General features: G+C 42.5%; 1 protein-coding gene, 2 long non-coding RNA genes and 1 pseudogene across 5 annotated transcripts in view; 3 read left to right on the forward strand and 1 right to left on the reverse strand.

Annotated features, from left to right (window-relative positions):
* Positions 1–354: 354 nt before the first annotated feature.
* Positions 355–28,591, reverse strand: LOC141576650 (large ribosomal subunit protein uL16-like; annotated as a pseudogene).
* An 18,393-nt stretch (positions 28,592–46,984) lies between these two features.
* On the forward strand, positions 46,985–72,960 carry LOC141576637 (uncharacterized). 2 transcript variants are annotated; one of them, XR_012505054.1, is made up of 6 exons: positions 46,985–47,195; positions 47,535–47,666; positions 51,411–51,564; positions 65,056–65,113; positions 70,475–70,630; positions 72,192–72,960. It is a non-coding gene; the product is annotated as an uncharacterized LOC141576637 (long non-coding RNA). The 2 variants fall into 2 exon arrangements; XR_012505053.1 differs by having other exon boundaries at positions 51,429–51,564; positions 72,192–72,959.
* A 51,583-nt stretch (positions 72,961–124,543) lies between these two features.
* On the forward strand, positions 124,544–133,485 carry LOC141576640 (uncharacterized). 2 transcript variants are annotated; one of them, XR_012505057.1, is made up of 6 exons: positions 124,544–124,697; positions 126,749–126,798; positions 128,102–128,188; positions 128,439–128,496; positions 132,895–132,937; positions 133,049–133,480. It is a non-coding gene; the product is annotated as an uncharacterized LOC141576640 (long non-coding RNA). The 2 variants fall into 2 exon arrangements; XR_012505056.1 differs by having other exon boundaries at positions 132,895–133,485.
* Positions 133,486–143,827: 10,342 nt separating this feature from the next.
* LOC141576639 (uncharacterized) overlaps positions 143,828–144,179 on the forward strand; it is a 30,475-nt gene continuing 30,123 nt past the window's right edge. The window contains exon 1 of the mRNA XM_074360108.1: positions 143,828–143,839. The gene's annotated coding sequence lies outside the window, so the exon portion shown is untranslated. The remainder of the gene's footprint in view (positions 143,840–144,179) is intronic.

Here is a 144,179-nt window from a genome sequence, read left to right on the forward strand (position 1 = left end):
TAAGATTATAATGTTTTTGTTTTTCATGAACTGAAACTGCTGACCGGCATCCCTGCACATACACCATACCCCTTACACATTCCTATGATGTATTTCACTGTGATTAATTTTTTGACTATTCTCAATAAATATAAGAGTTTTGGAACAGCTTGGGAGTTGGTCTCTGGCTCCCTCTCACTCTCTTTACCTGATAAAGTCTTGAGAAAATTCACTCTTCTACAGTGGGACTTTTGCTGGAGAAAACCCATGACAAACAGAACTCACACAAAAATACAGTGATCAAGAAAAAAATGAAATTTTCATGGCTGTACTCACTCAGTTCAGTCTAGTAAGAAAGCTAACCTCACAAAGTCCTTTTATATTAACTTTTGTTTAATTTGTAAATTATTTTTTATGTAAAGACTGAAGCAATGAACAGGTGGTGTTGTTGTTGTTTTGACAAATTAGAAATTTGTTGCAACGTAAGTCACCAAATCACTGGGGAGGGTACAGCTCAAGTAGTAGAGTGCAACCCCCAGTGCCGCCTCTAAAAATGAGGAAACCTAGTTACCTCTTCCCACCAAAATAAAAAATACTTCTGTAAACCAATAATAAATAAATAAATTTTTAAAAAATCATCAGATCATCCATCTTCTCCCTCACCAATCTGAAATGCTGCCTGTGATAAATACCTATGTATATTGGGGTCTCTTTTTCAGTACTTTACTCAATTCATCCTAAAGTGTTGTTGTTGTTGTTGTTGTTGTTGTTGTTGTTGTTGTTGTTGTTTTGACAGGAAAGTAGGATTTATTGGTGGTTGTGTGGAAGGAGGGGACAGCACCAAGGCTCTCATGAGTGCAGGGCCTGCTATTTGTCCAGGGGGCCACGATTTGGGATGTAGTTGACCATGCAGCCATCCGGGATGAGCCACTTTTCTGCCACCATGTTTTCAAATTCATTTGTGTTAAACTTGGTAAATCCCTACTTCTTTGAGATGTGGATCTTCTGGTGACCAGGGAACTTGAACTTGGCCCTGTGCACGGCCTCAATCACATGCTCCTTGTTCTGCAGCTTGGTGCCAATGGACATGATGACTTGGCCAATGTGGACCTTGGCCACCATGCCCTGGGGCTTTCCAAAGTCACCCCGCATACATGTCTGGACCCTTCAGAGGAAAGCTGTTCATATTCATCTGACACTATTTGGCCACAGAGTGGGAACTCATCCACTTTTGCCTTCTTGAGCCCCAGGTCAAAGATGCGGATCTTAGCATCAGGGACACCTCAGCAGAAGCATGGCTTTGGGTGTGGCTTGTTCTTACAGCACTGGTAACACCAGGCGGGGTGGCGGCCCATGGTGACACCAGGATCTTCAGTGGCGCACAGAAGGGAAAGAGCTAAAGTGTTTTATTTACTATCATTTCATGATACTTTTTTATATCAGAAATAGTCCTTTTGAAGATTGAAAAGCACACCTAGAGGCTTCAGAATGCAAAATTTCTTAAAGGACTAATCCAGAAAATAAAGTCTGGAATTCTATTATTTCTGTTGAAAAAGAAGTTGGCATGATTTCTCTCTCCTTTTTTTCATCAAATGCAACATGGATACAGCAGGGAGGCCAGGAGCTTGGAAACACCTAGATTAGCATAAGGACACTGCGCTGGTTGCATGATCCTGGGCAATTACTTAAATTTTCTTATCTTCCATTGTTTTAACCTATAAACAAAGTCCAAACATCTGCACATTGTTTCCTTTTTCCCATTTATATCCCCTTCTCTCTTTTTCTAAGTATAGGTAATCACATTTCAAGTGGATACACATCTTAGAGAAATTATCCTGCAGGAAAAAAAATGAGAATGTTCTCAATGTACTATTATGAAAAGATTTCTAAGATATACTGTAATTTTTTTGTCTATATACTGTGTTCTATTTTTCCATATAATGGGAGAAAAATGCCACTGTACATTTATATCTGTGTGTGTATATGCAAAAAATAGTCGGGAAATAATTTTTAAGTTTATATGAAAATATTTCCTTTTTAACAATTTCAGACATGTCAAAAGGGGAAAAAGATTGACTCTATCTGGATTTAAAAAAAAAAACAAACAGAAAAACTGTGGCCCCAGAAAAAAATAACCGTGCTAACCAGAAAATGAATGGTTTGAATGAGTTCCACATATCAAAGGCTGACTCAAATGAGGTGCTTTTTCACATTATATGAAAATGAATGTCTCTGTTTGACATTATGGTCAAATCCAGAAAATTTTTTTCTTTGTTTTTCTATAATGTTTCACTTTATTCTGTTCTAATTCTACAGACTAAATATCTACCTTCAATCTACTCTTTGGTTTGTAAATAAAGTCTTTATTCTTAAACATTTAGATCATTTAAAAATGAATTAAATTGATGAAATTATATATATCATTTACATAATCTATATTCATATGTAGCACATATTTTAGAAATAACAAACTACAACACAATGGAAAAGAAGGTTGGAAAGGAAAGTAGCAAAGACTTTTAATGCGAACTAGGCATCTTCTATTTTGTTGTACAAGCAATAGGGAGCCCCTGAAAGTTTTGACAAGAATGGGACATAATATGAAGAAAGAAATGTTTTTGAAGAATGAATGTAATCACAAAAACTAGATTATCCATAATAGCCAAAAATTGGAGAAAATCAAAATGACCATCAACTGAAGAATGAATAAACAAAATGTGGTATCAGCATACAATGGAATATTACTCAGACCTAAAAGAATGAAGTACTGATACACAATACAACATAGAAGAACCTTGAACATTATGCTAAGTGAAAAAGGCCAAATATAAAAGGCCATATATTGTATGATTCCACTTATATGAAACGTCCAAAATAGGCAAATTCATAGAAATAGGAAGTAGATTTGTGGTTGCCAGGGAACTGGGAAGAGGGGCGATGGGAAGGGACTGTTAATAGGCTTGGGGTTTCTTCCTGAGGTGATGAGAATGATAAAGCATTCAATAGTAGTGATGGGTGCAAAACTTCATGGATAAACTAAACCTCACTAAAATGTATACTCTGAAAGGGTAAATTTTCTGGCATGTGAATTATATCTCAACAACACAAAAAAGGTGTGTGCGTGTGTGTGTGTGTGTAAAATACTACAGGTAAGAAAAATAGAAAGCAACCATATTGGTTTAGCAATGAATACGTAAAGGCCATCAGGGCTTCTATTGTTAAGCCCATCTAGGGAGCACCATTCAGATAACCAGACTCCACAGAGGACCTCTCACAGGGTCCCCATGGTGGAATATAGCCTGGGACTCTGAATGAGTAAGTGTAAGCAAAGGGGCAAAAGGACTGTCAATACCAATAAATATATGAATATGAGGAGCAAGGAAATAAGACAAAATAAATCTCTTTTCTGTTTAATTGAAAATGAAACATTCACAAAGAGGAAATTCAACAGAATTCAATACTTACCATCTTTGGATTAAGAAATAAAGGCAATCTGTAGTCTCTTACACAGGCTTTTTCAAATTTTCAACACTAAGCTTACCTGTAAAAGGAGGAAAATGTATAAAAATGTATTTGTCTTTATTAACAAAGTATTTTATATCTCAACCATAGAAACCATTCTGAAATACACAAGCCCTAACCTATTAGAGAGTCAAGCATTGTTAAAGCCAATTTCTTGTGGAATCCATACACTACTGTCTTAATGGGAAAAGTAAAGTTCATAACCTACATCTTCACTGTCCAATATACCAGCCAAAAGCTAGTAAGCACTTGACATTTGGCTAAGTCTACACTGAGACGTGGTGTAAGTATAAAATATACTCCAGATCTCGGAGTTAGTACTAGAAAAAGAATCTAAACTATCTCCTTAATAAGTTTTCATAGTTTCATATTGATTACATGTTGAAATAATAATATTGTGATATATTAAATAAAATATATTAAAAATTAATGTCACCTGTTTCTCTTTAGTTTTTTCATATGGCTACTAGATATCCGGCTTGTATTATACTTCTATTGGACAATGTTGTGTTAAGTGGCAGCTAAAAGAGCTTTCTGAGAGCTTCATGAGTCCTCCCTTGGTTCCCTTTTTCTTGTGCTCCAGGAAGTAAGACTTTTCCCAGAGTGTTTCCTGCACTGGAAACCGCTGCACACAGCAAGCAACATGAAACAAGCAATAACCCTAAGATGTGACTAGGAGGGAAATCGCTTACAGTTCCTAAGATTCACACTGTACTATGAATCTGAACAACAAAAATGGAGATTCTCTTGGGGGGTAAGACTGCCTTAAGTAACAGGAGAACAGCCTCAGACAGCAATGATGTGAAATGTTTTAGGAGCTTGGAACTCCCAGCTGAAAGCCGCCACCGTTGCTGGGCCTCACACAGACAGCAAACAGAGCAGTGGGCCAGGGAGCCACGCACGCACATGTGTGGGGCAGGACAGCCAACTCCGAGAGTTGGTGAACAATGCCCAGGCAAAGTAGAAGCCAGCGGTAGCCCACGGTAGTGGCCAGAAAGCTTCACGGAGAATCATTTTACCCCCACGCTGAAGGAATAAGCCTAAGACCTAAAAAGGAAATTATTTCTCTAAGAATGAGGAGGTCTGGAGAAAACCCCAAAATTAAGAATACTGTCCCCATAAACATTTATTCTCACTTAAATACCAGAAAATGCTAACTAATCTACAATGACAACAACAACAACAACAACAACATCTATAATTGCCCGGGGTGAAGGAACTGACTCTTTTGAGGCTGATGGAAATGTCTTCACTGTGGTAGCATTTCCATGAATACAGTTGTCAAAACTTATCAAATGAAACCCTACATGGGTGCAGTTTACTGTATATATTATATCTCAATAAAGCTGATTGCAAATAAGTAGGAAACAAACAAAAGCAATCACCATTTGCCCTGTGGTGGTCACAATGTAGCTGTCATTCCCTGGGCATGTGCAAATTTGGTCACTGACAGTTTATATCATTGTAAGCTTTGCTGAATTATGTGTACTTTGTGTACACACATGTCACATTTATGACCCAATTTTTAATATCCTCTAAAAGATTACACTATGATTCAGCATTAAAAAAAAATTGATGCTTGCAAAAAAGCACAGAAAGGCAGCGGTGGGGACTAAGTTTGATATTCATGAAGCAAATATTTGTGATTAGATGAATGACCACAATTCTATTTTTGTTTTTTTTTTATTTTTGGGGGTTTTTTTTGGACAAAGCAATATCCAAGTACTTATAATGCACTCTATCATACTTTAAGCCAGCATTTTTCTTCCTTACTGACAAATAAAATAACAATTTGTCTTATAATTGATCATGTGGTGGGCAGAATTCTAAGATGGCTCCCAAGATTTTAACACCCTGTTTTACACACCTTCTCAAAGTTATTCAACCAAATAGTAATCTAAATTCTGCTGTGAAAGGATTCTATCAATGTAATTAAAATCCCTAATAAGCTGACTTTAAATTACTGAGATTACTGTAGGTTGGCCTGACCTAAAAAAATCAGTTCTTATGAGAACACTGTCCTTAAATAGCAAACAGCCATGCTGTGAACTGTGCATACAGAAGGCCATGTGGGAACCTAAGCGTGGCCTCCAGGAGCCTCTAGGGGAGTGTCTGTTACTCCCAGCCAGCAAGCAAACAGGAATGCCATTCCTACAAAGGCAAAGAATTGAATTCTGTGAACTACCAAGTGAGCCTGGGAGAGGACTGTGAGCCTCAGATGAGCTCGCAGCACTGGCTGACACTTTGATTTCTGTCTGGTAAGACTCAGAGGACAGGACCCTGCTAACCACGCCCAGACTCCTGATGGACAGTGACTGTGAGGTGAGCTGCTAAAGCAGCAATGCAAAACTAACACAGAAGGCTTCTTAGATTTGAGGAAATATGATTTATATTATTTCTCTTAAAGGCTGCTGATATGCTCCATCATCAGTACAATTTCTCACACTTCACATTATTATGAGTGATGTGATTCAATTTCACAAGGCAGCAGGATGAGGTAATACTACTCTCAAAATTTTACAGGTAAAAAACTTTAGAACACATAATAATTTGTTTCCTCCAGCAACTGGGCATACGATTTAGCATATTTGCCTCTGTCTTTCTAAACCAGTATCATTCCAAAAATAAATAAATAAGTAAAAATCTTAGTCCTTATCCATTTCAAAAGGAATGAAAATAAAGTTGAATGTGTGGTAAGAAAAGCTAATTTTGAGATCTAGCAAGGCCATATAATTTGAGGCAATCATCTAGTTTCTAAGAACTTCAGGGAACTCAGCTATTAAAAGAAGGACTAGTGGAAATTTAAATCAAGTCTGGAGCCTAATTTATAGCAGAAAAATATACAGACATATATACAGACACAAATGGATAATGACATGCTCTGCCAACCTTATAGAGTGTATAATTAAATGCCATTGCAAATGGCCTGCACTTCAATAGCCCTTGTGTGCCAGACACTCATCTATAAATGATATATGAAGTGTACAGACAAGGACTACCATATAGAATAGTGGTGAGGGTTTCCGGCCACAGCCCCAGAATTCCTGGCTGCAGCCCCGGGCCCACCGCTGACTGAAGGCGAGGTCTTTGGCATGTCTAGCAACCCCTGTGCCAAACCTTCAGCTGTAAGACAGGGACATGGACAATATTTATCTCCGAGGGCTATGGTGAGGATTGAATGAGTTAATACATACAAAGCACACAGAAGAGCACATATTAAGCACTCAAATGCTGACATCAATATTGTTTACATAATAGTGCCATATTAATATTCACTTCTAAGAAAGGCAAACTGTGCATCTATGGAGGATACTAACGGACTGTCCCCCTGGGATGGCTTTTACTTTTATTGTATGAATTTGCCAGGGCACTGTTAAAATTTGTTACTGTGTTTTTTACCTTAGTGAAATGTTTATAGGTTCAAGTAATGTATCTATTTCTGTGTTAAAAATCTAATTGAAACATATGTGGAAACATTAGACACTGACATTCTAGGGCTTTGCTATGCAAAATAGAATTTTGAGGACCACCAATTCAGCATCCCCCAGCTGCTTGTTAAAAATGAACAATCCCAGAATACACAGTACATTTGGCCAATATACTTTATGTTTCTTTTCCATGGGAGGGATAGTTTCTCAGGCTTTTCTCTTCTTCTTTTAATACTCAGTACTTCCTTTTCTGTGCCTGTAAGGCTCCTGGATGCTATTCAGTCTATTTATAGAAGGTGCAACACTAGTTTTCAAAATTTTTCAAAAATCAAATAACATTATCTAGGCCATAGAAGCCTTTTACAAATGTACTTTTATGCAAATCAGATACTAGGAGACAATACTCAAATCCAAATAAATGTTGCTTTAAAGCTCATGTTGTTGCTTTATAGCACAAAACAGTGCAAGCCAAGAGGGAGGAGTAGGTAACCAATGCAACATGAAAAACTGATATCTAAGATTGGTATTGCTAATTAAGGTTACAAGTTCAAAGCCTTAATCTTTATACACAAGTACTTGAACTTCTGAAATAAGTGGTTTGCATCACCTCATTACTACAGTACATTGGTTCTCAAATTCTCGTCCCCTAATCATCAGTATCACTTGTGAACATGTAAGACTTATACTCCTGGGTTTCTCTCCAGACCTGCTGAATCAAATACCAGGTTTGGGGACCAGCATCTATGGTCCTACAAGCCCCCAGATGATCCTGATGATTGCTAAATTGTGGGAACTACTGGAATAGTGGTTTAGGCACAGTACATTTATGCCGAGTTTTTCATCACTAGTTTGAATTTAATTCTGCCTGGTCAAGTGTGAAAATGTATGAATGTTGGAATAGGACACAAAAATAAGGAAACCCAACATGTATGCCTGCAAATAAGTGCATCTATGACAAATTATAAAGAATTATGTGATTTAAAGCTGATGTAATTCAAAGTCACTGCACATTTACTTGATTGTCTACTATGTATGTTTGCAGAATTATTTATAAATTTTCTATAACCTTAAACTTTTACAAAAATATAAGTATGCAAGCTTACAAGGTAGAAATAAAACCTGATTGGTTGACGGGGGTGGGGGGGAGAAAATAAAGATAGATAATGTGAAAAAACAGTAAGTTCCCTAAGACAGGATCCTTAGGTCTTGACAGGATTATCTGTCTCCCTCTACACCAACCATAAATTCCTATTTACCACAATTTATTTCATTCAGGCATTTTCTTCTTTTTTTTTTTTTAATTGAGTTATAGTTAGTTTACAATGTTGTGTCAATTTCCAATGTAGAGCACAATTTTTCAGTTATACATGAACATACATATATTCATTGTTGCATTCATTTTCATTGTGAGTTATTCAGGTACTTTTAATCTTTAATAGACCATCATTCAGCACACTGCTTTTAGTGTCTGCATGTAACTTTTGATAAAATTTTACAAAGGCTTTGAATTATAATTCTGGAAGTAGCAAAGTTCAAGTGTATATAACTACAGTTAGAAATACAGTATTTAAAACACAACCAAGAAGAAAGAGAAAATCTTCTATAAGACATTTTTAAAGACCAATATCCAGGTTTAGCTCTTTTTAAGGTAACAAAATAAAATTCAAAACTATTTAAATCTCCTAATGAACAAATAAAAATAACAGGGCACAGACGTCAAAACTATGTTCTCACTATATTTATTAAATGTGAAACAACTATAAATAAACTAATTAAGGAATAGTCCCATACAAAGTATGGGGAAGAAGGAAAAATGAATTTTATTCTAATGACAAACACTATCTCAGCAAACAAAAATAGTTTAAAAAACCACATAATAAAAACACTCTGCTTGTACCCACTGACTTACTGTATATCTTAGAGACTAACAAGTGCTCCTTCCCAAATTTTCTGCTACCCCTTCCCAGCATGACAAACCGTACATTTCCAAATCTAAATAATATATTTCTGAGGCTTGTCCCGTAAATAAGAATCTCTTTCAAAAGATTTACCTCTAATGACAAAACACATTTTACACATAGAAAATAATTATTTATAAACATCACTTTGCTCCCTAAGCCTTTAGATTTGACCGAGACAGGCTTCTTCTACTGCTAAAGATGTATCTGGGATGCCTGTCCTGATGATGATACCAAGGGCAAGACTGAATTTAATTTAAAAAATGCAAATTACTGCAAGTTGGTTAAATTACAGGTTTAAATTTCATAATTATTTTGTATAAGAAAATAAACGTGGAAAATGCTTTTCAAGAGTCTGTTTATCTTCTAATATCTGTATAGGATTAAATCTGATTATTTTCCCCTCCTATTTCCGTACTGCAATTTTCAATATAAAACTTTTCACTGAACGGGGAGGGCATAGCTCAGTGATAGAGTGTGTGCCTAGCATGCACATGTTCCTGGGTTCAATCCCCAGTACCTCCTTAAATAAATGAATAAATGAATAAATAAATAAATTTAATTATCTCCCCCAAAATAAATAAATACAAACACAAATAAAAAAAAACCCTCCTCCACTGAAACTTAAGAGGCAGCAGCACGGTGACTAAAAGCATAAACCACAGTCAGATGATCTGGATTTGAATCCTAGTTCTGTGAATTCAAATTCCTAGCTATACATTATTAGAAAATTCTCTGAATCAGCTCTTCTCCCATAAAAAAGGCTTGTTAGTATCTATTTCATAGGGACTGCTCTGAGAAATAAATAACGTATGTATATATTCTTAGCAGAGGGTCTGATATATTGCAAACATTCAATAAGTGGTAACAATGATAATCAAAACAAATAATGATCAAATTATTAATTTATCAAATGATCAAATCTACACTTTTATCCTGTAGATTCTCAGCCCTCTCCTAGTTAATTCTTTATAAATAACTAGGGGCAGCTCTGAGGTATAAAATCAATCATCAAAAGAAAGAGACGTAGCAGGCACCTTCCTCACCCTTGTTCTCTCCCATGTTTCAACAGCCTTAGTCATTATCCAAACTTGAGAATAAAGACCTGCTCACACTTGGCAGAGGAGATCAGAGGCCATATTTAACACCTGTACTTAATGATAGCTCACCCACGGTGTAAGGCTGATACCATATACTCATTTTTCCAACACATTCAACATGAGAATGGGGACTTAGGTGGAAAAGAAATCAACCAAAAGCATCTTTCAGGAAGTACCTGTTGGATCAAAAGTCTCATTGCTGAGTCAAGAAGAAGGTCACCTTAATGCATCACATGTACCAAAAGAATAGGCTGTTTTATACTTTCTAGAAATGAAGGGAAACGTTCACATGAAATCTCTATCAACTTTTGTGACTGTCTTCTAATTCATTTAATAAATATTTTTTGAACACCTTTGGACTGACACTACACTAAGCACTTGGATACAAAAGTGACAAGATAATAATATTCTCCTCTTGCAGAGCCTATTAGAAAATCGTTCCCTTTTTTTTTCTCTCTCATTCATTGGTTGACTTACTATATGCCACTATGTGGCAGCAAATGTTAGGCATTTAGGGGAGGAGAGATTCACTAAAAAGATAAATAAGATAGAACCACTGTCGTCAAAGAACTGACAGGCTAGTAGAAGAGAAAAATACAAATACCTATGTTAAGTGCTATGAAGCCACATAGATACTGTGCATAATCAGGAGGAAAAACAACTAACTCTACTCACATTAACCAGGAAAGGCTTTCTAAAGAAGATGGTATTTAAATAGAGTCTTAAGGGATAAATGTTTCACAGAAGAAAGGAAAACAGTACTCCAGACAGAGGAAATAGCCAGGTGCAGATACATACATGAAACTATATACATGCACACACACATACACACACACAAACTGCATTAAATATATACATGTTACATACAAATGGAGATACAGTCAGTTTTTAGATGGAAGCAGTCATTTGAATTACAACACAGAAAATGATGCAATTGCCTACTTTTCCAATTCTCCCAAAGATGGTACACAGCTAATAATATATATATAAGGGAAAAGTTAGTTCCTTCCAATTCCAGCCTTAGAGCATTAGCACTTAATTCTCTCCCTGAAATAAAGGGAGGTTTGAATGCTAGGTTAAATCTGGACTAGAAAAGGCTCTCCCTTAAGCAAAGCATCAATTCAGGTTGGAAAATAAAGGAAAATAGCAAGGGTATCAAATTAGAAGCTCCTTAAATGGACAGGGTTCAATTTTAAACAGTAGGAAAAAAATTAATTCCTCAGAGAGTAATAAAACTTGAAGGAAGAAAGGGAAATCAGACATGATGCAAGGTTTCTCCCAATGATCATTCTATTAACATTGATACTTGCTTTTTCCATTAGTGTGTACTTGACTTTACACATATTTACATATCATGGTACTCACATTCTGTAAGCCCCCTAACTCTTGCTATACTTTCACGTGAATAGTTTGCCATTTAAAAAAATTAAATTCAGGCAGATGGGGTGAATAAATTTTTTTTAATTGTATAAAAATTAGTAAAATCTTCCTGGAAACCCTTCCTAGCTTCTGAATAATAAGTATAAATACTTTTACTTTTTGAGTAATTGCCTTATCATCTTAAAAAAAATCATGAAATCTGTTAATTTTCCTTTATGTCTATGTTTTAAAATGTGGGTTAGAGGCTTATCCATGTCTATGTTTATCTTTATCAATAATCAGTATTTACACACAATATAACTGGTAAAGTACCTTATACTACAAAGGAAGTAATCAAATGAGAAACGGAGAATTTAATGATGGAGCAAGTTTTCCCAAACTTGGTATATTTGACCTTTTGGACCAGATCATCCTTCATCATGGGGTGCTGTCCTATACAAGGTTTACACCTGGCCCCTACCAACTAGACACCAGCAGCACCCTCACACACAACTCTCCCCTACTTGCGACCATCAGAAACATCTGCAGATGTTGCCAAATTCCCCCCTGCGGCCACTGCTGCATGCGGGCAGCGTGCTGCGCTTCTCAGTGGTTATCTCACTTCACCTAACATAGTGTCCATGAAATAGTTGTTATTTCCCCAGCTTAACAAATAAAGAAACTAAAGCCAAGAAAATTAAACAACTTGCCAAGAGTCACGTAACCAACAAGTGTGGCAGCCCGTACCGAACCCACACAACGGGGCTTCAGTCCCTGCTCTAGTCACCGTTTTGTTGTCTCTTAATACCTCAGCATTTTTCATGTGACACTTGAAAAGTAATATTTTGAATCTTATCTGAAAATAAAAAAGTAAAATTATCCACACAAGAGGAATTTAAATTAAAAGACTCCCAACCTAAATTCAGGATAAACTAACAAGTATTTTTTAAGAACTGACTGTATGTATGCCCAGTACCAACTTTAGGAACTAGAGTGATTCAAAGAAAAAAAAACTACATTTATTAAGGATTTGGCTCAAGACCTTTTCCACACATTACCTCTCTGAAGTCTCACAACACCTCTGTGAGGTTGGTATTAGTATCGTCGGTGGATGTAGACAGTGTACCAGGTTCTTGTCCCATCCCAGAAAGAATTCTGAGATAAGATGTAGTGTTTAAAAAAGGTAAAGTGAGAACTTATTAAGGGATGGATTGTACACTCTCAAGGGGAGAGCTAGCAGGCTCAGATGAGCAGCTGCCTTGTGTTTCTCTGGCAAGTTAGTTACATAGGGTGTAAAAGTGAATGGGTGGGTTATTCATTAGGGAAGGAAGGGTTTGGGGTCAGATTCCCTGATTGTCATCCCAAATCCACATTCCAAAAGAGAAAAGAGATTTTTGTCCTTATTTAGTCTGGATCAGAAGTGTCATGGCATCAGTGCATGATGGATACTTCTAATCTGCAAGGCTAATATTAATGAAATGAAGGCATAATGAGAAAAAGTTTCATTCAGACACTGGAAGTTCCTGCCTTTTCTCACCTTTCTTTATTGGTCTCCAGGCCACTGATCACCCCTAAATGTGTGACCACTTATGAGCTTAAAGATTCCTGCTTTTCTTTCTCTGCCCATGGACCCCTGGTTCTTACATGATATGTGGTTTCCTGCATTTGGCCTGTGCCCCTCATTTCTGCCCAATTGCTGCCATTTGGTCTGTGTTCCCCTTTCTCTGCTTATATCTAGCTATCTGCCTGCTCTAACATTACTTTTTTCAAATGAGGAAGCTAAGGCTCAGAATAGAAAGGTAGTCCCTGACCTAAGAAGGCTTACAATTCAATTGAAGAGACACAAACACACAAAAAAATGTTTTTTTAAAGACAGAGAATAAGTTAAGTATCTCAGTTAACAACACAGAGGGTGAGAAATAAAAATGAGCAGAAGGAAAGTATGAAGGAGGATTAATAAAATGGCTCACTTAGGCTAACAGATTACTTATTCTTATGCTCACCCTTAAAATGGTCAACTGACCTGACTGACCGGTTGCTACTCATGGTTACAGGCCCATTGTTGAAACTGAAGCTGTTGATCTTACTGTTTCTAACTTATTCCAGTCATTGAAAGTCATCATCATGCTGGGTCTCTGAGTCCTTCTCCAAGAAGAAGGTCCAGTCACAGGACTGTCACCTTATAAAATACCCTGAATTACCAAGAAGACCACACCTTGAGATAAAGCAATCTAACCACTACCCTCCATAGAACTGATCACCTGAAGGCATCATAACACCATTCTGAGTTTTCTGATGAGAAAATGATTGTGTTGATGGTTGTCAATGCTTTATTGTTTGAGCTATGGCTCTAGAACCACCCTACCCACTCCATCCCCAAGGTGGGTACACAGTTTGGAAGGCACTAGCCTGCTGTGAATCCCCTTTGCCTGACAAAGCTATAAAGCTGCCTCTTTTATTCTAAGCTCCAAGACCCAGTCTCTGAATTCTTTGGCTTGTCAGGGACCGGGAGCCAATCTTTTGGCAACAAGCATACAGTTAGATTAGTCAGGGAATAGTTCTTAAAAAGGGTTTCTAGTATCCTCTCTTAAGAAAGGAAATGCATGAGCAAACTGTAAGAAACTGAGGAGGAGAAACACATCTGAAAACAACAAGAAACAGAAGCGTGGGGACTGAAATGTAAGCTTTGTGATAGCCAATGCAAGCAGCAACTCAGGGAAATGATGAGGAGTGATACGTGCCTTAAAATTCAGATGGAGCAGTAGCTGGAGATGAGACTAGCTCTGTGCTTTTAGGGCGCTCCTGCCACAAACACTCTAAGGCATAACTACAGGAATGAACAAAAAAGGGCTGAAGGTGAAGACTAATGGTTGGTAGTGGAAGCTTAGACATATGGAGTCAAACACCAAAATTCATAAGATGGGTGATGGGTCATCTACTTTGCTTTATGCATTTTGTCTCCCCAAGCAGAATGTAAGTTTCCAGAGGGCAGGGGGCTTTATGTCCTGTTCACTTAGATCAATGTCTGTCATAGTAGGTGCTCAGTAAATGTCTGCTGCTGAATAAAGGCAGTTTTCAAAACAGTTCACCTATTCAGAAACTAAGGCCACAAATGTATTCAGCGTTCAAAAAACAAAAAACAAACAAACAACAACAACAAAAAACCCAGCAAGCACACACACAGAAATAAGAAGACTATTGTCCTATTCAACTTTATTGCAACAACTAACATTTACTGGGCACTAACTCTGAGAAGACACTGTGATCCATTATCTCAATCCTCTTAGCTGCCCTGTGACAGAAGTAGGTAGTATTATTATGATCCCAGGTTTACAGGTTCACACAGAGAATAAATAACCTGGCCAAGGTCACAAAGCAGTGCAGCTGGAGGAAGCTGGGTCTGTCAACTCCAAGGCTTGCCTCTCAACTACTACATCACATACACAGAACTACAAGTATTCTTCTTAGGCAAAGCTATAGAAAAGTGGCCAATGAGGAATGAAAACAGCAAAACAAAACAAAACAAAATAGAAACTCCAATGTAGTCAAAAACCGTTGGTCCGCCCCTCTCCTATAGCGGCTACTGTGGAATCTCCCCACCTGGGTACCCTGACTACGCCATGCCCAGCACAACTTCAGTGGTTTAAACAATCCAGATACTGAAAAGCAGGAACTAGAGTCAAGCATCTAATCAACATTTCAAAGAGCGGTAGATAACAAGTGGTAATGCCCCAGGGCCACAGACCAAAGAAATGACGGCTGTGACCTCAGACTAAGGCTGACCTCAGACCTTCCCAAGCCCTTCTCCCCATGTCTGCCTCTTCCCTCCCTCCTATGCCCTGCGTGTCTCTCCCCACCTCTGCACCTCCTCTCTCCCATTATATGGCCTTCACAAACACTCTGAAAATTTTTGTTTCCTGCTCTAAATTTCTCATCTAGTAAGTTAAATTTGTAATATTTCTCTAATGAAAAGAAGTCTACCTGTAGACAGGTAGAAAAATGTTCTCTGCATGTTGCAGCATCAGTCCAAAGGGCACATTATCAAATTCACACAGTAGTCACTAAAGAGACCACCAATCAAACAAATTAAAACTGACATCCCACATATTTATTTATGTAGCCTTCTGGTGTTACCCAAATAGTAACTACACAGGAGGACATTAAACCCACTAGACAGACTCTGCTCTTCTCCCATCAGTCCAGTAACACATCCATGACTGCAAAGTTCTGAAAATCTCTAAAATGGAAAGAAGTGTAACTCCAGAAGCATGATTGCAATCGTTACCAACAAACAAAAATATTTAAAATATTGAATTTCCTTAAAAAACTAGAATATTCATTAAATTAACTACTTAGAGATGCACTAAAACATAAGCTAATTTAACTTCTGCACTTACACCAAAATCTAAAGCAAATGTGCCTTAAAAGCAGACAGACAGTAAGCCAGAAAGAGAAAGAAAAATACCATATGTGCTCTCTCATATGTGGAATCTTAAAAAACAAACAAAGTATAAATACAGAACAGAAATAGACTCATAGACATAGAATACAAACTTGTGGTTGTCAAAGGCGTGGGGGGTGGGAAGGGATAGATGGGATTTCAAAATTGTAGAATAGATAAACAAGACTATACTGTGTAACACAGGGAAATATATACAAGATCTTATGGTAGCTCACAGAGAAAAAATGTGACAATGAACGTATGTATGTTCAGGTCTAACTGAAAAAGTGTGCCCTACACTGGAATTTGACACAACATTGTAAAATTATTATAAATCAATAAAAAATGAAAAATGTTAAAAAAAAAAAAGCAGTCAGAGAATGAGGACAAGAGTTGGCAAGATAAACAATACTAAGAAACATATCTCAATCTTTTCTTTCTGCCTTTGGATATTTTTCATACACTTATCTTAAATATAGAACCCTATTAAATAAACAGACTATGAAAGCAAAGTCATATTGCTCTCAAAATAGAAATACTTCCCAAATACAAAAAAAAAAAAAAAATCAAGAAGCATTTATTTCTTGAATTGGTCAGCTGAAAACTGATTATGCCAAACCTAAGGAAGGAAAGGAAAGTTATTTCTGAAAACGGATCCTGTATTTAATAAATATTAAGCATGAAAAGGGAATGTCCATGTCACCTTCACATCATTTTAGGAAAAGGAGAAAAATCAAAATTCAGTTACAACAAAATCACCTGAATAAAATTTCATCAATCATAGTTTGAGATGTAATGATACAAAATAAACTTATTAAACTTCATTTTTTTAAAGCTTTTCATTTCCAAGCATTAAACCAAAGGATGTTAAAAAACTTGATAACCCAATTACAGCCTGATATTTCCAAACGGACAATTTAAATCAAAGTCACTTTCAGAGCTAATCAATGAATTCATCAAAAAGCCTCCTTTCTGATCTAAGCATACTGAGGTCTTTGGAGATGAATTCAAACTCTAGTTATGTTCAAATCAGTCTTTCTTTTCTGTAAATAATAAGCACAGTAGTTCTGTCATTTCTCCACTTTTTAAGATTTTTAAATAATATGTTAATGAATCACACACTAGCACAGATGCTTTTGAAAACACTGCAGAATTACTTCAGTTTAATTTATCAAGCTCCAGGGCTGAGTTTAAGTGTTGGGCAACATAAAGCCTGACTTTAGCCTTCTGTCTGCGTCGCACTGTAAAAGACTTTTAACTCACATTAATAGTGCGGGGCCACGCTGTCCTATGCGCGGCGCTGGGAGAGCTCTGCATGTGCTTTATATTATCTCATTTAGTCCTAACAACCCTGGGAAGGACATGGTTTTTACATCCACATGTGATGAGGCCCATAGTGAAAAAGGGTAAGTAACTCATTTCAGGCCACATGGCTAAAAATGACACTGCCTTACTAATGAATCTTCTGCCTCCACAGTGTGAATATATTTTATGAGGGAAATGAGAAGTGAACTAGCAACACGGTGCTGGCTCCAGGTACGCATAGTGCTTCCAACCACGAGATTGTTGCAAATTACCCACTACTACTAGTGAGGCAAGTCCTTCTCAGGCATACAGGATGTCATGCAAAGGTCTATTATTAGACCCTTAACTGACCTAAAAAGCATGACATTTTAAAAGTCTCATAAGATAGATACATTCTTCCAAAAATAAACCAGCAATGTGTCTTGATACTTCACATTTGGCCCAAAATATTGATGCATTCAATGTATTATCATAGGGTGATCTGCTCAGAGGAAAGGCTAAGTGACAGGAAAATATTCTGCATCATTAATATTCCCTAATTTCATAGCCGTCATGCAGAAAGGAGCATTCAGCATGACTCAGGCTCCAACAGACACAAGCTCAGAACGTGCTGCCTCCTGCCTGAAGCCACCCAGGTCTCCAGTAGCCAAACTTCAGCTGGAAAAAAAGGCGGCAGAGGCCACACAGCAAAGCAACAGACACTTCATGCTATCTGACTGATCTGGCAGCTGTCCCTTAGGTGATAGGGGAAAAGCAAAATATAAGATACTCAAGCAGTAAGGACTCTTGTGCATTTGTATTATTTTTCAAAAGCCTGCATTGCAGGATAGCACAACACAAACATAGGATCTTGTATTTACTTGTATCAACTTACAATTTTAGAGAAATCAATTGTTACTCAAAACTTTTTAAGGGAATATTTTAGAAAAACTGTCATACATTGGTTTGTCTCTCAGGATCCAGATCAAGGACAGATGTTCCCTCATGATAATTCATAAATTCTGAAGGTAATGTAGGAGGAAATTTTAAATATATTTGTGGGTAAAATTATAATTATTAGAAAATATATATCCCATAGTGTTCAGGAAATGTCATGTTGATTTAGGAAATACACTCTAAACACATGTGAAAGGGAGCATGAGAAAGTGCCCAGGAGGGGTCAGGACAAAGCAGGGAAAACCTACAACTACATGAAGGCATAAGACGGGCTGGGTTTCTACTTAGTGGGAAAAAGTCTCAATGGTGAAAGGTTTAGCAGCAAGAGTTCATTATTTGAAAACAACTTTACTCATCTGTTTGTAATGAAAATTCAACTACACTAAAAAGATAAAATAAACCAATGTTCCACTCTTCCCTGGTCCACTGAAAGTGTCAACAATATGGAACATTTCTATTTGGGATATTTGCAGATATGAGAGAAACACCTTGTGTCTTTTAAATTGCCACCCATCCTTAAGCCTGAGAATGACAAATTACCTAAAAAGGCAAAAAAAAAAAAAAGAAAGAAAGCTTTTCAAAAAGAGCAAGGAAAGAATCATCTCCTAATGAATAGGAAAGTAACTTTACAGTGACCTTCTTTCTAAAAGGTATACTAAAAGTGTCAGTTTATATAAAACTGTCAGGCACCTTTCTTAAAGGAAGAAGAATTGAAGTATCTATTACATGTGTAGAAATACTATGTAAAGTAAAAGCAGGCTTGACAATAACTAACAAGTGTCACTATTGGAAGAGTAATCCTTTCCCCTGACGGAAACTTGGGAACCCAAAGATAAATAAGATTTATGAAACCAGGCAAAAATATACCATCATCCAACGTAGCTATTCGTTGACATATGAAAAAAGTGTTGTGGTGCTAGCTATGATGTAAAATTGACCAAAGTGAATTATCCTTTCTAAACAACACTTGTGAGATACAGTCACTTAGGAAATAAAGGCCCCGCGCTGCCGTCACCACAGGCTGTGGCAGGGCTCTAACGCGCACGCGCACACGCCGTGCGGGGTCGCCTAGGAAACAGCAGCCGCCGGTAGCAGGACGGCGGAGCGGGACTCCGCACGCCGCGCCGGGCGCTGCAGGAGGTCAAGGCTCTAAGACGCATAAGTATCAAACCTCAGTGTTCTTACAGTTTGATGAATAATCCCATCTGGTTCAAACAGACCATAAGCACTTCTAATTTCACATCTAAAGTAAGTGCTTTTTTACAACTTATTTTCAGAATCTTTCAAAATTATACCCAGAAGTTTCTTCAGATACTCCAAAGACACTTCTGGCCATGATGCACAGCCATTATATCACTATGTGGTACCTTTTATATTATGGTATCTTTGAACAAGCAATGCAAGTGTCCCTACATTTTGGCTGCATCCCTTCATAGATGGCATTGCCCATGTTCCTCAGTCCATGGTTTTCATTACAACGGAGGCAAAAGTAACTTGAACAGTAGACTCTGTGCAGAATCATTTTAAGACAGCCCCCAAGGAACATATCTCACTTAGAAAACAGGCCACCTGAAATAGCCAATCTCAGCTTTGCAGTAGAGGGATGCTCAGACTGCATGCAGGTGGACTTGGCACTTGTCTACATCAGGGGTCCATAAACTATGAGCCAAACCCATACTACCTCCAGTTTTTATGCATAAGGTTTTATTAGAACACAGTCACCTTCATTCACCTACAGATTGTCTGTGGCTGCATTTGCACTACAAGAGCAGAAATGAATCATTGTGACAGGACCATGTGGTCCACAAAATCTAAAATATTTACTAACTGGTCCTTCACCAAAACAAAAAACAAAACAAAAAAAAAAAAAAACAGTTTGCCAACCCCTCCTCTACACAACGAGATGTCAGCGGCAGCACAAAACTTCTCCAAGTACCATCTCCAATCTACAAGCATTGGACTGATGCTAGCCTAGGCATGGGCTGCTAGCTCATCTGGTGTCAAACACACAAACAAAAATGCACACTTTTAAGTCTTTTTAATCATCTCATATCAATCCCAAAGTTGCCTGGGCAAAGCACATGACGTTACCATTTCCAACTACCAGAGTCCCACCATTCCCACTGCCTTTACTAGTAAACTATGTTAACCCAAAAAGACTGCCCTTTAAAGTTCATCAAACCATGATTTCACTTGCATAAAAATGTTGTGGAAGATAGCGGATGAGGAAGGAAGTTGCCCATATGGCATCTGTTCCAGAAACCACCTTAGATCTAAATCCCCATCTAAATTGATCTACCCTGGATGTTTTCCCATTGGAACAGTCACTCCTAAGAAGAGGCCAAAGAAGCTACAAAGGAATTGGTGAATTCAAACTAAGGAACACAAGACAGTGTGGCTATATAGAGTCCCTAAATCACAATCCTCAATCCTTGTTGGCATCAACAGTAAATTCCACACTTCACAACGAAAATTTTTAAATTGTTTTAAATTTTTAAAAAATCAGTCTTCCAGCATCTTATGCTTCAAAAATGTCAGGGTTTTTTAAGTGTCAAGTTGGTTATATTTGTTAGTTTTTTAATAAAAAGATTTTGTAAAGGCATTTTCAGCAATGCTGTGCCAGCAAAGTGCTGTCCCGTCCACTGTGTGGGACACAAAGACACACATCACCTACCAGCAGGAGAAGCAGCCTTCTTTGCCAAATATTTTAGCCCCACTTCATCATGTTGGGGACTAAACTCAGTATGATAATGAAAGGCACATTTTAAAAACATGAATTTGGTAAAACAGATCTGTCCTTTATGTATAAGTTCCTTAACAGTGAAATCCTACATATTCTTCTGAACTTAACCTCAAGAGACATACCCTACAAAAAGCTTGCCAGTAGTTTCAAAAATAATCATGTGTCCTGAGACTGGCTGTTCCTCCCTTTTCCACTTCAAGTTGTACTCACTTTAAGAACATCTATTTTAGGGAGAGTCTCATCCATCTCTGTTCTTACTATACCTTTGCTAACTTCAACAGATTCTCCTCTCCCAAGTAAAAATACCCATTTGTCAGCTCTTTGCTCTCCATCAGCACTCTTGAGAAACTTTAATACTTTGATAATGACTCCCAATTCTACATTTTCAGCATATTGCTCATAATTTTACTGTCTTGAGATTTCATCAGTATCCAACTTCAATTCGAAAATGTAATGTCCAAAACAAAGTCCACTGCCCCATTTCTGAATTACTTTGTATCAGAAACCACTAGCACCATGCTAATATATTGGGAGCACTTTTTCACTCCTCCATCTCTATCGCTCTTCAGTGACCATGGTATAAAAATGTTGGTTCCCTAGAAAAACAAAATCCGAATCCAGGTATAATGCCTTGGTTTAAAATACAATTTCTCCTCTATGGTTTAAAACTACCATCTCAGGAATATTGTTCTCAACTGATTCTTTGAGCTGTAAACACATACCCACACAAGCACAAACAGACCCTAAGCTACTCAACAACTTCCCTGTGATTTCCCATCAACCAACTTCCTAATTACTTTTGTTTCCCACATCCTCCAGTTCCAAAAGTCTTAACACTTCATCTCCACCTGCTCTTTTCTTCCACTGGCTCAGACACTCCAGTATGTTCTGTGTAGTCCAATATCAACATTTCCCCAATGAAAAATGTACACACTTACATCTATAATGTACCAATCACTTTCTGTCATATAGAGGTCACAGATTAAAAACTGGTCCATTTCCCTTTCCCTACAGTTTTGTGCAGTCTGTGTATCATTGTCTCTGCCATTCATAAGTAAAAGCATCTCAAAGGCAGGGACCCCCAATTACTTTGTTGTTTCTTTGCTCCTAAATAAATACGCAATAAAACACTGACATGAATTTTAGCCAATCTATAGTAAAAGCAATAAAAGTCTTAAATTTAGTAAGCAACTCTGATGGAGTAGAATTTACACTCAAACTATTTTGTTGGTTTGTCCTCCCTTCCTCCCTCCCAAAAGCAGCCTATGCAGGACTAGATTTCTCTTCCTATCTTTGTGAAACATGGGATACATGACTTCCTTATGGTCACAAAATAACAGATAAAGCAACAGGTGTCTTCGATCTCACATCTAATATTACAACCATTACACAATAATTTAATGTCAGTGTCTATTTAAAATAGACAGAATTTAAGGTTCATAACAAAGGCATAACAAGAACAAGGCATATAAATAAGGATAAAACAGCTGCAGAAGTTCCAGAGGAGGGCAAAGTGATTGTAAAACAGACAAAAAGAGTCAGGAAATATGATGGTAAAGAGGAACAGTGAAAATCTATAAAACCAGGAAAAGATGAACTCCAGCTCGTTCTAGCATTTCTCAAAACACACGCTCAGGATCTGTCCTGGAACTTTAAATAGACAGGTTTGGGATAAATAAATGAATTCCTAATAAAAATGAGGGCTAATAAACTTGTAGAATTTGTCACTTCAGAAGAAAAAAGTACAGGCTAAAAAGTGTTTGAGAGAGTTTTAAATAAGTTTGATCAAGGTCCTGAATGGAAAATTTAACACAGATGACTCAGGCTTACATTCACTCCACAGAGCCTCTCTCAGCAGTGGCTTCAGGACTAAGCCCACACAGCTGTCCAGGGGCCTGTGATCCTCAGTATGGTACTGTCTGCATTGTTATGTAAAATTCCACCTATGCCTAACCCTTAAAGTCTGCGTAAATATACAAAATATTCATTATCTTCCTGCACCTTAATTTGCCACTCTGAGAGGATACTTAAAATACAAATCAAAGATTCTATAGACTTCTCCTTTAAAGTAACAAAGGGGGATAAAAAATCATCCTCATTTGATAGAGAAGACAACTGAAATAAGTCACAAGTCATTCCACCAATTAAAAAATGCTGTCAATTAGGACATATGTTACCCAGGGGAAAAAAAAATTGGCTAAGGAAAAATGAAATACCTTTTTAATAAACTGGTTAAAGTACTAAATGCTCTCCCCCAAATCAGTTATGATTCCTAAGAACCCCAAGTTTCCTGAGTAACTGATCTCTGTTACCACGTCCTGCTGATACGCAGGAACTGCACCCAGGAAATGAGAAGGTAAAAAGTTCCTGTGCCGAAATGAAAACTCTCAAGGAAGAATGCAGAAAAGAAAATAAATTTTAATTTCAGGGCCTCACAGAGTCAGAGGCTTCCATTTGGGAACCCAAATAAGAGTTGCCCAGAAACAAAACCTAGAGCGCTGTTTCCCACCCGATGTACCAGGAAAAGCTACATACACAGAGATGTCCTCTGTGCGCACATATGCTCTGGCTTCCTCAGTTTCCTTTTACCAATTAATGGCCAGAAACATGCAAGTGTCCACTCTGCAGAAAGACAGAACTCCACAAAAAGAAACCTGCAGGCTTGCGTATCACACACACAGAGAACTAAAATGTTACAAAACACGGGACTGCCTGATACCTTCTGCCCACAGTGAGGACTCAGGTACCCCGCTCATCTATATGCTCCCAACACTCCAGGAAAACATCTGCAAAACACCGCAGGATGCACAGGCACCCTCGCCCTCCCCATCCCTCAACTCCCCTTCCTAGAGCCACTCACACTTTACAGAAGAGCCAGAGCTCTGTAGGTGGGCTGGTTCCCTTCCTCCTCGGGATGGAGGCGGCAGCTGCGGCAGGGCCCGCGCCTTACTGAGGAAGAAGCGGGGCAGCCACCCAGGTCTTTTCAACACCAACAGAGCAGAGGAGGCAGCGGCCCCACTTCCCTCCTCTTCTCTTTCTGGGCCTCTTCAGGCTGGGTCTTCTGCCGGGCCTGGTCCACTTGTACCTGGACAGTCAGGTTTGGGATGCTCTGTATTTTGATTTTAATAAAGTTCACTCTGGGCGAAGGCTGCAGTCGGCCCTCCAGGTCCCCCCAAACCCGCCGCCCTCGGGGCTGGGGGGGGTGGGGCCCTAAGACGTCCTCCCGGAGTCCTGCCGAGGAGCCAGGGTCCAGTGACTGGTTGAGGGAGAAGACCCCCAAGGGGGCAGAAGGGAGGGCGAGAGAAGGAAAGGATGGCGGCGCCGGTCCTGCTGATCCCGCTGCCCGGGCCACTACTTCATATTGAGGTCCCCGCCCACACCCCTGGCTGGGGGGTGGTGGCCGAACTTGGGGTCCCGGCTCATATACTCAGGGTGGAGATGCTATAGACGCAGAAAGGTGGCGGAGATGGCACTGAGGTGGGGGATCCAGCCAGCTCCGCTCGGCGCCACCCTGGCTTCCGGCTCCCACAGGTGTCGCTGAGTCTGGGACCCCCTCCCTCCACCATGGGGGTCCCTTGCCCCAGGCCCCAGGATGAGACAGAAGCTCCAGCCGCATCTCAGCGCCCTCTCACCGCGGAGCCGCTGACGAGCCCCGCCCGAGGTAGCCGCCTCCCGGCCCCCCGGCCGCCGGCTCGGGCTCCGGCGTGTGCAGCTGCCGCTGCCGGCGGGGAGGGGAGTGGGGAGACGGGAGGCCGTGGCTCCCGCTGGCCCCAGGTTGGGCGCAGGTCTCGGCTGGGCCAGCGCACAGGGGCTGGGTCCCTCGGGTGCTCCCTCGCTCTCATGCTGGCGGTGGTGGCAGCAGCTCCAGAATCTCAGCTCGCAGTCTTGCTCGCTCAGTGCCTGGGTCTGGCCTCACTCCAGAGAGAGGGGAGGAGGGAAAGCGGTGCAGACTGATGACAATTATAAGGACACTAATCCCATTCGGGAGGGCTCCACCTTCACGACCTCGTCTAATCCTAATCACCTTCCGAAGGCCTCACCTCTTAGTACATCTGAGCATCTCATAGGGATGAAAAGGAAGGGGGGTGGAGGGGCAGAATAGAATTTCAACGTGTGAACATTCAGTCCATAACGCCCTTAAAGATGTTTTTCTTAAGAAGCCGGTCTACCCCAGAGATGAATTGCCAGTGTTATAAACCATAGACATTTCTACCATAGTTTTTGTTTTAAATAGCAATTTAAAACAAATTTGGTATGCAAATATTGGTAACATGTAGAGTTTTCTTTTTGGCTTCTTAAAGTTTAAAACTTCTAGCTATGTAATTCCAGGATCATTTTTAATAAATTAATTTGTGATCTCTAGATGACTGGATTTTAATTTCTTACATTATCATTGCAAAACACATCATATTAGTGACATTTTAAGCTCTTTTTTTAGACCCATGTATAAGAATGATGATTAATTTCCCTTTTACAACCACAAATTATTTTTATTTAGTTTAAAACAATCTGAAACTTACAGAAAACTGCAACTAGAATATAAAGAACTTTTTTTTAATCTTGAACGCCCATTTGGGATTGAGTTACCAACCTGACTATAGTTCCCTGAGGCAGCTCCAACACTAGCTCCCTTTCTCAGAGGTGGGAGGTGTGGAGACGTGGACTATACCTCGCCCGATCTGCACAATAACTCCTCACCCACCCCACAACCCCCATCATTTGCATTTCTGTTGTTCTGGGTGGGGGCAGTTAAGGTCTTGGCCCCAAATTCTGGGCCAAAGGCAGAACTCATGCAAACTGTCCCCTGCCCCAGAAAGTGCAGTTTCTCAATTCGGAGGGAGGAAAAAGGCACACCCACAGCAGAGCAGGGGCAGCAGACGGGAGTGACCCCAAATTTAAAGCCCTGAGGAGCGGGTCTGAGAACAGTCTTGGCCCTGCTGTCCCGAGCAAGAAGCGAGCATCCAGGCCTCACCTACATTTGCCTCTGAATTTCGTGCTTTCCCAGAAGGTCTAAGGGGTGGACTTCAGCCCCCAGGCTGTCACATGACCCACTATGGTCACATGATTCACGGACACCGGGGACAGTGGTTAGTGTCTTTTCACCTCTCTGAGCACAGGTTGGAGTGGCCGTGGTTTCCCAGGGCAACCTGGCGGGTAGGAGCAGTCGCCGCTGCCCTGGTGGAGGCTCCGTGGCCTTCTCCTCTGTGCTCCTGGGAGTAGTGCAGTGACAACAAGGTCACCAGAGCCAAAGCAGGAGTGACAGGTGTGGTGGGCCCACCCATGGCTTCCTGGGAAGTGCAGGTTAGCTCCCCTAAACCTTGTATTTCCTCACTTCTCATCTCTCCCTAACCTTCTCCTCTAATGTCCTTTCAGCTTTCTGCCTTACAAGGGGAAGCCTGGGGAAAAAAAGTAACTTATTGGATGATTTCCAATTTGCACTTTCCACGTGTAAAGCCCAGTGTGGGCTTTGTGAGAGAAACGCAAACCTGTGAGAAAGAACTCTGTTGTTAGGATAAGGGACTGTGATCCACCATCTAGTGGACAAGAAATTGAAAATACACAAGCAGGTTTTCCTTTTCCCTTGTCTAGAAAAACAAGTGTCCCAGAAGCGCACAGCCTAGGCCTAGGCTCCAGCCTTCGGCAGTGAGTAACCAAAAGCTATGACTGGAGCCCAGACTAGGTCTTTACCTCCTGGATGTGCTTCCTGGTCCTTCTGCTGCAGCTCGCTAAGGGTTCATAATACTCCCAGTCGTGGGTTTCCGTGAAGAATTCTTGGGAGAGGATCTTCCATCCGCAGGTGTCCAGGTCGTGGCCCAAGTAGACCTGAAGTCGACGATGTTAGGTAGTTAGATAGAAATGAGCACTGGGCAGGGGGAGAGGAAGGGGGAAGGAACAATCCAGTAAATAACAGTATGTATGCATTCAGGATAAGGGACTCCAGAAATTTTCGCTTTCTCTAAATGAGGGCCAGCAAAAGAAGCCACTTAAAATCAAAATGCTGCAGCTGCATATAAGAGAAGGACCCGGTGTAACTTGAATCAATGCTCATTGTAACGTAATTAACATTACAGTCTGAGCCCCCTCCCATTGGTTTGTCTATGTGCTTCATGGGTAAAAACCTGCCCAAAAGGGGATGGGCATGCCAGAGCACAAGGAACCTGAGCTGTCAATCAACCAGAGCAAAAGGAACTTGAGTCGTCAATCAGCTTGTTAACTCAAAGAACCTGAGCCATTAATCAATCAATCACACACACACACACACACACACACACACACACACAAATGCCCCTAAGACAGGATATAAGACAGAAAAACAAAGGAGCAGCGCCATTTTTCCTCTCTTGGATTGGCCAGCTCCCAATTCTTGGGAAAGTACTATTTTTTACTACCTTTTCATTTTACTAATAAAAATCTGACATATCACACTTTCTTTCTCTCGTTAAAAATTCTTTCTTTGAGGGATGACTAAGAAACGAGGTAATTCTTATTTCCCTTTTCCCAGTAACAGTAACAGTGGCGATCTCCTGCTCAGTCACCTCCGGGACGCCCCCAAACAGCACTGTCCACATGCCCAAGATCTCCTCGGGGAATATCAGCAAGCACGGCTCCAGCTGCGAGTTCACAGGGCTTGGCTGCTGGTGCACTGAGCGCAGATCCTGGAAGAAGCGCCCGGACCAGCTTCACGCCCTGGCGGAGACTCCAGCTCCACAGCGGGCGTCCGCTGCTCCGTGACTGTGAGTCCCGGGTATGCCGGATCCGCCTCATCCTCCCTCAACATTTCTAGCACCTCAATCTAGGTGACCACTCTGCAGGCGCTCACTATCCACACTGAGGACACCTGGGCCTCCATAGGCGCCAAGGGGGCTGCCACAGAGGCACATCTCTACCTGCAGATGTGCTCAGGATCGGGCTGGACTTGGCCCACACTGGGATCCAGAGAGGGCTTCCCACCTCTTTTCCAGACAAACTTCAGGGCAGCAGGTCCCCTCGAAGGCTGCACATGCTCCATGGAAAGCCACCCTCGGTCCAGGACGGGAGCTTCTGGGGCCCAGGGCTTCTGCCCTGGGTCACTGAGGCAGTGGCCCCAGGCCAACCCCTGCCTGCTGGGCTGCACAGCCTGCAGGTCCTGTTGGACATGGGTGTGCCAGGCTTGGCGCCCCATCCCGCACCCACCTGACCGCTGGTGCCGCTCCTCTGCCTCTGGGCCATCCGGTTTTAGCAGGTTATGGCAAACTTGCCCTCAATCTCATTCCAGGAGATGATGAAGATGAACTTGTGCTTCTTCCGCTTGTAGAACACATGCAGCCTCCAGGCCACCCAGTCCAACTGGAGTCTCTCCTTGAGCGCCAAAAACATGGTGGCTCCAGGGCCAGGCCCCGGGGAAAGGGTCACCAGCCCTGCCCGCCAACGGACTCAGCAGCTGGCTGTGCCGTGCCCAACAGCACCACCTCCCCCCACCGCTTACCCTCGCCAGGCGCCTTCGGCCATCCTAAAACGCTGAGGGGCTCTCCCTGCTTGCTCGCCCGCCTCTCTGCCTTCCGACCGCCCCGCTTCTTTGTGGCGCAGCTCGCGGGAAAGAGAACACGCCCCCAGGAGCATGTAGTTCACACGGTCACGTGCAAGGGGTATCTGTTTACAAGCCCCGAGCTGCCGCAGCGCCTGGCGCGAGCCCTAGCCACCCCCTGGGGCGAGGCCGCGGTGCTGCACCTGCGGGGCTCCGGAGGTGAGGCGCGGTTCCGTGGGGCCAGGCATGTGGTCGGGAACCGTGTGTGTGTCTCCACCGCTAGTACCAAGGCCGATCTCCCCGCCCCCCCTCCTCCTCTTCCCGGCAGCCAGGAGCTGGCTTGACGGAGGGTCGCGTCTCCTAAACTTTGTGCCTCAGTATTGTCACAATGTCGCCAGTCGGCTGCTGACATAGGCTCCACTAGGACGTAAACACGGACACGTGCCGCACTCCGGTGCCGCGGTAGCGGCGGCAGCGCGCACAGCCGCCCGCGCCCGTTGGCCCCGCCCCCAGCACCCCCGCCCCGCCCCGCCCACTGGCAGCTGAGAGCCCCTCCCTTCTTCCTTCCGCGGAGCCGCCTGCGGGCTGGAGCCGCCGGTTGGCCGGCGGTGAGAGTGGCAGGTGCGCCCTGCGGTAGAGGTGGCCTCCGAACCCAGGAAAAGAGGAACAAAGACGGAGGGACTGAGAAGTTTTGAACTCCATTTATTCAAAGGGACCCTCAAGTGTAAGTTTTCCTCCATTCACCCGGGGGGATAACTTCTAAATTCAGAAAGTACTCCGTATCATATGAACTATGTGCTTTATTTTATTGAGACCCCCTAGGCTGTTGAATTCTCTCCTAACATCCTTATGATACAATTTTTAAGATATGAAAGGAAGGTGTCTGAAGACAACTCAGTAGAACTCCGAAACAAAATAAAATTAAGTGAAAGTTAAAAAAAAAAGAAACAAACAAACAAATAGAGGAAGGAAGGGAGGAAGGAAGAAAGGAAGAAAGAAAATACAGACACCCCAAGCCCTACTACCTCACAGCACCTCTATGGTTTCCCACTACCTCTCCTTTTCCTCCATTCTACAGTGGCATCTTACAATTATTTTCTTGGATTTTTATTTTATTTTTGCCATTGCTTCCTCTAAAAAAATAAGAACTTAATACACACTGGAGTTTTAGAGGACAGCATTTAGGATACTGAAAGGAAAATTGACAGCAGTTGAAATCAGTGTTGGCAGACGTAGTTAAGGACCTTATCATGTCTGTCCTGAACTTTTCATTCAGCAAGTGTTTACTGAGATACAAATATGTACATGCCAGGAACTGTGCCGTATGATAAAGATGTGAAAAATAATGGAGCTTTTTTAAACCTACTATTTACTGAACACTTAAGTTGCGAGGAGCTGTACACACATTACTTCACTTAACCCTTACAATCTACAAGAGAGTTCAATGAAATTTATAAACTTTTTCCAATATGTGCTAAATGGGCTAGGACAGTCATAATCCCTGCCCCAGTAAAGTGTTTGGTCTTAGTGGAGCAGATAGATAAGTGATCTGACAATTGCAATTCTGTATGACAACAGCTACTGTAGGAGAGGTACATGTGGCTGAAAGACATTGGAGGCCACCTCAACCCCTGGGAGGACGGAGAAAGCTTCCTAGAGGAAACAAAGGCTAAATTTGACCTAAAGCACCTAAAGGATGAGGCAGCAAAGGTTGATGAAGAGAAACCGGCCACTTTCAGTGAGAAAAACCCAAAGTTGCACAATGTCTCTGTTATCCCCCCATATTACAGACAGATAAAGTGAAGCACAGAAATTAAGTAACTTGCTCAAAGACATGGTGGCTGAACCAGAATTCAAAGTTTGTTTTCACTTCCTTGCTTATCCAACTTCCATTCTCTCATCCTCCCAGTGGTCTTTTGTCAATACTCTGAACTCTTGAACAACAGGGGTTGAACTGTGAAGGTCTATATATACACAGATTTTTCCCCAGTAAATACATGGTGAGCAGATTCCTAACATCAACTGTCACAATGCAAAACCCAGGGCCTGCACCCAATTTCTGGATGTATTTAATTTGAACAGACCCAGATACCATTGGCTAAAATGGAGGGTGAGTGCCCGTGAGAAAGGACTCTTTAATGACATAAGAATAATTATAAACATTCTACCTACCCTTCTACAAAGGGCCTTATGAGAAAAGTGTACCAAACACTTATTGGACTTAAATGATGCCCAGATAAATAAAAAGTTCTTCAGGAGGCCAAGGCTGTTGTGCAAGTTTCCTGGAATCTCAGGCCATGTGAACCAGCAGATCTGATGGTAGCTAGAAATAGCTGTGCTGATTAAAGAGAAAAAAAAAATATTGGCCTGGTTCACATGTGGGTTAAGGTGGCAAACTGATGGCAGCCATAAGTGAACAGTTGTCACACTACAGCTGCACTCAGAGCTCGCCCTAAAGGAACGCATCCCTAAAGGGACATCCTCCCAGTGGGAAGAACTCCAAACAGAACAATTCATACATTACATTATATGGAGGCAGAAGTGGCCTGAGCTATGGATATGCATAGACTACTGGGAAGTAGCAAATGACTTTTTGTCAGGGGCTTTGGTAAAGCAAGAAAAAAAAAAAAGAAAACAGAGACAAGGAAATCTGGGGCAAGAGGCAAGTGGATGGATCTCTGGGGGCAGATATATAGCATGCAGACCATTGTCTCGTGTTAGTGCCCACCAAAGAGCACTCTCTGAATAGAAGACTCTCAGCAATCAACTGGACAGCTTAGTTTGCTCTGTGAGTGTGAACTATACTCCATCCTTAACCTTTAGCGGTCCCCTGTTTGGACGATTGGTGCATGAACAGATATGACACCATGGCTGGGAAGAGCCGTGGGTACAGCAGACTGGGATCCCTCTCCCTAATGCAGATCTAGACCCTGCTCCTTTCTGAGTGCCCAGCTTGTCAACAGTAGAGCCTGGTCCTGAGTCTGTGATATATTATCCTTCAAGGAGACCAGCCAGCCATTTGCTGTCAGATTAACTTTATTGGATCCCTTCCACTCTAGAGATGGCAACAGTTCATCCCTGCTAGAATTTAAACCTACAATGGTAATGCATTTTAATTCTCTGCCAGCAAAGCCTCCACCAGCACCATGAATTTGGGGCTTACAAAATGCCTTACTTATTGGCACAACATCCTCTACAACACTGTGTTTGAGGGATTAATTTATGACAAAAGTTGTGAAACCAGGGGTGCATGAGCACAGATTCCACTGGGATTACCATCTGTCTCATCACCTAGAAGGAGTTGATCTGATATAGTGGTTGGATGAGCTGTTGATGGCTCAGCTCAAGTTTCAGGTTGGGGAAAGTGTGTGCTATGTGTGCTGTATCGATGGCTGACATATGGTGCTGTCCTGTCAGGAACCAAGAGGTGAGAGTACAAATGGCCCCATTTACCATTACTCCTAGTGATTCAATTTCAAAGTTTATGCTTCCTGTGTCTGAAGCTTTAGGCTCTACTGGATTGGAGATCTTGGTTTCCAAGAAGGAAAACACTTCCACCAGAGGACAACATAAGCATTCCACAGGAACTGACTATCATCTAGCCACTTTGGGCTCCTGATTCCAGTGATTGGCCTTCTCATTCCTGGATCATCAGACAAAAGAGAATTAATATGTTAATATATTTTCAAGATTAACTTGCCCTTAGTAACTTGAAGAACCTGGGTCACTGCTGTATAGTGGAGGCAGGAAGGAATAGTCACAAACTTCACTGATGCATCACCTGGTGTTTTGTGACAAGTGATAATGGTATCTTGGCATTTACAGCAACTATGTCCTCATGGAGGTAAAGCAAATCAAACCTAGATGAAGAAGGTCTGGCTCACTCTACCAGGCAGGCAACCTTAGATCAGCTGAGACACTGGTCAAAGATGAGAGAAATTTAGAATTAGTGGTGGGGAGGAGAGATGCTGACTCTCAGCAAGGCTTTGGGAGCAGCTGTAGCCACCAGGATATTCCACAAACCCTCTTATAGAGATTGCAGCTGGCCAGCACCTGGAAGGAGACTCAGGGGCAGATTAGAGTTAAGGGAGAGAAAAGGTGGGTCTGAGGAGTCCTAAGGCTCTAGTGCACCAGCACCCACTCTGAGCATCACTTAGCACCCTCCTGGCCCCGTGTCCTACTGCAGGCACCTGTCCTACTACCAGTTCTTGGAGACTTTGACCAGCTTCCTGCAGGTGCAACTGGGGAGTCCCTTACTCTGGCTAAGGCGTGAGCCTCTCCTTTCCTTTCCTGGAAGCTTTCTGACAAGAAATGCAGGATGCGGAATGTGCAGCCTACAAGTGCTTATGTGATAGTCAAAGTCCAAGGGCCACTAAATCCATGGCAGGTGGAAGCCTGTGGGAAAAGCCTTCTCTTCATTTCCTGGCTTTCATGAGGCCTCCCAGAAAGCCTGTGGACTCCAGCACAGGTCGACCATGGTCATTGTGATAACATATCCATACTTCAGCATTTCCTTCTTCCCTGTTTTCACCGCCTTGTTCATTATTCCTACTCTATGGGTCACATTCCCAGATAAATTCCCTTTGAGGAGGCCTTTTTGGGAGGAATTCATGTCAAGACAGTAGTCTTATTAACTAAGTTGAAGTAATGAATTCAAATAATTCAGATCTTAATATACAATTTTGCTGCCTTATTCATATGTACAGGATTTAGGAAAAATGATGGTTTTGTAAATTAAAATAATTGTTTCAACTTAGCCAAACTTTATTCAATTTCCATTTGAAAGTTAGTAGTTGCAGGAGTAAGTTGTTATATCAATAAAATGTTCATTTTACTGTATGTAATGTGCACACATACACTTTGAGATTTATACACTGTGAATAAGAGGGAATTCTTATGCTTCGAAGTAGTATGAAATTGTCCAACACTCTTTCTATATTGTTGAATAATTAATACCGTTACATTCTCAAGGTAAATAAATATGAAAAGAAGGGAAATGATCTTCAGTAACAAGGTAAATGGAATTTGTGGCATTATTTCTGTTGATATTTGTAATGTCAATTTACATTTCCACCATCAGAGGTCATGAAAGAAAAATGGTGAAAAGAAAATTTGAGCTTTGTTGAAAAAGCTGAAGTTTGAAATCTGAACTGTAACATTCTTAGTTTTTTTTGGTTTTTTTGTTTGTTTGTTTGTTTGTTTTTTACAAAGGAAGAGCCACAGTCTACTTAATTTTATATGTAAAGGAAGAAAAATAATTTTTAATAATAAACTTAACTGATAGATTACAAAAACATGAGGTTCTTATTTGACTTTGGTTCTTTCAAATTTTAGTTTAAGAATAAAATTGTAAATGCAAAATGGTGACTGATTGTCTTGGGAATATATAATATTTATTTCAGCTGGGTTTGTGGGTCTGTAATTGATGGAAATTATCCCACTTATTAAAAAAGAAAGGAAATAAATACAATTAATACTTAGAAATATTTAGGAATACACTTCTTTGTGAAAATAATATCCACTTCATAAAGCATAATAAAGTGTGTCTCAAAGTTTTCATTTGAGAAACTGACAATGCAAAGTGTATCAAATATCTTATTGATAATAAATTTTAATATAAGTGTCTAGTATTGATATATATTTTGTTATTGGTAGCATGTGTTGATTTAAAACCTTTCTTGCTCTAAGTAAATGATTAGAAATTAAAAAATAACAGTGAGTTAAAATCATTATTTGAGTTTAAAAAAAGCACAGAAGTCATCACTTGTCATGACACTTTTTGGGAGATAGTAATAATTTTAAAAACCTTCTTATAAAATGAAAATAATATGTTTGCATTATCATAGTTTCATATGTTTTCAAAAACTCTGTGACACATTAAATAAGGAAGTCACAAGAAGACAACTGCTGTGTGAATTTACTTGTATGAGGTATCTGGAGTAGACAGAGTCATAGAGACAGAAAGGAAAATGGTGGGTCTGTGCATTATTTACTGGGTATTGGATTTCAGTTTTGCAAGATTTGAAAAGAGTTCTGAAGATTCTACAACAATGTACTTGTTCTTAACATTGCTAATCTGTACACCTAAAATGGTTAAGATAGTGAATTTTATGTTATGAGTATTTTACCACTATTTTTTTAAATGGGAGATAAAAAATACTGTGCATATAAATTGACATCAGACAATCAAAATCCTGGTAGGGGGAAATTGTATTTGACTTACACAAGAAATTTAGATTAAAATGTGACACCATCTACCCAAGATTCCTCATTGATCCAACAAGTGTAACAAAAGAATCCACACCATATTGTCATGAGGAATAAATTAATTAAAACATTTAAAACTGCTCATCGGTGACTGTACATCACAATGCTCAATGCCCGTTAGCTCTCGTGTTGTTGTTGTGAAACACTTCCTCGTATGCTGCGCCTAGTACCCAGATTTAATACCTATTATTATCATCATTATTAGTTGTTCTATTTTCCAATCTAGTGTATAAAAAGACACTTTTCGTATGTATCTTGGAAGCCCAGGGACGTCACAACCATCAAAAAGCCTTAAAAGTAATAAAAACAGAAGTCTTTATCTCAAAGAAGAATTCATTTTTGTGGGCTATTTGTTTAAACAGCCAAAACTTAGTCTTCACTAATGTCCGTACAGGTGTCCCTCCCCTTGCTTGTCCTCTTTTATTGAATCAGTTCTATCTTATTGGGTTTAAATAAAGTTCTGGCAGCACCCATACTGCTTACATGTGCAGCCTGCTTCTGTCTGAAGTTGTTCTCCGTGTTACAGGCAATGACCGTGGGGGTGCAGTGGATGAGGAGGCCGATTAGCATCTGGGACTTCAGAAATTTTCACCACAGATTTCACTTTAATTCATGCTCCTTTCTTGATAAGAGTCACTATTCTAAAGTCATTCTTTGTTGTTGTTGTTGTTGTTGTTGTTGTTTTAATTTTACTTTTAGATTTTTTTGTTTCTCTCACTTGTTTATTTCTTTAGTAAATTTAAGGTCCATCAATTTTAACATAAAAACAGATTCTGCTACTTCTGTGAATACTGATGTGTTCTGTTATTTGAGAAATATTTTATCTTGGTTTGTTTTAGGTTATAAAATCAATTTCAAGAGGAAAAATATAAATTAATATTTGATATGAATTGGGAGAAAACTTTATTTTCTTGAAGTCCTTCTTTGAAGACTCCATTATCCAGAAAGTCAAAGCACACATGGCATTTTCTACTCTCCACATAAATCTCACTGATGGGAAACAAGATTTCTTTGAAAGAAGAAGACAGTATAAAGAGACTGTTTCTACAATTCCACCAAAACTTTCACCAATGCTTCCCAAAAACTTCCAAAAGTAATTTCAGCTCCCTCCCCTCCCTTGTTTGCCCTCTGCAGGATGTTTTAATGAGCAGTGAGCTGGTTCTCATGGTGAAAGACAAAGGAAGAAAAATCCTGAATAGCCTGCCATCTGCATTGTTCCACATTCGATAATTAGGGACATTAAGAGTAGCGTTAGTACTGTAACACCACTGCCTTATGGAAGGAATCCATTTACATTTGGGAAAACTACAAAAGGGACAAAAGAACATCCAATTCAACTTTATTTCATGCTCATATCCCCAAGCCTTCAGTGCCTTCTTATGCTGTAAGTTGGAAATGCCAGCTCTTCTTTGTTTCTTTTTCTAGTAGAGAATTCATTTTTTCAGTATTTATGTATTTACTTACATGCTTACTTACTTGTTGAATACCTGCTCTTTCTCTTTCTCTTACTAGATCATAAATTCTTTCAGGGTGGGTGTTGTGTTATCAGTTTTCTGTGTAAGACCCATGTTTTGCACTAGTCAGTGTTACATAGCTAGTTGTTGAAACCATTGGCTTTAATGTTTCAGTTACACTTTATTATCTCATGGTTTAAGTTATAAGTTAAAACATTTCTTAAATGATTGTTCTATGCATGGGGTAATGGTGTCCCACTCCCCCACTAACCTACCACTATGTATTGGGGAGAGAGTCCTTTGGCCTGAGCCTGGGAAGCCACATTATTTCTAGGTGGGAAGAATCACAATCACAATCTAAATGCGGTGATGATCCATTATGACTTTCTCTAACTTCAGAGAGAGCCATGAAAACCAAATGTCTAGGGGGAGCACAGTGAGACATGTGGGAACTGTAGCATCATTTCCATCAGCTCAGCAGCTACTCAGAGTCAACCCACATTTCTCCGCCATCCCAGGGTCTAGTAAATGGATGGATGAGTATCTTCTCATTATGGATAAATATCGCACCAAAGGGAAATTGTTCTCATTTTATGTCTTAATTCTCAAAGGTTCAGAATAAATTAATAATATTGACTAATTGCTTACTATTTCACAATAGGGTTCCTTCTCTAGAATCAGAAAGACCATTGGTGATGACCTATGTGATAAGGTACCTGTCCCAATATCTTTGAGAAGTCTGAAGAAGATTTGCAATTTTCACCACATTTTTTTTTATAAATTAAATTAACAAGGTAAAGAAACTGTCTTCAGGAGTTTAATTTCCTACCTCTTATAAAAAATAAACACATTTAGGCTGTTCACCCACTCTGAAAAGCTATTTTTTAAACATAAGTAAACATTCAGGATTAATGCTCCCCTCCCCGTGTCCCCACTGGGAAGAAAGGAGATAATGATTTATTTTGCTTAAAAAAAGAGAATAAAACCCATGAGATTATGACCGCCATATTTCAAGGTTGTTTCCGATCTCTTGATACTATTATAAAAGAGATATATTTGAGTTAATTTTAATTGAAATTGAGTCTTTTATCTAAAAATATGTAACATGGAGACTGCAAGAAATAAAGAAGTAAAGTCATATATTAACAAAAATGTACATTTAGTGTAAATCTAAGAAGAAACCTTAGGCTTATAAGGGGGACTTTCATGGCAGACTCAGCTATGACTTTAAGCGTGGCGGTAGACCCTATATAGAGCTTGGAAACGCCACCATCACAAATATACTTTGAACCCAAACATCAAGGAATATGGCAATTGAATGGCCAGAGATGTCTGTCATCCTGGAGGAGAAATTTGGATGGTCTGAGAACTCCCAGTCCTGTGCAGCAGAGCCACAGGTAAGTGAATCACAAGACTGGGGAGGCAGGGCTGGCAGGGTCAGCAGGCAATTGAATGGAAAGCAACTTGGGGGAAGGCTACTGAAAAGGTAGCATCTGACATTAAAAGAGAATTATATATTTTTGGCTCAGATCAGCAGTCTTTTTTTTTTTTTTTTTTTTTTTTTGGTAGAATCTTTTTTTATTCAGGAAAAATACACAAAAAAACAAAAAAGTTATCCAACCACACAAAGGAAGGGTATGAGAAGAGGGAGGTGTCCATCCAGCCCTGGCCTCTGACCATGTGGTTTGGGCAGCAAAAAGGGGTGTGGGGTAATGGTCCCAAAAATAAAAATGGTGTATGTGGGGGGGAAGGAGAGGGGTGCAAAATCAGTGGGGAGCAGTAGGGGAAGGGACAGATGAAGTCAGTACTGGGAACACCACAGGAGGGAGCCATTTTATAACATTTCTCGTTGATCATACCACCGTGGGCACCTTCTTTGCCCATCAGCAGGACTAGCGTCTTGGCAGTCACGGTGACCATGATGTTGAAGGTGAGTGCGCCACCTGTGATCTTGGTACAAAGATCCATGGGAAATTCCCCATCCTGCAGCAGTGAGTCCCGGATCACAGAACATTTCTGGCCCCCAAGCCTTAGCCCACTCATGAAAAATCTTGACCAGTCTTTGCCAATCAGGACACCAACCTCAGGTGGTGTGATGCTAGCAAAGGTTTTCCTGGGGTGGCGGCCCAGATGTGGGGCGAGTCCTTAGAGCCCACCATGGCCGCATCCTGACAGGTCCCGTCCACGAGCAGGTTGTGGATGTAGGTGTTCCCCGGCGCTGCTGCTGGGGCCGCAGGCGGGGCTCGGGAGGCCTCGGGCTGGCGGGCGGGGGGAGGCGGATAGCTCGGGGCACGGGCTGCCCACTGGACGGCGGCTCTGCGAACTGTCCCAACGGTCTTCTAAGGTCTGGATCATATAACCAGAATATACTGCAAAACTGGAGTTTACATTTTGAGTTCTGGCAACTCTTCAAGAACAAAAGGCTATTTTATTTTTGGTTTCTTTTCTATTTTGAAAAGCTCTCTAGTCTTTAAAGATTGAAACCTCTGGGTTATATATATATATACATATAATCCCCAAAAAACAGTCTGCAGTCTCAGGTGCACACTTTGGTCAGCGGTGGACACAGGAGGGGGTTGGGGGTTTCTCAAGGCCTGGAGGGCATCTGCATGGACTTTACTGGGGTCAGGTGGACCAGAAACACTAGGGAGTAGCTGGATAAGAGCTGGGCAGGTTCCAGGAGGTCATTTCTGGGAGAAAGAATGGGCGCCCTTCGTGGTCTTTTGATGGCCCAGCCCTGCCACCGGTCCTCTCTGGTCCATGGAAGGACAAGAAAGGAGGGGGAGAGGCTGATGTTTGGTAAGTGAGAAAGTTCCTGAAGACCGAGGCAGGTTTTGTCAGCTCAGGCCTCGGCTGCCCCATCCGGTGGTGATTGTGTCACTGGAGGGGCAGCCCAGAGCCACAAAACTGTCTTCCCCGCAGAGCCCTGAGGAGGGCTGATGTTCCCCTGCCTTCGGTGAGGGCCTAGTGGCTGGGCTTGATTACAAAGTTGCTGCAGATTGGATAATCTCTGGTTCCTTTGTGTGAATGTGCCCGACCCTCCTAATCGGGAAAAGCACGGTGCACTTCAAAAGATACTGACGGTGTTCACACCAGTATAAGAAATCTGTTGCTATTAAATGGAAACAAAAGGAACAGGCAAACTGTAGCAGAAGAAGCCTTTCCAAATACAGTTATTAGAAAGGAAGAAGGAAAGGAGGAGGGGAAGGAGGGCGGGACGAGGGCTTCTTCCTGACCTGAGCAGAAGCCCCGCTGCTGGCTCACCCACATCTCCCGGGTCCGGGTCTCCGCCTCAGGCTCTACTTCTGTGAGGCCGTGCAGTCATTGTCCTGCTGAGTTTCTTCTTAAAAGTTTTCCCACTTGACACCTTAAAATAAATGACAAATTTAATGATGAGATGGAATTTACTGTGAGTCAGTGAAGCCTTGTGGCTGCCACTGGTCAGCCCGCTGGGCTCCCCGCATGGCCCCAGGGAAGAGGGAGACACGGGCTTGTGCCCTATGTGTGTGTGATGTGTGTCTGCATGTTCATGTTTGTGTGTGGGGTGTATGTGGTGTGTGTGTGTATGTGGTGTGTGTGTTTATGTAGGGTGTGTATGTGGTGTGTGCCATGTGTGTGTTTGTGTAGCACCCAGGGGCCTGAGTCTGCAGGGTGACCCTTGCAGAAGTGAAGGGCCAAGTCCCTGCTTCCTCTGGAGGAGCACAGGCCAAACACATGCCCCCACATGTGGAGACCCCAGGGACAGCGTCTTGGACCCCCATGGGTCAGGTGGCCTTTGGCCTGTGTTACTTGAGGATTGGGCACAGACAGACCCGGGGTGGCACCTGATGTTTGGATCCCAGCTTTGGTACCCAGGACACCTCCCTATGAGGGAGCTCCCATCATTTCCAGGCTCCTGGGAAGAAGGGGCCACCCCCAAGTGAAGGCCTGTGGGACAGTCATGAGGATCCTCAGAGAGGCTGAGCCAAAGATTCCAGCCCAGTTCATGTGGATCGGGGTAAAGGGGGTCTGCCTGGGTTGTCCTGGAGGGAAAGGAGGCCATAGGGCCGCCCCCTGCAGCTTCATCTGCTCTGCCCCATCAGTCCTGCCCCTCAGTGCATCACCCCCCCTTTCCTGGGCATTCTGGCCAGCCTCTAGTCCCAACCCCGTGGGCTCCAGCTCACGGAGCGCCCTCCCGTGCCCCAGGAGGGAGGCGGCTCCTCACTCCCGCCCTGCAGTCGGGAGACCACTGGGAGAGGTGACCCTATTTACCCAGAGTCACAGAGCTGGCAGCTGGTGGAGGCTGCATTCCCAACATCAGGGTTTTAACTCTTCTATTTCCTCTGTGATCACAGAGTCTAGTATTTACATGTACATGTGTTTGTGAGTTTCAGTTTCCACATTTTTACATCTAAAATAATTATTAAATACAGTGTAAACCCAACATGATTATAATTTTAAAAGGGGATATACAAATTATTGTATATAAAATAGATAAGCAACCAGGATTTACTGTGCATCATGGGGAATTAAACCCGATATCTTGTAATAAAGTATAATGGAGTATAATCTGCAAAAACACCAATTCATTATGCTGTACACCTGAAACTAACACAATATTGTAAATAGCTATACTTCAATAAAAATAGAATACAAAGAATACATATTACCTTGTTAATTAAGATATTAGGAAAGTTTCAAATGGGACAGCAGAAGCTAAAGTGCTTTAAAACAAAGGTGCTGTGGCAGTGGAGAGGTGGGGGCTGTATTCATTGCTCCTCTTAGTATTTTATTGTATTTACATGATTCTTTCATTGGAGGAAATGGGATTAATGAAAAGCCACAGGTCTTTGGTCTGGTGACACAGAGGGTGGCTGGTGACTGGAGACTGAGGTAACCTCCAGCCCTAGGAAAGTGAGCACCTTGGGTGGAGATGTCTGAGGGGGGCCCTCCTGGAAGGGGAGGCTGGGTGGCAAATGGGATGGTTTCCATTTTTCTGTGTCCATCATTTCAGAACGTGGGGGCAATGAAGACAGTGCCCTGATCCATGGACAGCCACAGTGCCCCTAGGGAAAGTTATTTGACAGGTGCTAAAAATGGAACACTGTATTCAGGAGGAACTCTCCAAGGGGTGACATGGCTGGGGGAACCAGGCCCAAGTCCAACTTCGGCCTAGGCCAGAGGGGGTTACAGCCCAGGAACAGGGTAGGGTCATGGATGAAGACTCACTGAGAGGAAACATCCATGGTCTGGGCTCTGGCTGGCCCTTAAGGGGTTCCTGCTGCAGGCAGGCCAGATGGTCAGATTTCTTTGGGTGGTCATATCCCAGCCCTGGCTAAGCTAACTCAGCAGGGGACTTTCCTGGGTGACATGGGCCCAGCAGGATGATTCTGAAGGTCAGATGATGGAGGTCGAGTCTGGAGGAGCCACGGTTTGGTCAGGGAAGGGTCGTGTGCCTCGTGGAGGATTTGTTTGTCCAGGGGGAAGTGCTCTCAGACTCAGACCCTGGAAGCAGGTGCTTCACACACTGCATGTATCCAGAGATGTCCAGAGGCTGTGAGTTAGAGTCTGCACTGGTGGGGGCTTTGTAAGTGGATAAGAAATCAAACTAAGTTTAGAGGCCTGGAAATTCAAGGCTCAGAGAGGGCAAGTAACTCTTCCAAGGCTTCACAGTGAATGTGTATTGCTTCTTTATACTGAAGACAAGTCTCCCATCCTCATCTCCCCTGTGAGGCGTTCCCACTACTGCTGCCCCGAAAGTCCTAGCCCAACACACTCAAAGGACTCCCCACGGTCAGCAGGTCAAAGAGCAGAACTCTTTATGTTTGCCAAGGACCTTGTTAATTTGAACAATACAGAAAACTACAAAAACGGAAAACAAGTTTCCCATAAATAGGCATGTCACTATTAGTAATATTTGTGTTGTTCCTTATGTTTAACTGCCGGAACGTGAGCTTGTATATATTCGCCATCATTATGCGTACATTATGATATGCTCACTGAGGTCATTGTAGGGTTTTAACATGAAAAATAAGATAAATAATTTAGAAGAAATCAATCATTTAATTTAAATGTAAATTACATCACATTGTGAAATTGTTGCAAATTCCCTCTCTGTTGCAATGTGTAAATTGTTTATATTTTATAGAGTAGCAAATTTCTTAAAAATTCAAAACAGCAAATACTTTTTGAACACCTGCATACACACTAGGTATATGCTATGTATGATTTATACATAATAGAATGTCTATGTGTCAATATTCATGTATATAACTGCATAGACCTAAGTGTAGATTTCTCACACTGTTCCTTGGGCTTACTTCCTACATGTAACCAGTGTTGAAGTTTGGTGCAAATCCTATTCGGTTTGTTTTGTTGTTGTTGTTGTTGTTTTTAAGTAGAGCTGAAATTATAATCCTGGTCAATGTGCTCCAAATTCCGTGTTCTTTCTATGAAATGAGATAATGCACATAAAATAGAAGGAATGCCTGGTATGTAGCAAGACTCAGCATTAGCTGTCATCCTGTTTCATTTCTATCAATATTGTTAAATGGAATTAGCTGCTTAGTCAGTGAATACTTGGTGCACACGTTGTTCTCAGCACCACAGTAAGTACAGAAGGTATCTGAGAGGGTTTCAGTGACAAAGGCTATGCAATGTCATTTTCATTTTAATATATGCCTACAGTTAAGCATAGCATAGAGGCCATTGTAATATATCAGGTTATAAAGTAGATCCCAAAGGCCACATTGATCTTAAAGTTTACAGATTGCCTTCATTCTCCAAATATTACCATTGCCCCTCCCTTGATATTGATAAAGACAGGTTGTAGGAGTGTGGCAATTTCTGTGTGGGTCTTTGCTGCAGTGTGTGTAACCAGCAGCACACAGATACACCTGGCTTTGTGGCCCACCTTTCCAGAAATATATGATTTCAAATCTGGCTGCTCTCCTGTTCAGATCAACCTCTATACCAGCCCACTTGGGATGAGGAACTGTCTCCTGAGGTGGCTCAGATAGCTCTGATTGCTAGAAAGTTCCATGTGGTGGCCTTTAAATTTAATTTGGCCCGAGTAAAATCTCACTAATTTGAGCTTTCAGACAGAGATGGCACACTTGATCTTTGTTTACACAGACCTGACGCCAGCAAATTTTCAGGATTCTCATCCAATAAAGGTCATTCAGGTTAATGTTACTAGCTTCCTCCACAGAGGGCTCAGTACACGGAAGTTTCTTTAATCATGTGCTTCTAGATGCAGAGATGGGCTCTTAGGTGTAAGGGTTGTAATTCTGTGACACTGTGTTGTGAAAGGTGCACTTCTTATGAACTTTAATAAAAGCATGAGTTAATTTAATTAATAAAACTCATAAATGAGTGAATGACTAAGGTCACATTCCTAGAACTCCTGAAAACTGCTCAGAATTTCCGAATGCCTGAAGCTCTGGGACAGTCACCTGCCCCCACCCCTTGCATCAGGAACTGTGCTTTGTGTGGGTGGCCTTCCCTGCTGTGTTCTGGAAATAATGCAAAATGTTGTTTAAGTATTCTGGAATTTAGCTTTTTGATTTAGACAGCCTGGCCTTGTTCCAGATAAGATGGCCTGGATATGCAAGGGGTTACAGTTTAATTTACAAAGGAGATGTTCAAAGCACAGGAATGCGGACATGCAGACCTAAAAGATGCCAGTGATCTGGGCACAGGTCCCTGTGCTGTGTTTGGGAGAATCAAGGGATCCACATTATTTGTTGAAGTGTTCTGAGTTGGTTTCCCATGTTTTGTTTGTAGTGACATTGAGGGGGCTGTGTTTGGATCCTGGCTTTGTTTTGTAACCTCAACTTTATGGTTTTTGACTCATCAATGTTTGTTCTTGCAGTGGATTTATTTTGACAGTAGCCCTGTGCCCGGGGTACAGGCTCATCCTGTGTTGGCAGTACTTGCCCCAGCCATTGCCATGTGTACACTCAGGGTTTCCATTCCTGAACTCTCCCCAGCCCAAGCATATTTGACCTGCTTTGAAAAGGTGTGCATATATACATTTTTAACATTCTTCAGTATCCCGATTAAGAAGGAGGACTTTTATTTCTACTAGGTAGAATGTTCTTTTTTCTTCATATTTTTTTCTTTTGCAGTGGTCCTGCGTGCCTGCACAACGTGAGTGTGTCCTGCCACGCTGCTTCACGCAACCCCACGCCCCACTGTACCACCGGTAGAGTGCTCCTTAGTTCGTGCTCTGTGATTTTACATCTGTTTTTAATATTGATGTCAGGTGGATCCAGAGGTCCTGGTGATTGTCTGTGTTTATCTCATGACCTTATTGTTGCAGAAAGAATGGCCCCTGTCCCTGACAAGCCAAATAACACAGAGACAAGGTCTTAGAGTTTAGAAGAAAAGAGGAAGCTTTATTAATTTGCCAGGCAAAGCAGACCCACAGCAGGCTAGTGCCTTCAAAACTAAGAAGCCATCTTGGGGATGGAGCAGGGTGATTAGCCATAGCTTAAACAATGAAGCATTTATAACAACCAATAGGATCATTTTTTCATCAGAAGACTTAGAATGGCATCATAATGCCTTCAGGTGACCAATTCTATAGAAGCTAGTGGTTACATCTCTTTATCTTGTAAACACTTAAGATGTGTTCTTGGTTATTTGGGCTACTTTGTAAGGTTACAGTCCCGTGACTTTCTCCCTGGAGAAGGACTCGGAGACCAAGCATGATTATGACTTTAGATTACTGGAATAAAATAGAAACAGTAAGATCAATGGCTGTAGTTTTAACACTGGGCCTGGAACTGTGGGTAGCAACTGGTCGGTCATGTTCATTAACCATTCTAAGGGCAAGCATCAGAATAAGCAGTCTTTTTACCTAAGTGCGACCATTTGATTATTCCTCTTTCATCATGACTCATTGAGAATGGAAAGTGGGGACTTCTGGGCTTCTTGCCACACTCTTGCTTTCCACCCGACATTTAAAATTTAGCTTATCCCACCCATCTCCTTGGCTCCTCCCAGGCCCTAACCCTAACCCTGCAGCCACTGAGTCTGTCCTTGGGGCCCTTGCAGGCCTCTCCCAAAGACAAACTCAGAGTCTCTACATTTTCAAGTTTTGCTGCTAATCACTTCTGAAAAAAAAAAAAAAAGAAAGTACATTTAATTTTTTTCCAGGGTAGTAAAGTTATAAAGCTCAAGAAAATATTTACAGAAGCCTAAATTTCAGAATTCTTTTTATAAAATGTATTTTTAAATTCCTCAGGTAATACATATTTTGTGTGAAAACATAAGCAATACTGAAATATATGGAGTAAAAGTTTCTCTGTAGACCTTAGTTTGCTGGTTGGAGGGTTTGCACATTAAAAATTTGATAGATAATAACAAATGGATGCTTTCCAAAGGTGTCATACCATTTACAGCCCACCACCACCGGCAGCCTTTGAAGGCTTCCCAGCAGGTTTCCCAACACTGGGAAAGTCTTTGCAAGTGTTTACCAGTTTGATAGGTTGGAAAACAGCATTTCACGTTTGATTATATTTCTCTGATTATAATAGAGTTGAGTATCTTTTACTATGTAATTGTTTGGCTCTTTTCTGAGACAGGAAATAAAAGTACTGGGAAGGTGTGAGGTGCTGTTACTGAGTCTAAACATGTTCTGCTCACCATATGACAGACCAATAAATGGGGAGACGAGGTGTTGGAGCAAGGAATAGAGACTTTATTTGGAAAGCCGGCCAATTGACAAGATAGCAGACTAATATCCTGGAAAACCATATTCCCCAGTCAGAATTCAGGCTCCTTTTATACTAGAAAGTGTGGGTTCTATCCAGCAGTAGTCCCAATGAGATGGAATGTATTACTCAGGACTCTGTGGAAAGTCAAGAGAGTGAGAAGGAATCAGGGACGAACTCAATTGAGCCTCTCAAATGCTCTCACTTTTATTGTGTAGCATGAAAGAAAAAATCGCCGACAACTGTGTGAAGGATGCAGGAACTTTGCTCTTGAGCCTTGGGCTCCTAAGAAGGACATGTTCAAAGCTCCCGTCCCCCTTCCCTCTGCCCCCAGATGAATAAACACAGTCCCTGAACCCACCTGGGCTGAGCCCAGGCCATGCACACAGCCAACCGCCTGCTGTCCAACCCCAGGCTTGGCCGCATCCTCCCCTTGACAGGTCCATGTACCCATCACCTCTGCCCTTGGGGTCTGGTTCACCATCCACACCATCAGCCTGGGACCACCCTGGCGCACAGCCAGGGACACCCTGAGCCTCTGGCTCAGAGGAGGTACAGGGCACAGGGGGAAGGGCCCCTGGGCAGGAATTTGACCTGCCTCCAACCTTGCCTGCCGAGCCCCAGAGCCTGGACACAGGGCTGTTTGTCCACACACTGCACCAGATCTCTGACTGGTGGCTGTCACCATGGTGACTGGAGAGTGGACCGCCCCAGCACACATGGGGTGAAGGGTGAGGGGGTCAGCTTGGGGTAGGGGAGAGACAGGATGGAAAGGGGCAGGCGCAGCCATTCAAGGAATGCTACAGCAATTAACATTAAGATGGTGAGTCAACCCCCAGTAGGCCTTGAGGCTCAGGATAATGAGGGATTAAACTTCAAGTAGATCTTGACCTTCATTATACTCTCGGTGTAATAAACTAACATGGTAAATAACACGCCCACAGGCACCATGGAAGTCCAAAGGCCAGCCACAAAAGGTCAAAGAGTGGGAAATGGCCAAATTCCCAGGAATCCCAGCCCCGTCCCCTGGCTACTTAGACCGGTCCTTCCACTTATCAGTATATGAAACCACCAAGCCCATAAAAAACAGCAACAGGGCATCTCACGACCGCCTCTCTCTCTCTCTTTGGAGACAGCCCACATTCTGTCTATGGAATGTGTCCCTACTTTTAATCTGAGCACCCAACCCCCACACCTCGTGAACTTTCTCTGGCCTTTCTCTTGCCTTTAAATGTATCTTTCTGAATAAACTACCTTCACTCAACTGTGGCTTTCTCTTGAATGCTTTCCTGCATGTAGCCAAGGACCCACACTTGGCGGGGCACATTCCAGGGGCTCAACTGAGACCAGGGACATTGCCCTCCTCACGCCCCACATCTGTTTTCCTGCATCAGGGGTGCACTCAGAGTGAGGGGATATCCTGCAGTGGGGGAAACATGCTGAGGGTTGGGCCCCTCAGAGTGGAAGTGACCCGGCTGAGGGTTAAGTCTGCAATCCCGGGGTGAGGGGACAATCTTGGAATGGGGGGCCTGGGGTGAGGTATGACGTGTCAGCTTGGGGTGCAGGGGTCTTAGATTAGGACATAGTGGGGCAGAATGTGGCGGCGGGGACCTCAGTATAATAAGGTGTTTCACCTTGGGTGTCCTGTCAGGGACCAGGCCTGGCCTGGGGTGGGGGTTCAGTGACAGGGGTTTTGACAAGCAGGAGTGTGGTTGGGGGTGTGGCCTGGCTCAGGGCTGGTTTTGGTGGTTCTGCTTGGGCTCCAGGACCTGGTCTGTGGCAGGGTGGGGCTTTGGGAACGGGCCTCGCCCAGCCCAGCTCGCCTCGCGCTGTGCTGCAGGAGCCGCTGCCCGCCCAGAGCTCGCGGAAGTTGTGCAGGAGCCGGGCTCTCCTGGACCAGCCCGCCCCCCGAGGAGGAACACGGCCTTGGATCTGGGCAGCCGCCTGCCGTCCCCTTCGCTGGCGCCTCTGGGTAGGTGAAGGGATGCTGGTGGGGGCACGCAGGTTGGGGAGCCGGCGGGGGAGGCGCACAGGTGGGAATGCAGAGGTGAGGCTGGGGCCGCGTGGCTCGTTAGGACCCCGAGGCCGGTCTGGGGCCACCGCCATGGTTCATTGTGCCCCCCCAAATTAGTAGCCACTGAACCCCGCACCTTCACCGCCACTCATAAGCGGGTTTGGGAAAGCGGTCGCAGCCCCAGGAGGTGGGAGGGCGCCGGCCGTGCCCGGAGCACCTCCGACTGACACTCAGGCCAGGGTCCCCTGGCGCAGGTGGGCCTGTCTGATGAGTGGTGGCTGCCCCCGACCCTTCAAGGTGCAGGCGACCTGGGGCGGAATAATGGGCGAGGCCCAGGTCTTTGGGAGCTTGTCAGCCTGCCTGAGATCAAAAGCCTTTGACAAGTCTACTTTTAGTCTTTTGAGGAATCTCCATACTGTTTTCCACAATGGCTGCACCAAACCACTTTCCCACCGGCAGTGTAGGAGGGTTCATTTTCTCCACAGCCACTCCAGCATTTGTCATTTGTGGACTTTTGCATGATGGCCATTCTGACTGGTGTGAGGTGAGACCTCATTGTAGTTTTGATTTGCATTTCTTTGATAATTAATGATATTGAGCATTTTTTCATATGCATATTGTGAATTTGCATGAATTCATTAGAGAATTGCTTGTTTAGTTCTACCCACTTTTGGATTGGATTGATTTTTTGTTATTCAGTTGTATGAGCTGTTTATATATTCTGGAAATTAAGCCCTTTTCAGTTTCATCTTTTGCAAATATTTTTTCTCATTTCATACATTGTCTTTTTGTTTTGCTTATGGTTTCCTTTGCTGTGCAAAAGCTTATAAGTTCATTTGGGTCCCATATGTTTATTTTTGCTTTTATTTCTATTGCTTGGGTAGACTGCCCTAGGAGAATATTTATGAGGTATATGTCAAATAACATTTTGTCTATGCTTTCTTCTAAGAGGTTTATAGTGTTTTGTCTTATATTTAAGTCTTTAAGTCATTTTGAATTTATTTTTGTGTATGATGTGAGGAAGAAGTCTAACTTCATTGATTTACATGCAGCTGTCCAGTTTTTGCTACATCATTTGCTGAAGAGACTGTCTTTTCTCCATTGTATGTTCTTGCCTCCTTTGTCAAAGATTAACTGACCAAAAATTTGTGAGTTTATTTCTGAGCTCCCGATTCTGTTCCATTGATCCATATGCCTGTTTTTGTACCAATACCTTGGATGACTCTAGCTCTGTAGTATTGTGTGAAATCTGGGAGGGTTATTCCTCCAGCTTCGTTCTTTTTCTCCAGTAATCCTTTGGTAATTCTGGGTCTTTTTTGATTCCATATAAATTTTAGGATTATTTGTTGTAGTTTTGTGAAAAAAAAAAATCCTGGGTGATTTGAGAGGTTTTGCATTAAATCTGTTGATTGCTTTGGGTAGTATGGCCATTTTAACAATATTAATTCTTCCAGTCCAAGAACTTGGGATATCTTTCCATTTCTTTAAGTCCTCTCTAATTTCCTTAGTCAGTGTTTTGTAGTTCTCTACATATAAGTCTTTTGCTTTCTTGGTCAGATATATTCTTAATTATTTTATTTATTGGATGCAATTTTAAAAGGTATTATTAGTTTCATGTAAAGAAATGCCACTGTTTTCTGTATGTTGATGTACCCTGCTACCTTGCTGAATTCTTTTATTAGCTCTAGTAGTTTTTGTGTGGCGTCTTTAGGGTTCTCTATATGTAGTATCATCTCATCTACATATAATGACAATTTTACCTCTTCTCTTCTAATTTGGATCCTATTTATTTCTTTTTGTTGTCTGATTGCTATGGCTAGGAATGCTAATACTATATTGAATAGAAGTGATGAGAGTGGGCATCCTTGTCGTGTTCCAGATTTTAGCAAAAAGGCTTTCAGCTCCTCGTGGCAGAGTATTATAATAATATGTGGGGGCACACTCAGGGGTTAATAGGTTGTAAGGCTGCGATGCAAAAAACTGCTGCTCTGTGTCTTGCTGAAAACAGTGAGACAAACCTTGCTTATATTCGGTGTAGCTTGTTATCTATAAGGCTGCTTCTGCTTCTTGGGAAACCATCGCATCATTCCCTTGCTGAAAACAGCAGGGCATTCTTCTCTTCTCTAGTTAGATCTTGAACTTTATGGGGTCTTTGTGCCTGCCTGGTTTCCGTTATCAGTTGTACACTCCCTGAACCTTGTAAACTTCTCCCTGAAAATGTAGATTAAGACGAGTGTTTCTATTTTTCACAAAACTGCTGACCTGCATTCTTGCACACGCCCTGCCCCTTGCACATCCCTGTGCCGTGCATTGTCTTAATCCTTTGTTTGACTATTCTCAATAAATACGAGAGTTGCAGAGGGGCCCTGGGAGTTGGAGTTGATCTCTGGCTCCCTCTTACTCTCTTGACTTGCTGAAGTGTTGAGTAATTCATTCTTTTGCGGTGGGTCTTTCCCGGACAAAGCCCACAAGCGGTGACCCCGACGTGACAGTCTTGAGCAGCTGAACCAACACGCTGAGGGAGGAGAAAGCATTTTGGGCTGAAAACTGCCTCCCGGTAAGGGACAGCAGCCCCCGCCTGGAGCAGCTGCCACAGTGGCCAGCATTCAGTGCGAGCTGTCTTTCTCTTTTCTCACTTCCTCTTTTAAGATGGACCAGCAAGTGACTAAAGAACAAATTCTTTATCTCAGGATATTACAGCAACTCTTAAAAGCGGCCCAGTGTTCCGTTCCTGAGGAACAACTAGTTAAACTACTGCAAGTCGTATGGGATTTCTGTCCTTGTTTCCTGCCCAGGGAACAATCGATTTAAAATTATGGGAGCAAGTAGGGAAAAACTTAAAAAGAAAATATGAACAAGGAGAAAGTGTGCCCGCATTTGTTCTTGTCACCTGGAGCTCAGTCCGAGCGGCATTGTGCCTTGAGGGAACAAGATGATGCCCCCCTGCCGCGTCTGCCCCCTCGGCCTGCCTTTTACAGACGGTGAGCCTGCCTTTCCGCCGCCGCCTGAGAACTCTCAGAAGTGTGTGGGCCCAGAAAAGCCCTGTCATACAGCAGTGTCTTAGAGAGGGCTTAGCCCTTGGAGAACCACATGCTGTCCCTGTCACCCCTGTGCAAGGGCCACCCCCCAGGCACGATGCTCTTCTTTTTCAAGTTTTCAAAGAACTGCAGCACAGTATCGAAGGGAACGGGCTACAGTGCCCTGTACTAAGGGCATCACTGGGTTAATAGGGTGTGAACGAAATTACTGCAATGTGAGTGAAAATACTGCAACCATATCAGTAAACAAAGAATGCTGAAACCAGGTTATCAGTGGCTGCCGCCAACCCCCAATGGGGACGGGCCTGCAGCCCAGCCTCTGCAGCCACTCACAATGGTACCTTCTGAGTGGACTCAGAATAACAAAGGATGGGACACTGGCCCTGGATAGCTAGGTGCTTGTCAAAGGAATGAATTCAGTGAGCCCAAATGTTTGCTTCCTCCCATACATAGAAAAGCACTAAATTCTTTAACTTGAGATGCCTGGCTTTCTTTAGATAACAAGTAATCTTTTATTGTTCCTACTACCTGGTCTTTCTTGTAAAGCTCCTATATATCCTAGCTCCTTCCCAACCTCTTCGGAGCAGTCCCTCAGAGCGATCTGACAGGCTGTCATCCCGGCTCGAGTCCTCCCGCCAAATAAAACATAACTCTTAACTTTTAGGCTGTGCATTTATTTCAGTCGACAGTTTTGGTGACCACAAAGGGACCCAGAGCAGACTTCTCCTTCCCCTGAGCTCTACAAGGAGCTGGAGCCTTGGTAAAAGCAGTGGCCCTTTGTGCCCACCCGTCTCCTCGGGGAGTCTAGATGAATTTGGGTGAGTCTCTCCTGGTTCTCAGATCTCCCATATTGGTTCATGATCCTGAGTTTTATTTGGTGGTGTATCCAGGTTCCTGGCCCTCCAGTTGAAAGATACTGGGGGGAAATACCTACCCAGTGGAGATGTCCCGGGTGGGGTCCGGTTGAAAGATACTGGGGTCTGGACTGAGTGGTTAGGTAAGAGGCTGGTCTAATGCTTTCCTCAATTTGGCTACCTCCGTTGAATTTGTCAGGATAAAAGTAAAATCTTATGAGGAAACTTTCAACTCCAAAAATGGGACCCTCCTCCTTGCTGGCAACAGCTTTCTCAGGTGACTGAGAAACTTGCAGGAGTGGTAGAGGCAAAGACCTCATGCCGTGCAGTTGTCCCTGCGGGAAAACCTACTAGCGATTTTATTCTGACAATCAGACCTTAGAAAGGGAAATAAAACTTTCAAAACAAAAGAAAAAGAAATGACAGATTGTCAGCCTCCAACTAATACCCCAGCCAGGTTTATGTACGTACAAAACTTACAACTTTAATTGAGAATTAAAAAAAAATCTCACTCTGAAAATAACTAGCCAGGCCTGATAAAAACTTTTTTTTTTTTTTAAATTCTGACCTTATAAAAATAAAAGCCCCTTTAGAGGGAACTTGGATTTCTCTTACTGTGTCCTTGAAATGTAAATGTTTCATCTTTCTCTGGGTGTTTTATGTGTATGTATGTATATATATGTGTTTCCTTTTTTTTTTTTTTAAGGAAAACTTGGACTCTGCCATGCAAAGTTACAAGTATTATGTAAACATGGCGGCCAAGCAAATAAATTGGGATTCTTAACAATCCTTTGATTGTACCAATTCTCAGGCATTTTGCCAACTTAACCTTTGTTGCATCAGCCTGGACCACAAAGGCCTTTACTTTTTGGGGAGTAAAATTTTGAATTTTATTTAGGCAACACCCCCTCTTATGTCGAAAAGCCTCTTCATCTTATTGGTTTAAAATCACTATATATATATATATAATATATATATTTATATATATATAATATATATTAATATATATATTAATTGATGGCCATATGACGGATCCTTTAATTTAGAAAAACTTCTAACTTGGTGAAAGTTAAGAGAGTTCTCATTATAAACATCTGTTTTATTGGTACCTATTAAAATCAATCAAGTTTAAAGATGGGAAAATATATCTAATGGTTAACCTAAGAATTTAGTTAAAAAAAAAACAGTTTATAAAGCTACATTTGTGTTTTCCCTTTCCCTTCAATGGGTTTTAGGGATGCTAATAAAAACATTAGAATAATTCATGTTAATTAGGTTGAGTAACTGAAAAAAGGAATGCAAAAATGTCAAAAATTTTTTTCTTAACAAGAAAAAAAAATAAGGGACTTATCCCAAATGAATAAATGTTTTTAAATGGTTATTTTGAATGGGATAAATAAAATGGACATTTTTGGATTTAGATACAAGGTTTTGATATTACGCTATGTAAAGTTAATTAAAGGCCAAGGGGATGACCTACTGGTCCCCAACATTAAAGTGCAAACAAGTCCGCTTTATTTACCCCAGTGTAAAATATATATACTTATAGGGGTGGAAAAAATTATATATAGACTGAGATATTAGATTAATGATTGGGGCAACACACCAATTAATCAAATTAAAAATTCATAAGGGCCTAAGTCCTTTGGCTCAAACTTGGGGTTCCCAGAGACTTTTATATAAAATTAGATAAAGTGGACAAGAAATTAAAGAAAAAGGCTTCTGGCACTCCTTCTAAAATTAAAATTATTGATTAAGCCTAATGAATATTAAAATTCAAGTTATAAGAGTTAATAAAATTAAGATAAAATTTGTAAAATTGGTATATTTAAATGGGCTTTATATAAACTTCTTTTGCTTAATTATGTTGTGGAATAGATATGTTTCAATGGAAAAATGCTTCGCCTCTTGGTATTATAAGGCTTGGCACATATCTGTCCCTCAGAAAATATTAATTAAACAAACTAAAGGAAACCAATAGTTAACCTGAGCCATCCAATATAAAGTAAAACTAAAAACTGATATTCAGGCGATAATATAAATAAATAAATGAATGAATGAATGAATGAATGAATGAATAAATGAATAAATGAATGAATGAATGATTAACCCCGGGGTTTAACTTATAACTCAAGGAAAAGAGATATTACTAAGTGCCTTAAGCATTTGCTTTAACATGGAACAATTTGTTTGGAGCAAATTAAGCAGATACAATTGGACCTAGGTGACAGACCAGTTCTTTGGGGAACTGGAAGCAACTGTCTTTGTCTTGCAGATCAGAAATGTAAATATAGCAGACAATGACCTGAGACTGAGCCTAATTAGCTCAATGAGGTAAAATTTAAGGTGAAAGAAATTTTTGGCATTTTAGAACCCAGAACTCTGATGGGTCCTTCAGACTGTCAAGGACAAATAGGAATCTTTAAAGTCTTTTTCATAAATAGTAAGCCTTACTGATTTGAACAAATTCAGCTTATTCCAACTGTTATTTATAAGCAATAAATTTATAAATACCCAACTCATAACTAAGTTTTAAAGTGAAGCTATGAGATATCTAGATTTGTCTGTTCATAAGTCTGTGTACACACTATAGATATGAGATATCTCTACTGCTAAAAAATTTCCAAAATTAAATTTATAAAAGAGCTCTGTTTAATTCCAGCAGTGTAACATAATGTGCTTAAAAATTAAATGTTTCTAAAATAAAAACTGAACAAACTGACTTTCAGGTTTACATGAACTGGAAAATATTCAATATTAAGTTAAAACCTGGTATTAAGTTCAGTTTAAGTTTGTTCTACTTAGTATAGATGTCTTTAGAGTCATCAATATTAAGTATAATATCTTTACTGTACCTAGGTTTAATGAAACTCAAATACGATCTTATTATATCTGTTGCAGATTTGTCAAAAAAATAAAAAATAAATAAATGTAATTTGGTGTGATAAAATTCTAAGTAAATTAAATGCAAATGAGATAAGCGCTTTCAGGTAAATACTTTTAAATATATTTTTAGACATGTATGCTTAAGATAATCTCTATAAATATTTGGTATCTTAAAATTCTAGAGTTGTGCTAAATTAAGTTAAATAATGGGAGTTTATTAAATGTTATGCCATTTTGATATAAAATAAGATTGAAACATTAATTACTTAACACTCACTTCCTCTTACAGAGAAATTAAATGTGTTTAGATATATTAATAAATTGTTGGTGCAGAATTCTTTTGACCTCCAGCTAAATCTGGGATGCTTCATAGGGCCCCAAAACATCCCAAAGAGAGATTTTCATACTGACATAATTTTATCTGACCAAGTGTTTTGAAATTTAACAAGCTTCCCAAATATCAAATTTTAATCAGAATTCTTTTGATTTCCAACTAAATCTGGAATGATTCAGAGGGCCCCTGAAACATCCCAAAGAGAGATTTTAAACTAGTAAGTTTCATATGGTATGTTAAATAACATGGGAAATATTGCCCAATTAATAATAAATCTTCCTAGGTTATACTGTATGAGCAAACATGATTAATATAGATAATCTAGAAGTTATATGGAATCCCTAAAAATCTGGTATGTCTGAAATGTTATTAGTCATAGTTCTGGTCATTGTGACCCGATCTCTTTATTGATTGCAGAGTAACTAGGTGTTTAACCATGCTATTAAGTATTTTGTTATTTATAGATAGTTATGGTTTTATTCTGATGTTTTTGCAAAATGCTTTCTCTTCAAGGAGATTTACTGGTTTCTAATAAATTAATTTCAAACTATAGCACTGATCTAAACTGGGTAAGAAATTTTAAAGATCTGATGAAAACTCTGATTTCATAAAAATGTTAACAACAAAAAAAAAGGATTATTTACATGGGACTAAGTAAACTGTTGAGTACGGTTATAATTTTTGGTTTTGTCTAAAATATTACTGGCTTTTAATCTGTGTTCCCCAGATATAAACAAACCCTTGTCCTTAAGCTAATTATGACTCAGCAATTCGGTAAATTATACCTATGTAAGCAGACTTGGAACAGTTATCTTTCCTCTATCTGATCCCTCCAGAGACTAGAAACTCTTAGGTCCCCAGTGGCTCTATCACATAAATCAGGAAAATCACCTCCTAATAGGTATAGGAATCTCAAGGCATTTTGAGGACCTTAAAGAGAAGAGAATTCACCTAAATCTGTAAGGCAAAAATATATGACAAGACCTTGATGTGGCTTTCCTGGCCTTAGAAAACCTTATTAAAATTCTAGCCTGAAAGTCCTTATTAAAATTTCCAACACAGCCAAATTAAAAGAGCTTACATGATCAAATAATCAGACAACTTATAAACAAATTAATCTTGATTTGGCTATATTTTATAAAATGAGGGAACTTTAGAGGGAAAAAGATTATATTTTAGTGGGTATTAAACTCTAGTTTGTTGATTGAGGTCTATATTTTACTAAGGCTCAATTCCCAGGTCATTCCTTGCTGTTATGTTACATTGCCGCAATGTTTAATTGAATTATTAAAAGGGCACTCTAGGTTTGTTTCCTAAGCTCAGTAATCTATTCTTCGCTGAATATCCGATGTCCCATGACCTGCAACCAGGGGATTACACATACAGGAATAGACATAACTTATAGAACTGTCTCAAACCTGAATGGAAGGACACTTTATCAGGTACTCTTAACTAGACCATGCACAGTGAAAGCTAAAGGAAATTGACTTTTGGATAAATTTTCAATCAGAAAGAGCCATTGCATTGAACTGACCTATAGAGTAGTGCTCACCTCAAATCAATGCTCAAATGGAGAAGAAGCTACCAGGCCAGGATGAGAAGAAGATGACATCTGAGGTAGACAGCTGACCTGAGACCCCATACCAGGCCTGTTTATCAATTACTCTGATAATTGCTCTTACCTTTGATTATGAACTAATCCAATTGTAGGTTTATGGTCAATTACCTATATCTTGTACTTTTGTGTTATCTTGACAGGTTTCCCTACTCCAAGGTTCTAACTAGATAGCCCTCAGAAATGTATTTTAAAAGAGAAATTATAATTCTACTTAGGCCACTATTGACATTACAATTTGGGAGACCTCACCTGGCCAATTAATACCTGCTCTGAGCCTGACCATAAGTATGAATTTTCTTATAAGATCACTGAAGCTCAATCAAGACAACAAGCAAGATTTCCACCAAAGAATATAACCTCCTTTAAATATGAAAAGGACTTATATAGTTAACACCAGGATATGGACATTTAAGTTTAAAGGCTCTCTTATGTTGGAAAAATTAAACTGTACTAAAGATAACCAACCTAATAACACTATGGAATTTGGCTGGGAGACTTATGAACAATGCCTGTATAACATCTTCCTTAAAGATAAGGATTGGTACAGAACAGACTAAGTCAGATGACCTGAGGATATACTGAGCTGCATCTAATGGAAGTTTTTCAATTAAATTCTTATGACTTTAGTAACACTGCTAACTATTTGTATTTTGTCTGTTTTACAAAATTGTTTATGCATTACCAAATGTGTAACTAGGCCTCCAACAAGACTGATGATGGCTAAACATCTTGAATAAATAGATAAAATTTATAACTCTGCATAGAATAATTGTAATAGTGTGATTCTAGGTATGTTTATCAATTACTTTGATAATTGCTCTTACAATGAGGGGTAACAATTTCCTGGATCATAATAGACTAGTAAGACAGATGATCCAGAGAATTTTTGAGTATCAACAGGGCCAGATCCAAAAATTAACACTTGAGTGACATGTCAACACTATCTTCGGCCTGATCTAGGAATGAGTCTTCCTAGCACCATGGGACAAAATTGGTCATGAAATGTCTCCCAAAATATTGGTTAAATTTAGGACCCATGGTGAGCACTGTGAATGAAAAACACTGCAAACCCTATCAGTAAACAAAGAATGCTGAAGCCATGAAGTCATCAGTGGCTGCCACCACCCTCCAGTGAAGAAAAGCCTGCAGCCCAGCCTCTGCAGCCACTCACAATGGTGCACTCTGAGGGGACTAAGAATAATAAAGGACAGGATACTGGCCCTAGATAGCTAGATGCTTGTCAAAGGAATGAATTCAATGAACCCAAATATTTGCTTCCTCCTGTACATAGAAAAGCACTAAATTCTTTAACTTGAGATGCCCGATTCTCTTTAGATAACAAGTAATCTTTTATTGTTCCAAATACCTGATCTTTGTTGTAAACCTCCTATGTATCCTAGCTCCTCCCCTACCTCTTCAGAACAACCCCACAGAGTGTTCTGAGAGGCTGTCATCTGGGCTCCAGTCCTCCCACCAAATAAAACATAACTCAATGTTTAGGCTGCACATTTATTTCAGTCAGCATAGGAAAATTTAATTCCATGAGGAAGGGATTGTATTCCCACAAATTCTCAATTTTGATCATAATGGATAAATTTATGTCTTGCTAAAGGCCTCAGGACTATACATGATTCCATCTGGAACCCAAATAGCACTAACTCAGAAAGTTATTCTAAGGCTGATGCTGACAAAACTTCTTTAAGATGGCACAAGGCTGCCCTTTACTGGACACAAATTTTAAATTCACAAAAACCCTTATTGACTGTTTCCATAAAACAAAAAATTATTCCATGGCCTTGTAGACACAGGAGCAGAAGTTTCTGTAATAGCCCTAAATGAGTGGCCTGAAAAATGGGTAAAAGTGACTAGTCATATGTCTGTGACAGGAGGAGGAGGCACTCACAAGCCGATGCAAAGTAAAAAAAACAAAAACAAACTCTAAAATGTATTGGCCCAGAAGGACAAGCTGGGCATATTCAGCCATTTATTCTCCCTATTCCAGTCTCTCTGTGGGGCGGAGACCTGTTACAACAGTGGAAAATCACAATTCAATCTTTGGGACCAGGCCACTGTTAACATACCTCCCCTTCCATTAGTCTGGAAATCTTCCACTTCTATTTGGGTCAAACAGTGGGGAAACTTATTAAGCTAAGCATTTAGTCCAGCAAGAGGCTGGACACAGTGAGCCACCTGCTCGTCCCTGGAACACTTCTGTCCTTACTACCCCACAAAGGCCAGGCGAGCGCGTTGCATGACCTCAGGGCTGTAAGTGCTATAATCCCACCCCTGGGAGCCCGGCAGCCAGGCCCCCCAGCCCTGCTGTTACTCCTGCAGATTGGCATGTCGTGGCTGTCGATCTTTAAGATTGCTCTTTCACTAGTCCGCTGGCAAAATCAGAGCGAGAGCGTTTTGCTTTCTCTTTCCCTTCACCTGACAATCGGGCCCCTTTGTCTCACTGTCAGTGGCGAGTTCTGCCTCAGGGAATGACTAACAGCCCTGCTACTTGCGAGCTATGTGTTCATCAGGCCCTGCTGCCTGTGCACTCTGCTTTTCCCTCCTGCCTGGTTTATCATTATGTGGATGATGTTTTACTTGCAGCCCCTACACAATCCCAGCTTCTAACTAACTATCGATTTATGACGGATCCCCTTTCCAAACAAGCACTCCAGATAGCACATGAAAAACTTCAGCTTCAAAGACCGTGGAATTATCAAGGTTACATCTTTTTTAATTGAACTATTCGATCTCAATCAGGAATCTTAGATACTACTCGCCTTCCTACTTTAAATGATTTTCAGAAATTTGGGGGAGATATAAATTATGTTCGACTCATTTTAGGCATTACTATGGGACAACTTTCTAATTTATTCAACATCCTTAGGGGAGATTCACCCTTAGAGCCCCCCTGAAAATGAACTCCAGAAGCTAAACAGGAAATAGCACTCATTAAAAGGGCATCCAAGACAGACAATTAGGTAGGAGACAATTGGACCACCCAATTGATTTGTTCTTACCCCCCAACTTTTGGACCCGGACAGGATTATTGGGACAGCTTATTAGCGAAATTCAATGTATAAAATAGATATTAATTTCTCATTTCTTTAAAACAAACAAAAAATCTTCTCTCCTATGCTCAGCAGCTTATCAATTTGTTATATAAGGGCCGATATCACAGTCAGCAATTGACTGGCTATGATCCAGACATGATTTATCCAAAAATATCCTTACGGTTTCCAACAATTAGTCTCTTGATTTCTAATCTGCCATAGCTGACTTTACGGGGAAATTTGTTTATTCTCTACCCTCTGATAAGTTGTTACAACAGCTAGCCCTTATCAATGTCATTTTGCCTCACAAGATTGTGACCACTCCTATTCACAAAGCTGTCACTATCTTTATTGATGGCTCCGGAAAAACAACTAAGTCTGCATTTCCTGGACAAGGAAGGTCATAGATTGTTTCCTGCAGGGCAACCTCATCACAAAGAGCAGAACTTAAAGCTCCCATTATGGCATTGCAACAGCCTGTTAACTTGCTGATTCACAATACATGGTTTATGTCATACAAAATATAAAACAATCATCAATTAAGAAATGAACAGACTCCTCTCTCCTTTCTCTGTTTCTTACTTTGCAATCTCTAATAGATAAATGTAAACATCCCCTTTTTGTCATACACGTAGGGTCCCATACCAATCTACCTGGTCCCTTGACAGCCAGCAATGTTATGGCAGATCACTTTGTTGGTTTCAGCTTGGCTTTCAAAACAGCACAACAATCGCATAAATTCTTTCATCAAAACTATAAGTCTCTGGTTAAACAGTTTCACCCAACAATCCCTCAAGCAAAACAGATTATTTCAGCTTGTCCTGATTGCCAATTATTGGCTGGAGGACAGAAATCTTGGGGTGCCAATCCTCGGGGCTTAGAACCCAATCAAATATGGTAAACAGATATGACTCACTATCCTTTTGGTCGCTAAAAGTATGTCCACGTTTCCATCGATGCCTTTTCTAACTATATCTCTGCTTTCACATACATTGGTGAAAAAACAAAACACGTTGTCACCTTCTTCATGCCTTTGCACACCTGGGCAAGCCACAACAAATAAAAACTGACAATGGACCCAGCTATACCTCTGCTAAATTTAAACTCTTGTCAAAACTGGGAATTACAACAAGTTACAGAAATTCCTCTTAATCCCACTGGACAAGCCATTATAAAAGGTACTCATTCCACATTAAAGTCTATGATTAAAAACCAAAATGGGAGTGGGGATACTCCCAGTAGGATCTTCACAGATAGGTTACACAAAGCAGTATAAACTAAATTTTTTAAACTGTGATGTTCAAGGCCTCACAGCAGCAGTTCACCATTTTGCTAAAACAGCTCTGTAAGAGCAGACGTTCTGGTAAAAAATATTACAGAGGAAAATGATTCATGGGAAGGGACTTTTAAATTAGTCACCCTGGGGTGAGGATCTGCTTGTATTCTTTTACCCACAGGGCTAGTTTGGCTACATGCCCGTCATGTCAAACTTCACCGCAGACTGGAAGAACATACCCTATGACCCCAACTTCCAGGAGGACAATCCTGTCCCTCAGATGGCCAGCCTTTCCCTACTAGACCCCCGACCAGAGACCTGCCCAAACACCCTTAAGGCGCCAGGTGTGACCTTGGGGCAATTTAAGAAACTCGATCAACAGACCAATGAAGTTATGCAATGTGTTGGAGTTCCCCCAATCCAGAAAACTGGTTTTTAGCATGTCTGGTTGTGGTTTCTCAAAACTCAGTGAAGGTAATACCTCTCCTGCTTTTGCTTCTCTTCCTCCCTGTCACACAAGCGCCCCTATACTGGGCTCATATTGTAGATCCCTCTCTTTTCAGACCTATCTCCTGGTGGGGCGCCAATCCTCCTTTCAGCAGTAGTGACACCCCGTGGACTGGAAGAACCTGGCTCCCACCTCAAGGACCTCTACTAGATCAGCGAGACTGGCTCAACTTAAATGAATCCATCTCCTTTGTCTCCCCTTTCCACCAGCCTGTTTTGTTAACATAGCCACACTCGATTGTCTTACTGTCAAGCCTCATGCTTACTTACATTACACTCCTAAAGACGGATTTCATAAGATTAATTTGACTTTCATATTTACTGCAGCCATTGATGCTGGAAGTCTCCCTGATCAGAATTGCCCTCCACCGTTGGAATGCTGTCATATGACAGAAGCCTGGACCCCAGAAAGTCAAAACTGTTTCTGGAAACCATGTCCCTCTCATTAAGCTACCATGAAAACTCTTTGCTAATTTCTCCCTTTTTGTTTGGGGTCCACAAAGTTATTTATCATCTGAACATTTGTCCACTGTCTTTTAATGAAACCAGTAATTCTAGCATCTCCTGGACTTATGAGGCTTTTCTGGCCTTATTCTAAGCATTCCCAGTGCTCACAGACACAGCCCCAGCACAGTAATCTACGCCATGTGGCTCTACACTTTGTGCCTCAACATATCTCATGGGAAGTACACACTCAAAAATGGCATATATAAAGTTAACCTTACTTCTCATGTTTCTGATCACATTCTTTCTTGTACTCCACATCCTTATATTTTTACTATGTCTTAACAAAAAATCAATATTACTCTTCAAAAGAGATTTTACTTACTTCAAGTTCATACCCCTGTCTGGTATACCTCCTTCATTAGAACAATGAATATTACACATTAAGGTCTCTCACATGTGATTGTCCTGAAGGGACAGCCACAGGTCTGTTTCCAGTCAGTCTCACACGTCCCTGGGAAGGGGCTAGCGGCTTTACTAAACTAGCACAAACTATCTCTAAATGGAGACCTAAATGCTTTATTGGATGGCCCATAGCGTTCATCACCTCTGCCGCCGTCACTACCGCTGCAGCTTCTGTAGTGACTGTAAGCTGCTATGGGCGCGAGCCGTCTGTTCCACCCAATAGCCCATTGGGCAAGGTTTTGAATGGATGGTCTAATCATAGATAGCCACCTATGACTAAGAAAAAGATGGTATTTTACTGTAATACTGCTTGAGTAATGTACGCCTTAGGCTCGAGGGAACACTGGCCTGAAAATGGGTTATTAAATTACTACATCATTCTCCAGTTAGAGCTGTTTTGCCAGAGAAAAGGTAAATGGGAAGAAGTACCATATATACAAGCCTTTATGAAAGTCCATAATGAGGAAGGAAGGGAGCCAGGTACTAGATTGCTGGTTCAAAGACAAGTAGAGAAAGAATTTAAAATTGAACAGAGAAAGGTTACCAGACAAGTGAGGGAAGAAAGAAAACATCAACAACAAGCACCTTCCAATGTCATGGTCACCCAAGGTATCATAGACGAGGAAGATAATGACTGACGGGGCCCGGGGCTCTCAGCCATGTTAAAGACCCCCTGTAACAATTGCCACCCAAGAGCCTTGGGTACAGCTGACAGTGGGGTCTCAACTAGTGGGCTTTCTAGCAGATACTGGCAGAAACTTCTGTCCCAGTACCAACGACTCAACTGCTGTTACGACCTGTGGAATGCAAATTTTGAGAAAGGGAGTAAGTAACTTGGAAACAAATAGAAATCTTAAATGTCTTCTATAGAAGTCAGTAAAAATGTTTAGCTATCCAGTCAGGCAGCTTTGATTTGTTCCACCTGCCAAAAACTCAATTTGTATCCAACCTCTTCTAACTGATGAGTCTTACATCGTTGTACCTAATTCATGGCTAAAGGTTTAAAATGGGAATTATGAGGTCTCTGTGTTTGTGTGTTTGTACGTACCTATATGTGTGCTGTATATATGTGGCATGGCCAAAATTAATTCATTAAAGAGCTCTATCCAATTGGCTTAAAGGAAATTAAATGCTTATATAAATACTCAGGAATATAAAAGAAACTGGCCAGAATGAAAATTGGGTTTATGTGATCTAAAAAATATTCCATACTGAATTAATACCTGGTTATTGAAGCTACCTTAAGCTTATTGGTTTGATAAATATAGACATGTCTCAAGATTCATTAATGTTAAGCATAAAACTTTATTGAACTTAGGTTTAATAGAAACACATAAGAACTTGTCATATCTGTTAAAATTTGTCAGCAAGAAAAACAACTCGGTATAATATATTTGTAAGTAACTTAAATACAAATGAGAAAGAGCTTTTCGGTAAACTGTTTAGGAATGAATATTTCAGGAATGTCTATTCAAATTGTTAGAGCAGGCAGATAGCTAAATACCAGCAGAGAAAGGGGGACACAGACCAAATGGCAGGAATTAGGCAGAAAGGAGGGGCACAGGCCAAATGCAGGAAACCACACGTCATGTGAGCAGCAGGGATCCTTGGGAAGAGAAAGAAAAGCTGGAAACTTTGGGCTGATAATGGACCACAGATTTTGGCTTGGAGACCAACAAAGAAAGGTCAGAAAAGGCAGGAATTTCCAGTGCCCCAATGTAACCTTTTACTCATTATACCCTCATTTCAATAAAATTAGCCTTGCAGATCAGAAGTACCCATCATACACCGACGCCATGACGCTTTCGATCCAGACTAAATAAGGACAAAAATCCTTCCTCCCTTTGGGAAGCTGGAGTTGGGATGATAATCAGGGAATACGACCCCAAACCCTTCCCTCCCCAATGAATATTCCGTCCATTCATTTTTTCACCCTATGTAACTAACTTGCCAAAGAAACTCAGGGCAGCTGCTCACCTGGGCCTGCCCGCTCTCCCCTGAGGGTGTACTATCCATCCTTTAATAAATCCTCACTGTACCTTTTTAACCTCTAAGTCTTGTCTCTGAATTCTTTCTGGGACGGGACAAGAACCTGGAACACCAGTTGCACCTATCGGCGACAAAATGATCTCCCCATATATTTGGTAACTTTAAATTATATAATGGTGCTAAATTAAGTTAAATGATGGAAGTTTATTAAATAGCCACTTCATTTTCAGATAAAATAAGACATTGAAAGATTTATTGCTGAATATTGACTTCCTCTTACAGAGAAACCATAGATATTTAGCAATAAATATTAATAAATATGTGGTGCCACCCTGAAATATTCTCTACTACTAAGGGAAATATCTCAGTATACTAGGAAAGTAAGATGAATGTTTTCATTAAAAGAAGATATAAGAAATGGAATTATGTTTTGTTAATAAAAAAAGTGACTTTGTCCTAAAGCTACTTGATTCTGAATGGAAAAGAAAATACGGAACAAAGTAATATGGATAGAGAAATTTGTGGAAGGTTTGTGAAAGAGGAAACATGAGAAAATGGTTTTATACATGGTCTGGATTGGCTAAGTTTAAAATGAATTTAGTCCAGAAAATTAATACTAAAAGTAAGTGGGTACAAGGCTAGATTTAGTTCGCTTTCTCTCTGTTGAGAGAACAATGTTATCTTAAAATGTTAATCTGCTTTTAGTAACAGATTTTAAAGTTTCTTTTATCCCTTAAGTGATCTGTTCTGTATTTATCTTTGAAATATTTTATTGTTAATGAATAAGTAATGTTTCAAAGTGACCTATATTTTTATTTGACCAAGCGTTTTGAAACTATAACAAGCTTCCCAAATATCAAATTTTAATCAGACTTCTTTTGACCTCCAGCTAAATCTGGGATGCTTCAGAGGGCCCCTGAAACATCCGAAAGAGAGATTTTAAACTAGTAAGTTTCATGTGGTATGTTAAATAACATGGGAAGTATTGACCAATGAATAATAAGTCTTCCTAGTTTATATTGTATGAGAAAATATTAATATAGGTATTATAAAAATTATATGGAATCCCTAAAAATCTGGTATGTCTGAAATGTTACTAATCATAATTCTGATTATTGTGACCAGGTCTGTTTACCAATTACAGTGTAAATAATTGTTTAACCATGCTATTAAGTGTTCTGTCACTTATAGACAGTTATGGTTTTATTCTGATGCTTTTGCAAAATTGCTTTCTCTTCAAGGAGATTTACTGGTTTCTAATAAATTTCAAACTATAATACTGAACTAAACTGGGTAAGAAATTTTAAAATTCTGATGGAAACTCTGATTTCATAAAGCTGTTAACAACAACAAAAAGATTAGTTACATGGGGCTGAGTAAACTGATGAATATGTTTATAATTTTTGGTTTTGTCTAAAATATTACTGGCTCTTTAATCTGTGTTTTCCAGATATAAATAAACCCTTCTCCTTAATTAATTATGACACAGCAATTTGATAACTTATACCTATGTAAGCAGACTTGGAACAGTTATCTTTTCTCTCTATCTGGTCCCTCCAGAGACATGAAACTTTTAAATTCCCAGTGGTTCTATCAGATAAATTAGGAAGATTACCTCCTAACAGGTATAGGAATCTCAAGGCATTTTGAGGACCTTAAAGAGAAAATACTTCACTTAAATCTATAAGGCAAAATCTGTGACAAGCCCTTGACATGACTTTCCTGGCCTTAGGAGACCTTATTAAAATTCCAGCCACAGAATCCTTATTAAAAGTTCTGGCACAGCCAATTTAAAAGAGCCTATATGATTAAATAATCAAAGTTAATTTGTGGGCAAATTTTTCTTGATTTGGCTATATATGATAAAGTTGAGGGTAACTTTAGAGAGAAAATGATTAGATTTTAGTGAATATTAAATTCTAGTTTTGTTAATTGAGGTCTATATTTACTAATACTCACTTCCCAGACCATTCCTTGCTGTTATGTTACATTGCTGCAGAGTTTAATTGAATTATTAAAAGAACACTCTAGGTTTGTTTGTGAGGCTCAGTAATTTATCCTTGGATGAAGATCCAATGCGTCATGACCTGCAAACAGGGGATTATACACACTGGAACAGACATGATTTAAAGAACTATCTTCAGCCTGAATGGAAGGACCCTTTATCAGGTACTCTTAACTAACACAGCAAAAGCTAAAGGAAATTGACTTTTGGATTAATTTCCAGTCCAAAAGAGCCCTTGCACTGGAGTGGCCTATAGAGTAGTGCTAACCTTAAGTCAATGCTCAATTGGAGAAGCTAGCAGACCAGAAAGAGAAGAAGATGTCATCTGAGGTAGACAGCTGACCGAAGACACCGGACCAGGCCTATATACCAATTATTTTGATAATTGCTCTTACCTTTGATTATGAACTAATCCAATTGTTAGGTTTATGGTCAATTACCTATATCTTGTACTTTTGTGTTATCTTGACAGGTTTCCCTACTCCAAGGCTCTAACTAGATAGTCCTTAGAAAATTTAATCTAGGAAAAATAAAAGAAGAAATTATAGTTCTATGTAGGCCACTATTGACATTACAAAGTTGGAGCCCTCTCCTGGCTACTTAATAATACCTGATCTGAGCCTGGCCATACATATGAATTGTCTTATAATATCACTCAAGCTCAATCAAGGCAACAAACAAAATTCAGCCAAAGAATATAACTTTCCTCAATTATGGAAAAGACTTGTATGGTTAATATCAGGATATGTACATGTAAGCTTAAAGGTTCTCTTATGTTTGGAAAAAATTTTAAAAATTGAACTATAGTATGGATAAGCAACCTAATAACACTAGGAAATTTGTCTAGGAGTCTTATGAACAATGCCTGTATAACATCTTCCCTAAAGATATGTATTGGTACAGAACAGATTAAGTCAGTTGACCTGGAGATACACTGAGCTGCACCTAATGAAAGTTCTTGTTTTAAATTCTTACTTATGACCTTACTAATGTTGCTATCTATATTATTTGTATTTTGCCTGTTTTACAAAATTGTTGTTTCTTGCATTACCAAATGTGTCAAAAGTGTGACTGAGCCTCTGATAAAACAATAAGGCAGCTTGAAACAGTAGACCAGATATATGTTTCTGCATGACACCAATGATTGTAATGGTGTGACCCTAGATATGGGAAAAAGCAACAAGAGGGAATATTCTCCTGGACCATAACAGACTAGTAAGACAGGTGGTCCGGATAATTTTTGCTACTGTTAATAAGGCCTAGTCCTGTAATAGCACTATGAGTGGCCTATCAACATAATCCGTGCATGGCATAGGAATAAGCAGTCCAAGCTCCGTGGGATGAAATGGTTGTGCCAAGCCATGGTCAAATGTATGATCATGCGGGCACTTGCCATCAGCCTCTACAAGGATTGGGTCACGTTGGCACTTGCCTTCTAACTCTGCTTGGATTAAATCATGAGCCACTGCAGCTGCTGACCTCCAACACACCCTTAAAGGAGTTCAGGGTTAAGGTCAGGAATGAGGCACTCTGTGCTCTGGGAAAACTGGCTGAACAGACCTTCAAATAGCTAGATTTTTTTCAGGAAAAGATCTTATGGGCCCAAATTCTTGCATCTCCTCATATCCAGAAAAGCACTAAAATCATTAATGGTGACATCTGCTTTGTCCACTAAGAAGAGAAATGCATTTGAAAATCAAAATGAAATAACTATAGTTCAGACATTCAACATAAAACTAGGTAAACATTGTAGATGTGATTTCAGACAAGTTTCTGTATTGCTGAGAACTTGAGTTTTCTGAGCGATGTCAAAATTGGGATGCCACCGCCATTCTCAAAGCAGTGTCTGCTGGCAACTTGTAGCTACAACCTAATGGGCTTAACTTCTCCTCTTGTAATTATTGAGTTCCTAGATCCATACTGAATGTCATGCTTTCACACCAGATGAGTCCAGGAGCATCACAACTGCCCTAGAGGACGTGAAGCAACAAATACATAATGTAGGGGATTCAGATGCATATGTGGGAGAAGTTACATCTCAAGTTAACACCTGATTTTCTGGCCTCTTTTCATGGACTTCAAGGTCTCAAATGCATTCTTTCGGGAATTTTACAGTTTCTGTTTTCACTTCTGTTAACAAAAGTTTATATATATATATATATATATATATATATTTATACTAACAGTTTTCTGATGTCTAATGTGCAGGAAACAAACAGCTAAGGCTCTTTCTGAATCCCCAGCCATATGGCAAGATCAGGCTGGCTTGTTCCATTTCAAGGACCCCCCCCAAAAACACCCCCATTCAGCAGGAAGCAGCCAGATGAACGCGACGTCCATCTCCCTATTTCCATAGAAATGGAATGAGAAACTTACAGTGGGGATTTTGAAGTAGAATTAATAAAATGGCCACACTTAGGCTAACAGATTGCTTCTTCTCATACACACCCTTAAAACGGTCAACTGACCTGATGAACTGGTTGCTACTCACGGTTCCAGGCCTATTGTTAAAACTGAAGCTATTGATTTTACACTTTCTACTTTATTTCGGTAATCAAAATCTATAATAACGCTTGGTCTCCAGGGAGAAGGTCACAGGACTTAACCTTATAAAATAGCCTGAGTTACCAAGAAGACCACAACTTGGGTGCTTCTAATGAAGAAATGGAAAGAGTGACAAATACTGGTGGAAAATGAGCTTTTGTATATTTTCCATCATTATGTTTACATTTTGATATAGTCACTGAGGTCATTGTAGTGTTTTAACATGAAAAATGAGGTAAATAAATTAGAAGAAATCAATCATTTGATTTAAATTTAAATTAAATCACATTGTGAAATTGTTGCAAATTCCTTCTCTATTGCAATGTGTAAATTGTTTATATTTTATAGAGTAGCAAATTTCTTAAAATTTCAAAACAACAAATACTTTTTGAACAACTACATACACACTAGATATAAGATATATATGACTTATACATAATATGACATCTACGTGTGTCAACATTCATATATATAACTGCATAAAACAACGTGGAGTTTTCTCACCCTGTTCCTCAGGTTTATACCCTGCAGGTAACCAGAATTGGTGTATGGTGCAAATCCTTTTGGGTTTTTTTTTTTTTCAAACAGAACTAAAATTGTAATACAGGTCAATGTGCTCCAAATTCTGTTATATCAAGTTATAAAGTAGATTTTCAAGGTCACATTGATCTTAAAGTTTACAGATTGTCCCTGTTCTCCACATGTTACCAAAGTACTTCCTTCGATTTCAATAAAGACAGATTGCAGGAATGTGGCAGTTCTGTGTGAGTCTTTGCTGAAGCGGGTGTAACCAGCAGCACACAGATACTCCTGGTGTCATGGCCCACGTCTCCAGAATAACCTGATATCAAGCCAAGATGCCCTCCCTGTTCAGATCAGCCTCTGTGCCATTCCCCCATGATGAGGAACTGTCTCCTGAGGCAGCTCAGACAGCTCTGATTGCTAGAAAGTTCCATGCGTTGCCCTTTAAATTTAACTTGTCCGGAGTAAAACTCACTAATTTGAGCTTTCAGAAAGGGACAGCTCACTTGATCTTTGTTAACAAAGAACTTACACCAGCAAATTGTCAGGACTCTCAGCCAATAAAGGCCATTCAGGCTAATGTTACTAGCTTCCTTCAAAGAGGGCTCAGTACACGGAAGTTTCTTTAACCATGTGCTTCTAGATGCAGAGATGGGCTCCTAGGTGTAAGGGTTGTAATTCTGTGACACTGTGTTGTGAAAGGTGCACCTCTTATGGACTTTAACAACAGAATGAGTTAATTTTATAAAACTCATAAATGAGTGAATGACTAAGGTCACATTCCTAGAACTCCTGAAAATTGCTGGGAAGTCCAGAATGCCTGAAGCTCTGGGACAGTCATCTGCCCCCACCCATTGCCTCAGGCACTGTGCTTTGGGTGGGTGGCCTTCCCTGCTGTGTTCTAGAAATAATGCAAAATGTTGTTTAAATATTCTGGAATTTAGCTTTTATCCAGATAAGATTGCCTGGATATGCAAGGGGTTACAGTTTAACTTATAGGAGATGTTCAAAGAACAGGAATGTGGACATGCAGACCTAAAAGATGCCAGGGATCAGGGCACAGGACCCCTGTGCTGTGTTTGGGAGAATCAAGGGATCCATATTATTTGTTGAAGTGTTCTGAGTTGGTTTCCCACGTTTTGTTTGTAGTGACATTGAGGGGGCTGTGTTTGGATCCTGGCTTTGTTTTGTAACCTCAACTTTATGGTTTTTGACTCATCAATGTTTGTTCTTGCAGTGGATTTATTTTGACAGTACCTCTGGTCCCTGGGGTACAGGCTCATCCTGTGTTGGCAGTACCTGCCCCAGCCATTGCCATATGGACACGCAGGGTTTCCATTCCTGAAGCCTCCCCAGCCCCGAAGGCCGAGCTTATTTGACCTGCTTTGAAAAGGTGTGCATATATACATTTTTAACATTCTTCAGTATCCCCATGAAGAAGGAGGACTTTAATTTCTACTGGATAGAGTTTTTATTTTCTTTCACGGCGGCCCTGTGCGCCTGTGAAACGTGCACTGTTTCATGCCACGCCCCTTCATGCAACCCCCACGCCCCACCGTACCTCTGGTAGAGTGTTCTTTAGTAGGTGTTCTGTGGTTTTACATCAGTTTTTAATATTGGTGCATGGTGGATCCAGAGGTCCTGGTGATTGCCTGTATGTTTATCTCATGAGCCTCATTGTTGCTGAAAGATCAGCTCCCATCCCTAATGAGCCAAATGACACAGAGACAGGGTCTTGGAGCTTACAAGAAAGGAGGCAGCTTTATTACTCATCCAGGCAAAGGAAACTCACAGCAGGCTAATCCCTTCAAAACTGTGTTCCCACCTTGGCGATGGGGCAGGGTAATTATATAGCCATAGCTTAAACAACAAAGCATTCATAACAACCGACAGAATCATGTTCTCATCAGAAGACTCAGAATGGCGTCATGATGCCTCCAGGCGACCAATTCTATAGAGGATAGTGTTTAGATCACTTTATCTCTTTAGCAGTCATGGTGTGGCCTTCTTGGTAATTCAGGCTATTTTGTAAGTTTACAGTCCTTTGACTTTCTCCCTGGAGAAGGACTCAGAGACCAAGCATGATTATGACTTTCGATTACTGGAATAACATAGAAACAGTAAGATCAATGGCTGTAGTTTTAACACTGGGCCTGGAACTGTGGGTAGCAACTGGTCGGTCATGTTCATTAACCATTCTAAGGGCAAGCATCAGAATAAGCAGTCTGTTAACCTAAGTGCGACCATTTTATTATTCCTCCTTCATCATGATTCATTGAGAATGGAAGGTAGGGACTTCCGGGCTTCTTGACACAGTCTTGTTTTCAAGGTGACATCTAAAATTAGGCTTATCCCACCCATCTCCTTGGCCCCTCCCAGGCCCTAACCTTAACCCTGCAACCACTGAGTCTGTCCTTGGGGCTCTTGCAGAGCTCTCCCAAAGACAAATTCAGAGTCTCTACATTTTCAAGTTTTGCTGCTGATTACTTCTGGGAAAAAACAGAATGTACATTTGATTTTTTTGTTGTTGTTGTTTTCCAGAGTAGTAAATTTACAAAGCATAAGAAAATGTTTACAGAAGCCTAAAGTTCAGGATTCTTTTTATAAAATGTATTTTAAAATTCCTCAGGTAATACATGTTTTCCGTGAAAACATAAGCAATACTGAAATATATGGAGTAAAAAGTTTCTCTGAAGACCTTAATCTGCTGGCTGGAGTGTTTGCACATTAAATTTTGATAGATACTAACAATGGATGCTTTCCAAGGTGTACCCTTTACACACCACCGGCAGCTTTTGAAGTCTTCCCGGCAGTGTTCCCAACACTGGGAACATCTTTGCAAATGTTTACCAGTTTGATAGGTGCGAAAATAGCATTTCACGTTCATTTGCATTTCTCTGAGTATAATAGAGTTGAGTATATTTTACTGTTTTTTTGTTTGGCTCTTTTCTCAGACAGGACACAAAAGTCATCTTGTACTGGGAAGGTGTGAGGTGCTGTTACAGAATCCAACCTCGTTCTGCTCACCACACGACAGACCAATAAATCAGTAGATGAGGTGTTGGAGCAAGGAATAGCTACTTTATTTGGAAAGCCGGCAGACTGAGAAGATGACAGACAAATGTCCTGGAGAAACTTCTTCCCCAATCAGAATTCAGGCTCCTTTTATACTTGAAAGGGGAAGGGGTGTGATTGGTTGTTACAAACTTCTTGGTGTAGGAATTATTAGTTCTTGGAATCCTTTGTTCTTGCAGCTCTCCACATGATTCATGTCATTGTGCCCCTGTAAATCCTGCAACAAAACAAACATGATTTTCTATTCTGCAACTTCTCATCTTTATATGAGTTCAAAAGTGTTAATATCCTTAAAGGTCAGAGTCTTGGGAATAGGCTGTCTTGTATATTTCAGGCTAAAGGCAACATTCTTTAACAAAAGGTTCTGAGCTAGCAAGACTAAGCCTAGAAAACAGGGCACAGGGTTAAAGCCAAAGGAACAGATCTAGCATGGAGTCAGTTTTGTTCTTTTTCTTTTCTATTACAGTGCCTTTGGTGAGAGATAAGAGGATGTTTCTGGGCAGGTCCTCCTCTGCCCCTGGCAGGGATTCAGCAAGAACCCTGCCAGATTCACCATGACTGTGGACAGAACTGCTCTCCAGCAGAGAAAGTAACAATTATTCATGATTAAAATTACTTGTCAAAATATCTTCAATTGCCTGTTAACTATACCGTGTAGGGTGCGGGGAACTTCTCACTTGCCCATCAATGATCAGGCTCCCCAGATACAAGCAACCAGCGTTGCAGAGCGTTCCAAGATGGCCTAGCCAAAACCGCTTCGCACTTTGCTCTTGAGCCCTGGGCTCCTAACAAGTACACTTTGAAAGCTCTGGTTCCTCTTCCCTTTTCTGCCGCACGAATGAACACAGCCCTGAACCCACCTGGGCTGAGCCCAGCTAGTGCAGACAACCACCTGCTGTCCATTCCCAGGCTTGGCTGCATCCTCCCCCTAGCATGTTCATGTGCCCAGCGCCTCTGCCCTAGGGATCTGGATCACCATCTGCGCCATCACCCACCCAAGGAGTGCTGGTGGGTGGTGCACAGCCCAGGACCACCCTGGCATGCAGCCTAGGACCTCCCTGAGCCTCTGGCTTAGAGAAGGCACAGGGCATGGGGGCAGGGTGCCTGGGTGGGAATTGGAACCACCTACATTCTCACCCACTGAACCCCAAAGCCTCAGACACAGGGCTATTTGCCCACAAACTATGCCAGAGCTCTGACTGGTGTCTGTCTCCATGATGACTGGAGCCTGGAATGCCCCACCGCATTGGGTGAAGAATGAGGGGGCCATCTCGGGTTAGGGGTGCGCTCAGAGTGAGGGGAATCATACAGTGTGGGGACAGGCTGAGTGGTGAGGGGCCGCTCAGAGTGGAAGTGACCCAGCTGAGGGTTGAGGCTTCAATTTTGGGGTGAAGGAGCCATCTTGGAATGGGGGACCCGGGGTGAGGTATGAAGGGTCAGTTTGGGGTTAAGGATCCATAGATTAGGATCTGGTGGGGCAGAAAGTGGGGGCGGGGATCTCAGTGTGAGGAGAAGCTTCACCTTGGGGGTCTGGTTGGTGACCTATCTTGGCTGGGAGTAGGTGTCAATGATGAGGGGCGGTGAGCAGGAGAAGTGGGGCTGGGGGTGTGGCCTGGCCCTGTGCCGGTGGTTGTTCTGGATGGATGCGGGGACCCTGTCAGTGGTGGGAGAGGCAGCATTGGGAATGGGGCCCTGCCTTGCCTCACACACCACATCCTGTACTGCAGGAGCTGCAGCCCGAGCATCCACGCTGCGGGCGGGTGGAGAAGGGGCGCGCATGGACGCGCGGACTCAGGAGCCCGCCCAGAGCGCGTGGGGGCTGGGCTGCAGCCGGGTGCTCCAGGGCCAGGACGCAGAGGACGGGGATGGCCTGGGGTCGGGGCCGCCGCCTGCCGTCGCCTCCGCTGCTGCTGCTGCAGGGCAGGTAAGGGGGCGCTGGTGGGCGCGCAGGTCGGGGTGCGGTGGTGAGGCCGGGGCCGCCACCCTGGTGCGTGGTGCGTAGTAACCCCCCACATTAGTAGTCACTGAACCCCGCATCTTCACCGCCGCTCGTACGCGGGTTTGGGAAAGCAGGTGCAGCCCCGGGAGGTGGGAGGGAGCTGGCCGGGCCCGGAGCACCTCCGACTGGGCCTCAGGCCAGAGCCGCCCTGCGCAGGTGGCCCTGCCTGGCGAGTGGTGGCGTCCCGGACTCTCCAGAGCGCAGGCGACCTGGGGAGGAATAATGGGAGAGGCCCAGGTCTTTGGGAGCTTGTCAGCCTGCCCTGAGACCTAAAGCCTTTCACAAGTCTAGTTTTAGTCTTTTGAGGAATCTCCATTCTGTTTTCCACAATGGCTGCAGCAAACTGCGTTCCCACCAGCGGTGTAGGAGAGTTCCTTTTCTCCACAGCCTCTCCAGCATTCATCATTTCTGGACTTTTGAATGATGGCCATTCTGACTGGTGTGAGATGATACCTCATTGTAGTTTTGATTAGCATTTCTCTGATAATTAGCGATATTGAGCATTTTTTTAATGTGCTTATTGTCCATTTGTATGTCTTCATTAAAGAATTGCTTGTTTAGTTCTTCTGCCATTTTTGGATTGGCTAGTTTTTGTTTCTTTGTTTTTGTTTTGTTTTGTTTTAAATTCAGTTGTGTGAGATGTTTATATATTCTGCAAATTAAGCCCTTTTCAGTCTCATCTTTTGCAAACATTTTCTCCCATTCCACAAATTGTCTTTGTTTTGCTTATAGTTTCCTTTGCTGTGCAAAATATTATAAATTTAATTAGGTCCCATTTGTTTATTTTTGCTTTTATTTCTATTCCTTGAGTAGACTGCCCTTGGAGAACATTGCTGAGGTATATGTCAGATAATGTTTTGACTACATTTTCTTCTAAGTGGTCTATAGTGTCTTATCATGTGTTTAACTGTTTAAGCCATTTGAATTTATTTTTATGTAAAGTGTGAGGAAGCATTCTAACTTCATTGATTTACATACAGCTGTCCAATTTTCCCTACACCATTTGCTGAAGAGACCATCTTTATTCCATAGTATGTTCTTACCTACTTTTTAAAGATTAATTGACCAAAAGCTTGTGGGTTTATTTCTGGGCTCGATATACTGTTCCATTGATCCATATGTCTGTTTTTGTACCAGTATCCTGCTGTTTTGATTACTGTAGCTCTGTAGTACTGTCTGAAGTCTGGGAAGGTTATTCCTCCAGGTTTGTTCTTTTTCTTCAGCAATTCTTTGGTAATTCTGGGTCTTTTGCAATTCCCTATAGATTTTAGGATTATTTGCTCTAATTTTGTGAAAAATGTCCTGGGCAATTTCACAGGGATCACATTAACTCTGTAGATTGCTTTGGGTAGTATGATCATTTTAACAATATTAATTCTTCCAATCCAAGAGTATGGGCTATCTTTCCATTTTAAGTCATCTTTAATCAACGTTTTGTTGTTCTCCTTGTATAAGTGTTTCACCTGCTTGGTGAGATTTATTCTTAAGTATTTTGTTGTTTTGGATATTATTTTAAAAGGGACTGTTTCTTTACTTTCTTTTCCTACTGTTTTATTGCTAATGTAAAGAAATGCAGCCAATTTGTGTATCTTAATATGTATCCTGCTACCTTGCCAAATATTTTTAATTTTGGTTCATTTCTGTCTTTTTCTTCTTCTTTCAGAATATTCCCTTATGGTTAGCTGATTTCCGTTATTGTTATATTTGTGTTTCTCTCACCTGTTTTTGCATATCTAATGTAGCTTTTGAATTTATGGTTTTCATAAGTTTCATATACGTTGCTCTTTTACAATATCTGATTGTTTTCAAGTGATTGTCATTTAAGGTCACTTAATGTTTTAGTCCCTTTCCCCCTTTTTCGTTTTGTTTTTGATTTTTTTTTTTTTACATCTTCCTATAACTCTTATAAGTGTTTATTGTAATTATAGTTGTTTTTATAATTTTTGTTTTTTAATCTTTGTAGTAGCTTATTTAAGTTGTTGATTCACAGCCATTGCTCCATTTTTGCCTTTAAACTGGGATTTCCTACTTCCCAGAAGTTCTTTTTTTCCTTTTTAATTTTCTTGGGAGGTGGGTAGATTTATTTACTTATTTTAATGGGATTAAACCCATTACCTCATGCATTCTAAGCACACTGTCTACAGCTGAGCTCTACGTTCCCCCAACAAGTTCTTATTTTTGTTACAGATTTTTCCTTTTCACATAAAGAGACCTTTTAACACTCCATGTAAGGTTAATTTAGGATTGATGAATTCTCAGTTTTTGCTCATTTGAGAAGCTCTTTAACTCTCTTTCAATTGTGATTAATAACTTTTCTGACTAGAGTAGCCTAGGTTGTAGATTTTTCTCTTTGAGTACTTACTAATGTTGCTAAATGTTTACATTAGCATGTAATCATAGCTTTCCCTTCTGGCCTGCAATGACTGCTGAAAAACAGCTGATAGTTTATGAGGAATTTCCTTTCATGTGATGCTTTCCTTTTCTCTTCCTACCTTTAGAATTCTGTTATTCATTCATTCATTCTAACAAACCAAAACTTTTTTCATTCTTTGCAAAATCTATAACACTTTATCTGTTAGGAAAAAGAACAAAGAAGTGATTCTTTTTTGCTGATTTTTAGAATTCTGTCATTATCTTTAAATTTTGCTTTTTGAATAATGATTTGTCTTGATGTGGGTCTGTTTGAGCTGATCCCATTTGTGACTCTGTGTTTCCTGTGCCTGGATCTGTTTCCTTTTTCAGATTAGGGAAGCTTTCAGCTATAATTTTATCAAATGTTTTCTCACCCTTTTTATTCTCCTTCAGGGACCCCTATAATATGAATGTTAATATGTTTTATGCTGTCTTAGAAGACCTTTAAACTCATTTAATGTATTTTTTCTTCTTGCTCTTCTGATTGGGTGCTTTTCATTATTCTGTCATCCAGATTGCTAATGTATCATCTGTATTGCCTAATTTTCCATGTTACCTACACTTCTGCTCTGACTGGTTCTTTTTGTATATTTTCTAGTTCTTTTTAAAAATTCTCCCTGTGTTCATCTGTTCTTTTTCCCAGTGCAGTTATCATTCTTATTACTATTGCTTTGACCTCTTTGTCAAATAAATTATTTATCTCTCTTCATTATGGTTATTTTTTTATTATTTCACTTAAAACATATCCCTGCCTTCTCACTTTAACTTTCTATATCTCTGTGAAATTACGTGAAACAGTTACCTGTCCCAGAATTAAAGGAGTGTCCTTGTGTGAGAGCACTCCTATGCAGTCTTCTGTGCCCAGCGGATCTGTGGGAAGAATTGCATCTTAACTGATCGTGGGCTGCCATCTTCCCCCAGGATGTGCTGGCAGCCAGAGTAATGGGGGCGGTAGAGCTGGAGTTAAAGGGATTGGAGCCAGTTCCAGGTTCGAGCAGGGGCTTCTCCTCTGCTCCATGACTGTTAACAGCCCTATCAGCGGTGGCACAGGGTCCCGTTGGGCTGGAGCAGGATCTCTGTGGGAGTTGGGTTCTCCTGGGTGTGAGGGCAGTCTCTGTTTGGTTTAGAATGCGGCTGAGGCCTGAGGGCTTGCAGTGGCCCTTCTGTACTGGTTTTACCTTTTCCCCAGTGTGCACACCTTGGCTAGAGGGTGGGTCAGGGCCAGAGAGATTGGGGCCGCACCACTGAGCTGGCCTCAACCCCTCTCAGTTGTGCATGAGAAAGTGAGTTCTCATGATGGCAGCCTCTGCCCTGGTGCTTGTATTGCTCCTGCCAGAGTGTGTGAAGGGACACTAGCTAGCAGTGACAGTCTTTTCAGAGGTAGGGCCACATCCAGGCCAGCACCATTTTCTCACACTGTGTGCACTCTTGTTGGCAATGGAAGCTACCACCTGAGAGGGGAGCAGCACCAGAACATGGAAGGCTGGAGCAGGAGCCTGTATAGTCTGGGGGCCCCAATTTAGGCATCCGTGGAAGCTGCCAGAGCCCCAGGCAGTGTTCAGCCTGCTGTTTCCCTGCTGTGATGGGGAATCAGCAAGCCTCTGCACAGGCTCTTCAAGAGCAGAGACTCAGTTTCTTACAGTGCTACAGTAAAACCACTGGTTTTCAATCCTGCCAAGTGGGCACATCATCCCAGTGCTGAACCCCATGCCTAGGGCGCCTGGTCCATGGTTCAGACCATAGCATAGGCGTGGGGGACTGTTAGGGCTCGAGCACCGCTACAGGCTCATGCTGTCTGGGTGAGAGTGCCTGCAGTTCCGAGCTCTGCGTGGCTGGTGGAGGACCATGTGGTGAACGATTTTAAGTCTGTTTGGCACAGACAGATTGAGCCCGTTATAATTACTCCTTATAGAGATAGTATAAGGACAGGATATGCCATTGAATTTTCTAAGGAATTTAATATTATAATATTATAATACCCCAGCTGCCTGGTGTGAGTAATATAACCGCAGGTACTTGGGATCCCAGAACAAAAACTTGAATTATGCTTTTGGTAATCAAAGGTGTAGGTCCTAAAAGGGTGCATTTACCATAAATGCTCTTATACATGTCAGTCATAGGGAAATTCTACATTAAGAAATGGATGCTAATGATCATCAGGCACATTTATAAACGCTCAATATCACTAATTATCAGAGAAATGCAAATCTAAATTAAAATAAGGTATCACCTCACACCAGTCAGAATGGCCATCATTCAAAATTCCACAAATGACAAATGCTGGAAGGCTGTGGAGAAAAGGGAACCCTCCTACACTGCTGGTGGCAATGCAGTTTGGTGCACTCACTGTGGAAAACAGTATGGAGATTCCTCAGAAGACTAGGAATAGACTTACCATATGACCCAGGAATCCCTCTCCTGGGCATATATCCAGAAGGAGCCCTACTTCAAAATGACACCTGCAACCCAATGTTCATAGCAGCACTATTTACAATAGACAAGACATGGAAACAACCTAAATGTCCATCAATAGATGACTGGATAAAGAAGAGGTGGTATATTTATACAATGGAATACTATTCAGTCGTAAAAACTGACAACTTAACACCATTTAGAGCAACATGGATGTTCCTGGAGAATGTCATTCTAAGTGAAGTAAGCCAGAAAGAGAAAGAAAAATACCATATGAGATTGTTCATATATGCAATCTAAAAAATAAATAAATAAATACAAAACCAACAAACAACAAAAAAACTCATAGACATAGAATACAAACTTGTGGTTGCCGGGGGGCAGGGGGTGGGAAGGGACAGACTGGGATATCAACACGTAGAATAGATAAACAAGATTGTATTGTGTAACACAGGGAAATATATACAGGATCTTGTGGTGGCTCACAGCAAAAGAGAATGGGACAGTGAATGTATGTATGTTCATGTATAACTGAAAAATTGTGTTCTACACTGGAATTTGAGACAACATTGTAAAATGACTATAACTCAATAAAAAAAAGTTAAAAATAATTGACGCTGTTTGAGTTTAGTATTAAATTATTAGAGAATGTAATGAACCTGTAAGATTCTGGATCAAAATTAGTGAAATGACAAGAGCCAGTGATCCAAGTAGTATATACAATAAGAAATAAAGTCCTGAATAGAATCATTTTGTCTGACTTTCTCAGTGGGTAATAAATGATTAGGGTTTTGACTACTGTTGTTTTGAGTAAACTATAGAATGTAATCAATTGTGAAGTGGTGAAAATTTAAGGATATTTGTAATAAGATTAGCACTGTGATAATATAGTTGGGGGGTTGATCCTTTGGATAGATGAAATTGGCTGGCCCTGTGTATTGGTAGATGAAGACAAGTTGTTGATGCAAGTGGAGGGACTAATAGATAGGAAGGTTAGTGAAAAGTGAAGGCTATTATCATTCAGTTGATTGAGGAAGAATGAGCTGATAAGTCTGGTTAATAGGCCATAAGATGTAGTATTAATTCAGAGGATACAATTTTTGATAATCACGTTAATAGTATTAATATAATGTTTGGAATATGAGTTTTAACATTGAAAAAGGTTAAGATTTTGTACATAATCAGTACCATAAGCATTGGATATCATGGCTATTAATGATAATCCTAGTGCAGCCTCACAGGCGATGAGTACTAAGAATAGGTATTAAGGTAGCTAATGAAAAATAGGTGTTTAGAATGATGGCAGTTGCCATAATGAGTAATGCTGCTATTATGCCATCTAAGCACAGTAATGAGGGTATTACATGTGATTTATATATTATTATCCATATAGGATACTGTAAATGCTAAAATGGTCATAATATTGACTAATACCATTTGATAATTATGAAGTTAATTATAATTTTATGAGTCAAAATAATGTTTTTGTTTAAACTAGTTATCACATACATTCATTCTAATCCTTTTTAATCCATTCATAGGAAAACCTTATGGCTACTAGTAATAAGATTAGAATTTGTGCCATGAAACATTTAGTTTTTGTTATTCTTTTGAGATGCTCAGGGTAGGAGTAAGAGGAGGGCAATTTCTAGGTCAAATAATAGAAAAGTAGTGACTACTAAGAATAAATAAATGGAGAAGGGTGGTTTGCTGGCCCTATAGAATCAAATCCACATTGTTATTAACTTGATTTTTCTGTATACATATTCAGCAGAGGAAGTCAGACTGTGATAAGTACTACTTGTAAGTCTAGTCGTGTATTGGTAAATGATGTCACTATGAGCTTTATTATTCTTTCTCCAGTTACATGAAAAGCAATAGACTGGAAGTCAGTTGTACAATTTAATACTAAAAGAAAAAAATGATCATCAATAGATAGTCACCTACAGGAAAAATCATTTTATCTACAAAAATGCAATATCAGGAAGCTGATTGAAATCCAAACTGATTAGAAGTGAAATTTTAATTGGTGTAGAAATCACAGAGTGAGAAAAGTAGAACCAATAAATTTGTGTAGTCAGTGAAAGCTTTTAGATATGAAAGCTACTGAGCCAAAAACTCCATCTGAAACTGTAAATTTTATATTCTTCTGAGGCTTGCAATAATATAAAATAAATTCCTAGAGGAACTGTAATGAATCAGACTTGCAGTATTGTTAATGATTTCTTCCTATTAGATGATGGTGAGTACAAAGGATGGAAACTTCAGAGGCTCAGAACTGAAATATTAAGAAGTTATTATGGGAACTGTGTGTGTGGTCAGTTTGTTGTTAGGTGGTGTGTGCGCATATTTTTATCATTTTTCTGATCAGAAGGTAGGATCTATGTGTATTTGCCTCTATGTGTGTGTGTTGAGAGTTTGGTGGTGGGGAGAAGCATTGTAAACTTACCGACCCTGTACTGAGAGCTGTAGGACCTCCTTCCCTGATAAAAATGACCCTGCTCTTGTCACCACATTCCCACCCGTGACAATAATTCATTGTAATGAGTGTATGTAATGTCCTGTTTGTCATGGACCAAAGCAATGCATCCATTTATAATTCATAAAGTAATTTATATTTTGAATAAAAAATACTTACATATATGATGGATTTTATGTTTTTACTCTTATTTACCTTGGTGCCTAACAATGATATAAGAAGATCCATTTCCTGAGACCAAGCTGACTTTTAGGAGTCAGGACCACTCATGGACACATCCTCACCCTGTTTGTCCTGACTGGTGTATGACTTAATGTTATTGCAAGAGGAGTTTCCCAAGACAAAGGCAATGGTCTTCCTCAGAACCTCAGGGAGCATGTGACAGAATGGGCTCCAGGTGGAATCTCTTTCCAAGTTAGACTTTGGTTCAAGGTAAAATTAAAGCACTCACCACCCCTGAGACCCTATGGTGATTCACATCCCTTGTCTTCTCATCCACAAAATGGGTTATTGAGAGTGTTGTGTAATCGCAACACTGCACTTTGAATTTGGTCACTTGGCACATTATATTGCCCAGTGTGATACTTCAATACCTTTGACCTGATGTTAATTGTTAATTTATAGGGGGTCCGGACTCCTGAGGGTTGGAAGGAATTTTTGTTGACAGTGGGAGGAGATCCAGTATCCCTGAAGCCTGCTCACTCTGGATGGGACTCAGTTCCCCCAGGCTGGGGATCCTGGGGCCAGCACAGCTCCTGAAGCCCAGCTGTGGATCCAGGAAGGCCCAGCAGTGTGGTTGGAATTGCAGCACCACGGGGTCTGTGAGGAGTCAGGGTCAAATCCCCACAGGGCAGTCTCTGGAGTTTCCTCCCAAAGGGCAGCCAATCCTGAAAGTCAACCCCAACAGGGACAGACATAGAGGCTGGAACCAGCAATCCCAAGGGAAATGGGAGGTACTAATCTTTCCAAGTATGATGACCCCTGGGAGCTCAGCTCCAGGGAGGTCAGAGCCTTAGAGCAGGAGGCACTGTGAGGCCTGGATTCCTGCCTTTTCTGCCCCCTCCACTCTGGGCCCCTTCCCAGAGTCGCACCACCCTGGCCCATTGTCCCCAACCACGGACCCTGGGCTGGCTCTCTCTTTCCTTCTAGCCTCCTCTTGTCTCTGGTTCTCCCTATTCAGTTCCCCTGTCACCTCCTGTCACTTTCTAGGACTTGACCCCCACCTCTCTCAATCACTCACACACTACCTCTGTCCCTGCCGGTCTGTCTGTCTCTCCCCTCAGGCCCTGTCCAGGGCCACAGGGCCCCACCTCTCCCAGCCCTCCCACCCTCACTGCCAAGTTTTGGCTAAGGCCATGCTCACAGTGGGTGGAGTCCGGTTACAGAGGCTGCTCACGGTGGTGTTTACTGCTGCACAGCTGTTCGCACCTCTTCCTGGGCAGCACAGTCACACCTCGACCTGTTGGTGGCCCAGCCTGGACCCCAGAGCTGCTGCAGGGCTGGCCACCTCCCCCACCTGGAAGGAGGCACAGCCCTGCGGGCTCGAGGGGCTACTGGGGATTGGATTGAGGGACCTCTAAGGAGCCAGATATTTCCAGCCAACTCCTCTTTGGCAGCAGGGAGTCCCAAACCACTGACCCCTGCCCTGCCCATTTCTCCCTAAGAACACTATGGGCAGATTGTGGGAGCGCCTGAGACTTAGGAGGGAACTGCTGCCCTCAGTCCCCCTCAGAGTTTGCCTGGAATTGGGGCTCCTGGGGCAGCTGATAGGGCAGGGTGAGGACACAAAGCCTGGATTAGTGCAGGGCCCTCTCACTGGACTCCCGCGGCCACTCCTGGCACCTCATCCATTCCTAACCATCAGCAGTTGGTCACTTCACAGGGACAGATATGAGGGTCTCTCTGACCCTTGTGATGGGCAGGCCCCATGTGCTCAGTATTTATTGATTGAATGAACGCAACCATCCCCATATCTATATAGCAAATCTTCCCACCGCCCCAGAAGGACTTCCCAGGCCCCCGCGCAGTCAACACTACACAAAGCATAACTTTGCTTCTGCCCCACCCGGGTAGTTTCTGCCTCTTTAGTCCTGGGTGTACACATGCACCACCAAGTGAACTGTACAGAGTTGTGACAATTTGGGCCAAAATAATAGGGTTGATTTTTATGCGTGTAGCATATGTACCTAAAATTAATGTCATCTGCAGATGTATTGCAGAGAGGGATAGCCATATGGGTGTGGCGATGTGATTAAGACGGTTTGTCGTTAAGATATTTTCCATCTCGTGGCTGTTCTGTCTGCCTTTTGTATGAAGTGCTGAGTAAGGGGGAGTGAAGACCTCCCACTCCACTTGTGTAGTTGATTTCCCTTGCACTTCTGTCATTCTTTGCCTTACATGTTTTCCAGCCACTGCCCATGAGAAACTCTGAGAATTTGGAAAAGAAGGTGGGAACGCCCAGAATTAGGGGGCAGGGGACCTGGGTGGAGAAGGACCAGAAAGCATAAGGTTGGAAAAGTTTCCAGAGAGGACCCAGGGTTGGATGATGTGTGCTGGAGCATCAGGTAGTGGGGTGTGTTCTAAAAGTGAGGTCACTTCGAATGTCCACTGTGAGGAACCAGGGGCGAAGGTAGGTGATTGGTCGAGAGAGGGTATAAAGCTTCTGCGTTGCTATGGCATCGTCCAAACCATAGAAGGCTCAGAGAAAGGCAGAGCCTCATCCCCTCCCGCTGTTCCTGAGAGTCTGATTGACCTGTTGTTTGTTCTCCTGACCTGCTTACCTGCTGGCCTACTGACCTGTCTGAACCCTCCTTCCTCCCTTCAAGGGCTTGGTTGAGCCTGATCCTTTCTATGACCCACTTCTTCTCCTCCCAAGTACCTAAACCCCCTTCCTGTCATGCTCCCTCCCCAATCCCATCCCCAGTTCCAAATCCAACCCTTCCCCATCCCTCCTGAGCTCTCACCCCTCCTCCTCCCTGGTGACCACAGGGCCCCTGAGGGGACCAGGACATGGAGGTGAGGAGGCTGCTCTTCTGGCTCTGCTTGCTGGGGTCTCCGGATACCAAAACACCAGCGTAAGTAAACATTGGGCATCAGGGGTTTCCTCCTTTATCCTGGGCTCTTTCACACTGTGGTTAAAGAACTGCTTTTTCATGGGATCCTTGATGGGAACTCATCACTTGTGAAGATGGGGGCCCTCAAGACAGGTTTCTTGACCAGCCTGATGCGGTTCTGGCCACCGGCGTCCTCATCAGGGTCTGAGTCCTGTGGAGACTGCTTAGACCAAACACAGCAGGGTTGGCAGGAAGAAACCTGAAATAATAACTTTATTGCATCAAAGAAGGAAGTGTGAATATACAGAAATTCATTGAGTTATTTGCCTGATGTGGGGGAATATGTGAATTGTATCTCACTAAAGCCATTTTAAAAAAGTGAGAAACTATTATTTACTAAAAGCCATAGAGTTAGACTGGCTTCTGGAAAGCTTGTCAAGATCCTGCTTCAAGCTCTACAAGTTTGGGGTCCGTTCCCTGTGCACTGTGCTTTCCTGTAAGTACACTCTTCATATTAGTGAAGTTTGGCAGCCCTGGGAACAGTGGTATCAAAGCATTGGGCTGGTGCTAGTCTGTTAAACAGTGAAATGTCATTTGTGCTCCATGCTTTCTGGTTTGTTGAAGCACAGGCTTTCCTTCTGGGGCTGCAGGCCTGGGAGGCTGATGTCTGAGCAGAGGCACTGGTGCCCAGGGGTGTGTCAGCATGGAGGCCAGACACTGCCAGGAAATATCAGGCAGGATGAGGGCCTCTGGGGTATTCTGTGGGGAGATTGTTAGAAATGCAGCATCTCAGTCCCCACCCCAGATCTCCTGCAGCAGAATCTGAATTTTATTCAGATCTCCAGTTGATTCATGAGATTTGTTCATCTAAAGACTCATCTCTTGGCTCTAAGCTCTCATTCAGGGATGGTGGGACTTAGGTCTTCAGTCAGACTTTCTGGAGTGCAGTGTGGCCATGTGTGTAAAGGAGCCTTAAACCTACTCATACTCTTTGATGGAGCCAATATTTCTATTTCTGAGACTGTGAGCAAAAGCACCAGAAGCAGGGACAGAGAATGTTATGAATGGAGATGTTCATTGCAGTATTTATAATCAGAAACTACTGCATACCCACAAATAGGAAAGGGTGCGATAAAATGTGGCATCTTATACATTGTTATGTTACTGTTTGCAAAACTGTTTTAAAAGACATTTGCAGGCAATAGGCAGGAAATATAGTGAGAAACAAGGCAGACAGTGTCTGCCCTCTTGCAGCTGACATTCTGTTGATGAAGACAGACAATAAGCAAGTGAAACCAATGAGATGTCACATTGTGACAAGTATACAGAAGGAAGAATGGGTTAATGTGGTAGAGAATCACAGGTGAGTTTGGGTACCATTACTTAGATGGAGAAACAGGGAGAGCCTGTCCCAGGAACTAGCATTTAAAAAGAAATCCAAAAGATGCAGGGATCCAGCTAAATGAACAGCCAGGAAAAGATCTTCGAGGCAAAGGGAACAGGAATTACCAAGACGATGGGGTTGAAGAGCTTGGTTGTGTCAGGGAGGTAATGAAAAATGTGTAGCTGGAGCAGGATAAGCCAGAAAGAAGTTGGAAGCTGAAGGCACTGGAGAAGTGAGTATGGCTAGAACCCTCAGGCCTTGTAGGTAACTTATGAGTGAAATTTAAATTTTATTCTAAGGCCAGAGTGTTACAGTGTGAGAGGGTGAGTGATATCAGTAAGATGGCAGAATAGGAGGTCCCAGCCCTCATTCACCCATAGAAACAATAATCTGGCAAACGTCTACAGACAAAAATACCTTTGTGAGAGCTCTGGAGTCCATTTGAGAGGTTCCAGCCCCCAGTGGATCATAAAATGTAAGGTCAGCCACACTAAAAGGATAGAAAGAGCAGTGCCATTTTACTTGTGTCACATCTCCCCTAGGCTGACAGAATTCAGAGCCAAGAATGATCCTCCAGGCCACGACTTCTGCAGGATAAAGAGAAAGTAAGGATCTGGCTCCCCAGTCTTTTGGGACAATGTCTAAAAGCTATGCTTATCTTGATGCACCCAGAACATTGAAGAAGTCAGTATGGTTGGGTTGTCTGTGAACAGAAAAAAAAAAGAAAAGTGTGGAGGCTCATAGAAAAAGACACACCACCCAAGAGCTGCAGTTTCCCACAGATAGTGCCCCAGAGATGACACACACACCTCGGCAGCCAGTGCCATTCACAGAAGCCAGCTTGACTCTGCAGGATCAGAAGCAGGTGAACAACCCTGAGACTGCGCCTTCAGAAGGGAGGGGCATAAGTGGGGTTGAACCTATTGTCTTGGCCTCTCAGTGTACTGCCATATGGAAAGAGGCAGGTGACTCCTGGGACTCGACATAGCTCTGTAGAATAGGGAAATGGCACACAATTCTAAGACATACCTTCAGAAGGAAGAGAAGAGAGTGCTGCTTGCATCTAATGCCCTGGCCTAGCAGGGCACTGCCCTAGGGAGAAGGAGCAAACAGCTCTCAGAACCTTACACAGTTCTGTAGGATCAGGAGGAGGCACAGAGTTCTAAGATGAGATCCCCAAGGAGGGAGTTGGAGGAGTAGAGTGGGCATATCTATAGAAGAAGTTGATAGATCACCAGAATTTCTAGCTGAGTTTTCTGGTGAAGGCCTTTCCCTTCAAAGCCAGCACATAAAGCCTGGAATCGATGATTACTTCTTCAAGTGTGCAGGCATCAACACAGGTTATAAGGGTCACACAGAATTAGGGAAACATGGTATCACCAAAGAAACAAAACAAAATACCAGTAACTGACTTCCCAAAATGTAGATCTATGAATTGTCTGACAAAGAATTCCAAGTAATCATCTTAAAGAAGCTCATTGAGCTATAAGAGAATGCAGACAGACAGTTAGACAAAATCAGAAAAGTAATAGATGTTCATAATGAGAAGTTCAACAAATCATAAAATAATAATAATTAATAATAATGATAATAATGATGATGATGATGATGATGATAATGATAATAATAATAACCAGAACATAATTTCTGGAGCAAAGAATACAGTGACTGCACTAAAAGGTTTAATAGAGAGCTTCAACAGCAGACTTGACCAAGCAGAAGAATCATTAGACTTGAAGACAGGTTGTTTGAAATGCTCTATTCACAGGAGCAAAAGTGAAAAGGAGTGAAAAAGAGTGAAAAAAGCCTACAGGACTTATAGGACACAGTCAAGAAAAATGATAAGTAATGAGAGTTCCAGAAGAAAAAGAGAAAGGAGAAGAAAGCTTATTTAAAGAAATAATGGCTAAATTTCCCCAAAATTTGGGAAAGGAAAAGGACATCTATATTTATAAAGCCCAAAAGATCCCAAATAGGTTGTAACTAAAAGAATTCTACACTGAGACACCTTAAAATTGTCAAAACTTTAAAATGAGAAATTTGAGAAGAGAAAAAAAAGAAGACTCATCACATACAGTGGAACTCCACTAAGACTACCAGCACAATTTTTAGCAGAATCCTTGAAGGCCAGGAGAGAGTGGGATAATATATTCAAAATTCTGGGGGAAAAAATCTGCCAACCAAGAATACTATGCATAGCAAGTCTTTTCTGTGAGATGAAGGAGAGATAGAATTTCCTGTACAAACAGAAATTGAGAGAGTTTGTTAACACTAGACCTGCTGTACAAGAAATGCTACAGAGGGGTTGTCAAGTTGAAAGGAAAGGACAATAAGCAACAACATTAAAAGGAAGTGTATAATTTACTGGTAAAGGTAAATATATAGACAAATACAGAGCAGTGAAATACTCTAATGATAGTGCACAAATCACTTCTAACCCTCATTGATAACTGAAAAGAAAAAGATACTAAAAATAACTATAACTACAATAATCAGTAAATAATTACTTTAAATTTAAATGGGTTAAACTCACTAATCAAAAGAAAATGAGTGACTGAATGGATACAACAAGAAGCTACAACTGCATGCTATGTACAATTTAGCTTTAAGAACACCCAAAAGTTGAATGTAAAGGGATAGAAAAAGATATTCCATGCAAACGGTAACCAAAAGAGAGCAAGTGTGCCTATACTTACAGGAGACAAAGTAGGCTTTAAACGTTTAAAAATGCTACATGAGATAAAGAAGATAATTATATAAAGGTTGAAGGGTTTATTCAAAAGGAAGATATAGCAATTATAAATATATGTTCACCCATTTCATTCTTGGATACATATCTGGAAAAAAAAAACGGCTAATTTGAAAAGCTACATACATCCCAATATTCACAGTAGTATGATTTATAACTGCCAAGATATGGAAGAAACTTAAATGTCCATCAACAGATGAATGGATAAAGAAGATATGGTAAAGGAATACTACTCATCCATAAAGAATATACTGAAATGTTGCCGTTTGCAGCAACATAGATGGACTTGGAGGGCATTAGGCTAAGTGAAATCAGTCAGACAAAGACAAATGCTGTATGATATCATATATATGGAATCTAAAAAACTAGTGAATATAATGAAAATGTAGACTCACAGAAATAAAGAATAAATGAATGATTACCAGTTGGGGGAGGGGAAACTTTGGGATTGGAAAGTGGGGGGTACAAACTCCTGGTTGTTAGACTCAAGGGGGTACTGTACAACATGGGGCATATAATCAGTAATTGTTAGTAACTGTAAATGGAAAATAACCTTTAAAATTGTTTTAAATGTTCTTAAATATAAAAATATATATATATGCACCCAACACCAGAGATCCTAATTACATAAAGCAGATGTCTGTAGATCTAAAGGGAGAAATAGCCACACAATAATAGTAGGAGACTTCAATACTCCACTTTCAGTAATGGGTGGAACATCCAGACAAAAAATCAATAAGGGAAAAAGAGATGAACACCACTATTACCAATGGACCAAGTTTTAACAAATCTAAGAAAATTGAAGTCATCCCAAATGTCTTTTCTGATCACAATGGAATGATACTACAAATCAATAAAAGGAGGAAAATGGGAAAATTAAAAAATACATGGAAATTAAAGGACATAATCTTTATTAAAAAATTCCTTTAAAAAAAAACTTGGGTGGGGGTGTAATTGTTTATACATTTATTTAAGTTTCAAATGGAGATACTGGAGATTGAACCCAGGGCCTTGAGTAGCTAAGCACATGCCCTACCACTGAGCTATACCCTCCCCATAAACAGCACACCCTTGGATTAGGTATCACCTCACACCAGTCATAACGGTCATCACTCAAAAGACCACAAATGATAAATGCAGGAGAGGCTGTGGAGAAAAGGGACCCCTCCTGCACTGTTGGTGGGAATGCAGTTTGGTGCAGCCATTGTGGAAAACAGTATAGAGGTTCCTCCAAAGATTAGGAATAGACTTACCATATGACCCAGTAAGCCCACTCCTGGACATATATCCAGAAGAAACCCTAATTCAAAAAGACACCAGCTCCCCAATGTTCAAAGCAGCAATATTTACAATAGCCAAGACATGGAAACAACCTAAATGTCCAACAACAGATGACTGGATAAAGATGTTGTGGTATATTTATACAATGGAAGACTATTCAGCTGTAAAAATGACAACATAACACCATTTGCAGCAACATGAATGTCTCTGAGAATGTCATTCTAAGTGAAGGAAGCAAGAAAGAGAAAGAAAAATACCATATTATATCACTCATATGTGGAATCTAAAAAAGAAGGAGGAGGAAGAGAAGGACAAGGACAAGGAGAAGGAGGAGAATGGACATAAATATAAAACAGACTCATAGACATAGAATATAAACTTGTGGTTTCCAGGGGAGAAGGGGGTACGAAGGGACAGACTGGGAGTTTGAAATTTGTAGATACTGACAGGTATATATAGAATAGCTAAACAAGTTTATACTGTATAGTACAGGGAAATATATGCAAGGTCTTGTAATAGCTCATGGTGAAAAAATATAAAAATGAATATATGTATATTCATGTATGACTGAAAAATTTATACACCAGAATTTGGCACAACATTGAAAACTGTAACTCAATAAAATTTAAATAAATAAATACATAAGTAAACAACACATCCTTGGGTGACATTGGATCAAAGTAGAAACTCAAGGAGTAATTAGAAAATAATTCGAGACAAATGGAAATGAAAATACAACATACCAAAACTTATAAGATGTAACAAAAGCAGTACCAAGAAATACCAATAAACACCTACATCAGAAAAGAAAAAGACTAAATTAACCTAAATTTTTACCTCAAAGAAGTAGAAAAAGAACAAACTAAGCCCAAAGTTAAAAGAAGGGAAGAAATAATAAAATTCATAGTACAAATAAATGAAATTAGAAAATAGGAAAACAGTAGAAAAATAGACAAAACTGATTTTGTTTTTGAAAAGAGAAAGCAAAATTGACAAGCCCATAGCAAGATTAAGAGAAACAGAGAAGACTCAAATAAATAAATAATAAATGAAAGAGAAGATGTTACAGCAGATGCCACAGAAGTTTCTTTTTTTTTTTAAGTATTGAAACTATTTTGAACACTAAAATACCAATAAAGTGGACAACTTAGAAGTGGATAAGTTCCTAGAAGCATACAAGCTACCAAGATGGAATCAAGAATAAACTGAAAGTTTGAACAGAACAAGAATAAATAAAAAGATTGTATCAGTAACCAAGCATCTTCCAACAAAGAAAAATCTCAGAATCTGTTGTCTTTACAGGCAAATCTACCATTTAAAAAGAAATTATCAATCCTTCTTAAACTCTTCCAAAAAAATGGAAGAAAGAACACTTCTAAACTCATTTGATGAAGCCAGCATTACCCTGACACCAAAATTAGACCAAAAAATTAGAAACAGAGCTACCAATTGATCCAGCAATCCCACTTCTGTGTATGCACACAGGGAATTGAAGTCAGGCCCCCAGAGAGATGCCTGCACTCCCTGCTCACTGCAGCAGTGCTCACAGCAGCCAGAACATGGAAGCTGCCTGAATGTGCATTGACTGATCAATGGGTAAAGAAAAGCTGGTATATACACAAAATGGAATAGTATTCAGCCTTAAAAATAGAAGGGAATCCTCCCATTTGCAACACCATGAATGAACCTGGAAGACATTATGCTCAGTGAAGTAAGCCAGACACAGAAGGACAAATTCTCCATAATACCGCTTATATGAGGAATCTAAAATTGTCGAACCCATAGACAAGAGTAGAAGGGTGGTTGCCAGGGCCTGGGGAGAGGAGGAACGAGAAGGTGATGGTCAAATGTACAAAGTTTCAGTTAGGCAGGATGAATCAGTTCTAGAGTTTTGCAGGGCATGGCACCTGTAGTTAATAATGCCATATTGTGTACTTAAATCTTGGCTAAGAGGGTAGGCCTTCTGTTAAGGGTTCTCATCCCAATACCAAGTGAAGAAGGTGGAGGAGACTTGGACTTGATGGATGTGCTCATGGCACAGACTGTGGTGTTGGCTTCACACACGTACAGTTATCTCCAGAGTCACTGTGTCATATACATTAAACATGTCCAGCTTTTTCTATGTGAATTATAGCTCGATACATTGGTTGAAAGAAGTGAATGAAACCTGTTATAGTCTAGGGACCTGAAGACCTCATGGACAAAGCCATTGGGACACATTTACAATCCACAGTAAGTGACATTAAGTGAGCAGAGCTGGCAGAGGATAATACAAACTCTCCTTTTGACTATATAAAAAATAGGAAACTTGCAAAAATATTACAGTGATTACCTCCAGGTAATGAGGTTACAGATGATTTTAACTTGTTTTTATTAAGGTTTCTGTATGTCTTCCACACAGGAAAAACAATGGAGGTCATTTCAGAGTCTGAATTTGTATCAGTCACAGTGATTTGTTATAGATGGCTGAACCCACTTTTTGTGGTCTGAGCAGAGGTGGACTTATTCCTGTGTGTTAAGACTGAGATTCCAGTACTACCAGGGAACAAGAGTGGATTCTCCATAGCCAGGGACAACCAGCCTGCACAATCAGCTAACCCTACCTGTGACTGTTGCCATGGAAACCCCACTGTATGTGATGCTCAGGCCCAGACACTGCGGCTGCTGCTGTAGGAGAACCAGACCCCTCGTTCCCTGCCAGCCAGGAGCCCCTTCCCTACACTGCCCTGTGTTGTTCGCTCCCACCTTCATATCTTGAGCAGCCATCAGTCATCTGTCCAGAGGAGCCGAGGCCTCCTGCAGAGCCCTAGCTGCCCAGGGACTGGGAAATGTAGCTTTCAGGTTTCCCAGAGACTAACATACACAAGCCATAGAAGGTGGGGGTGGCACACATGTTGAATGAATCAGTCTGCAGCGTCCATCACAGAAGTGAGACAATGGTGACAAACCACCACAAGTAGCCTTGACCTTCTGAAGTCCACATGGTGGCTCAGGTATCCATGGTCTTATGATAAGGATGGCAGGAGGTTCTCTCATTCCAGGGAGTGCTGGCTCTTGGAGACCCTGTCTCTGGCATCCTCTCACATGAACTGGCAGGTGAAGTGTGGAGGCTTACCCTTCCCTGGAAGCTGACTCAGCCAGGACACCAGCCACCTCTCTGCAGCGGCTCCCAGGCTTCCTGATGGACCATTTCCCACTGCCTGCACTGGGGGAGTAGGGGGAACCCCACAGCAGCAGTTCCTGCAGCGGGGGATCCTGCAGTGGGAGGATCCTGCAGGGGGGCTGTACAGTGGAGGCAGGTGTGTTAACAGCCATACTGAGGCACCTTCCCTTCCTCTTCCCACTTCCCTACACCCTTGCCTTCATCTCCCACATAAACTCCTTGTGCCAGAAGCCTCATCTCCAGGTGGGTCTGGGGCAGCTCCGACTAAGGCAACTCTGGCCTCAGCGTGAGCACATGTGAAGCCTCATCCTGGCTCCTGCTGGGGTCAGTCCCCTGGACGTGAGCTAACAGGTGTGAGACTGCTTCCATGACCTCACACATATTCACGTCAGTTTGGAAAGTCATCCTGTTCCTAGTTCTTGTCCTCCCAAGCAGGAAACCAGAGGGCTCTGAACTTCTCCCGCCGCCTGCTGCCCAGTCCATGGTGATGCCACGGACACGTGCACACACAGGCACCTTCTGCCTGAGTCCTGCCCACCCCATCTCTGTGTCCTGCGTTGCTCCTTCTGTCCTAGGACCAGCAAGGATGCACCATGGGGTTCCAGGGTGTCCTCCTAACTTGCCGTCTTTGGCTTATATGTGACCCTGATGTCAGCATGTGAGGTGGGCTCACACAACACACGACTCCTGGAGCCTGCTCGGGGCCAGGCCCTGCGCTGACACCCTGCACTCGGGGCTGCCTCACACACTTGGGAAGGCGCCCTTCCCTCCGTGCACCAAGGTCTGCCTGTGAGCGCCGCCCAGGGAGGGGGCTCACAGCCTCACTGTGCACCTTCAGTCAGGTGCTGGGAGAAGCGGCTTTATTGATCAGCCCCTCCAGCCCAGGGGTCCACCTTGTCTCATTCCACATTCTTGGGGCTCAATCTTCCTGTCACCCCCAGTCCACTGAGGAGGAAATCGAGGCTCCTAGAGGTGGAGTGACATTCTGAGGTGGCTTGGCAAGCAGTTAGAGGTGGGGTTGGGCAGGGACCAGGAAGGTATGCTCAGGGTCCATTCTTGTTCCCTGGTGTGTCCTGGCCTTTCACACACGGGGCTTTCCACAGTGATGGGGCCTCTGGCATTGCTGCCTTACTGCGCTTCAGTCTCTGAGCCTGGAGGCCCTGTCAGCCTTAGCTCCAGGGACCTGCAGTGCCCCTGACAGACCCCGTGTCCTCACAGAGGAAGACAGAGGCGGTAAACAAATGAAGATAAGTTCACCTCCACAGCCCCGAGGGGTGGAGAGGCAGGGAGGAGGTGTCATGTGTTTCTGGTCCCTCGCTGCATCACAGCTCCTGGCAGCAAATATTTATTGTCTTGGTCCCTGGGGGACAGAAGCAGACAGAGCTGGGTGGTTCTGACTCAGGGTTCCTCATGAGGTTGCAGTCAAGACATCAGCTGGGGCCGCACCATCCAAGGGGCTGGGGAGTCACAGACTGTGTAGGAGGTGTGCGTTTCTCACACATGGGCCCCTCACAGGGCAGCTCACGCGGCAGGACAGGGCAGCTCACAGGACAGGGCAGGTCAGGGCAGCTCATAGGACAGGGCAGCTCACGCGGCAGGACAGGGCAGCTCACAGGACAGGGCAGGGCAGCTCACAGGGCAGGGCAGCTCACGGGGCAGGGCAGCTCACAGGGCAGGGCAGGTCAGGGCAGCTCATAGGACAGGGCAGCTCACGCGGCAGGACAGGGCAGCTCACAGGACAAGGCAGGGCAGGGCAGCTCACAGGACAGGGCAGGGCAGCTCACAGGACAGGGCAGGGCAGCTCACAGGGCAGGACAGCTCACAGGACAGGGCAGCTCACAAGACAGAACAGGACAGCTCACAGGACAGGACAGGGCAGGGCGGGGCAGCTCACAGGACAGGGCCACTGGCTTCCTCCAGGGTGCGAGATCAAGATGGAGTTAAGAAATACACAAACACGCACTGCCAACTTTCTTTTCTGTCACATCTGGGATAAAATGGAGAAGGAAAACAAAGAGCAAGAGCCCTCTCTGACTGCTCCAGGCCACCACACTTCCTCACTGGCCTGTGCTGCCTTTTGTTTTGGAGAGTCTGGCTGACTGGTTTGGGCTGACCTGCTCACTGCCCTGGGGCAGGAGGAGCACAGGGTTCTATTGGCCACTCAGGTCCCTGACACCTGCCAGTGTCCAGGTGGTGTGGCTGTGTCGGCGAGCACTGGTGCCCACCTAGAAGTGCTGGGAGGGAGTCCGGGTCCTTCTGGACAAGGGGTTTGCACTCAGACAACTGGGAACCACTGGCTGTTCACTCATTTGCTGCTGGTGAGCCCGAGGGGGTGGCTGGGTGCTGCCAGACATCCAGGCTCATCCAAATGTGGCAATAGACCTGGGTTTTTAAGAAGCAAACTGGGGGTTCTGTCCCCCCTTTTAAAAGTAATAACTTGCCATTTTGTTGAAAAATTGTGGGGGTTTTCATTAAAAATTATTGATGAACTCACAGGAGACATACAAAACTCACCTACATAGGGGAGTGTGTGTGTGTGTGTGTGTGTGTGTGTGTGTGTGTGTGTGTGTGTGTGTGTTGTTAATAGTTTGAAGATCCACTGTCCTCACTGCTCAAGTCAGTAAAAGAAAATAACCCTCTCCCAGGCAGCCAGAGCCCTGACTTCAGTGACAGTCCTGTGTCTGTTCTGCCTCCTCTTCTGACTCCCCGACAGGCACCTCTCAGCCGCAGCACCGGGCTTTTCTGTTCTACTTCCTTCAGACAGATTGTCACACGTGCCCTCCTTGGGGACTGGCCATCTGGGCAACTCACTCTGATGCCGTGGCTGGTGAGTGTCCCCTTTGTGGATGGGCCACGCTCGTCTGTGCTCCTGATAAGGCATGCTGGACCTGTTCTCGCTCAGGGCCCGGGACTCACCGCCAGGCCGGCTCCCACGTTTCACTGGCATTTACACCGGAAGCAAAACTTCTGGGTCAGAGGGGGCCCTCACCTTCCTGGCTAAGAAAAGCATCTTTCCTAAAAATTGAGCAGGTGTGTGTGCGCCAGGCCCCATACCTACCTGGGAAGACGGGAGCAGCATTGTACGGGGACATCTAAGCCACCACTGCTCCCAGAGCCGTGATGTGGGGAAGAGCAGGTGCTTTGAGAGGGGGGAATAAGGACGGGGGCCTGGCCGATGTCCCTCCTATCCCTCCCCAAGTTAGGAGCACAGTCGCTGAGTGGGAGCTGCACAAAGCATCAGGCAGGAGGGAGTGTGTGCAGAGCTGCCAAGGCTGGAAAAGCCGCCACGACCCAGGGTCACCACCCAGGAGGCCTGGACAGCAGAATTTCATCTTCCTACAGTTCTGGTGGGGGGTGGCCCAGCAAAGTCCAGCGAGGTCGCTTTCTGGTGATGAAAGTCCTCCTGGCCGCCAGCTGACTGCCTCCTCGCTGTGTCCACATGTGGCGGGGAGCCAGCTCTGGGGGCTCTCTCTCATGTAAGGACACCAGACCAACCTGGTGGGGCCACCCTCAGGACCTCACTCAACCTCTGTACCTCCAAACCCTGTCACATGGGGTGATCTCAACCTGTGGCTCTGCAGGGCACAAACCCCAGTCTGTAAAGGTGAGGGGAGACTGAGGACCCGGAGCAGGCGGGGGCGAGGGCGGGGCGGCGTTCAGGAACCTGCTGTCCTGAAACCAACCGCCCCTAAATGCAGCGGGTTAAAGCAATCCTCATTTACCCCACAGGGCTGCACGGGGTGGGCAGGCCCGGGGGGCGGCTCCTCTCCGCCGCCGGGACCTCAGCGGAGGCCTTGCGCACAGGGGCCGCCATCCCGGGCGCAGCGGGGACGGTGGCCGGGCCTCCGCCTCCGTGTGGCTGCCGGGTTTCCTCCCAACCTGCGGGCTGGTTTCCAAGAACAACGAAGCAAAAGCTGCCACCCTTTGCAGGTGGGGTCTGACCCTGGCAGGAGTGTCATTTCTGTCTTGTGGAAGTCAGAGACGTTCCAGATGCTGGATCCTCACATCCCAGACCTCGTCTTTTTTTTTTTTTTATAAGAATTCCATGAATTTAAGGAGTACAAGATGAAGTTTCGGTATGAATATACATAGTGAAAAGATTACTACAGGCAAGCTAATTAACACACCCACCTCCTCACCCATTTCTCACTTTGTGTGGTGCGGGCATCTCAAGGCTACTCTCCTGGTGAGTGTCCCCAACACGATGCAGTGTCATTAACCATGGTCGTCCTGCTGCACCTGTGTTCGCAGATGCACCTAACCTACAGAACTGTCACTTTTGACCCAGGTCCACCTCTCCCCGTTTCTCTGTTACAGCAGCTGGGCCTGCCTCTAAACAGGAGAGCAGTCTAGGAGGGGACACTGCTAGCGGTTCCCCCAGGGCAAGCTGCTCCCAGTACCACAGCTGCCTGAGGTTTCCAGTCCTCCCTTCCGTGGCTGACAGCCAAGACCGGCTCCAGTCCACTCTCCCCTCTGGACACTTCTCTGGAAATCCAACATGTGAAGATGGATGCTCCCAACTAAATGAGTCAGGAGCTGACATCTTCCAGAGCGCAGCCCCACTGTCTCCCAAAGATGCAGTGTGTGTGTAAATACGCTGTACTGACACCTTCCCTGCTGACATCTGTGGATTCTGATTTACTCAGGGAACAGGGAGGCTCACAAATGGTGTAACTTGGTTATTACTGGAAAGATTAGTTTGAAATTGACAACTTCTTTTACACTTCGTAGCTAAGTGTAAAAGCTTAATTTGAAAGCCAGTGAAACTCCACTCACAGTGTGAAGGCAGGACTTGGTCAAGCCTTGGCCTGAGCCCTCAGTTTGGGAAGATAGATATTTAGGACCTCGCAGGTCCTGTTCACATAATGTTTATGTCTCCTCCACCCTCAAGGGGCCTATGATTTTATGGGGGAAAGGAATTCTAATTTATATTAAAATATTAAACTTGTTGACAATGTAAAAAGTTATACTGGTCTTTTGTTCTTCATTTGTTTACTCTAAGTGTCTGCAAAGAGTATCACAGGCTGGTTTGAAATAGATTATTTTAGCAGAAAATCTGAGGTTCAGGAAGGCCAAGAGATCAGGAGACAACTTCCATTGGAAAGGCAGTTTCTACTCACCGGACTGGTGGCGGGCCGGCACCCCACGCGGGGCCACACCACGGGGGGAAGCCCGGGGCCAGAAGCGAGGGGCAGGGCGCTGTGGACAGGGGCTGTCACGGGGTTTCTGCAGGAGGGAAAGGCGAGGCAGGTGAGCTGGCTGAGGACTGGCCAGTTGAGTAACTTCATGGGTTCTAGGGTGGAATGGCGACCCCAAGTGACTGGACTTGACTCTGGGTGAGCTGGGCAGGTGGACAGTGGCTCAGTGTGAGTCCAAGTCCAGTGTAAAAGTTGGGGGTTAGACCTTGAAGGACTCCTCCCGGGGTGAGAGGGCCCACAAGGGAGACAGAAGGCCAAGTCCAGGTGACTGAGAACAGGGCGTGTCCCGCCTAGGCCTGCAGGGCAGATGAAGGCATCCAGTCTGCAGAAGGTAGAAACACGGTCCATATAAGGGCTCCCCTCAGATGTCACCTCCTCAGAGGAGCCTCCCCCGCCTGCACAGTCTACAGGGACAGCCTCCTCCACGCACATCTCCCCAGCAGACACCCACTTCATTTCCTGCATAGCATTCAGGACCCAGGCCCCTGCTCCGCACCCAGCCATGGTTCCGCTGCCCAGAGGGAAAGCCCTCACAGAAGCCATCAAGCCCTGCACGACCTGGGCCCCACCTCTCTGTCTCCCCTGCCACCACTGGCCCCCCAACCCAGCCCTCTCCTCCTCCACCCTGCTCTCCTGACTTATCTGAACCCTGTGTGCTCTCCAGAGCATGAGTCCCTCCTCACACACTGTGTGTGCTCACTGTGTGTCTCACCCACTGTGTGCCTTCCACCCAGGTCAGTGCCCAGCACACAGTAGGGCTCAGTCAGTAGTGAATGAACAACTCTTACCATCACTGCTGGGAAGATTCTTGTCTGTGGCCTACAGCGTTCATACACCCAACACACATTCGCTGAGGTCCTACTGTGTGCTGGGCGGGTTCCAGACCCCAGGCACAGCAGGGAGTGAAGCAGGCAGGTCTCCATTCTCATGCAGCAGACAGCCTGGTGGGGCACACAGAGAAAATTAAGTAAAATATACACAATGTCCGGCGGTGATAAGTTCCTTGGAGAAAAATAAGGTCAGGGAGGACATTTGAGCAGATTCCTGGAGGTGTTTAAGAAGCAGAGGAAGAGAGATCCTGGCTGAAAGATCAGCCAGTGCAAAGGCCCTGAGGCCACAGTGGGATGCACGTGGAGGGTCTTAGATGTCCTTGTGGGTTCTTTGTCCCACCTTGAGTATGTATGTTGTTTTTTATTTGTAAACATTAACCTCACCTTTGTAGCTAATTAACCTGCATCATTAATCTGTAAAATTTAGCCAATTCTGCCTCAGGTGTTGTGGGCACAATGGCGAGCTAGTTACTTGGGTTGGTAAAGAATTACCAGGGTCTGAGAAGGGTTTAGGAAAGTTTAACAGGGACACTGCTATAGGCCACATCGGGCCCCACAGACAAGAGGTGCCTTCATGAGCACCAAGGGTTGGTGTGTGGGGTCTGTTATTGGGGGTTCTGTGCACACAAGGAGGAGAGGGCTGCATGATCAATTCATGCACAGGTACCTGGTTGGTTGTGAGATCTGTCAGGGGCTTCCCTGAACAACAGGATTTACCACTTTGATAAGGGCAGGATGTGAGGCCTGTGTTCCTGAGGCAATGAGTTTTCATAGAGTAAATACACATTAAGAGAAGATGTTTTATATCTTGTAGAAACGCAGGTGTGCAAAGGGTCGTGCAGTGGGGAGTGGGAGGTAAGGTGCCACTGGGCTCCAGGCATACAAAGAGCCCAGGGATGGGGCTGTATGCCTCTAGAGAGTGCCAGCTGGCTCCACACCAGGGACTTAATGTGGAAACAGGAGAACCTGGGTTGTCAGCACGTGTCTACTGAGTGACCTCCCTAAGCCCAGCTCTGTTAGGCACCAGGCAGTTGTGAAGTGAACACGAAGATCTCCGTCCTGAGGTCCCAATGAATGAACATCTTGACATCCTCAAGCCCCTTCTCCTGCACCACCGCCCCACTCATCTGGGTCTCAGGCTCTGACCATTACCTCAGTGGCACCTTTGTCCCCTAACTCCAGATCCTCTGGACATCTCTGTGCTGAGTTGTTCCAGGTCAGCAAACCCCAAACTGAGCTCTGCCATTGCCCCATGACTTCCTCTTCCCTGTGAAGTCCCCTCATGAAAGAGGCCACCACCAGTGGGATCCTTTAGTCCTGAGGCTCAGCCTTCCTCATCCCTCTGATGCCTCCCAGCCCATGATCCCGCTCTGGGGAACCCCCATCATCCTCTCCTCCCCGCTTCAGCCTCGGGCTGCACACAGACGCCCTATTCACAATCCCCCATGAGGCAGGTCCATGTTCACTTGAGGAAAGAGTTTCACAAGTGGGCATTGCTGGGAATGAACAGCAGGACCCTGGAGCAGAGGACAGACGAGGACTCCAAATTAGCCAGAATACAGGTTATAGTGGCGGCAAGGTGTCCATAAATGATGAAGCTGGCATCACACTGCAGCCTGGCCCTCTATTTCCCCAGGGTGCCCTGCGTTTCCTGTCTTGGCCTGGGGGGCTGCCTCCCCCTCACTCTCTGTTAGAAGGATGTTCATTCATTCACTCACACTCTCATTTATCATGTACGTGGGTTCTGGCTAGATGACAGCTCATCCTTGGAGACACAGCTCAGACCTCACCTCCATGAAGCCCTTCCAGATTCCAAGTCCCTCCTGCAGCCGCTCTGGCCTCCCCTGGCACCCCCAGGGCTGGGAGCTCACTCTGATTACCTCTCCAGTCTGTGAGCTCTGTTAGAGCCCTGGGCCAAATATGGAAAGGGACTCAGAAAAATGTGCCAAAGGGCTAAGAAAAATGGTACTAGTTCTGTGTTACAGACAAGGACACTGAGGCACACGGAGGGCAGTGGCCACCCAAGGCCACAGAGCTGGATCTCAGTGAGCCCTTCCATGGCCTGTTACTAGTTCTCCATTACAGATGAGGACACTGAGGCACAAAGAGGGAGCAGGGACCTGCTATAACCTTGGCCCCATGGCCTGTGTCCTTTATGACCAGCTCCATGCTGCCAGCAGGGGTGTAGGCCCAGAATGGATGTTGAAAGCAGCCTGACCCCCAGGGCCCCATCAGATGCAGGGTCACTCTCAGGAAACACTCCTCAACACCTACTCCACACCCCTGGGGTGAGGACCTCATTGCTGTTCCTGGAAGCTGGCTGTGCCTCCCTGTGGATTGTCCTGGGACAGCCCAGGAGAGGCTTGGGGCAGCCACAGGGCCCCTGAGGCTCCCTGTCCCCAGCTGAGCAGCTCTGGTCCCCTTGACTGTCCCTGGCAGAGGCCTGATGACAAGAAGTATCAGCCATGCAGCCAGGTGTGCTTTGAAGATGAGGAAATAAGGCACAATGCAGGTACATGCAGAGGTCCAGGTATTCATTCAATAATCACTGATTCAGGCCTTGCAGTGTGGCTGGCTTGGGCCCAGGCCTGGGTGTCCAGCAGTGAATACAGTCAACCCCTTGAGCCTCCTGGGAAAGCAGTGCTCAGAGAGATGGGCTCCCAGTGCCCCCACCCTGCTCCCCATGAACAATTACACTAAGATGAGGCTGTGGACATGGGTCCCAGTGGAAGGTGAAGGGAGGGGAGGCACCCTCTGGTTCCATGAGCCTGGACACTGGAACCAGATGGCCTGGGCTCTGTAACCTGGGGTGGTCACCTCACTTGTCCTCTCTGTGCATCAGTTACCTCTTCTGCAGAAAGGGGTGATAACGCCAGTCCCTGCCCCACAGATTTCCACAAGGAGTCAGTGAGCTTCTCTTTCTTAGGCATGTAGGACAGTGCCTGGCTACGGGTCAGGATACCGCTCACCTCACAGTAGTCTGTCCCACTTTAAAGATGAGGAAGCCAAGGCTGAGGGGGTTATCAGACCAGCCCGGGCTCGCCCCCTCCTCATACTCTGCTGACATCCCGTCCACCCAGCTCTCCTGTGTTCATGTCATCCTTTTGTCCCTCATGTTGCTAAGAATCTCTGAGCAAATCTGCATGAATGGAGACACACCCTCTCACCACTTTGGTCTCTCTGGGCCACGGGCAAGATGGGGATATCAGGTTCCCCGAGACAGTCCAGGAGGCCCAGCATGTCCATCAGTGCACTTCCACTCAGCACAGAGTCGGTGTGAGGCCCAGGGCCAGAGGGCGCTGGAATAGCCCAGAATTGGGGAATGCCAGGTGCGTGGTGAAGCACACAGAGGCCCCTGGAAGACAGTGTTCAGGCAGCCAAGGTGCAGGGCCTGAGGGTGCCCAGAAGGGGCATAGGACAGAGTCCAGCCTGGACACCCCTGCTGGGCCCTGAGAGGGGATAAGAATTGGGACAAACCAGGGCCCTGCTGGGACTCCTCCTCATCCAGCAAAGAAAAGACAAGGAGACAAGTGCAGCTGACCCCATGGCTCTCCCTGTGTGTGGGTGCTGCTTCCAGGATCCTGGAGGTTCCTCAAAAACTTGTAAAGTGGCTGCTTGTTCCAGCCCTGTGTGGGCAGAACTGAGGCAGGGAGGACAGTGACTCAGGACAGAGCTAGGATTCAGCCCAGTGTGTGCTGGGCCCCTCACTGAGAGCAGCCTCTGGGCAACATGGACTCAGGAATTACCCCGACACCCCTCTTAAGGCTCCTGGCATGTTAGCAGGGACGGTCCCAAGGCCCATACCCTCTCACGGGATTCCAACATGTGGGATCACCACGATCCTGGGAAAGGAGAGAGTGTGGGCTGGGCGTCAGGTCTGCATTAGACCCCAGTGCTGCCCCTAACACCGTGTGGCCTGGAGGCTTTCCCCTACCTCTTTGTGCCTGGCTTTCCAGCCCTGACTCAGAGGACTGCTGTGCTTGGCCCACAGTAGGCCCCAAATCAGAGGAAAAAGCCAGCACTCCCCCAAGAATCTCTCCTCTTACATGCCCAAAGCTAAGCTATGTGCTACATGTCACCAGAGCTGACCCTTGACAAGCAACGCAAGTACAATCCAGAAGCTCCTCCCTCCTGCCTGAGGCCCTTCCCTCCTCAGTGACAGTGGCTCAGAGCAGACCTCTGCATCCCAGAAGTCTGAACTGAGCCTTGTGACCTGAGGAAGTCCCTGTTCCACACAACTTGGTTTCCAGGTCCTTCCAACAAGGCACACGAGCACCTGCTCAGTGTTTTAGCGGCAAGGTCCTCCCTTTGCAAATTGCCCCATCACAACCGGGCTAGAAGATGTGAGCTCCAGACCACGTGACTATCAGACGCATGACTTCAGGGAAACATCCCTGCCCACACTGCACTCCTCAGAGCCCAATTCCTAGAAGAGGGGATGGTGACCCACAGCTCTGCAGTTTTATCAGAACACAGCCCCCACCCACCCACTATTGGAAACACGTGTGAGAAGTGAAGATTCCCGAGTGCCTGGACCCCCGTCATCCAGAAAGCAGAGGTCGGGGTAACAGACAGATGAGGAGAAAGTACTTTCAGACCATATATCTGATAAGGGGTTAACACCAAAAACATATAAGTAACTCTTACAGTTCAACAGCAAAAACAAGCAATCTGATTTAAAAAGTGGGCAGAGGAACTGAATAGACATTTTTCTAAAGAAAACACACAGATGTCCAACAGGTACATGAAAAGGTGTTCAACATCACTCATCCAAGGAAATGCAAATCAAAACCACCGTGAGATATCCCCTCCCACCTGTCAAGATGGCTGTCATCAAAATACAAGAGATGACAAGTGCTGGCGGGGGTGTGGAGAAAAGGGAAACTCGTGCGCTGTTGGTGGGAATGTAAACTGGTGCCATCACTGTGGAAAACAGTATGGAGTTTCCTCAAAAATAGAACTCCCATATGATCCAGCAATTCCACTCCTGGGAATATAGCCAAAGGAAATGTAATCACTATTTTAAAGAGAGAATAGTGTCTTCATGTTCACTGCAGCATTATTTACAATAACCAAGATATGGAAACACCCTGTGTCCATCGACAGATGAATGGATAAAGAAAATGTGATACATACAGAGGGAGAGGCTTCAATGTTCCAATTTTACACATGAGAAAACTGAAGCTTATTTGCTTTGAATAATTGAGCAAGTGATGTTGGAATCTTTGAGCCCCAGTTTTCTGATTTCGAAGATACACCTCAACCCTGATTTTTAGAAGGTAGGGTTACAGGCTCTGGGGACCCTCCACCTTCCACACTTGTAGTCATGCTCCGGGGCCACCATCCCAGAGGTGGCTGCGTAAACACATTTAATCCGCTTATTCTGCACCTGCTCAGCACTTGGCTGCCACTCTGTTGTCACTGCCTGATACCAGCTGAGGTTTTATAGGTGAATCATCACCAGCTACCCGCCCACCCCCCTGACATGTGGGGCAGGCCCCTCCTAGCCTGGTCATTCTAAATCTTTAGCTCACACATCAGCACAACTGCTTCAAAAGAGCCTCACTTCCTGTGTGGAGGTGTTGACAAGGGGAAGGGAAGGGAGTTTGGGGTGGTCTCATACTCTGAAGGTGACACATGAAAGGGATATGTTTATGTCCATAATGGGACTCAATTTGAAGCTAAGAATGTGGTCCCAGAGAGGAGTAAAAGCTGAGAGGCTACAAAGCTGCTGAGAAAGGGGCTTGACTATTGGATTGCAAATGTGTAATTTAATTTAAATTATCATCCCCCTGGATGACAACAATTTTCCCCCAAGGTGAGAATTGGCCCCCTGACCCCTGGGCACCCCTCACTTCCAGAAAGTAATCATCTGAGCATGGGGGGCTTTAACTTGGGGTGCTGTTCCCTCAGTCATAGGTGCACCTGCTCAAATGTGCGCCCATGGACTGCAGTGCCCACATGTCAAGGCGCCTCTCACACCTGGCCAAGGAGGCCCAGGTCATAAGACAGGAATTAAAGTCTGTGGTGTCACACATGAGTCCCTGCAGGGGTGAGTGTTGTATAGAGAAGAGCCCACACCTCCCCTCCCCTCCCCACCCTCACCTCCAGGTGGAGTGCTGAACGGAGCAGGCTTAGCAAGCATCCTGGCTAAGGGTGGGGAGGCCGCCCACTCTGAAGTCATAGGTCAGATTGTAGGTTGGAGTCCCACCCCCACAGCTCACCAGCGAGCCCCTCTAGTCTGTTTTCTCCTCTGTAAACTGGAACCCAGTCACCCTCACCCTCAGACATGGGTGCAGCCTGTGTAAATTACAACACAAAGCCCTGGGCTGTTCCAAGTGCCCTGGAGTGTCCAGCCCCGAGGCTGGGCAGGTGGGAGAAGAGAGGTGTGGGTTAGCAGGATTGACAGCAGAGCTGAGACCCGGATGAGTGTGTGCGCACTGATATCCAGGAACTGGGAGCTGCCACTAGGCAAATCCATTCACTGAGGCCATGTTTACTCTCCTTTGTCAGTTACAATCCTCTATTTGAACAGAGGCCTCTGGAGTCTATTAGCCACATTATTGCCTGTCACCACACTGTTGCAGTTCCAGGGTCTCCATTTAGCCAACTTGAAAGAATAGTTTTTTTTTTTTTAAACCAGTGACAGAAAACCAAGGTGGCTTAAAGAAGCAAATAGGGCAGGAGAGAATGACTTATTTAACTGAGACGTCCACAGGGAGACAGCTTCAGGCAGGGCTGTACCTGGTGCTCAGTGACATCAGCAGAAGTCATCCTTCACCACCTCTGGGCTCTGGCATTGGTGCCATCTTCACATGGCTCTTCCTTTATGAGAGCAAGACAGCCACCAACTGCCACAGACTGACATCACCACTCCTCAACTCCCAACTGAAATAGAACTTCTCTTCCCCCAGGATTCCAGCACTGAGCCCTGACCTCTGTGGAGCCTGATTGGGCTGGTGCCCAGCCCTGAGCCAATCACAGTGGCTAGGGAGGATGGAAAATGCTGATTGGCCAGATCGAGGCCATGTGACCATCCTCTCCAGGAAACCTGTGAGCTGTTCACCTGTTTCCACAGTGGAAGAGTGTGATGTCTCCCAGAGGATCCTGCTATTAGCCCAATCTGCAGTTGGCATGATGGGCTGGGATGAATCCCTCTGCTTGGTGACAAGTGACAGGTCACTTAGTGTTTCCTTGCTCCAGAGAGGGAGGCATGTCCACTCAGGATTGGTGCTTCAGGTCCAGAATATAGCAGAAAAGCCTCCAGTCTCCCAAAAGTTGGGAAAGTGAGCAGTGACACAGGAAAGGCACTCCTCTCTGTGGCCCTTGGCTTTCTCCTTGTTACAGTGGAGAGTGCATTGCTGCCCCTCACAGCCCACCTCCCTGCTAGGAGGCCTTTGCAACAGGTGGAGAGTGCTTGGAAAAGCCCACTTATTCTGAGGAACTGTTGTTGCTCCTGGTGATACTATTATTTTCATGCCAGTTGTGAGGTGGGCCCTGAGGGGTCCCTGAACTGGGGGGACAGACACCCACAGAAACTGGACCCAGTATTGCTGTTCATTCAACGATGATTTACTGAATACCTACTGTGTGCCAGGTTCCCAGGGTAGAGCAGTGATGCTGACAGCACAAGGTCTTGCCCTCCTGGGGTGGTAGACACCACAGGGGTACAGATGTGAGCAGCATGTGGAATTCTGGGGATCCCCAGGTAGGGGAGGCAGGCCTTGCTGAGAGTCACAATCTCATCTTTTCCGTCTTTGAAACCGTAGTGCTGGGACCTCTGATACCCTGCCAAACACACATTTCTCCCAGCTTGTTCTTAGGACTATTTCATCCAAAGCAAGGCGTGGATATGTTCAGGGAAGAGCTATGAAATGCATCTCCTTGGGGAAATTCTTTGCGGTTACAAGATCAAGTGTATGTACACCCTGCTGTACTATGGGGTCCTGAAAAAGGAACCCTTCCCACTTCTGCAACATTCTTCTATGTCCCCCTTTCCCACTCATATCTCAGCAACAACAATGACAAGTAAGTCAGGGAATGACTCATTGCCGGTCTCAGAGTTCTGTGAAATTTTACTGCCAGTCTCCACCCCCTAGGACTGACTTCTTATTACTGTTTAAAAATTAAACTTGTGGAGCTGGCAAGGGATGTGAGGCAGATACTGAAGGGGATGCACACTAAGCAGGGTCTCCCAGCTCTGGAATACCCTTCACCAAAACCCACCAGGATTTGGGGAACTTTTACTTTCAACCCGGACCTCCACCCAGCTACCAAAATTGAGATGGGAGCAATGGTTGCTTCTTCTTGAGAAATCCCCCCTCAACTACCACCCTGATACCCCCCTGCTACTGCCCAGGGGGATAACATTTTGCTGGGACTCCTTGGATCCTAAACCCGGAGGAAATAGGGGGCACTGAGAACAATGAGAGTCTTGCTCTAAAACCGGGAAGGTCCTCACCTAGCACAGAGATCAGATGAGCCAGGGTGCTCTGCTGGTTTTCCAGTGTTGCAAATCTACAGTCTTTTGCCTTTTTAACATCCCGCTTCTCCTTTAGGTGCCCCCATCACCCCACTTTGGCTTCAGGGTTGCAAAAGCAAGGAGCAATTTTTAAAAAGCACACTCAGACGCACACCAGAGGCAACTAGGGAGCGTCAGAAAGACGCAGGAGGGAAGCAGGAGGCAGGAGGAGGCAACGGGCAGGGAGCCACGGGAGTGGGAAGCAGGCAGGTCCCCTCGCAAATCCCCCTCCTGCCTCACGTCTCATCGCTGGTCTGGCCGGGGACCGAGGAGCCAGGGGGCAGATGGAGGATGGGGCTGGCCCTGGACAGCGGGCTCGGCCGGAGAGTGGAGGAGGTCGGGGGTTGGAAGAGAAACGCAGAGCGAGGGAGGCGGCTGGAGGAGGACGATCCCTCCGCGGGATCGGGAGGCGGTGTAGACGCCCTGGTCGGGCTTTGTGGAGTGCTGCTAGTTTTCAACCCGCTCTCACAGACTCCAGCCCCTCGGGAGCTCCCCAGGTGACTGTGAGCTTGGGCTGGGGACAAAAAGACCTGACAGTTTCAGCACGGCCACCCAGCCAAAGGGAACAAGAAAAGAAAAACATTTCTCCCATTCTGTTTTTCTTTTATTTTTGTGCAGCCCTGCTCGGTGGGAGGGAAGAGGTTAGGCTGAGCATCCCCGGAGGAGAAGGCGGAGGGTCCGGGCGGGAGCCCGAGGACCGGGGGGAGGGTGGTGCGGACGGGGCTCTGAAGGCGCTCGCCGGGCGGGAGGCGCCGCGCGGAGGCTGCGGCGGTGCCGGGGCGGCGCGCGGGGCCGGGGCCGGGGACGCGCCGTCCGCTGTCGCTGCGCTTCGCCGTCTCGGGCTCGGTCTGCACACCCGCCTCCCCGGGCGCGGCGGCGGCGGCGCGGCGGCGCGGCTCTTGAGCCCGCATACCCCTCGGTGGTGGCCCGCGGCCCCTCTCACACGCTCGGTCAGCGGCCCCCGCGCCGCGGCTTTCGGAGAAGGAGCTGCTGCGAGTGGCTCTGGCGCTGAGCTCAGTGCGCCCGGGGAGGCCGGGGGAGCTGCGCCGTCCGGAGGGGACCGGCTCCCGGAGAGGCCCTTCGGCTGGAGCCCGTGCCCCCTCGCGGCTCCCGGGTTTAAGGAGCACATCAGAGAGAGAGAGATTTATATACATACATACATACATACATACATACATACATACATACATATTCATTCATTCATTCATTCATTCATTTTTAACTTGAACCGAGGGCATTTTGTTGGGGTAATTTTTTTTTTAATTTCACACGTGTGCTGTTCAGCCTCAAGGCAACCCGAGGCAGGTGCCCAGGCTGGTGGCTGAGCTCCCGTATATGGGTGGGTGTGGAGGGGGCAGGGGGAGCTGGCGGAAGAGGGACCCAGTGAGGGCTGGTGTGGAAGCCCCCTCAAAAAATTAAACTACATTTCAATTTTCTTTTATCAGAATTATCTCTCATTCTTGTTATTTTTGTATATACGCATAAATATTAAATATATATGTATATACATATACAAATACTTACATATATATACTTAATATTTAAGACATTATTTTTGACAACACAATTTCCAGAATCAAAGTTATCTTCTGATTGATGTATATCTTTGTAATAGTGTTTATTATTTCATTAACTATAGGAATTGACTGAAGGATTACTAGTAATATATTATTGAAGGAAAAAATGTTCCATTTTTATTCAGCATAATGTTCCCTGGTTTTGTCAAGACAAATTCAGCAACAACTCTTACTGTAGGCATATAAGCAAGTATGAATCGATTGCAGTTGATTTATCTTGTTGATTATTACTTGTTTCCAAAATTTCCTTCAGCATTTCCAGGAACACTTTGGAATCCTATATTTACCTTATAATTAAAATAATAGATCATTAGCAAAAGATCAACGCTCAGCGGTGTGCTAAACGATTCTTTGTAGCCTGTCTTCTCAGTATGTTTTCTGACACGGATTCCAGCTGATGGCCTTGTCACACTGACTGAAACATTGCCATCTCTGCAGTGTGAGATGACAAAAGTTGACTGAGGAATGAGTGATCACTGAAGACCCTCTTCCACTTATGACACTGACAATGTTTCCTGCAGTGAGAATCCTCCCATGTCCTGCAAGTGTCACTGTGTGAGGAATAGAAACCCAACGTGTAATTGACTGAATTGATTCTCCATTAAGAATTATTTTGTGCAATCTAAGAGCTTTCGTCTCCAAATAAAATAAAGCTTTTCCTTCTTCTGTGTTTTAGAGATTATTCCTGTTTATCATTTTCTTGTGTGCACCCAGGGCTGGAGCTTGGATGAAGGCTCAGCCAGAGTCATTATAGACCTGTCTGCTCAACAATGAGAATATGTTCTTATGATCAATGAGAGCATTTTTACATTTGTTGTGAACATTAAGTTTCTCTAGCATGTGAGTTCTTTGGTATGAATAAAGATTAGCTCTCTGGCTACTGCTTTTCTTACATTTGTTACATTTATATGGTTTCTCCAGGGAGGGCTTGACTTTCATATTTCAGGGCGGTTATGTTCTGCTCAGTCCCCAGTTGTTTATGGTCTGTTTATTGTCTCTTGAGGGCAGCCCTCATTAAGAAGAATGAAATGCTGTGGGCCTATTTCAAAACAGTTGCTTTCTTTTTCCCCTGTTGGAAGTGAAGCACATTGTCTCCAATTGTCAATGTGAGAACCTGGTAGGAATCCTGAACAAAAGTGGGGGGCCTCCTGGAACTGAGCCCCCTGCAGTTTTTAACTCTCAGACTGGAGCACTGAGCCTCCAGCAGTTTGTCAGCTACGGTTCGGGTTTCCTCACTGGGGTCCATGGAGGTTTCTGCTTGTGCATTTCTACTCTAGTCAGTGAAAGTCTTTGTGTCCGTCTGTCTGTCTCTCCAGTTTGGGGGGTGGCAATGTGCCCTGTAACCTCAGTTCTCTGAGGCTTCTAACAGGATTCATTGATTTTGTTTTTTAGTTAGTTTTTCACTTGTTGTTAGAGTTAAAACTTCTACATTTTTACATCCTGAATGAGAGTGAATTCTGAATTGTCCTTTTTTATTTTATTTCCCTGAAAGTTTTGCTTTTTAAAATTGTTATTAATAAAATAATCATTCTTCATTTCATTCTCAATTCCTAATTATGTTTAAATTTTTATTAATATTTACTTTATTTTAAATGATTCAAACCTAATTCACTTGTGTTTATCTTTCTTTTCTTTTAACTTACAAAGTTGAACGTTTAATTATTGCATTTTTGAACACTTTTACACTCTATTAATTTGTTCAAACCCAAGTTTCATCTGCATAATTGTGTTTCTGTTTTAGGGAACAATGCCCTTGGAATTTTGACAGGCATTACATTGAATATACATATCGCTCTGAGTAATAGAAATATTTCTTAACAATAATAGTTCTTCCAATCAATGAACATGAGATGTCTTTCAATTTACTTGCATATTCTCCAATTTCTTTCATCAGTGTCATACTTTTCTGTCTCTGGTGGTTGGGACTCTGGGACCAGAGTGGAGAATGGAGGAGGGACAACCCAGGCAGCTGCTGAAGCCACTATTGATTTGGGGGCACACCCTTTTCCTCTCACCTGCACTAGCTTAGACTTCCTGCTGCACTGAAGCTATGTGGAGAAGAAGAAAAGCACCATCAGAGAAGTCACGACCCCTCAGCCAGAATTAGCATAAGTCCCTAGGGGTGCACAGCGGGGCTCCTGGCCCATGTCTGGGTAAGACTCTGGAAAAGGGATTCTCAATCTGGTGGAACCCCTTAACTGGAATTCCTGATCTGGAAGGTTCCACCTGGGTAGTGATCACGGGCTTAGTGGGGCTTGGAAGCCATTCTGGATTTCTGTAGTTTAGTTTCAGCTTCTGGTCTTTCTGGTTTCTGAGGCTTCCATCTGCTGACTGAGGTCGGCTTTGTGTCTTGTGCTTAGAGATCAAAATGGGTGACATCATTTCTGTTTCATCACAGTCCCTTGGGAAGAATTTTGATTGCTTGGTTCAACACTAGGTACAGCCCCATGACTAGGGGAGAGGTGGTATTTTACTGTAATACCGCATGCCGTATGTATGCCCTTCAGTGAGTAAGAAAAAGTTGGAAGCATGTTTTCAGTAAATAAATGTGTGAGGAATGGAAATGCTTTTTGTTAAAAGGAAAAAAAAAAAGATGATTTTGGCCTCCAGCTCTTTGTTTCTGAACGGAAAAAAATAAGGAACAAAACAACATGGATACAGAAAGTTGAAGGAGGTTTGTGGAAAAGACACACTGAGAAAAGAATTTTGTACATGGTCAGGATTTTCTAAGAAAATCTAAGGCTTGATTAAATGTAACTAGGTAAACGGATTTTGTTAAGAGTAGACAGATGCAAGATCGCATTTGTTTTTACTCTCTGTTAGTGAAACAAAGATTTCTTTAACTGTTGAGTGGCTTCTGATAACAGATTATGTGAATTTCTTTGTCTTTAGGCAATCCGTTCCCTATCTGCTCTTGAAATATTTTATTGTAATTCTGGTTAAATGAATAAAAATTGTTTTGCAATGATTTATGATCTTATCTGACCAAGTATTTTAAAACTCTGACAAACTTCCCAATTATCAAATATTAATTAAGTTTCTTTGACCTCCATCTAACTTTGGAATGCTTCAAAGAGCCCCTGGAGCATCCCCAAAAGAAATCCCAAACTGATTGCATTCATTTGATATGTTAAATTACATAGGAAGCATTATTGAATGAGTGATGACAAAATATCTTACATTATATTGTACATGTGAATGTTATTAACATAAAGATTCTAGAAGTTATATGGAATTCCTAAAATTTGGTAAGTCCTGATAAAATATTATCAATCATAATTCCAATTATTGTCTTAAAATATATGTCACAGCATTAACCACGTTTCTTTGTCAGCTGCATTGTAATCAGGTCTGTAACCATGCCTTCCTGAGCCTTCTGTCACTCATAGACAGTTATGCTTTTACTCTGATGCCCTTGAAAAATGTCTCCTTTTCAAAAGGTTTATGGAAAGCACTTTTTGATAAGTACAGGTTTCTGATTTTCAGATCATACCACTGAGCTGGGTAAGAAATTAAAGAAATCTAATGGAATTTTTTATTTCATAAAACTGTTAACAAAATATTAGTTACATGAAATGGAGTAAACTGATGAATATAGTTCCAATTTTTGGTTTTGTCTGAAATATTCCTGGCTTTTAATCTTTATTTTCCAGATATGAGGTAATCTTCCCCTGAAGCTAATTATGGCTTACAGGAATTTGGTAAATTACACCTTTGCGAACAGAATTGAAGCATTTATCTTTTCCTTCTACCTGAGACCTCCAGGAAACCCTTAGGTTCCTAGCAGCCTTTCCAAGTGAATGAGGAAGGCCACTTCATGGCAGCTGCAGGAACCTCAAGACATTTTGGAACTCAGGAAGAGAAAACTCCACCTGGGCCTGCAGGCACTGCAGGTGAGGGCTGGAGGCACGGCTTTCCTGGCCTTGGGAGGCCTTTTACAAGTTTAACTTGAGGCCCCTTATAAAAAGTTCCAGCAAGATCAAATTTAAAATAGCCTCTTAAAATATTCTTTTTTACAGAGTGGTGTATCTTCACATAGATATTCTTTGCACTGAACGGTTTGCCAGGAAGACTGGAAAGTAAAATTTAAGTTTTACTGTGACTGTGTGGTGTGCATGGGGTCCAAGGGAAGTGAGGGTCTTGTAGCAAAGGCTTCTGTGGGGCAAGAAACAGTCTGAAAATGTGCTGATTGGTTCACACACTTCCCAATGTGCAACATAGTGGTGTGGTGTTTTGTGACTGTGCCATGTAGTGGGGCATAAGTTGGTTTTCTCAGACACAGGTGGTGTTGTGTAAACAGAGATACAGCACATTGTGTCTGGAAAAAACAGTGGGAGCTTTGCAGCAACCTATGTGAATTTTTAGTGTCACTGAGAATTGTTCACCAGATCGTAACACCCCTGGCACAATTTGGGGCAACCCTAGGCTGAAGGTAACACCATGGTCAGGACAAGAAGAGGGAGATGACACCTGTGGCTAACCAGTGTGCACAGTGGTGAGACTGGTGGCAGGGACACAAGCTGTCCTCACCATCATTGGAACAATGAGAGATGAGACATTTCACATGCACACACAGGTCCCAGTCAGTCACATTCTGGGCCAAGTGCAGGGACTGCTCATCGCAGATCCAACCTGATGGCAGGCCTTGGGTGGGTGCATTCCTCACATTTACACTTGCCAAAGTCCTCACACCCGTAGGTGTGCAGCCCCGATTCTTCCTTGCTCAGTGGCTTAAGCTCACCTGGCCTGAGCTCTGATCTGGGCTGTTCCTGGTTATTCCAAGGAGAAGGATGACCCAGCAGCCTCTTCGCAGAAGGGCTGCTGCTGGGGCTTGTCCTCACGCTGCTCTGGTTTGATTGTCTACTCAACTTCTTTGTCCCAAATATAGGATTGAAGAAGGTGACCCTGCACGTAGAGGCCTTGGCTAACTTCACACAAAAGCCCTGAATGATAGCCAGCAGAGTTTTACACTGTTGAACACGGAGTTTCCCCTAATGTGGAAGACAGCTTCTCAGAGCCAGATGGCATTAGACATACTGACGGCTTCTCAGGGAGAAACCAGTGTGGTTACTCCTGCCAAGCGCTGTGTTCACATCCCTGATGACTCTGGAAATGCCCCTTCCCTTCTTGATGATGTAAAAAGCTGGATTCAGAATGTTGACGGTGCTGACACAAATGCCCTGAAATTCTCTCTGACGCCCCTCATTGGTTTCCAAGTTTGTTTTCAATTCCTAAAAGCTGTGCTCTATGTTTTCAGGAATATTTCAGCTATTGCTTGTGCTCATCAATGTTATTCCAGGGTTTTATATGTTTTTTAGCTTATGATGTGCTGTGTATCCTACCTTTGTCAAACTATGGTAAAATCTCTAATATGACCCCTTACTAAATGGCATGAACACGTAAATTTTTCCATCAGAAAAAACTCAGATGAAACCCCAGTTCATTAGGAAGCAGCTAGGGGAGAATGGCGTCCACTTCCCTCTTTCCATAGATATGGAAGGAATTCACAGTGGGGAATATTGTCATCGGCGACCATCTGGTATTTGTAACTGCTTAAGTGTTCAAGGGTTCAGATGGCGCTTTTCCTGCTCTGGCCCACCAGGGTGGGACCGGAGAGGAGGGGTGGTTGGGTGGTCTGCCCAGCCCCCTGGTGGGGCTGTGTGCTTTTGCCCCCAACACCTCAGAAATGTCAATTGGGTTTCTGTTTTCTGTCTCTTATTGTTCATGACTCACTGCAACTGCACACACAGGCACTTGTTTGTAGCCTCTTGTGGTTTCTTTGTGTTTTGCTGCTTTAGATGTAGGTCCTGGCCTGTGCCGGTGCTGCAACAGGAGGCCCCAGGTCTCAGCCTGCCTAGATATTAGAGACATATATCAGCCTGACTTTAAATAGCACACTTTTTTTTCTAGCACTTTTCCACAGCCTCCCTTCCTGCACACCCTTTGTTCTAAGCACAAGAATATTAGAAGATTCCCAAAGCCAGAGGTCAACAATGTGCCCATAATGACATGCCCAGTGGAAGGAATAGCTGCTTCGGCAAAAGCAAGGACAATTTTGCAACAATTTGTCACCCAGAATGTGATCTCTAAGGAAACCAGTGACTCTCCTTGAATTCAAACCCCCTTCCTTCCCTCCCTGGCAGGCCCACAGTCTTGGAGGCATTAGCCCACTGTGAGCTCTTTTGCCTGGCAAAGAAATAAAGCAGTCTTTTCTGCTTCATCCAAAATTCTGTCCTCAAGCCTCAGCTCAGTCATTGGGATGAGGAGGCCAAGTTCAGGCATCACTTCTAAATGACTTTGGCACTGGAAGCCCTTGCCTATATTGACAGGCAGTGACAGTATTTAAGCATCACGTTGAGGAAGAAGAGACTTTTCCTTATTCCTGCTTCTGGAGAAACTCCTCCCAGGCTAGATGTTGTCCCGAGGCCTTCAGTCACTGTAGCTCCTGAAAGTGTCCGTGGGCGATGGCGCAACTAAAGAGCCGTGGTCCTCAGGCGCTGAGCGTGCCTTCCACTTTCTCTCCGTGGGGGTCGTATCAACTAGGAAGAACCATTGGTTCTGAGCGGTCCAGGCTATGTTCTCATTTTTCAGGGAAGAGGGAAAGTCATCTTTATCAAAGGAAAGTCAAGGTTCAGAAAACTTAATCTGAACAGTGAAATAATTAGTGTTTCATTGCATAAATCAAGACATATCAATGACAAAAAATAATAATTTGTGCCTGACATTAGCCTAAGTTTTTAAATAGCGTCTGAAAAACCCACTTGGGGAAGCTGAGACTGCAAATTCAGTAAGGCCTCTCAAAACTTTATTTTTCTATTCTTTTTTCTTTTCCTTTTTTTTTTTTTTTTAACTAAGGCTGTTCTACAGGTTAGCTGTTATATTTCATTGTATCCACTTTTAAATTTGGTCTTTCCATTAGTGCTAATAAAATAGCTGTCTGTGATGAGAGCTTTCTAAAAAATTAGCAATTTAGAAGTTTTTCCAACTCAAAGGATCCATCATTGGCCATTGAAGAGTAATATCTTAATAGCCTATTTGTAGAAAGTCCCAGCGGGAACTTTCCAGGCTACCATGGGCGCAAGAGGTATCCTTGTTGAGGGCAAACATGATGTAGCCCCCATGATCCAAAAGTTCATTCCCTAGAAAGTCTGAGAAAGTAAAGAACTTTGTTATATCATTAATAAAGCAGCAAAGGTTGAGACAACAGGGACCCCTCATGGACTGGAACACCTTATGGCAAGCTCCCTTGAGAACTGGTGCAGACTGACCAGGAGAAGGCTTGGAGTTCCAGTCTGTTCAGCTGGTCTCCAAATTCACACTGTGCATGCTCCTCCTGAGTGGGACAGAACGGGGAGTTTCCTCACTGGCCAACAGGCCAAGCTCTCAAGACACTGAACAGACAAAAAGAAAGCCTAATGTGACCAGTGGTTGTTCTCCTTATGACAAATGACACAAAAGACAGAGATAAAGAAAAATAGTGACAATGCCTGGTTGGAAAAATTTCCACAAACCAAGAGTAATTTACTGAATTTCAAACCAAGAGTCATTGAGTCCAAGGAGCTAACCCTACAAATATTTTCTCCTGCTAATAGAATTCTAGAAGAGGAAAATGCTTACCTTTCTCATTTCCAAAAGATTCTACAGGCAGAGACCCAGGAGTTTGACCTGGTAAGAATCTCTCCTTCTGCTGGCTTTTGTCAATTGCCCCAGGATCTCCACCTGCAGCATCTGTGAGTGACGTGTACTTAGCCAGGGAAATTGCAGCTCATCCTCACTGTGGACTTTTGGGGAGGAAGAAGTGTTTCTCTATTCTTCTAGGTTCTTCTGGCTAGTATAAGAATTAAATTGACGTGAAAGAGATTAACAGGAGAAAATCAAACAAAAGTTTAATAACATGTACACCTCGGAGAGACTCACGCCCCTGGAAGGCAGACAGCCGAAGCCCAGCAGGAAGAGCTCTGCCATCATTGCCAGCCCCCATGCCCATTGCTTCTCATGCTGCCCTGTGACCAGGCCCCAGGAGGGGTCCAGGCATGCACAGAAATCAGGACTTAGATCCAAACAAAGTCTTGGCACCAAAGAAGGGAAAATATTGGGGCAGAGTCTTAGGGAGCTTGTAGCAAAACCCTCTCTGCTGACACACAGGGAAGCTGAACCCTGGGGCAGGAGGGGACTGTTCCACCACTTATGTGATGGACTTTGCGGGGCCCCACTTCACTCTCACCCTAAGGAAGCCCCTGAGGGAGAGGCTGAGTCCAGCTCCAACGAAAAACCCTGCAGCTCTGTGGTTTGCCAGTTCTGTGGCTCCACCAGCCCAGGGAACTTGGACAACTGTTGTATGTGGAGCCTCCTTTTCCTCACCCCTAAAATGGGCCTGACACCCCAGCTCACAGGACTGGCCATGAGGGTCTCACAAAAGGTCTGCAGAATGCTGACAGCCCAGGCCTTGGTGTGTGGCCTCTCTCTTCCCAGGCCTTGACCCTGGTCCCCCTGTTCAGCCCCCAGACTCACATCCAGATCACCCTCCACACTGGGTCCAGCATCACCAGGGCGGTGATGTTTTTGCTGAGGGAGGGGATGAACCTGGATTCTGATCTCAGGGCCCTACGGACCCTTCCCTGAAAACCCCTCACCTTCAGCTCTGGGCCCACCCCACTGTTTGCAGATGGAGCAGTCTGGGATCCTTACTAGACTCCTCGATCTCCACACCCCTCGCCCTACAAGAACCCTGGCTCCTAGTCAACCCCCAAGACTTGTGACAGCAAATCACATGGTGTTTGAACCTTGGCTACTCCCATCACCAAGTCTACTTGCATCAGCTTTTCCCGGCCCTACTGGCAGTCACTTGGAAGGAGGATCTTAGCTAATGTGGCAGTGGGAGGCGGGGCTGGAGGAGGAAGGCCTCTCCTCCCTTGATTTGGGGGCCTCCAGCTGGGGGTAGCCCCCTCCTCTGACCCTGCAGCCCCTCCCATGCAGGGCACTCACCCCCTCCCGCAGCCTCTCCCGGGCTCTGGAGGCCCCGCCCCAAGGCGCTGGGCTTGGAGGCTGCTCTTGCCGGAGTGGAGGACAGAGCCATTGAGCCTGCCCCCCTCACCCGGTTCCCCAAGCCCCCCGAACTCAGACCCTGACACATGACCCGGGCAATGGTAGCAGTGCTACGTGCCCTCCAGCATGTTCTGATTCCAGAACAATCCCAACGCTGGCACGCACTGGGTGTGTGACTCGGGGCTGTGGCCTAGCCTCCCGGAGCCTGTTTCCTCACCTGGCAAATATTGGACGCCCACTTACCCGCCAGGTTCTCCTGAGGTCTCAGGGCCATGTCACTTTTATCCTCACCTACTGCTGAAGCAGAACAGAAAGCCCCACACCCTCCTTCCTTTCTCCTCATCGCCGCTCTGTGAGGCTGGCCCCACGGGGTCATCCTCCCTCCATTTCCCGGCTGAGGAGGCAGAGGCCTGCAGAAGGGCAGTGGGGTGCTCAGGGGCCCACAGAGGAGAGGCCATATCCCCTTCTCAGCCAGAGGCCCTGGGGCAGCGTCCCTTCCCCAGTCCAGCTCCGCCATTGGTGGGAGTTGTGTCCTCCGGGCTCCCAAGCGGTGGCAGTCCCCCATCTGGGTGGAGCTGTGGATGGAGGGGACATGGGCCTTGGAGGCCAGATTGAGGTCCCTGCCTGCCCCAGGACCCCTGGAGTCTCTGCCACCCATGCTGGAAACAAGGCCATGCTGAAGCCTTGCCCTCCCCGGGAACAGCTCAGAACACCCCCTGCACAGCAGGCTTTCTTCATCCACTCAGGAACGTGACCCCGAGGCCCCGCCTCTGACTCACAAGGTGGGAGGGGACAGGACACTTTGCTTCCTCTTTCATATGAAGCTTCTGAAGTCATTCAGGAAGGATCGACTAAGCTCCCACCATTTCCCAGACGTTTCTCATGAGGCACCCGGGGCCTGTGTCATTGCTGACTGGGGACCAGGGTGACAATCCTGACCGTCACTGACCAGCACTGACGGTGAGTTGGGCACAGTGTGGAGTCACATAATGAACACATGTCTGTCTCTGGCCCAGCCACTCGGACCCAGGACTGGGCGGCCATATGCACACCTAGACCATAGGATCCCTGCAGTGCTCATCATTGGGATGAGAAGGGCGCCCTCCCCTCGGAGGTGCAGTGAAGACAGAATGAGTAGCAAGGACTCCTGAGGACAGATGGGGCTGGTGAGGGAAGAAAGTTACCCCCACCCACCCCGTCCACCCAGGAGACTGGAAGAAGCCACTTGCCAGCAGGAGGGACTAGAATAGGAGCCAGAGACCCGCTAGCGCTGCCATCTGAGTGCCCCCTAATGGAGCAGCACGGAAACACCACATTCCCAGGGCCTTCTGCCCCTCCACCTGCCTGTGAACAGAACACACCCCTCGTCCTGCTGATCCAGAGAAGATGGGGATTTTTCAGACGCTTTAGTGAGAAACTGAAAACCACATCCCACCCCATCTCCTTCCCTCCTTGACCCTCCTCTCTCCAGACCTCAGGCCTCCACGCTACCTCGATGAGCAGACCCCTGCTCCAGGAATCGTCTTTGCTACACAGATCTTTATATTTCCAGAAGCTCTTCCTAAGGGGAAGGGTAAGAAGGAAGGAGAAGTTCAGGGAAAATGTGTTCATGAGGAGTTAAAGGGCAAATCCATTTTACTTGAGAACATGGAGTGTTCAGACTGTCTGGATGAGGGCCTCACTGGGATTCTCTGGGCAGGAAGGTGCTGTGGGGCTGGGGATGGAGCCCTGGGGTTGGTCACCTGGGGCCTCCATTTCCATTTCTACTGAGAAGATCCGTTTCCACCAGTTTGAGTTTCAGCTGGACAGGGCTCTGTTGGTATAAAGAGAACACTAGAAATTCTCCAATTTGACTCCAGCCCCTGGGATGTTTAATAAAATCAATTCCTAAAGCAGTAGGAATGGTGGCCTATTTCCCAAGGGGGCTTAGAGACTTGGCCCCCAACCCAGATCATGCCTGTCAAATTTGTTTCCCCCAGAAGGTGCCAGCTGCCTCGGGGGGGATGGCAGACAAATAAGTGACCCCACACTGAATATGAACTTCCTGTGGAGAGAAACCCACCCACATAGAAACTGACCCATGTCTCCTTCAGAGAGTGATTTGAGGCAGAGCAGAGAGGTCTGCATTCAGGGAGCAAAATTTCCTGAGGACTGGAACCCTTGGTAAGGGGAACATAGGAGGCTTGGAGGTGGGAAGCTGCTGCCCTGCTCGCTCTAGCTTTAGTCCCCTCACTGTCTCAATTTGCCCTGGATGAGACACACCCCCAGGGAGCCCAGGGAGGACCTAGAGGGCATTCAATACATGAGACAGCAGGATGTTGAAAATCCACAGGAATGAAGTTAGCTCAGCCCGCGGAAGAATATAGGTAGGAAGCATCCACCCACTGAGAGCTGGGAGTCAAGGTCAGCATGGCCCCGGCAGGACAGACCTGGGACTGTGCAGGGACCTGGACCGCAGACTTCCATCCAGAAGGCAGGCAAAGGAGAAGAGGCCATTCCCGAGATTCCAGAGACGGGCTTCACTGGATAGTCCATCCCATACCCTGGCCACCTTGACCCAGTGCTCCACCACCCAGGCTTGCTCCTGGGCCACCACGCTCAGTCCTTGTGGTAGGGGTGATGATGCAGGTGGCCACACTGTTGAGCTGAATGATAGTAGCATGGATGGTGGTGCCATGTGCTCATTGCTAGGGCTGTTTTTCTGGGACCAGGTGAATCCCAGACATTGAGAGGGAACCACCTTCTTCAACACCTCCTGGAGCAGAGGGAACATCACATGATCAGCCATAACTCATCTCTGCATCCCAGATGGGGATCACCAATCAGAGTGGGAGTCCAGGAAGTAGAGGACATGGCTGGAGCCTGGGTTTTTCTCTGTGCTGAGGGCACTAGCACCACACTGATTTTGGGACTCAGTGGGTAAAGGAGAGGGGAATTTCTACAAGCCCATCCTCACTAAATCCAGGCTCCAGAGGGCAGCTCCACTCTGCTTAACCCCAGGGGCATCTTCCACCATCCTGATCACATTCTGTTCTGACTCCCTAGATGCATGTTCCCCAGTAGTAGCTACACTCAGGCTGTTTGTTTCTCTCCCTGTGTTTAAGTTCACATCAGATATGTGATAAGTGCTGGGGCAGCTGAACCTCTGGGCATATTTCTGGGTGACCCTTGGACCTGGTTGCACAGGGTGACCTCCCCTCCCGCAACCAATGGGCCAGGCCCCACCCACTCTTCTTTCTGTTCTATCTATTTAATCTACACAGACACTCTGTGCAGGACATCCTGTTATCCTCCATCTCTGCAGGTGGACAGAGAAGGCTTGGGTTTGAGAAAGTTGCCCAGGTCACATGGTTGATAAGCGGTGGAGCTGTGGTCTTGGATTCTGGTCCCAGAAGTCTGGATCCTGGAAAGGATGGGGTGGGACAGCTTATTCAAAGGGAAGCCCTGCCCCAGCACCCTCATGAGAGCCCACCCACAAGCACATCCAGCAGAGTCAGCAGTTCTGCCGCCAGCCTTGTGGGGAGGCTGTGAGTTCAGACTGCTCCTTACTTGTCCCCTTCCTCCTGGTCACGTATCAGGGGCACAGGGGCCCTGGGGCTGGAGCTGGCTCTGTCTCCAGTTTTGAGGCTGGAGATGGAACACTGAGTGGACTGGCCCCTTTGCTCCGCCTCAGAGTGCGCCCCCACTGGGGCAGATGCTGCTTGTGCCACTACTGGAGAAGCTGGTGGCGGTGACGCTGGCTGCGGCGCCAGTGGTGCTGGTAAAAACAGATAGGGGTTGTCTCCAGGCCCTGAGTTGACCCTTCCTCTGGCTCTTCAGCAAATTTTCAGCTGTGGGGTTGGCACAAGTGGAGGGGAAAGAGAAACGTTCACCCACAGAAATGACTTTCCCTGTCTCTTCCCCCAAAAGAAAGCTCTGCTGCCTTCAAAAGGGACACACAGCCTCTGAACCCCAACTCAGACAGCTCCCCCTGCCTGCAGACCTCCTACCTTCTGGCCCTGCCTCAGTGGGTGCTAGAAGGTTCATAGTGACCCGGAAGAGGTGGGGCAGGTGCATCATGTTGGAGGGAATTGTAGCTTGTAGCATGTGGCTTGTGGCGTGTAGGCCAACTGTCCAGGGCTGCCAGGTGAGCTGCAGATACTGATGCCGCCAGGGGCCCAAGGTCCTGGAAAGGGCATGGGAGGTTTCTGCATGAACTAGAGTCAGAGGCCTGGACTTTCATCCATGCTGAGCTCTCACAGTCCCTTCTTTGGCTCTTGGACCCAGGTGGTGGCTTCAGCCCACTGCCTCCCCTGTGATAGTCATCCTTGTAGTGGGAGGACTGGTCATGGAGTAGGCCTGACAGGGATCTGCTGTGAGTGTGGTCTTACTGACACCCTTTTCTCCAAGGCCATGGGAACAGCCTACTCCATCCTCCATGCAAAGGAGCTTCAGGACTGGGCTGGAGACACTTTTGTGAGTGGGTTGCTCCCCTCTCCTCCTGCTCTGGTCCCCAGTTGTGGAGGTCATGGAGGTGCATGTGGAGAGAGCAGGTGAGGGAGATGGGGCTGTTGGGGGATGGGTCTCTCAGCGATCAGCTCAGTCCAACAGTCCTCTGATTCCCAGGGAGGCTGGGACCCCACCCACAGCTCTTTGTGACTCATTTTCTTCTTCAGGGGAATTGATAGATGTGTGAGCTCCAGGTTCTTTCCGTCTTTCCCCAGTACAGCCCCCGACCCTACTTTGTTCTGAGGAGAGAGCAGCCCCTCCTGTGGACCCAAAGACCACCTACAGCTTTAGTTTGTCCTGTGATTCATCTGTGTGGGTGAATATGGGAGGTGCACCACGTCTAGAAGAGGCTGTGAGGTCATCATGGTTAAAGTGCTGTGGCATGTTCTTTTGCAAATGCAGAAAGGCCACAGGCCAGGGAAGGATGAGGCTGAGAGCATTTTCACTGGGGAGAGAGAAGGATAAATGTGAAGACACACAGCACGCCCAGCAGCCCTTTCTGCAGAGCCAGCAGCCAGGTGAGCATGTACCATGACTTCCTCCCATAACCCTGTGAGGTTCATGCCTGTACAACCCTGTCTGTGAGAAGAGCAAAGTGAAGCTCAGAGAGGTGTGGGAACATTCCAAAGATAAACAGATTAAGGTGGGATTGTCACCACCATGCTGTGCTGGGATAGGCACTCAACTGTCACACTGCTCATGCAGGACCTGCTGGGAGCAGTGAAGGCCTGATAGGAGCACAGGAACACTGTGATGGAGGTGACGTTTCTACCTGGGAGAGCTGATACTGGGGACTCTATGTGATTCTTTTTTGTGCTTGCTTTGAGTGTCAGCATGATACTGTCCCATCTGGGAACAGGGCTGTCCCCTTTCCACACCGGCGCACGAGGAGAAACATGTTCACACTGGCATCACCATAAGCCACCAGCAGGATCAGGATCTGGAGCTCAGACCAGATAATCTCAGCACCTCAGCAACTGGTTCAAGAAGAGGACCTGATTGCCCTCCTGAAAAATTTCTAGCTTTAAAAGTATATTTAATTATGGGGAGTGATAAATAATTGATCCCTTCAAAATATTCTGTTATCTGAAGAACAATAGCACCTCTGCATTATAAGAGCAATATTTCAGCTAGCCATAAATAAACATCAATACAGGTATGAGAAAACAGAGTGTTAGAAATTACAAAAGGGTCTCAAGATTATGCAGGTCAGAACTGAGAACTGTCCAAAGCATGGGCTGCATGACATTCCTTCTAAGCTACCTGAGGCTTGGTCTGCTTCTGACATGGAACAGACGGTTCTGAGAAAACCACACTCCTCAGAGGACCCCAGGGTGTTGAGAGATTTGGGTTTGGATTCCAGACCAACCCTGATCATCTCTAAATATGGGATTTGAGACTCTTCTGCATCTGATCCAGGCGTGGTTCCAAGGAGCGAGGCATGATCCAGGCAAGAGAGCAGACATGGCTGGATCAGAGCATCACCAGTGACATTAACAAAGAGACCAGGGCACTAAGATTTCCAGTGATTTAGCATCATGGCTGGGACGGGTCATGTGTTCTCCAGTGAGTTCTGAACATCCAGCATTGCCCTCAAGGACCAGCAGGGGGCGCGCGAAGCCAACATTTCTTAGATGGTGGGGCGCATGCGCATTCCGCGACAGACGTGGTCGGCGTCTTCCCTGGGGGCGACGCTCCTTTTCCTCAGGGCGGAGCGGGCGGCGCCATGGCGGCTTCGGGACCGCGTGGCCCTCGTTCCTGCAGGAGGAGGACCCTCCTCGCTCGCTGTCTGAGGTAATGCCGGTTTCCCCGCACGCTAAGCCAGCTTCACACCGGGGTGTGTGTGGACCTGGCCGAGTTGGGTTTCCAGTCCAGGAGGGAGGGGACTGGTGCGCTGGCGGACCCGCTTCGACTGTTGTCCTCACCTGCTGGGAGGGGGTGAGGGTCCGCGTCCACCGGGGCCACGGGGGTGTTCGCGCCCCTCATTCTCACTGCCTGGGTCCCCCTTTCCCCGTGTGGTCGGAGGTGTTTACACCACAGGTCACGGGCGGGGACTCGGGTGTAACGTGAAAGGGGCTGAGAAATTACTGAAACAGGGAAAGAGGTGTATGAAAACACATTATATTAACTTTTATATTTTGTGTGTCAAAGTCAGAGTTTATTATGCTTTTAATTTCCTGTCTTTAAAGGAATACAATTATTTATTTTGTACTTAAAATATTTTATATTTAAAATGTGCTTCTTAGCTTATCTCATTTTCAAGTCAAAATATTGCCACGATTGAGATTTTCTCATAATGAGAAGGAAAAGCCGGGCTGGACTAACAAGCTAACTCTTAAATCTAAGTGTAATAAGTGTCAGTTTACTGATCTAAGTACTGCTGGGCTAACTCAGAAATCTGAAGTTTAATAAGTGTTGGTTTACTGGGCTAACAAGTTAACTCATAAATCCTAGCTCAACAAGTGCCAGTAACTGGGTTCTGGCCAGCAGAAGTCCCACTGAGACTGAATGAATTACTCAAGACTCTGTGGAAAAAGTCAAGAGAGGGAGAGGGAGTCGGGAGCCAAATCCACGAGCCTCTCAAATGCTCCCACATTTATTGTGTACAATCAAAGGCAAAATCACTAACAGTTGTGTGATGGAATACAGGAATTTAAGGAAAGACAGGGTGGGATTGAGATTGTAGAAATCACTACAAAGTGAGTGCAAAGGCTTTGTTTATCTTTAGGGAAGTCATGGGAAGAGGGGAACAAGATATATCCTTATAGATATGTTAGAAAAGGCCACCAGCCCAGCCAGCTCCTTGTTTTGGGCATAGAAGACTATCTAACAGCAGACACACCCAGTGTTTATAGCTGAGGGCCTGGGTTGTTGCTTTGCAATGAGCAGAGTTCTATCTAAAACCTCAACTATGTAAGCAAGGCATTGTCTCTGCTTTTTACGGCCAGGAGACTGGCATGCGGATGCACAGGTGCCTGTTTGCAAGGCAGTTAACTAAGCACATTTGTTCTTCTTTAAGGAGATGAGTGGCTGGGGTCTGTTACAATTTGTTAACCCAATCATGGGCTCCCAAAAGTAACATGCTCTGTTCCTAATAGATAAATTCCAGTGTACTGATTCCCTGCTTTTGCTGTTAACACCTTATTGGCTAATAGCCCCATGCTTGCAATTAACTCTATAAAGCCTAATGCACAAGTTTTGGAGGTGCTCAGAGCTTCAGAGCAGAAGCCCCTCTGAGCCTGCCAGTGTAATAAATCTGAGTATTCCAACCCTCCGAGTGGTGCTTATTTCTTGGCTGGCCTGTTGTTTCCGTAATATTAATACAGTGACAGTATTAAATATATGTAAGTATAAGCTTATTGAAAAACCTTTTGCAGCATTCCAGGGTGACCAGTTTTGTTAAAAATAATACCTAGGCCACTACCAAATTCTTACAAGAATATAATTTTAAAAATTGTGAATTACTTTTATAAGTTTCAAATACAGTGGCGATTTTTAAAATACCAACCATTGTACATACTGCTTAAGACCATTTGAGATGAAATATATTCAAAGCTAAATCGTCAGAATATTTAAAAGGCAGGACAATGACTGCTTTTCATTGCAAATACATTTTCTCCTAATAAATGCAAAATATGAAGTTATTTAGCTTAGATTTCTATACCTTTGTTCAAAAGGTGAAATAAGAATATAATCTTTTTTCAATTTTAACCCTTTCCCATAAAAATTGGTATTTGTATTTGTAGAATCTTAATTTCCCTTTCATTTTTTTCTTTTGATTTATTTTCTTTAACAGAGAGTGCTTTCCTATGTCTCGTTAAAGTTTTTTTATTCTCCTATTCTAGATCCAAGTCACTTTCTGACACTGAGAGTAAACATGGGGAAAGGCCTTATAGTAAGTGTGCAACTTTTGATGTGGTCAGGAATTTTTCTTGGAGAAATCTCTTTACAATTTCTGCTCAGTTCACAGTATTATCCCATTATGAAAACTGAATACAAAATTGTAATCTGTTTACACCAGGACGCTTCCAATTTTGGCACAGCACATTTCCTGATATTTTACATTAGATATTAATACAATATTTGATTTTATTTAAATATTGTACACTAATACATATTTTATATATGAATATCTGCTGAATGCCATTAATTTGCATGGGGTGGTAGCTGATTGCATTTGATCTTTCTGACCATTAGTTATTCTTAGGTGTGTCTAAAGTACTTCTTAGAACACAAATTTGACTACCACACCTCTCATAGAATATTTTAAAGGTTATTATATTTTAAATTATAGAAGCAGAAATGTTATCCATTACGTTTATGAAATGATTAAGTCATAATTTGGTAAATGATTAAGTCACAATTTGGTGTAATCATATTCAGTGGAGGAATGATGGCTTCTACGTCTTTTTACATCTGCCACAGTTGCTTCTCTATACTATTTGTGACCATGAGCAATTTTATGGCAACGTGATCTTTTTCCAATTCTATTTTTTTCTTTTATTTCAGTACAATCAGTAAAGCTTTCCTTTGCAGTGATGGCATTGTTTTTAACATGAAGATACCTTGTCATCTGACACATTTGTACCTGATGGGCTACTACTCTTGTACAGAGCAAGGAAAAGCATTTTCATATCTCCATCTGTATTCTAGATCTTATCTAATTTCTTAGAAGCATTTTATAATCATTTTTAGTTATTTTAATTGTACTAAACACAGAAGAACAGATCACTTTTTATCTTTACCTACCTCATCACCTAAATGGACACAGATATGATAATAACATGTGAGTTTGATGAAATTGAGAAACGTTCCAGGGTTTGAGCTTCAAGTATTTTTATGTGATTTTCTAAGAGGTAATTAATTTCTGGCACAAAATATGGAATTATCTAAAACCACTTGCAGGGTTGTCTGTCATTTTGTCTTATTTGACTTTTGTCAATAGCTATCAGCTAGGACCTGGTGAGTTTGAATATTTTAAAAAACATTTCTGATTAGAAAACATCAGGAAGAAACATTGAATATTTATGTTCACGACTCTGGTATCATTATTGTAATGTGCTATTTGTTTTGGTGTATATTTGATTTTGTTCCAGTAGTGTGAAATGTAGGCATGGGTACAAAATTAAAAACAACAAAAAATTCTTGAAGTCAGTCACAATGAATTATTAGTCATTTTATTTTTATTTTATAAACAGGCCATTTGAATATGTTCAGCCATGAAGTGAAACAGACTCACTTAATTCTGAGTCCTGAGAGACAGTGACCCAGACACAGCCCTACCAGTAAGTAATGTGGTGAATTGATACAGATATATATTGTGAAATGATTATCACAATAAGGATACTTCCATAAACTCATAAAATTCCCTTTTGTGGTGAGAATTTTTGAGATCTGCTCTCAGTAACTTTCAGATAAATAATACAGCATTGTGAGCTGTAGTCACCATGCTGTTCATGAGATTTCCCAGAACTTAGTCATCTTAAACATGGACGTTTGTACTCTTTGAGCATCTTCTCATTTCCCCACTCCCAGGCCCTGACAACCACCACTCTGTTCTTTGTGTGAATTCGGCTGTTTTTAGATTACACGAGTAAGTGAAATCATGCAGCTCTACTTTTTCTTTTTTCACAGTCTGCAGTGTGTTGATTTGATCCACTTACATACAGCAATGTGATCACAAACAGATTTAACACCTCTCACATGACTCACAAGTATAATTTTCTTTATTTTTTGTGGCAAGAATATTCACAAGATAGTACCTTAGGAACTTTGGAGACTGGTACAGCACTGCAGTCTGTAATCACTGTGCTGTGCATTTGATCTGCATGACTTATTTATCTTCTGGTTGCACATTTGTACCCTTTAACATCTCCCCGTTTCCTCCACCCCGACACCTAGTTACCACCATTTTACAATTTGTTTCTAAGTGTTTGCTTGCTTGTTTTTTGTTTGTTCATTTGTTTTTGTATATCTGATATCTTACGTTTGTCTTTTCTCTGTTTATTTCATCTCACCAAGCATAATACCCTCAAGGTCAATCTGTAATATCACAAATGGCAGAAATTCCTTCTTTCATAATGCAGAATAATATTCCATTGTATGTCAATGCCATTTCTTCTTTATCCATTCTTTCATTGTTAGACACTCAGGTCATTTCCATATCTTGGCTATTGTGAATAATGTTGTAATAAACATGCGAATGCACCTATCTTTTCAATACCCTGTTTTCACTTCCTTCAGATGCACACCAGGAAGGAGGACTGCTGGAGCATATGGTAGCTCTGTTTTTAATTTTTGGGTAACCTCTATAGCTTTTCCATAGTGGTTGAACCAGGTTACATCCCCACCGACAGTGTACAGGGGTTTTCTTTTATCCTCATCCTGGCCAGCACTGTCTCTTGTCTTCTTGGTGATGGCCCTTCTGACAGGAGGGAGGGGATATCTCATTCCACTTTCAATTTTCATTTCCCTAATTGTTAGTCATGTTGAATATCTTTTCATGTACATTTTGTGTATTTGGGTGTCTTCTTTGGAAAAATATAAATTTAGATTCACTGCCCATTTTTTATATTGGGTTTTCTACTCTTTTTTTTCTTTCTTTTTTTTTTTTTTTTGCTATTGTGTTATATGAGGTCCACGTATATTTTGATATTAACCCTCCATCCAATATATGATTTGCAAAAATTCTCTCCTACTCTATATTAGGCTTTATATTTTGCTGATTATGTCTTTTGCTGTGCAGGATCTTTTTAGTTTGATGTAGTCCCACCTGTTGATATTTGCTTTTCTGGCTTGTGTTTTGGGGTCATATCCCAAAATTATTACCCAAACCAGAGTTAAGTATCTTCTTCTCTATGTTTTCCTCTAAGAGTTTTAAAGTATGAGGTCTTACATTTCAGTCATTAATCCATTTTAAATTATATTTGTGAGTAGCGGAAAGTAGGTGTCCAATTTCATTTTTCTGCTTGTGGTTTTCCAATCTTCCCAGCAACATTTGTTGAAGATGCTAGAGTTTCCTCATTCAAAATAGCATTAAAACCAATAAAATACCTAAGAATACACTTAACTATGGAAGTGAAAAATTTGTACTTTGAAAACTATAAGACTTCTATGGAAAAAATTGAAGAAGACAAAACAAGTGGAAAGATACACTGGGCCAGAAGTATGGCTAATGGAACAGAAGAATAAAGGTTAAAATGTCCATAATACCCAAAGCCATTTACAGTTTCAGTGCAATTTCTATCAATATTCCAACAGCATTTTTTACACATGGAGAGAAATAAATCTTAAAATTTTTTTATGTGACTACCAGAGACCCAGACACCAGAGCAATCCTGGGAAAGAACAAGTTGGGAGTCATCACACTTCCTGATTTAGAACTAAATCACAATGCTACAGTATGAGAAACAATGATATTGGTATTAAAATACACACATGGTTTAAATTAACAGTATAGAGGACCCAGTAGTAAACCCCTGTATCCTAGGTCAACTACCATTTGAGATGGAAGTAAAACACGTTCAGTGGGCAAAGGATAGTCTCTTTGACAAATGGTGCTTGGACACCTGGCTACTACTTTTAATTTTTGACAGAAATTCCATACTGCTTTTCCTAGTGGCTGTGGTTATTTACATTTTTACCAACAACACACAAGGATTTTCTTCACATCCCTTCCAATCCTTGTACTCACTTGTCTTTTTTGACTGTAGCCATTGTAACAGTTGTGATAAGGTCTCGTGGTTTTGATTTGCAATTCCCTGATGATTAATGACAACCTTTTCATGTTGGACATTTGTACGTTTTCTTACGGAAAATGTCTATTCAGATATTTTATTCATTTTTAATTAGATTTTATTTTTTTGGCTGCTAAGTTGTATGAGGTATTTATATACTTCATAAATACCATTTATCAAAAGATGGTTTGCTAATAGTTTCTCCCATTCCATATGATGTCTTTTAAGTTTTTCAAATTCTTTTCTATGCAGAAGTTTTTACATTGACTTAGTCCTGCTTGTTTCTTTTTGCTTTTGCTTTGGTTGCCTGTACTTTGGAGTCATATCTAAATAATCATTATTTACAAGATCAAGGTCAAGGGGATTTTACTCTATGATTTTTTTTTATGGTGTTTTATGATTTCAAGTCACAATTTGACTATTTTATTGCGAGATATTTTTGTGAGTAGTGTAAGATGGGGTCCAATTTAATTCTTTTTTATTCATTCGACTGTACCAGTTTATATTTTGACTGAAAAATTAAACAAGTGTTACCTTTTCTTCATATTCTTGCAAATTTTCATTTTCTTTTTTATAATAGCCATTCTAACAGGTGTGACGTGATGTGTCATTGTGATTTTGATTTGCATTTCCCTGATGATTAGTGATGTTGAGCATTTATTCATGTACCTATTGGCCATCTATATGTCTTTTTGAAAAAAAATCTACTCAAGTCCTTTAGCCTATTTTTAATTTTTAATTTTTTATTTTATTACTATTATTTTATGACTTACTTATATATTTTAAAAAAAAGTTTTTTGATTAAAAAATGGAAAAAAAATTGCCTGTATGTTATTTTATTCTGTAGTTGCTTTTTAGTTTGCTGATTATTTGTTTTGCTATGGAGGTTTTTTTGGGGGCTTTTTTGTTTTGTTTTGTTTGGTTTGGTTTTTTTTGTTGTTGTTGTTTTTTAAATTTGCTGTAGTTCCACTTGTTTGTTTTTGCTTTTGTTACTTGAACCTTTGGTGTCATATCCAAAAAATACTTGCCAAAACCACAGCAAGGAGCTTTTTGTTTACATTTTCTTCAAGTAGTTTTAGTTTTTGGTCTTACATTTAAGCCTTCAGTCCATTTTGAGTTAATTTCTGTGAGTGCTGCAAGAAAGGGGTCCAATTGTATTCATCTGTAGGCCATTATCCAGTTTTCCTCCGGCACAATTTATTGAAGAGTCTATAGTTTTCCCTTTACATTTTCTTGGTTCCCGTGTGAAGTACTTGTTGACACTATATAAGTGGGTTTGTTTCTGAGCACTTGATTGTTTCATTGGACTTGGTCTCCATTTTTTACTGTTACCTATCATTTTTGATTACTATAGTTTTGTAATAAAGTTTGAAATTAGGAATTGTGATATCTCTAGATTAATTATTTGACCAGGTTGATATGGCTATTAGGGGTGTTTTGTGGTTCCATACAAGTTTTAGGCTTGTTTTCTGTATTTCTGTGTAAAAGTCATTTGAATTTTGATAGGGATTGCATTGAATCTATAGACAGCTTTGGGTGACACAGACATTTTTACAGTTTTAATACTTCCAATTCATAACCATGAAAATTTTTTCCATTTATCTTTTTTTCAGTTTTTTTTTTTTTTAAATCAGTGTTTTGTCATTTTCACTGTAAGGATATTTTACCTACTTGGTTTAATTTATTCCTAATTTTTTTGATGACATTTTAAATATGAATGCTTTTGAAACTTATTTTTCAAATTGTTTATTGTTGGTATATAGAAACACACTGCTCTTCACATGTTGATATTTGTATCTTGCAACTTGACTGAATTTGTCTATTATTTGTAATAGGTTTTTGATGGAATCATTAGGATTTTCTACATATAAGATCATATTAAATGCAAACAAATAGTTTTGCTTCATCCTTTTCAATTTTGATTACTTTTATGTATTTATCTTGCCTAATTGCTCTGGCCAGGACTTCCAGTATTATGTGGTAAAGGAATGGTGAGTGCACATTTTCTTTATATTTTTGTCAGAAAACACTTCACCATTGAGTATGATGTTTGCTGTGAATTTGTCCAGTATGACATTTATTATGTTTACTTACTTACTTTGTATAGCAATTTGTTGAGGTTTTTTATTATTTGTTTGTTTTTTTATGAAAGGTTGTTTAATTTTTTCACATGTTTTTCTCCATCAATTGAGATTACCATACGATTTTTATATTTCATTCATTAATGTGATGCATCACATGTTTGATTTACATAGGTTGAATTGTCCTTGGATTTAGGGATAAATTCCACTTGACATGGTATGTGATCTTTTCAATATACCATTGAATTTGATTTGCTTATATTTCATTGAGAAATTTTGCATCTATATTTATCAGTAATACTTGCCGGTTTTTTTTTCCCCCTTGTAGTGTTCTTATCTAGCTTTGATATCAGGGTAATGTTGGACTCATCAAATGAGTTTGTAAATATGCCTCCTCTTCATGTTTTTAAAAAGTTTGAGATGACTGTATTAATTCTATTTAAATGTTTGGTTGAATATCCCAATGAAACTGTCTGGTCTTAGCCTCTTCTTATGTTTTTTTTTTTTTTTTTTTTTTTATTACTGATACAATCTTTTCATTCATCATTGGTTTGTTCAGATTTTCTGTTTTGTTTATTAGTCAGTTTTGGTAGTTTTTATATTTCTAGAGTTTATTATTTCCAGGATATCCGAGTTATTTGTGTTTATTTGTTGATAGTCACCTATTATAACCTGTTGTATTTCTGTTGTATCAGTTATAATATTGCCTCTCATTTCTGATTCATTTGCATATTGTTTTACCCTTTGTTAGTATAGCTCAGTTTGTCAATTTTACCAACCATTTCAAAAACAACCTCTAGCATTGATGTTTTCTAATATTTATAGTCTTTGTTTATTTCTTCTCTCACATTTGTTATTTCATTTCTTTGCTACTTGTGAACTTAGTGGGATTTTTTTTTTTTGCGCTACTCCCTTGAGAAGTAATGTTGTTTATTTGCAATTCTTTTTTCTTGTCATACTAATTTGTTGTAATAAACTCATAATTCTTTTCATGGTATTTTATAAGTTTTAGTAAGTTGTGTTTCCATTTTCTTTTGTTTCAAGATTTTCTTTTAATTTCAAGAAAATTATTGTAAAACTGTTTTAAATTACCCACCCCCTGTTTTATTGAGATATAATATGGTGCTGTTTAAGATTCAAATGCATATTATAATGATTTGACTTTGATATATTGTGAAATGATTATCACATAAGATTAGTTAACATACATCATCTAAATGTAGATGCAAAAAACAAGGGAAACAAAATATATTTTCCTGTTATGAGAACACTTGAGGTCTACTTGCTTAACAGCTTTCAAATATACCATAGAGCACTGTTAACTGTATTCACGTTGTACATAACATTTCAATACTTGTTTATCCCATAACTGGATGTTGGTACGTTTGGACTTCCTACACCAAATTCTCCCTCTTCCCACTGCCCACCTTTGGTAACCAAAAATGTGATATTTTAATTTTTGTTTATTTTTTTCACATATAAATCAGGTCATACAGTATTTGTCTTGCTCTGCCTGACTTCTCTTACTTAGCATGATGCCCTCAACGTCCATCCATATTGTCACCAATGGCAGAATTTCCTTCTTTATATTGCTGAATAATACTCCATTGTCTAAATATAGCACAACTTTTATATGCAAGCATTTGTTGATAGGTCGTTATCATCTCTTGGCTGTTATAAATAATGTTGCTGTGAACATGGGTGCAGATATCTCTTCAACATAATGTTTTCAATTATTTTAGATACATTTCCCAAATGTGGAAATTCTGGGTCATATGGTAGTCTTGTTAAATGTTGGGGAACCTCTCTAGTGTTTTTCATAGAGGCCAAACCAACTCATCAGCCAATCAAAAGTACACAAATGTTCCCTTTTCTCCATATCTTTGCTAGCGTTTAATAGTAAGCCTCTTGTCTTTTTGATAAATTCATCCTAATAATCCTGAGTTGAAATCTCCTTGCGTGTTTGATTTTAATTTCCCTAATGTTTTGTGATGTTGAGCACATTTTCATGTATTTGTTGGAAATTCATGTATTTTCTTTGGAAAAAATGTATTTCCAGGTCTTTTGCACAGCTTTTAAGTGGGTTATTTGTTTTGATGCTTTTGAGTTGTATGATATGTATTTTGGATATCAACTCCTTATTAGTTATAAGATTTTTAGATTTTTTTTCCCCATGATATAGGCTGTCTTTTCATTTTGTTGATTGTCTCAATGTGTAGGAGATTTTTAGTTTGATGTAGTTTCATTTGTTTTTTTTTTAATTGTTTATGCTTAAAGTATCATCAAAAATAATTTTTAAGACCTGTGTTAAAAAGACTTTTACTGTTTTCTTCTAGGAATTTTATGACTTCCAGTCTTATATTTGCCTTTCTTTCCTTTATACTTAATTTCCAGAGTGGTGTTAGATAGAGGTATAATTTTATTCTTTGGCATGTGAATATAAAATTTTCCAAGCCCAGTTATTAACAAGACTGTCTTTGCTCCACTGAGTCTTCCTGACCACCTTGTCAAATACTGGTTGACTTTACATGCATGGGATTTTATCTTGACTCTCAGTTCTATTCCATTGTTTTTATGGCAGTACCATGCTATTTAGATTATTATAGCTTTATATTATAGTTTGATATAGAGTGCAATATCTCCAACATTGTATGTACAAGGTCTTTTGTGGTTCCTTATAAATTTTTGTATTTTTTTCCTACTTTAAAAAATGCCACTGGATTTTGATAGGAATTAAATCAACAGATGGCTTTGGGTAGTATGGACATTTTAACAATATTAATTCTTCCAATCCATAGGCAAGGGATAACTTTACATTTGTCTGTATGTTTTAGTTTATTTCTTAGAGTGATATATTATCTCCTTGGATGAATTTAGTCATTATTTTATTGTTTTTGATGCTGTTATAAATAGAATTGTTTTATTTCTTTTTCAGATAATTTTCAGTGTATAGAGATATGACTGATTTTTGCATTTAAAATTTTTATTCTGCAAATTTACTGATTATGCTGCTTAGTTCTAATGGGATTTTGGTGAAGTTTTTAGGACTTCCTATAGATATAATCATGTTATCTTAAACTAGAGATATTTGTACTTCTTATTTTCCAGTTTTGATGACTTTCCTGTCTCCTCCTTACCTGACTGCTCTGGCTAGGACTCCAATTACTGTGCTGAGTGGTGGGGGTGGGCTCCTTTGCCTTGTTCCTGACAGTAGGGGAAAGTTTCAGACTTCCACTACTGAGTATGTTTTGAACCGTGGCCTTGAGTTACATTCATTTTATACCTAGGTTGTTCAGTGTTTTCCTGTATCGATTGATCATTATATTTTTTCTTTTGTTCTATTAATGCGATGGCATCACATTTATTTGATTTGCTAGTATGTATTCAGAATTTTAAAATCTACATTCATCTGGGTTATTGATCTAAATTTTCTTCTCTGGCAGTTTGAAAGCAATGCTAGCCTTGTAAAATGAATTTGGGAATTTTCCTTCTTCATCTATTTTTTAAAAGACTTGAGGATTGGCATTAATTCATTACATATTTGGTAAAATTTACCAGTGAAACCGTCTGATCTTGAGCTTTTCTTCATTTGAAGAGATTTGATTACAGATTTATTCTCCACAGTGTTAAATGGTTCGTTTAGATTTTCTATTTCTTCCTAATTCCCTCTTGGTAGGTATGTTTCTGAGAATTTTTTTTTTCCATTTATCTAGGTTGTCTAGTTTATCTGCATGTAGTTCATAGTCATTTATTATCCTTCTTATTTCTGTGGTAGAGTTGCAATGTCTTCTCTCTTATTTATAATTTTGTTGATTTTGGTCCTCTCTCCTTTTCTTTGTGTAGTGTAGCTAAAAGTTCAAAATTTTGTTTATTTATTTAATAAACTAGCTCTTAATATTGCTAAATTTTACTGTTTTTTTGTCTATCACATTGACTTCTGCCGTAATCTTTATTATGTTCTTCCTTCTGCTAACTTTGGCTCAGTTTGGTCTTTTTCCAGGTCCTTGAGGAGAAAAGTAAGATTGTTTATTTGAGCTCTTTCTTATTTCTTAAGTTAGGCATTTATTGTAATAAATCACTGTGTCGGAATTGGTTTTGCTATATCTCATGGGCTTTGGTATGCTTTGTTTCCATTTTAGTCTGTCTCAAGACACTTTGTTATTTCCTCTTAAATTTATTCTTTGGTTAGGAGGGTGTTGATCAATTTCTATATGTTCATGAGCTTTCCAGTTTTCCTCCTCCTACTGATTTCTAGTTTTATACTATGATCAGAGAAGACATTTGATATAATTTCAGTCTTGAATTTGTTGAAATTTGATATATGACCTAATATGTGGTCTTGTCTAGAAAAAAAAATGTGTACACTTGAGAAGAATGTATATTCAGCTTTTGTTAGACAGAATATTTTATATATGACTGTTAGGACCATTTGATCTTTAGTGTTGTTCATGTCAACTGATCCTATATTGAACTATTGTCTGGATGATCTATCACTTGTGGAGAGTGGGGTGTTAAAGTTCTCAACTGTTATCATACTGTAGTTTATTCTGCCATTTAGCTTGTTTTTGCTATACATATATGTAGTTGCTCTGATGTTGGATGCATAAATATTTATAATCTTTACATTTTTTGGATGGATTGACTCCTCTGTCATTACATAATGACCTTCTTTGCCTCTTTTGACCTTTGCTAGATTAATGTCTTTTTGACTGTTTTAGGTGTAGCTCACCCCTTTTTTCCCTATTTGTTTGAAGTATCTTTTTCCATCCCTTCACTCTCAGTCTATGTTTTTAAAGACAGAAAATAAATAAAGAAATATTTACTTGAGCTACATCTTTAAAGAAATAGACCTAACAGACATATGCACAATATTCCACCCAGTAGCAACAGAATGCAAGTTCTTCTCAAGCACACAAGAAACATTCTCTAGGTACGTCATATGTTAAGTCACAAAACAAGGCTCAGCAAATGTAAGAAGATTGAAATCATATCAAGTATCATATCTGACAATAATGGTATAAAACCAAAAGTTAATGACAGAGGAAAATAGGAAATTTCACAAATGTGTGAAAATTAATGTGCATACTCTTTATAAACTATTGGGTTAAAGAAGATATCAGAAATGAAATAAAAAATATTGTGGGGTGATGTCACCAGAATGGCAATGTAGGTCATTACAGACTTTGCTCCCCCTCAGAAGAACAGCTTACAACTGTTCACAGGCAGGACAGCACTGAGAATACACTATAACAAGGGGTGAGGCTGAAGCATCGTGTGCACCATGTAGACAAAGACAGACCATAGTAGAAGGACATAGATGGACACACTTGGGTTCATAATCTGAGAGAATGCAGATACATTACAAGTTATTTTAGATAAAGACAAGCACAGAACTTTTTGTTTCAGATTTTCTACAGTACTGAGAAAAAACAGAATCCACAGTGACACTTCTGTGCAAAGTTGAGAAAGTTACTTTTGAGACTGTTAAAAAAAAAAAAAAACAGAAATAATCTGTAGACATAATATATGTTCCATAACTGTGTTTACATGATTTACCTCATTAAATGGAAAATATATTGTTAAAAAGAAGACATACATCAACCAGATTTATTTTGATTGTCTTCCTGTTAATCGTGGTTCACCATTTGTATTATAGGACTCATGAAGTAGTGACATATTCAGTGAAATCTACATATGGGATGTTCCATTTATGATACACATGTTGAGAAACTTGAGCTTTGGGTGTCACTGAACTCTTCAGCATGGAGTACTAATTACTAATTAAACTACTCTATTATGGAGTAAATTCAGAAGTTCCTTGGTGAGTAGCCAATTACATGGGACAGAAGCCATTGTTGAGGAAGTGACATTACTTAAAACCCTACATAGTAGAGGCAGGATGTGTGAGGATAAGTGTATCCTGAGGGGCAGGGGCAAGGTAGACAGGGAGGGAATGAGGTTTCCAGAGGGTTGAGGTGGATACTGGAGAATCAGTGAATAAACAAAGAATAGTAAATCTGAGTAATTTCAGAGAGGCTTCCATAGAGGTGGAGAGTGAAATACACATGTGTTAATCAGGGCCTCCTGGGTTTCAGGGTTGGGGGAATTGAGTAAGACTCTAAGTAGCATGGATTCATTAACATATAAAATTCAATGACTTTATTTACTTGTATGTAAATTAAGAGAATTCATATTTTCTATATAAGCAGCAGCATGTAAAGCCATATTAGTTCTGAATCTGGGAGAGGAGAAATGGTCTCTGTTTCTCTTAGAGCACAGTGCCAGGTGATGGTTAGGGGATTTGTGGCAGGTGAGCCTGGGTATTGTGGAAAATTAAAATGTCGTGGCTTCTTTCTCCTTTTTCAGTTGTGTTTTAGTGCTTGAACTTTTTGTAAATGAAAATCCAGAGACTGATGGAGGTTAGCTGTGATCCTGACAGAGCAATCACAAAGAAGCAAGTCCTTCCTCTTTCTCTGTTGCCAGTAGGTGAGCAGGCTTCTCCACAGGCCTGAATCTTCTCTATAAAACCAAGAAGTAATAAAAGATTTAAGGGGCTCTGGTTATGTTTCCCTAGGTCCCTGAGATGTTTTGTGGCCCAGAAATTGAATATTCTCCTTCCCAGTATTTGTGCTGTTGAAAGTCTTCACATTACACCAAAATGAGAGTGGCTGTCTTTGTCTCAGTCCCTTGGGCACAGGAGAAAGATGCCTCACTCACGGCTGATTGGCATCTGATGTGCATTAGTCATTTGGTGAACACAGTGGAGGGAGACTGAGGAAGCAGAGGCTCACTGTCTAGTTGTGCTGGTGTATGTGTCAGAATGAGGTCAGCTGAAAACAGCACAGGTGCAGGAGGCACAGAGGACAACAGCAGTGCTCCTGTGAGTGTGGAGCACGGAGGGTAGTGAGGGGTCAGCGATCAGACCTGAGTTCAGTGTCATAGTTTTGATTAGTAACTGCATCCTCTGAAAATGGCTGCCAATTTTAAATAAAATACTTATCTTCCCTCTTGTACAAATCCATCCAGTTTTCATTTTGTAAGTAAACTTCGTTCACATTTAAACACTGGAAAACAATGTAGAAATTATATTTTTTCCTTAAATATGGCTGTATGTTGAGAGAAACTGCAGTGGATAGAGCAGCACATAGGGTCCTGTGGAAATTTTTGAAGGACTGAAATACCTGAAACTTATTGGAAGATTCTGTTACTGTCAGACCAGTGGGAGTGAGTGTGACCCTGGGGAAGCAATGCTGAATGACCATCAAAGCCGAGAGGTAGAAAGAAATGGGAGACCTCAGGTCACTGGAGGGTCAGAATAGGGCCATCTTTCAGTGTAGAAGTCCCTGGAGCCACAGGCTTGTGATGCTGACTTTGTCCACATGTCTGGTAATGGACATCTGAGGTGTGTAGTTAGAGAATCTGCACCTGCTAACCCCAAGATCTGCATGAATCCTGTTCAGTCATGTGCAGGGCTGGACATTGCTTCTGAATTCTCTGTGATTGAAGTGAGTAATAGACATTCACAATTAATTCACTGATTTCTATACAGAACACTTTAAACATGACCTCAGTTTAAAAATCAATACTCCTAAGCACTTAGTAAAATGTTTCACATGAAAGGTGTCCTGTTGCATGTAGAGGTATAATTTGCCATTAGTCACAGTTAATAAGTCATAAATAACAGACATCTGCCTTGTGATGAGTCTAGTTTTATCTAAAAGTCTTAGGGAGAAGAAGTGAGTTATGCTTTCTCAAATTCAAATTTTATAATCAGCAGTTCTCTTGATTTTGCCTTTGACCCAGTGGTTTTTGAGATTGTGTTATTTAGTTTCCTCATATTTGTGGAGTTTTTTAATTTTGTGCTGTAATTGATTTCTCGTTTCATTTCATTGTGCAACAAAAGATTCTCGGTATGATGTCAGTCTTCTTCAATTTGTAAGGTCCCTTTTGTGACATAACATGTGATCTATCCTGGAAAATATTTTGTTTTCACTTGAAACAAGTGTGAATTATTCTGCAACTGGATGAAAAGTTCTGTGTATGTCTGTTAGGTCCATTTGTCTAAAGTGTTGTTTAGGTCCACTGGTTGTTTATTGATTTCTGTCTCAATGTTCTATCCACTGTTGAAAATCAGGTATAGAAATGCTTACTATTGTATTGCATTCAATTTCTCCTTTCACATCTGTCAATGTTTGCTTTACATATTTAGATGATCTGATATTAGATGTGTATAAATAATTGCAATTGTTATACCTTCCTAGTGAATTGACATGGTTATAATTACATAATACATTTTTTGTCCCATTTTTGGCTAAAAGTCACATTTGTCTGGGATAAGTATAATAGCCTCTCCTGCTTTGTTTTGGTCACCATTTTCATGGAATATCTTTTACCATCACTTTACTTTCAGCCTATGTGTGTCCTTAAATCTAAGATGAATTCTTGTAGACAACATATAGGTGGATCTTGGCTTTTTAATCCATTCAGCCACTATGTATCTTTTTATTAGGGGGTTTAGCCCATTTACAGCTAAAATAATGTTTGCTCAAGAATGACTTACTGTTGTCATTTTTGAACTGTTTTCTGTTTGTCTTGCAGTTTTTCTCTTTTTCTTTTCATGTCTTCTTTTGTGTTCCATTGTTTTTGGTATTAATATGTTTTTATTTCTTTTCTCTTTTTTTGTTCTCTACCACAGGTATATTCTTTGTGGTTACCGAGGGGCTTGTTTGCAATACGTGTTAGTTATAACAGCCTATTTTAAGTTGACAGCAACTTAATTTCACTTGCACATAAGAAGCCTCTATCTCTCCATTCATATTATATGCTACTGATATCACAGTTTACATACATCTACTTCTATTATGTATCTAGCAATCTAATTTAGTTATAGTTATTTTAAATCTTTCATCTTTTAACTTTTATAGTAGTATTAGTAGCAATTTGCTACCATCATTATAGTAATAGAGTATTCTGTTTTTCTGTATATATTTACCTTTACCATTAAGTTTCAGTTTGTCTTCTGCTCTTGTGTTGCTGTTTAGTATCCTTTTCTTCCAACTTGAAGACTTCCCTCTAACATTTCTTTTAAGAAAGTTCTTGCTACATTCCTTTAGGCGTGGTTGTCTGAGAAATTCTTTCTCTGTCTCTTTTTCTTTTTTCTTTTTTCTTTTTTTTCCTTTTTTTTTCTTTTGTGGACAGGTGTAGTATTCTTAGTTGGCAGTTTTTCTTTACCTTGCAATATTTTGGCTTATGTTATCTCAGTCTTTTCTGGCCTCCAAAGTTTCTCCTGAAAATATCAAGTGGTAGTTTTATGGGAATTACCTTGTATTTATATAACAAGTTGATTTTTCTCTTGCTGCTTTCAACAGTCTCTATTTGTCTTGAACTTCTGACAATTTGATTATAGTGTCTTGGTGTGATTCACTTTGAATTCTCTTACTTGATGTCCTTTGGGGTTTCTGGACCTGGATTTCTGTTTTATTCCTCAGGTTTGGAACAAAATTCAGATATGATTTATCTCTATATATTTTCTGCTTCTTTCTGTCTTCCTCTTGGCCCTCCAATATTTTGTCTTTGGACTGATTGATGTTACATAATTCCTTTAAAGTATTTTCACATTATTTTATTTATTCCCCCCCCCTTTTTTTTCATACATTACTCCTTTGACCTCAGAAAGAATCTTTAGGAACACTATTTTGAATTTTCTGTTGGGTATATCGCTTATCTCCATATCATACAGTCATTGTTTTTGGAGTGTATCTTTGTTTTCATTTTGGTTTTTTTTTTTTTCCTTAGGGTATATTCATTATTTCTTCATTTTTCTTGACTCCATGTTAGTTTATTTGCCTTAGACCAAATAGCCTTCTCTCCCAATCTTCAGAGTCTTGCCTTACGTCAGAAATGTTTGGCACAAGTCAGCCCAGCCAGTTTCTAGGTGCCTCTCAAACCTTGTTCTTGCTCATAGTGCCTTTTTTAGGTGCTCCCAAGAGACTGAGGTACTGTCAGTGCCCCAGGAGAGGCAAATTAGAAGCCAGCCCTCAGGCAGCAATTGGACAAGCTGGGGCACTGCATGTGTAGCCTGACACTGTCTGTAGAGAAGGTAGGAGCTGGTTTCTATTGCTGGAGCAAGCTGGGGGGGTAGTTGTGGGAAAGCCTGCAGGGCCATGAGGAACTGCCACTTTGTTCTCTGCAGACTCCAGGAAACTAATGAGTGCTGGGCTCCATTTGCTCTAAGTGACATACAAGCTAGAGGACAGAGTCAGGCAGTAGCTGGAAAAGTCAGGGTGCTGGATGTGCAGTCAGACTCCTTCCAGCGAGAAGCTGGGCCGTGGTAGTTTTTGCTGGGTCAAGTGAGGGGCAGAAGCTGCAGGGATTACCCCCCTGCCAGCTCAAGCTCACAGAGGGCCCTGCCAGCTTCCAGGGAGAGGAGTGAGTTAGAATGTAGACTTTGGACAGCAGCTGGGAGGGTCAGCCCATGAGATAGATGTGCAGTCTAGCTCCTTCCAGAGAGAAGCTGGAAGTTGATTTTTATTTCCAGCTCAGTCTACACTAAGCCATAGGAATATCTGCTGGAAGAAAAACATCTTGAAAACTGAAAACATTCACAGTTTCACCAGAGCAGAAAGATCACTCTGATTCCAAGACAAAATAGTGAGACTCTTTTGTTGCCAGTGCAGAGAGAACTGAGAGCAAAGACAGAGTTAAGAATGCTCAGTGATTTCAACTAGAAAGGAACTAGATGACTCCACAGTTGATTGAACTATATTTTTTTGTCAAAAGCAATCCAATAAATGTTAGCTCCACCAGAGAAATCTAAGTTCTATGTAGAAAAGGGAAATATCTGCTCTTTCTACTATGTTATTTTAATTTGCACAGCTTAATGCTTACAGTATTACACTTACTTAGTAAATCTTTAATCCACTTACTCATTCATGCAAGAAATAATCACTGACTTTCCAGCACTGTTTTGTGTCTTAGAGATTGAATACAAGAAAGAACTGAGTACAAGAATCATGATCAGGAAGGCACCAGTGTAGTGATGGACAAACTAGATGTAAACACCTTCAGACAGCTGCCGTGGCTTTGACCAGACATGAATGGGGGCTGATTGAGGTCTGAGGTATGTGGAAGCTTGTCTGGATACTTAAGTAAAGAAGTCTTTGTTGACAGACTCACTGAGACCAGATGGCTGAAGTTTTCTAGCAGCACATCTCTGAAGAATTTTCTCTGGGATGAATCCACAAAAGCCTGTAATACTTGATGGAAATCCACACCACTTCATTCAGGTCACTATTTTGTAAAAGTTCACAGATACTCGGGTTCTGATGGGGCTTCCCTGACCAGTTCTGTGTGCAGAGAGTTGACATGATGGTGCTGGGCAAGGGGACTTTGTGTACAGTTGGCTCAGACCTTGTTTGCTGTTTCTGTGCGGACTTTTTTTATAACCTTCAGATACAATC

This window comes from Camelus bactrianus, unplaced genomic scaffold (genome assembly GCF_048773025.1).
Source record: "Camelus bactrianus isolate YW-2024 breed Bactrian camel unplaced genomic scaffold, ASM4877302v1 HiC_scaffold_154, whole genome shotgun sequence".
NCBI lineage: Eukaryota > Metazoa > Chordata > Mammalia > Artiodactyla > Camelidae > Camelus > Camelus bactrianus.